The sequence below is a fragment of the Harpia harpyja genome, chromosome 5 (assembly GCF_026419915.1).
Source record: "Harpia harpyja isolate bHarHar1 chromosome 5, bHarHar1 primary haplotype, whole genome shotgun sequence".
Classification (NCBI taxonomy): Eukaryota; Metazoa; Chordata; class Aves; order Accipitriformes; family Accipitridae; genus Harpia; species Harpia harpyja.
In genome coordinates this window covers 35,359,525-35,503,703 of record NC_068944.1, presented here as the reverse complement: position 1 = coordinate 35,503,703, position 144,179 = coordinate 35,359,525, and the positions used below count along the sequence as shown (strand labels likewise).

Here is a 144,179-nt window from a genome sequence, read left to right as displayed (position 1 = left end):
GAGAAATTCCTGAAAGTTTTTAAAAATAGTTTTTCTGTTCAAATGATACAGAGAAAAATCTACCAAGACTAGATTGCAAAAAATCTAGCAGAAGGTGTTTCCCTCCATCCAAATGAACTTTAAAAATTTGCCTTTTTTTCTATGTAATTTTGTATCAATTACACATATATTAAATTGATCCATGTATTTTTAGTATGCTAATTGCTGTGGTATCTAGAATGTGCATAAAATAATGAGAGGTTAGCCAAGCTTGCTGTTTTTCAGCAAAACTATCCTTAGCCTTTGAAAAGCATCCCAGTTGAGTGTTTCAGTTTAAAGGCATATAGATTTAGTGAGTTACATTTGTGCAGTGCCAAACGTAGCTGATAAAAAGGCTTTTTAATGCATCACAAGGTCTTGCAGCCTGTTCTAATTTGGAGCCTGAAAGCTACATAGGCCATAAACACCTTCTGAGTATTTACAATTTTACTTCTATTTGGAAAAGTAATCAGAAGGAAACATACCCCATCCGATGCCTTTTCCAAATAGAAATGAGCCTGAAGCTTCTATTAACATTTCTCATTTTTTGTGAAACCTTTAGTATAATATTGGTACATAATATTCACTTACGTGGTATACAATGAGGTATTTAATTCAAATGAACATTAAGAAAATGAAAATACCGCATTACTGTAGTAAGCTGTCAGTGTTGTTTGCTTGTTTATCTACCTTCCTCTTTCTTTACAGATGAGAATGAATGTAAACCAGATGGCAAAATATTCACTTTATTAGCTCTTCAGTTGCAAATTGCACTGCAGATCAGTATGAAAATGTATATTAATTTGCCTTCTCTGCTCAAATCTTGCAAAATCTGCTGAAGGCTGTCTAAATGGTAAGATTTCTGTCTGCCCTTGAAGACTGTGCTGATTGTGCCCTGGCTGGCAACAGTCTTTCTTTCCAGAGAAAATTCAGCCAGTCTAGAAGGAATCAGCCTGGATCCTAAAGGCTGCCCAACTCTGGAAGGAAACTTAAACCAAGTATTACAGTACTTGATTTTGACTTATCCAAACATATATATATCTCTCTCACCTGGAAGTGGCATTTAGGATGTGGCTTCTCTGTATGCTTTTATAATACAAAATAATTTACCAAATTATATGATGCTTCCTGAAATGGCTGGAAACCAGCCTGTTTATCTCACTGGAAATTCTAAAACTTTAGGGCTTTATCGCAAACTGGATTGAAAAGTGTCTGTTTCATAATTAACAAAGGAATAGTCTTGGATGTTTGAATTTGGGAACAATACATATCTGGTGATACATTTTAAATGATTCCAAGACATTAGAATCTGAAAGGTGGAAATGTTTATAAATTTAATTTAAATGGTTATAATAAAATGTTCTTTTTTAATTGTTTCAAAATGTTTACATTAAAGATTCCACTGAACTCTCTTCTTGGTTTATATCATACGTGGGTATTTTTGAGATGTGAGGAATGCAAACCCATCAAAACCCCTTTATTTAACAATGTGAAAAAAAATCTGTGTCTCTAGTATTTGTGCCAAGAACAAATTTATTAGTACACAGTTCACTGACAATAAATATTTACTCATGAGACTGTTCTAACTACAAACAATGTGCGGTATAGTCTATGTTAATTTGCAAAGCCACTTGTCTGGCTAAAACTAGTCTCAGTTTTCAGCACAGTTTTAGGCTGTTCATCAGATGTCTTCCCAGGAAAAGACGATAATATTAACTTTGATAACATGGAATGAATGCTGGCCTCTTTCAAGGGGCCCTAGCATATCCCGAATGCTGGACTGTGAGGTAACACAAATCTTTAGTACATCAATTGCAGTTGTATGAAAAAGTGGGCTTTGCTTAAGACTAATAGCATGGGTTTTATATGACATGGAACAAGCATTTTTTCATCTTTAGAATGAAAAAAGAAGTCTAACACCTCTTCTTAATTGTTCTTTGTACTAGGAAAGTAGTATTTCAACCTAATGCCACTGCATATTTTTTAGAAAAAATCCCTGCACTGCTGTTTCTATGAACACATACTTAGTGGATGTGTAGCACAGATACTAATGCAAACTGAGACACTGTGTTATAAGTGCAAAGTATGACTCCTAGGATTTACATATTGGATTTGGTGTACTAGTGCTTTTAATATCCAAATAGAATTCTTTTCCCTTTACCACAAGATCACATATCATGCATTTTTTATCATCTGAGTGTATCTGGAAATGAAGTTTAATTATATTCATGGACAGCTTGTTCCAAAACCTTTGATTTTATGGAGTATTTTCATTAGATTTGCTAAAGTAAGTAAATAATATTGCAGTGCTGACCCCACTGGTTAAGTCAGTGTCATCTATAGGAGGTCTCGATGGTCTAATTGATCTTCAAAAGCAATCTCCTGAAATGTAGATTTCAGCTTACAGCTGATTTGAATAGACAAATGAGAAACATAAGGTAGCACAGAAAAAGTTATAAAGGTGAGAATGTATGTGGTGGAAACTGAGCTATGAAGTGAAGTTGGAAAGCAGGTTTTAGGACAGTGAAATACAATAAGATAACCGGGAGATGGGGGTAAAATTTTGAATGACCTTGAAGCAGCAGTTTGGACCAGCTTGGAAAGCAAGGACTTTGCTGAGACATTTAAAGAGAAGCAAAATGACACGTTTTAATGGAATGTGAAGGTGACCAAGAGTTGGTCAAGTGGAACAACAGGCAATGAGTTAGAGCAGAAAAAGAGAAGGACTCTAAAGAGTGTCAGTGATGCAGACGAAAAACAGGAATCTGTAAAACAAACCCCTTGACTTGCAGCTATGGCGTGATCTTGGAATAAGAAGTGCTACCCAGGATGTCCTGCATAACCTGATGAAAGGTGGGACAGCTAGATATACCTGGGGCATGAGTTTGGTCTTCATGTGGGGACTGATTTTTTAAAGAAAGAAAAAAAACAACCAGCGCTTTTTATAGAAACAGCCAACTCACTGACAAAACGTTGTTAGGAAGCTTTAAATCCCAACTGGTTCCACTGAACTGTTTGATTTTTTTTTCCCAAGTGACTAAGCTGGCATGAGCAAAACAAAACTTCCAGAAGCAAAATGAAAAACATTTCTTTTCTGGAATTGATGATCACTAAAAGAGGTGTTACATAAAATACTTTTACTTTTAAAGGTTTTTGAAGATAATTAGGTCTCTGGTGTTTGTGGGAGTGCTTTGTGCATTCAACTGTTTTGAGGCTGATTTATCAGTGACTAACACAGAAAAGTGGAGGTGGGATGCTGTGCCACGTGGTTTTCAGTGATACCACAGCTAACAAAGGGGGAACAACACAACAAATCTTATTTCTGCTTTTTAGGGGAAAAAAACCCCACCACATTTATTCAAACCAAGTAATATGATTTCTGCAATATTTGTTATACTCTCTTTTCCTTAGATTGAGTTCCTTAGGGTCAAGAGATTTTTTTGTGTTTGGGTCACTGTTAATAGAAACTTAAGAGATGACTTGAGATATGCAGGTTTACATCAGGCTTAAAAAGGTGCATATATGCATTCTCTATTATTTCCAATACTGTGCATCACACGGTAATAAACCTTTAAAGAAGTATTAGGCAGTGTTATGCACAGATTAACAGATTGGTTTAAGCAACCACCCAAAACCTCAGATTTACCTCAAGGTAAGTCAGAACTTCTGAATTTTTCTTTGGCTTTAGTAGATGCTAAAGAAGTGTTAGTTAAGAGACATTTATTACATCCTCATAGAATGACTCTTATTTTTAAATGAAAAGGAATGCTGTAATGTCTTAGGTCTATAAACATATATTTAAGTGGTGGTGTTGACTTTCTCATTACCAGGGAACACATATAGTGTTGTGCCTGAACACCTTCTGTAAATTACCAGCCATCTTACCTAAAGTTGGCATCTGAGTGAAGCAGATGAGTAATAAACCTCCCTTGTAGGCTTTGTAAGGTTCAGAATTAAAACTGTGGTCTCTGTTAAGGGGACTCTTGGAACATTTTCAACATTTTCATAGGAACAGCAGGATACTGTAACACTAGTTCAGTAATATTAACTCAGACCCAGTGAGGCCATTCTTTGTGGTAGACAGTGAGACACTGACTATTGTGCACAGAAGCATGTACTCCTCAGACATCTTTGGTATCTTTCTCTTCAGTCCCTCGTATTGGAACTCTAGATATTTTTTCAGCATCTCCTATCCTATTTTGAATTTTGTTAAGCTTTCTGCTTCACTGATATATGTGACAATGAAGTCCAGCATGCGGGACATTTGCTTACTCTGTGAGAATTACCATTTCTGCTGTGAAATGTAAATTTGCTGCTTTCAGCTTCATGCACTGGCTAGTGACTCTCACCTTGGCTTTTTAGGCTCATCTCACTTTCCTTGGGTGTGTTCAAAAACTCTGTGTATGTGGTACTATACCCCAAATACACACTAAGACTTCATTGTTTCAGTTGTGTATCTATCCTGCCTTTGACAAAAAACTTGAAGTGCAACTAACTTAATTTTCTTCCTCTAGAGTAGTTTAGTTTATATAATCTTTGCAAGAAAGAGGCAAGATTCAGTCCTGAAACACTGCATGTGCTTAAGTGCATTGGATCTATGCCTAAATCAAATAATGAGCTTGCGTAAAAGGTTTGGACATTGGCTTGGAAAATGCTAATGGACAAGGATCATTAAACAAGGGAATAGTCCCACAAAGGTAATTGTCACAATAGTTTTCTTTTGCATTTCGATGGCTACATAAAGGTAATTCTATAGCAATATTAGTTACACTGAAATGTAATTTCATTTTGAAATTACATTTTCATTTCATTTCAATTCGTGAAAATTCAAATGCAGTTCCATTCAGTTTCCTTTTTTCTCTCTTGTGTAAGTCTGAAAAGCTGACTCACCATTCCTTGTTTCTTGATGCTAACTCTCTCCTCATGCTCACGGTGCTATCACTACACTTGTTCACAGATTTAATAGTACTTTACCAGATGGATTAAAGCAGATGGGCTGGCTAGCTTTCTCTCTTCTTTTTTTTTTCCCTTCTTACTCTCTAAATAAGGGTAAATTTCTTGCACCTAGTAAGTTGCCCATACTTTTGTATGGGAAAAAAATAAAAATCTTTCATAAAGTAATTCTTTAGCCATAATTAGTAATCTGTGCCTGAAAATTTATGAATATTCAGAAGAATGTTCATAAAAATTAAATTGCAAAATCCATTATTCAATACAAGATGGATTTTCCTCCACTGAACTGTAGAAAACAATTCGAACACAAAACCATAGCTTTTTTCAGAAACGCTTTATTTAAACTTCTAGCATATAGTATTGCCAACACATTTCAGAAATTCAAATGAATACTTTCTCTTCATTAATTGCTCTTAACGATACTGTTAAAAAGGTTGGTTGTACAAAACCATGTGAAACCTAACACTTTTTTTGCCAGTAAATTCAGGTTTACAGCTATGAAAAGCTTCCTAGGTGCTCATTCTACCCTGTAGAGAGAAAACCAAATAAAATCAGTAACTTCTTTGTCAAAGGCATTTCATGCATTAGTGAAAAGGTAACCACATAGGTACAGTTTCAAATATTTCAGCTGACTGTTTCATGGGAAGCACTGTCTTCTAAACAGAGATTTGACTGATCATCTGCTCCAGCCAACTGATGTGTTTTATACAGGGAAAATGGGGACAGAGCCATGGGGAGGCTGGTCATTGACACACTCTGCCTCTGCCACCAGGTCGCTGTGTGAAAATACAGTTCAGCTTCTTGTGGAACAAGATAGCTGAGCCTGGAAGAGCCACTGCCTCAGGTAAGGTCTGCTTAAGAAAACAACTACGTGAGCAAAAGAGGGGTTTAGTAAAGAGGCTGAAGGTAAACGCAACTTGGTTTTTGGACAACACTTGTTTGCAACAAGCAGTGAAGTATTGCAAAAGAAAATGTAGAAAGGGTTTGTAGCTAGGGAAACATTCCCCCTACCCTCACCCGATAGCAAGTAATGAAAGACAAAGCCTTTTGGGAAGAGTCCTGGCTAGAGAGACTTGAAATGAAACAGAGCCTCCTCAGTCCCTGCTGAACAAGGTGTTAACTTTTTAATGTTTTTTTAAAAAAAGTAACTTCATTAATTTTTTGTGTTCTTTTTCCTTTTGGAGAAACTCACAAGGCCTCAAATCTGTCTTAATGGCGGGATTTGGTAGGGTGACACTATGAATGAGACTAAGTTATAAATGTACACTCTTATGAAATGTGTACCTCCCCATCAAAAATGGAATAATGACTTTTGTTCATCCTTCCAGTTGCCAATGGAGTATTTAAAGTCCATTTTATAAGTGTGGAGTTTTTTGGCACAGGCAACAGGCACAGTATGTGACTGTTCTCTGAGCTTTCCAAGTGTGGGCTGGGCGTTGAATGATGCATCAACGCTATCATGAATTCTGTTTTCACTGAGCCTTGTAAAACATGCCCATGTAAAAGCTGTCCAAAGCTCATAGCAGATCTCTTAAAAGATGTGGTACCATCAACATGTGTAGTAATAAGATTTTAGAAGTAATAGTAATTAAGAGCAAAAATGTTATGTTTTTTCCAATTTTAGGTGGAAAGCAGCATGAACTGTAGGAAGGATTCTCTCATAAAAGCACATGCTATGACCTAAAATTGTGCATAGGCATAAGGAAAGAGGGAGAGGCAGTAATTACAGGAATTGCATTTTAAGGTAAAAAAGAAATTGAAACCTCAGAACACTTTCAGTCTTTAACAAGAACCTTCACAGGACAGGACAGCACTGGGTTAAGCTGCAGAAGTTGAAGAGTCTGCTTTACAAATGAATGGGATGATAAGGTGCTATGCAAAATCCTTCTTGTTAAGTGGAATTTTAATAGCGTTAGGATTTTTTTTTTTTTTTTTGCAATTTTGTTGCACTATTCCAAGCCTGTGTTTTCAAAAATATGCAGTTTTATCTTTCAAAAAGGTCTCTAGGGATAAAATTGATCCCAATTTCTCTAACACATCAAGCCATTCTACTCCCACCAATATTAAAATCCCTAAAACCATGCTATGGGGAAAGCTCTTATAGTCAGGGCCATTACAGGAAAAGTTCTCAAGGGTACCCAAATGTACAGTTGTGCCTTCAACTGTTTCTCAAGTACATTTAAGAGCTACTACAACAGCCCTATGTAAAGCTCCTGCTTGAAATGTAGTTATGATGCTGGCAACTGTATTGAACCTGTGCTACAGTTGGACTTTAGTGTTTCTAATATATTAAAAAATGCCTCATCCTTAACCTTCCTGGGCATAATTTTCCTGTATTCCTCTTTGTAACTGTCAACTTTATTTGCATTTCATTGCTGCCAATTTGAATTTCTTGCCTATATTTCCCACTTGCTACGTATTGGAGGGATGGGGAGTTTAGTTTTCTCAGTTTTCACTTCAGCTCAAGTACAGAGTTTAAATTAAAAAGGCTTTCTTTCTCTTGCACATGTTAAAATTTTTTTAAATAATTCCACTTTATCATTCACATTTATATGTTTGTATTTTCCTTCTCTTCAGTCTTGTGTATGCACACTTCCATGGTAAAGGGTTTTTTTCCTTTTTTATTGATTCACCTGGAGTTGTGTCTTATCTTTCTAGATTTAAAATTAACCTTCTTCATTACTTTTTACTGATGATATTAGAAGCCAGTTTTCAGCCTCCAGATCCAGCAGCAATATGTCAACATTTGGGCACTGGAGTAATTATTTAACAAGTGGTTATTAATTTTGTCATGAACATATGCAGGAAAATGCAATATAAATAATTTGTTAGAAACGCAAAATATATTTACAAGGGAGAACCAAAGGTTCAACCCACCTGTCTACAAACGTTAATAAAATTGCTAAACTCCTGCTTGCTCAGAAAACAAAAATCAGAGCTGACTGATTGCAGTCATTTTTATCCCCACAATTTTCGGTGACAGAAAAAAAATTACTGGGAAGCAAAGCCTACAATAATCCAAATTTGGTTTCGTACATATAATTTATCTCTCTACCCACATTCAGTTAAAAAGTATGGTATGAAGATCATCTAATTTCCTCGTTCCAACACACAGACACCCACCATTGAAGTTAATCGCTTTTATTTTATTTTACAGGGCTATTCCAGCTAAGCTAAATGATCAGGAACATTTTAATCAAAGCTTGCAGTGGATAGTCCCTTGCCAGTCTTAGGGGGATTACAGCTTGGTGCATGCAGAGGGTGTGTTTGGTTAAACACATCTATACACTGATATAGGGTTGACTCATCTCAAGAATACAGATAGACTGGCTAAACTGTATTATTTGATCATAGCTCTAACAAGCTTAAATTAATGTCAACATTGCCTTTTTTGCTTTTGTGCAGTCTGCAGAACAAAATTACAACCTGAGTATTTGGAAAACTCTGCAGATTATTGACATTTGGAGAATTATGGAGTGAACACAAGTAAAACAAAGCTTGAAATCATGGCAGCTTCTTGCCTTACTGTAGTTCCTCCAGCGGAGAAGTGTAGTTTAGTTCTTAATGAGTTGGATTTTTTATATATTATGAAACATTTGATGTTTACTTTATGGTAATGTTTAGGAATAGGTTACCTCAATAAAACATCTCATTTTAATGTTCATTTGTTCAGTAGGAGTGTTCTTGTGAGACCTATTACATTTTCTAGTACCACTTCTCATTGAAGATGAAGCAGAAAAGATATAACAGCACTTCTTAATGAAAATAAAAGTGACTTAAGTGAGCTTAGGTTAAGATCCTAAGTCATTAACCAAATAGCACTATATATCTAACAGTATGTGAGTCTGTTTTGGTCCTCTGGAAATGTCAGAATTACTATTTGCTGTGTATTCCTAGTCTTCTTCAAAAATAACACAACCAATTGGAAATGTGATTGCATTAACCATATTAAATGGGTATATTTTTACACTAACAACAGACAGAAAACAGTTTTTTACTTTCATGCATAATACCTAAGATACCATAACAAGAAGATAGAGCCGGGCTCTTCATAGTGGAGCAGTGGGAATACAAGAGACCACGGGCACAACCTGACACAAGAAAGGTGCTGGCTGGATACAGAGAAAGCCTTTTCTGCATGATAACACTGTCAGTCACTTATGTGGATCTGGTAATGTATATCCTGTTCAGCTCCACCGTGTGGAATAAAAACCAATACTCTTGGACTTACATATGTTTATACACATAAAATCAGGATATATAAGAATTGCTGCAGTCCTTTGGAGGGTCTCAGGTCTTCCTGAAGAACTCTTTGAGAATGTTTCCTATTGCATCTCTTTTCTAATCAAGAGCAAGTCCGATTATTTTTTTTTAATCTTGAAGAGTATTTAAATTATTTGTCCTTAAATTTTTTTTCCCATTAAATACTATTTTTCTTGTGTTTTAAAGGACTTTTAATGGAGATTTTCAGTAATTAAAACATGTAAAAATTTTTTTCAAGTAAAATGAAATCCTGTATTCTGTACTGCACACTTTCATTAAAATGAATTGTGTTACAGTTGAAAAATAATTCTCCAGATGAAAATAAAACACTAGCATAAAAATGCCTTTATTTTGAACTGTTGTCTGAAAAAAATTAGTTCATGCTGTTGATCACATTTCATATTCACTACTGTCTTTGTTCACTCTAAAAAGGATTGCTTGGTATATTTTCAGTAACATCTTCTTTGTAAGAAAGCATTTCTGTTGGGTGAGATTAGGTGCTCTGAGAAAACAGGCAGCAAAATGTATTCTGCCCAGGGACTATGAATAGTGTCTTGCTCTTTCCTTGACCTGTCTCTTGACTTCTGCATAAACTGCAAGCACTGAGGGCCAGAAGCCATCTGTTCGTTCCTTGTGTGGGTTTGCGTGCTCAGCCCAGACTTGATCCATGATAGAGATTACTTGTTGCTACAGGTGGCAAATAATCCTTAAAAAGAAGAAAAAGGTTCTCTAGCAGATGGATCTGATGCCATATGAGCAGAAGTTTTTCCTGAACTTGCAGCAGACCTATATGCTGTAGAGCTAATGATAGCAAATATCACTGTGTAGGTGGAGTGGAATAGGGTGTACAGTCTTTAGGCTTAAAAGTGTAGGGCTTTTCAGTGTGAGGCCCCAGGCTGTCAGTAAGAGCTAATTCTTCTTCATCATCATCTTTTTCTTCTCTTCATCAACACTGTCAAAGAGTTGTCAAAGGCTGTCATCATTACACTCACACTGAAAAGTGCCCATCCTGGGTCTAGCTGGGATGAAGTTAGCCTTCTTCATAGCAGTGCATATGGTGCTGTGTTGTGGATTTGTGGCTAGAACAGTGTTGAAATGACACTAATATTTCAGCTGATGTTGAGCAGTGCTTGCACAGAATCAAGGCTTTCTCTTTTTCCCACTCTGCCCCTGCAGTGAGCAGGCTGGGAGCAAGTAAAATGTGGGAGGGGCACAGCCAGGACAGCTGACCCCAACTGGCCAAAGGGATAGTTCATACCATATATCATGATGCTCAGCAATAAAAACTGGGGTAGAGAAAAAAGGGGGTGGGGATTTGGGGCCATTGCTCAGATACTAGCTGGGCCTTTGTCTGCTTGAGGGGGTGACTACCTTTAAATCACTTGTTTTTTTCTCTTCCTTCACTTATTAAGCTGTCTTTATCTCAGTCCTGGAGTTTCCTAGGTTTTTCTCTTCCTATTCTCTCCCCTGTCCTGCTGGGGGAGAGGGGGAGTGAGCAAGCAGCTGTGTGGATTCTTGGCTGCTGGCCAGGGTCAACCCACGACAATGTCTTCTTACATATTTCTTTAATACTGTCAGGAGACATTGCCAGACTCCAGAATAGGTACCTTTAGCAGGGTTTTAAATGAAAAAGGAGTTAGTATTAAAATGTTGAAGAAAATTGCTAAGACAAGCTAAGGAATTTTGAATGCATGACTTCTGACTCCTCATTAACTAACCAGATAAGAAAGCAACAATTACTAACCATGGCATGGTTAGATCATAATTGGATTAATTTTTAAGAAACAGGTTCTGAAAGAAAGTTACTTGGAGCTAGTTACCATCACAGATGTAACCACCCACTTTTCAATGACAAGATGCGTTTCTTTGACTTCACCTTCTCTAATATAATGAACAGTATCACATGTGCTTTATTTTTTTCTATAGTGCAAAGGAGAACAAAATATTTTGTCCTACAAAACAAGACATACTTCACACCTGATACCCACGGCGCCTGAGGACAAATGAGGCAACAATCAATAAATGATATATGCTTCCTAGCCACAGTGTGACTTTGAGGCAGCTACCTTAAGTATTGTGAGGTGTTTCCTGTGAGATACACACTTTTCTCTGACTTTGGTCTTTGGTACTGCTATAGGACTTGCACTCAGGTCTGTAGTGCAAAGGGGATATTGAAAATTGGATATTCTGTGGGCTAATGCATGGAGGGGAGGAAAGTGTCAGTAATACCTTTAGTCCTTTCCTTTTCCATTGTACTCTTCTGTAAGAGGAACTGAGCCTTAACTTGATGCTCACCAGAAATGTTACTTAAGAGAACTTATGCAAAACAAATATTTAGTGTGGGTGTCTGGCATATGATATCACACAGTTTCTACTAACATAGACAGCTACAAAGAAAACTAATGTATGCTGATTAATTTTTCATTTTCTAACATCGTTCTCCAAACACCAGTTTTGGCACCTCAGGCAAGTAATAACAGCCGTTAGCCTGTCTGGGAGAACATTTGGCTTTGACAGGACTGTTGGATGCCAAAGTAGAGAATATGTTTTGTCCCCAGAGATATCTGGGTCTTTGCTTTGCTCTTTGCCAGATGCTAAAAGGGAAAATGCTTAAAATGTTGAATGATTTTTGGATCGAATGCAAGATGATGTTTCTTTCTTCTAGAATTTATAAGCAAAGTAGTTTAAAAACACAAACACCTTAGTGATGCTTTAGATACCTAAAGCAGATGGCAGACACTATATGTGAACATTTTATTTATGCATTTTGTAAGGCTTTAAAAAAACCCTAATGTATTGCTCTATACTGATCTTCTAAAAAGGAGAGAAATTCACCTCTCTACCATAAAATCTCTGCTAATTTCTTCTCTTAACAGGCTCTTCTCTTCCTTAATAATAGTGATAAAGTTTCATTTGAAAAAAAATTCATGGGAAAAGAAGTAATTCAATGGAATTTCTCTGAAGAAATGACATGAATGTTGCATTGAGTTGACTCAAAATGTGCTCTGAATTTTATATTTTTTCAGTATTAATCAATTTGTCCAGGTCAACTGCTGTTGTATTTCATGAAAATTGTTGTTCATTTACACTTTCGGTCTCCCAAGACATCAACTTATCTCACCTTGCCAAGTATCTAACACAGTTCCTCAGTGTAGCATGGCCTTTCCCTCTGGTTGAGCTAAGGGAGGATTTGACGTGGAATGAAAGTAAAGGTAATTAATTTTGGAATTTTCTGTGGAATGGGGTTTCCTTTTTTCAGTCACCTACAAACCCAGTCACTGTCTTCTCCATATTTCTCCCTGGTCATGTTCTGAGAGGGTAAAAAATTCGATCAAGTTGCATAGCTGGATGTCAAGTGGTGAAAAATGCTAGTGGAGACAATTAGCAGATTGAAAACATTGTAACTAGATTCCCAAGTACAAGAATTGGAGCTGTGTTTGAATCCAGGAATTCCCATGCCTTGCATGTTCCAGATGCCAAATTGAGCTCTAACCTCCAAGTACAGTTATCAGCATTTTTCTTTCAATGAAAGAGTAAGCTGCTTCCAGCCCTGATCCTTGCTCCTGTCCTACTGTCTTATTTATATATGTGATTAACTAGAAGGGGAAATTCATGGCTGAAAATTAAACCAGCAGCGAAAAAAGGCTATTTTTAACTTGTCCCTGTTCCTTGTCTATCACACAGCTCCACAAACAATTGTAGTGGTGCAAGCGAAGCAATGACGCTGGAGCCGTAGCTGACGTGGCTGTTCAAAGAAATGTAAGTATAAACAAATGATTTTCCCTTGCTATGATGAGCTGGGTACAAATGCTTGTAAGTCCACTTTACCTTTCTGAAATAATCTTTCTGACAGCTGTGAAATGTCAATTAATTTTAATGAAACACCAACTCTGAAATCTAAAGATGTTAGAGTAAAAGTCCATACTCCATATTGCTTCATCACTTATCACCCTAGCAGAAGCAGCCAGCTAACATGATCCTCTCACAATCCTGCATTTCCACTCCAAGTATTTAGGAATCAAATGCACATAAAACATTCATCAAAATTACCAAAACATTTTCAGGTCCCTGTTCCCTCACTCTATTTCTTCCCACAATTCATGTACCTGTTACTGAACAACTGAAAATACAAAAGTTTCCTAAATATATATATATGGTGAAATGGATGTTAATATCGGTTCATGCTGGCTTCTCTCCTAAACATATTTTTGTGCAAGATTACGGTTGAGTAGGTATTGTCCCATCTTGACTTTCCAGAAATTCGTATTAATCTCATGAGTAATTCTTAATACCATGGTTTTCTCTTTCTTAAAAAAGTAGCTTTCCTTTGTTTTAATTTCCTCAGCTTTTCTCCAAGTTCCATTTTTTGTGCTGTTTGATATGGTTATTGTAATGTCTTGATGGCTACATATTTCAAAATACCAGCAAGCTCCTGGCACCAAGTAAAAGATGGATGAAGAAGCCAAGATGGTTTCTTTCTGCTCACACTAACTTGCAGCTGTAAGATCCTCTAAAGCCAGCATAAAACACTTACCAGACATATTTACCAGACACCAAGAAAACATGTGAATGCCTCACTAATATCAGATAGTATATCTTATTGTTATGAAGACATATTTCTTATTAAAAAATGTAAAAGCTGTTACTCAAAGAAACCCTTAAACACTTCCACTGTGAAAATTAGTTCCACTTGGAAATGGATAAGATAAGGTTCTCTTTTCAGTTGTCTTTTGTAACTCAAAAAAGTCATTCAACTGGCTTTCTACTGTAAAATTTAAATTTAGGTAAATAGTCAGTTTTTTAACTATTAAATCAAATGTATACAGGAGTAGGATTTTTAACTGGTTTTGACTGAGCAATTAGTTTTGAGGGAAAGAGGTCTGGTTTGCTCATACAAAATGGATGTAATCATAAATCTGTCTTCAGTGAAGCTTTGCAAAAGTACTACATACATGGTTTATGCTCTAGCCACAGCTGTACAGAGTAACTCTCCTCTGCTTCTTCCACATTTGTCTCTCCTTCTGTCTGTGCTCCTTTCTGCAAGCTCTATGTTACTGCAGTATATTCCCCTTATTTCTCAAAAATTCTCTCCCATTTAAAGTGTTTTTTTAAAAAAAAAGAACAGGTTTGAAAATGCTTTTTCTGAGCATTTCTGTAATGCTGGAATTTGAAGGAGTATAATTACAGTTTTCAGGTTCTTTTAGTATTAATATCTTTAAATAAATCTATTTAGGAGGTTGGAAAAAGAAGCTACCCAAATTATTTTAACTATTATTTAGAAACAACAGAAAAAGAGTTTTAAAAAAAATAATTTTCCCCTTTTAATAATTTTTCTTTGTCTGTATCCAATCTATTTCCCAAAACCATATGAATGGGAAGACAAAATCTTTTTAGACAACTATTTCTCAGCTGTTCTCTATTTTGGCATCTCTAAACCAATTTGACAATGATTTTCAATACTAAGAAGTTATTTTCCACTGAGCTGAGTTTCATTCACCTTTACTAGTAGGAGGGTGAATATCTGGAGGGGAGGTAAAACATGCTTCTAAATGAATTTTGTACTCGGGGATGAAAAAATGAAGATAGCCTGTTGTCACTGTTACAGTTCAACTTTTTCATTTCTCATGATGTGGCCGCTTTTGAACTTGCTGGCTAGCTTTAGGTGTTTCCATGCAAGCAGCAATTTGGGAAGAGTTAGCTATGGGCTTTAGTGGGTCTATTTGCCTGATACCACTTTCACAGGAGGGATTTCATGTGCTAGTTGCTCTAGCACCAAAACTGATGCTGTGCCCTCCCCATAATTTTATGTGTTTCAGTAATTCAAGCAATTTTTTCAACTTTTACACATCTTTCCTCATAGCTTGCCAAGTCAAGACTTTGGATCTAATCAGTGCATGTGCCTTTTCTTCATACATGCATATTACATTTTTTTGGTTTTCCATTACTGTGGTCTCATCTCTTGCAGGACAGTAGCTTTTTCTCGCCAGCACTGTTCCAGGGTGCTGCTGTTTGAATGGAAGGTTATTCAGGTTAACAACTGTTGGTGGTTGCTATAACAACCCAGCTGATGGCATAGACTCATTGCTGAGCAGCTGGCTTGGTACAGATAGATAGAGGTTTTACAAGACAATCCACACCTCCTGAAGTTTGCATTAACACATTTGCTGAACTATGAAGTAAGTGGTTAGAAATGTGTTCAGCTGTAACTCTAAAACTGTAAGTTTTCATTTCAATAGTGCAATTTCTATCCTCATGAAAAATAAGCTGTATTTATGAAATCTAGCTAACAAAATGCAAGTGTTCCATAACCAAACTCCCTACTTTCATTGATTTTCATGACCTGTCAAGACACTGAGATTAAAATTCGAGTATTTTTATATATAATTGGGGGAAAAGTCTGATTTGCTCTTGCAAAATTCTCTGCTCTTCCATCACCCAGGAAATTATTTGATAAAATGTCAGTACAACAATGAGATAGTATTTCTGAATCTCAGTTAGAGCTGACTTACTTAAACAAATGCAATATTTTTTTATTATCTTATTTCTTATTCAAATATTGGGCTTTATTACTGCTATGTAATTAAGGATGTGCAGTTCCCAATAGAAGTGTTATTCCTTGATGCAATTCATGTCACATGTGCTTAGACATTTTTGTACTTAGGAGGTTTTTTTTAGATCATTCAGAGTAGTAGCTCTATAAACTCTTGTCATTACAGACACAAACATAAGAATTAAAGCCTTCCTCTGAGAACATTGGAGTGCTGAAGATTAAGTGTTTTTCTTAATTTGTCCATTAGTTACCAAGAAGTGTTATGCAGGTCACATGCTACTGAAAGAGTATTCAATTTCAGATGGCAAATACTATAGAAGCAGCAAAGTGGCCGTAAGATAATAGCCTGTTTTGAGAGTGAACCAGAAAGAAGATCATGAGGAAGCGTAAAGATTGATATTGTGCCAGCCTTCATAAAGGGCAAGGTGGAGGGTGTAGGCTGGGGGACCATTTTTGAGCAAATCTGCCTGGAAGCCATTTCCCAGCATATGCTTGGCAAGTAGATGACCAGGTGCAGCCGGCAGGGCTTTACCAAGGCAGCTGGCCAACCTTCTTACCTTCCATGAGGAAGTGACTGACTCTGTGAACGAGGGGAAAACCAGTCAATTTTGTTTACCTTGACTTTAGCCAGGCCTTCAACACCATCTGCCACGGCATCCTTACAGGCAAACTGGAGGGAGAGGGTTTGGATAGGTGTACATGAAGGCTGGTGGAAAACTAACGGTACTTGCAGGCTCAAAGCAGAGTTCCACAGTTTGCAGCCTGATGGTGGCTAGTGCCAAGCATCATTCCAAATAATTGATTCTGCAGCAGATAGTGTTTAAAACACCTCCATTTATAACCTGAATGATGGGATACATACAGTGCACCCTCATCAAGCTTGTGGATGGCTCCAAATTGGAGGGAATAGCCAATATGCTGGCAGAAAAGGCCACCTGTCAGAGGGGCTTTCACAGGCATGAGGTATAGGTTTGCTAGGAGAAACCTCAAGAAATTTAGCAAAGATAAAGGGGAAGTCCAGTGCCTGGGACAAAATAATCCTATGCAACAATAGAGGTTGGGCTCTTGTTGACTGGGGTTCAGCCCTACAGAAAACAGCCTGGGATGCTGGTAGATGAGTTAGGTGAGGTTGCAGTGTGCCCCTGCAGTGATAATATGGCTGCATTAGCAACAGTATATTGAAAAGTCAAGGGAAGTGATTATTCCTTTCCAGCCAGCATTGGTGAGGGTAAGTCTGACCTACGACATCCTCTTTTGTATCCCCTTCCTCCCCAGTACAAAATAGAGATCGAGAAACCAGAGGAAGTCCAGCAGAAAGGTTCTAAGACAGTTAGGGTGCTGTAGCATAACATATGAGGAGAGGCTAAAGAAGGTGGCTTATTTCAGCCTGGAGAAGAGAAGACTAAAGGTGAGGGAGCGTAACTGTAGTCTTCAGCTGCCTAAGTGCAGGCTATAGATGACTCTTACTCCAGCTTCTCTATGAAGTGTATAGGATGACAGGCAACAGCCATAAGCTGTCAGGGGAAATTCTGACAGCTATAAGGAAAAAATTATCAAAATGAGAGTGGTTAAGCACTGGAACATGTTTCCCAAAGATGTTGTGAAATCTCCATCCTTGCAGACTTCTAAAAGTTGACTGGACAGGGCCCTGAGCAACCTTATCTAACATTGAAGTTGGCCCTGCAAGTTAGGCTGGGGACGTGGGAGTGGGTTGGGGGCCAGGAGTCCCTTCTAACCTAAATTATTCTGTGATTCTAAGCTCAAGTTAAGCAGAGAGTATCTCTGTTCTTTCCCAGGAAAGTAATAAATGGCTACATTTAGTCACTCTGATAAGGTCAATGAAAGCAATAAATGCCTCCTTAGGACTGCTGAAAACGGATTAAACACTGCCTTCAGCTAACACAACATTAGAGCTACCACAATCTGACTACTCTTTGCCACTCATTGTCCGCTGACACATTTTTGGCATTAGTGATTTAGTAGATAAATATATCAATTGCAGGGCTGAAACTTGTTCCATTTAGTGATACTTCCCTGAACATCTATATCATCCCTTTAGGCTTGTCCTATTGGCAATCCATGTACTATGCTTAAAATTAGTCTGTCTCAGAGTTGAACGGTTTTGTGCACCTCCTACGTTTTTAAAACTATGACGCAGGCACTATTGTACTGCATTATACTATCATTTATGGATATAAGTGTTCATAAGATGTAATCTTGACCTTATTGAAACAAGTGGTTAATCCCCACTAATTGTACTAAGGATTTCACCCTCAGTGTTTTCAGAAGATTCACTGACGCATTAGCTCCAAGAGCTTGATGCTCATTTGGTGACTATTCCACAATATAGAGAACCAGGGGACCTTTGCTGATAAGAGATAAAGAACTAATCAAAATGGGGGGCTTGTATATTTCCACGTCTCATGATCCTTCTGTTTTCTGAAAGTTTTAAAAATAGTTACTGATACAGAAAAGAGAGGAGTGCAGGAATGGTATCTTAGAATTGGTCCTCAGGAAGGTGCTTTACAGAGAATTTGGCAAAGCATTTTGCCCTGTTGACAAAGAATAAGGTTTCTGTGAACTATGCAGCTTGATGCATCCAAGTCCTTTTTTACTGACACTTAAAAGAACAATTAGAGAGTCCGTGCTGGCACTGCCCAGTACCAGGATGTGAGGATATACACTGGTGACATAACTGTGATATCTGAAACATTTATTCTTGCATTAGTGCATTACTAAGCATCTTTGACTTTAATATACAGCATGCAAACTTATTTTATCAATTTATGCACATCAAGAAAGTTAGAAACCCACTATGCTTACTTAACCCTTTATGTGCTGAAAAGCAGTCAGATTCACATACTAGAAAGGCAATAGATGCTGCCTCTCACACTCCATTGCTAGGACTGGTAACAGTTTATGATTTCTGAGGTCAAGCACAAATGGTGAACTGAAAACAGGGTTCAGGTGTTGAGAAGTATTTTGTATTTTCCCTAGACTGTATAATTTGGACACTCCATGATTAACTCTGAAAACATTTAAGAGACAACATTAAATCCAAGAAACAAGTACCACACAGACCAGTAGGTTTCAAGCTCATGGTCAGAAATTTAATGCGAAACAGATCATAAGAGAAAACTGAATTAAGTGATTTTAGACTTTCCTAATTTTCAAAAGTATTCAGTTCAGTCATGATGCTAGTTCAGTATTCTCATACTATTGAATCCATTATTGTTTTCTTTCCCCAGATATGCTAAATACATCCATTTAACTGCCATGACATCCTCTGTGGGAAAAGGAAAATCAGAATTAACTTCAACAAAATACCACAGTACCAACATGCTTATAATGCAAAGTCTTTCCTCTTCCAATACAAAATGATAATTTTATGGTAAGCTTTTATTTGCTGAGGTCTGTATTAGTTCTTAGGTGAAAAAAAGTCCATCTTGATATCTAAAATGTAAGGGGTGTGTGTATATATACATATATCTTCATGGCTTATGAAATGTACTATATTTATCTGACATCTGTTAAAATCAATGGAATGTTTTAGACCTCTGAAAGACTGTTAACATTTTCTTTAGCAACTGGATCAGATTAATAGGCAATACAGGTTATTTGATTTAGATTGTACATTCAGGTTTTAGATTATACTGATTAAATCCAGCATTTGTATCTTTATATGTTGTGTTACACCTATATTATTCCCATTATATCTTATCTACTGTAAAATGAAAATTTATTTTTAAGAATATGAGATAAATGGCAGGCATTTCCTGGAGTATTTTGTTCAATAAAGGCTTATTTGGAAGACCATTTCTATTAATGTGTGGTTAGGAATAACTGCTGATGAATACATTAGACAAATAAGACTTCTATGGGCATGCACGTACTTACAAATGGGATCACAAAGCTTGTATCCAACTCTGCATAACTACACACTGTAACTTGAATTTCAAACTAAAAATTGACCCCTGCATCACAGAATTGTCAATAGCTGCTAATCTTATATTTCACAATACTGTACCACATTTAAGGAGTTTGTACAAAGGCATAGATTAATGTTTCTGAACAACACGACACTAAAAATGTATGTCCAGGAGAGTCTTGTGCTCTGTTTATATATGATTAGTCCAAGCAAGTTCTTGGCAGATTTGTCACCTTAGAACTGACAACTAGTGTGGTTGGTTGGAGCTTGAAATATAAGTGAAATTATAGTTTTGTTTTACAGGCTTGCAGTAGTACTGCTTGGTCCAGATCCTGTATTAATTCTGACATTCAAGCACATCTGCCTTTGACAGCAGCAAGGGCAAAGACTGGTAAAGCAAAAGAAACAAAACAGAAAGGTGTTTCTGCTTAATCTAAAAATTTACAATGCTATCATTGCTGAGCTAGCGAAGTTTGAGCCATAGGTTATATTGTGTAAATTAGCAAGAGAAAACCAACAGTTTAGGCCAATTTCTTCAAAATAATTCTGAGTTTCAGTTCTCAGCTGTAAGAGTTGTGGCACATCACAAATGTCTAAGAGAAAAAAATATGCAGCTAATAAAGATAATATGAATAGATGAAAACAAGAACAAATATTTTGACTTGGCACAAAATTTGCTTTTTTCAGATTCCATATGGATCAGAAACTTTCAATGCACTTTTCATGAAAATGGTGGAGGGAGAAGAGTCTGGAGAGAAACACCCACAATGATTTGCAACACCCCGAACGAATGAACAAATGATGTTTTCCCCAGCCGTTTGTTCGATAGTAATGACTGTGGCAGTTTTATAAATCAGACTCTGAAAATCTTTCTGAAAATGCATGTTTAGAAACAATTCCACTGGAGACAGTGCTACTGTATCATACATTGGAGGTCAGAAAGCTCTGCTATTTAACCACAAAACTGTAGAAAAGAAAGGATGTATGCCCATGCAATAGCAAGTTTCCTGTTCTGTCATCAGGAGATTATTAATGCTTTAAAAAGTGTGCACAAAAAAGTTTTGAGCTTAGTATTATTTTATACATTATCTATAAAGCATTTCTTGTTCCGTATCTAACTTGCTCCTATACCTACAAAAGCATTATGTCAGGAATGTCTTCACTTGAATCTATACCAAATGATGACACAAACCAGCTGAACTGTATTTTCATTTCCTGGAGAATATTTCCTGGCCCAAAGCATGTCTCTGTCGAACAGTTTTAGGGTTTTAAGTCTATGATATAAAATTTTGAGCAAAAGGCAATTAATCCCAAGGAAAAATCCCTGACACAAATAATTTGCTATCCAGCCAGTGATTGTGGCTGTATGTAGCCCCAGAGCAACAGCATTTCAGCCTCAGCTACCCTTGCTGCCATGACAGCAGGATTAGATGCTTCACCGTTACATGCACCAGTAACATGTTCATTCTCCAGGCTGAGACATTTAATCTAAAATTGAGTTTTAAATTAAAAAGAATTGTTTTCTTCTAGGGTCCTAGGAAAGCAACTGGGGAATGAGGATTGACAAGCAGCTTAAAGAAAATATTCGTTTACTATGGACACGCAATAGCAATTCTATTTCTGAAGCAGTGTGGAGGAGGTGCACTTCTTATTACTGCCCATGTTTTGGGACTGATTTTTTCTCAAACTACCTACCTGCTGCTTGTAGGTGCTGAGGTCCAGCTGACAGTGTCAGAGGGATGAAACTTCTCTCAAAGAGGTGCAAATCCTCTGCGTAAACTCTATTGCCCTCCACAACTTGGTGCAAGCTTACCGCTGAATACAGCCAGACTTTTGACACTCCCTGGGAGGGTTTCTGTAAGGACTCCTCACAGACTTGCAAAATAGCATGTGGCTTAGAAGGATATCTCTATGCTCATCTAGTTTCACTTCCTTTTCAGAGAGAGATATGTGGGGGAACACTGGTTTGGTTGTTAACAGATTTCATTCTGCCTTAAAGTTTCTTTGAAAATAATCAGCCTTCTCTTCAGTTTTTCTTCTATCTGCATTTATAAATCAGCATTTTTATCAGAGTTTACTATTAACCATACTTGAGTGTGACAGTAATGAAGCAATTCACCCATCACTTTGGGATTATTTGTTGTGCTACAGTAGGAACTTCTTGTCAGATGTGAAGAACTCTTTCTACTATCAAGACAACTCATACTGCTCTTTTGCACTCAATATACTACTCCACTCTCCTGAAACCAATTAAATCATGTGGTATGTTAAAAAAAGGGCATACTTTCATTCATATGTTCTTGATTTAGACTCACTGAAGAAATCTAAGGTAATTCTGCTGTTTGTCATTGGCTCTAGGCCATGTTTCATAAAAATCTCAGTATTGTTGGAGTATATCTTGGGTATAAATCTATCACTTTTTAATAAGACAGGAAACAGTATTTCTAGTTTCCCCTTTACAGGCTAAATCTATCATCTGCCTCTCAGAGGAAGTGTTCTGATATGGAACCTGGAAAAGCCTTTGTGATCAAACCTCTGGAGCAGGTTCTCTTCTTCAGTGTCAACTATATGTTTGTAACAGAGATTGTTAATTAAGACTGTGCTTTCCAAAACATATTGTCTCCAGTCACCAGAAGGCATCATGATTTTTAAATTAAAGTTCTGATAGGCTATCTCATCCATCTAAAATACAGTGTTCTGGGACCCATTCCTATAGATTTATATAACTTTTTTATTTTTATTGTGAATAGCATATTCCTTTTATATCTGCCCTATTACTCTTTTTGGTTTCCTTTGAAACACAAATATGTTGCCAGTTTGTTGGCTCTGCCATATTTTTAACTTCTGACCATCTTTATTTTGCTCCTTCCAAAGATGCTCCTAAAAAATTGTACTTTTACTCATCTATTAATACACTGGATTTATTGTTGAGAACAGGAATAGCAATGGCTTAAGGCAAGAATAATTCAGACAAATGCTTTTTCAGACTTCAGAGCTTTGCTGCATGTGAATTCTTAAAGTACCTGTTTTAATCTAGTTTTCAAAGTCCTTAATGATGAGACTGTCAGTGATGCAAAATTTTGTTTTCTTTCTTTACATACACAATGGAACATTTTTTTAGACCTGAAGATCTACAGATAAACAATTCAAAAGCAGATCTTTTACTGGAGTATACTTTACATTTATCCAACTGTTAGATCTGGCTGTGAGCTGGGTGCAGGAAAAGAGAAATTGGAAATGACTGAATAGCACCTTACCAGGAATTGATGTAGACATTCAACATATAAGATCCCAGATACTGGATCATTTGTCAGAGATGGACATCTACTTTAAAAATTATCATGAGCCAAAGCACAAGCTCACTTTACTCAGAAGCTGTGATTTTCAGAAATACCCACTAAGTATAAGCAAAAGTCTCTGGTCTTATCAAGATATGACAATTAGAAATAAAAATAATGTTTCTTTAATATCCATACAGATATTTTTTTTTTTTTCTGTTATCAACCTCTTCTTTCAAGTCTAATATGAAATGAAAGTGGAGTATGAGTCCTGCCCTTCTAGTGCAGTGATCCCATTATCATTCCGTTGTGCAAATTGGGCTTTCAGCTGTGTCAGAAAACCAGAAATCCCATCTATCTTTGAATTAAACACACCATAACTTTCTGAGAAAAGAAAGAAAATTGGGGCATTAACATTCTAAACACTAAAACTACAAGAAAATTAAGCCAAACTGACAAGATCAATAATATTCCCTTTTACATGCAAAATACCTAATTCCAGAAAAAGTATTAGTGGTATTTCAATGATCATAACACGTAACCTTACTGAATATGTGTTTCCAATTATGTTCTACTGTAAAATCCTGTTTGCAATTACTATCTTCCACTGTCATCTAGTGTCCAAAAAACTTTCTGCAAGTGTTTGGTTGTTACACAGAAGAATGAAATACTATTTTTTCCCAAATTAATTTAAAAACTTTTAATCAGAAAGTAATTCATAAAGTTTGGATAGTCAAGGTTTTCTTCCGTCTGTATAGTTACTCAGCCTTGAAAAAGCCTATGCAGCTGAACATGTATGCCCAGCAAGGAAATATGAAATGGAGAGGAAATACAGGGCTTTAAAAAACAATACTATTACAGAAGATAGTGGAAGCAACAGGGACTGCAGGTCCCATTATGTCAGGGCTTTAAAGGAATTGTGGACTAGAAGAAAGCACAGCCAAAATATCTCTGTGCAACTGAACAGAAGAAATAAGTAAATATATCTAGTGAAGAAAAACATTAGGACATATTGCTAAAAATATCCCAAATAAACAAAAACAACTAAAACTTTAAATTGCCAAAACCAGAACATGCATTAAATATACTTCATACTTTCCCATTAATTGTCCCTTTTTCCTACATAAAGTAACAAGAAAGCAAACTTGACAGGTTTGAGTCATGCTCTCTAGGGCACTTGCAAGCTACCTGAGTGAGAGCACAGTTTCAGGCTGCACAGTGAAGAACAGAGCCATATTCATAGCTATTATAAGTCTTACTCTTCATAAACACCCATGGTTATAATTTTGATTAGTAATATTGCACTAAGAATATCCGATCACCTTTTCAAGGAAATATTTATTAGTTTTCAAAGTGAAAGATCATATGAAACTGTTGTTTCTACATACATGTACTTGCCACAGCCACATGATCAAATTCAGTTTTCATTTCACAACATTCAAATACTGCACAAGATATTCCGAGAAAAGTGGGGACTATGCTCACATATCCAAAAAGAAATAGGTTTAAAAATAAACATCAATGACCTGAGATATTGTTAATGTATTTAGCCCTGCTGAAATTAGCCTTAAGGAACCATGGCACCAGAACCTTAAAATTACAAACTTAACACAGGGCATTAATATCTCTTCTTGAATGTAAGGTTTCTGCCAAATGTACATTATCTGTTTACTTTGTAAATGTTATTCCAAGGGTAAAAGGCAGTACAGTGAAGCTAAATAAGTCAAAATTACAAAGAAAGAGACAATTTATAAACACAAAACATTTTAATTAAAGGGTGATTTTTTTTAAAAAATATGTTAAAAGTTGCCTTTAAAAAAAACAACAAAACCCAATACTGTTTCTGTAAGTGAATAGGTAATTCAAATATAGAAACAACCTTAATTCCACCCTCTTATGATCTATGAAAGGTATGAAGGTTTCAAAAGAAACTTTCAATCTTTACAAATCAGATTCATGCCACCTTAGACTGCAAACAAATTGATCAGAATATTACAATTATTCTTTGAATAGTAATAATTAAAGAACAGGTAAATGTTGCACTGATTTAAAGGCTTAAAAAGAACAGATCCATATTCATCTGCTCATCCTTGCAACATGGCAGCAATATTCTTGCAAGTTCAGCTGAAGGAATCCTGGTGTCCACACAATATAAGAGTAAAAAAATAATAAAGCCCTTACCAGAATTTAATTTTAAAATATTTATTTGGCAGTTAGTGCAAGAGTAAAATAAACTTGCTATTCTTGATTAAGGTAGATACTGACTTTAAGTGGGTAAGCAGAATAAAGGTTTCAACCTGTTTAACAGGACTTTTCTTAACTTTTAAGTTTTCTTCCTGTATTTACTACCTATATAAATAAACAAACAAGTTTACCAGTTTTTAGTGAGCAAAAGAAAGACCACACTGTCTTGGATGACAGTTGGCAGCTTATCATAATGAGTCGTGATGTCTTGATTACAGAATTCTGGTTAGCGTTAGAGTAATATGAATAGAAGGTGATTTTTAAGTCCCAGTATGTCCTCAGAGAGGTCCATATGGCAAATGCAAAGACATTTGGAACCCAATGAAAGATGTGCTTATTTATTATCCTATTTCTTCACCTACCAACTAACTAGATTTCAGTAGCTTGGGGTTCTGAAAGTATTTTAACTCATTTTCTGTAAAGAAAACAATTTATTCTGTAAATTTAAACTATAATTTCCTCCTTGCATCAGTGTGCTGAAAGAAAATCTAATAATAACTTTGGAACTCAGTAGAAAATACCATACCAGAGATGACTGTCCCACCTAAAATGTTGTTTTAAGAAAATAAAAATTTTGTTCCAAATTTTTTTTTTGTTATGGTTATCTTTGATTTTTGAACACAGTAATTTTCAATTAGAGCATAACCTTGGCACCCATTAAACAGTTTCACAAACTTCAATCCTTTGTGAAATTAAGTATATGTATCTAGTAAAATATCTAAGTATCAGTACTTAAACATTTGATGTCATGCTACATTGGACCTCTAAATTTCTACTTGTTCTTTGTTAGAGCATTAAAAATATTCAAGGATATGCCTTTTTGCATATAGTAAAAGACTTTCAGACAACTTTGCAATCACTGGACTGTAGAAGAAACAAAGATAAACTTTCTTTCTGAAAACCCTCCTAACCTCGCCAAGGATTCTACATACTATATTCTGCACCAGAATACGGTAGAAATTCCTAATATTGGACTTTAATGAAAATATCAAAAGGTAAATTCATCCTTGCTAAATAAGAGATTAGGAAAATAATTAAGAAAGAGTTAGAGAGTAAGAAATAAATCACATAGGACTGACAAGCAGGTTGCTAGACCATTGTGTTGTTTTTAATTTATATATTCTCTTGTCTGTTCTAGGATTGCTGTCCTACTAAAGTTTCAAAAAAAAAACCCAAACCCCAAAGCAACAAGAAAAAAACTATAAAAAAAAAAATTCTTAAAAAAAATCCAAAATGAAGTGTGCAAACTTATGAAACCATATATCAAGAGAGGATTTGGATCCCAGACGTACTCCACACCGTGTATGATTAAAGAAGAAAAAAAAAAAGTATCCTATCATTAAACTCTGAGAGCTCCAACACTTGCTTTCAAACAGATTAAAAATGTGAAGGCTAGCAATGACCTCTAGTGTTGCCATTTAAGTACTGCAATAAACCGCAGCATGCATGAAACGGCCAGGTAATCATCCTAGACTGTGTTATTCAACTATGTGGTGTAACACAGAGGCAGCTCTTTTAGAGACGAAGAAATGCTTTGCCTATTAACCAAAGCTAACAGCAGCAGAAATACTCTGCCATTTTGCTTAAAAGCTAGTAAAAACTATTGGAATACTGTTTGGATTGATAGCATCTGACGATGGCAGGGGAGGGAGCTTTCTGTACTCTTCTTTGCACCTGGTTCAAGAACAAGGATTATGTATCAGATGAGCTGCCACTCTGGCTGGCTGATATGCCCAGGACAGGTAGGACAGTGTCATGGTTTAATCTGGCAGGTAGCTAAGCACCGTGCAGCCACTTGCTCACTCCCTCACCCAGTGGGATGGGGGAGAGAATCAGAAAAAAAAAGTAAAATTCATGGGTTGAGATAAAGACAGTTAAATAGGACAGAAAAGGAAGGGGGAAAAAAAATAATAATAATAATAATATACAAACCAAGTGATGCACAATGCAATTGCTCACCACGCACTGACTGATGCCACTGACTGATGGCCAAGCAGTGAACCACCCCGTCCCAGCCAGCTCCCCCCAGTTTATATACTGGGCATGACGCCACATGGTAAGGAATAGCCCTTTGGCCAGTTTGGGTCAGCTGCTCTGGCTGTGTCCCCTCCCAACTTCTTGTGCCGCCACCCCCCACCACCCACCCCAGCCTCTGCTGGCAGGGCAGTATGAGAAGCTGAAAAGTCCTTGACTTAGCGTAAACACGGCTTAGCAACAACTAAAATGTCAGTGCATTATCAACATTCTTCTCGTCCTAAATCAAAAACACAGCACTATACCAGCTACTAAGAAGAAAATTAACTTTATTCTAGCCGAAACCAGGACAGACAGGGGGAGCGGGAGAAAGTGAATTAAATCCCAACAGGAAGAGCAAATGAAAGGCCATTATATTCCATACTATTGCTGGATATGCATCCTTTGGACCATTTGTGGAAAAAGGACAGAGCAGTGCTGCTTTCTAAGATGACCTTCATGCAAAGATAAGGCCATTACTGTCCCCTACACAAGCAAATGTCCCTGTTGCATATTGGCTTTACTGGCCATGAGCACAAAAAGAACAAGCCTAGATGCACAGATGTGGTTTAAAAAAGACAGTACTAGGACCTAAATCAATTGCCCATTTAGGCTTGAGAGGAAACATAATACTTCTCTTTGGTAACACCACAGAATTCTCGGCCTAACTAACTCTTACTGCTCGGACCTTGCTTTTCACTATCCTGTGCAACTGTTTAAGAAGTGGAATCAAATTATTTCCACTAAATATTAAAAAAAAAAAAGTCTACAGATTCAGTGAAATATGAAAAATTGTCTTCAGGGACAAATCGCCACAGCAGGATGGTTAAAAAGTTCCTGTGAAAACTGCTGTGAAACCCTTGTGTGGCTTACCTGAGGATTCAGGGGTTCACAAACATAGCTGAACTGAAATAACTAAAGTAATTTCCCAGGTTTTTCCAGGCCTTGCTCTGGTCACTAAGCACTGAAGAATGTAACATTTCTGTGCCTAATTCTGCTTTTGGATCTGGCTTGCTCTCACTTGCTCCTCACTTTTTTCCTTCTTAATATTTCTTTCTTTTTTTCTTCCTAACAACATTAAGCACACTGCTGAGCTATTTGTTACAGCTCTAAGAGTTTTCATGTGCTATTTAGCTCTTTAATTTTCTTTAAATGCCTCCATTTTATTGCTACTTCCCGTATCAATGTGAAGACGGTTTTTTCAGAGTACATCTGTGCAACACTCTAGCCAATCTTTACCTGCAATTTGAGATTATTTTTATCATAGACTTTCAGAAATGTAATCCTGTAATTAGAAAGTCACCATAAAACTTCTCGTCAAAGGTTTGACTCTGCTAGCCCTAAATTGGTTGCAGCACTGCCGGTGCCATAGCTGCAGCAACACAGAGCTCAGGCTGGGTTAGCCAATTGTGAATTTCCCCTTCGCTGCTTTTGCAGCCTTGGCTGAGCCATATGATACTTCAGCTGTGCTGTCACCGATAAAAGAGACAGTTGCGTAAAGCAAGTTCCACTCTGCTGCGATCTGAAATCCCATATAGAGTGTTAGCACTGTGTGTTGATTCTAAGATTAGCTGTCTGCAGTAAAATCACAAAACACCCTGATTCATGCTAGACTGTACCTCACAAAATATTAAGCGGCACAATGATCTTAGGGCTGTGTAGAAAACAAAGGCTTTTTGAGATGGTAGTCTGGAATATTTCTGAATTAAAGATAATTGCAGGTATATTGGGTTTGTGTGGCAAGGTTTTGGTAGTGGGGGGGGCTAAAGGGGTGGCTTCTGTGAGAAGCTGCTAGAAGCTTCCCCTATTGTCTGACAGAGCCAATGTCAGCCAGCTCCAAGAAGGACCTGCCGCTGGCCAAGGCTGAGCCCATCAGGGACAGTGGTACCGCCTCTCGGATAACAGATGTAAGAAGGGAAAAAAAAAAGTTGCTGGGGCACAGAAACTGCAGCCGGAGAGAGGAGTGAGAATATGTGAGAGAAACAACCCTGCACACCACAAGGTCAGTGAAGAAGGAGGGGGAGGAGGTGCTCCAGGCGCCGGAGCAGAGATTCCCCTGCAGCCCGTGGGGAAGACCATGGTGAGGCAGGCTGTCCCCCTGCAGCCCATGGAGGTCCACGGGGGAGCAGATATCCACCTGCAGCCCATGGAGGACCCCACGCCGGAGCAGGTGGATGCCCCTGCTGTGGGGCATGTGACCCCATGGGAAGCCTGTGCTGGAGCAGGCTCCTGGCAGGACCTGCAGATCTGTGGAGAGAGGAGCCCACACTGGAGCAGGTTTTCTGGCAGGACTTGTGACCCCACGGGAGACCCACGCTGGAGCAGTCTGTGCCTGAAGGACTGCACCCTGTGGGAAGGCACCCACGCTGGAGCAGTTCGTGAAGTGCAGCCCATGGGGAGGACCCACATTGGAGAAGTTCATGGAGGACTGTCTCCTGTGGGAGGGACCCCACGCTGGAGCAGGGGAAGAGTGTGAGGAGTCCTGCCCCTGAGGAGGAAGGAGCAGCAGAGACAACGTGTGATGAACTGACCGCAACCCCCATTCCCCGTCGCCCCGTGCCACTGAGGGGGGAGGAGGTAGAGAATCTGGGAGTGAAGTTGTGCCCGGGAAGAAGGGAGGGGTGGAGGGAAGGTGGTTTGAGATTTGGTCTTATTTCTCATTACCCTACTTTGGTTGACTGGCAATAAATTAAGTTAATTTTCCCCAAGTCGAATCTGTTTTGCCCGTGATGGTAATTGGTTGAATGATCTCTCCCTGTCCTTATGTCAACCCACGAGCCCTTTGTTATATTTTCTCTCCCCTGCCCAGCTGAGGAAGGCAGTGATAGCGTGGCTTTGGTGGGCACCTGGCATCCAGCCAGGGTCAACCCACCCCAGCAGAAAATGCTTGAATTTCTATATGGCTCTGGAGAGCATAATGCAAACCCAAGCTTAAGCAGGCTCAGATTTTTAGAAGCATTTGGGACAGACCAGGGGTTTCTCTTCTGCATCCTAAGCAAATTCCAAAGCTGAGTTAGTGCTTAGAGAAATATTACACAAAATTCTTTATGACAGTTTCTCCAGCTCTGTCTTTCAAAAATAACCTCTTATAACTAAGCTGGTAAAAACAATTCCTCCTGCAGATAAATCTAGGTTAACTTATTCTTCAACTGGGATTTGTGACTGTTTAGTGACCACCAATACTTTTTGTCTCACATTCAGAACAGGTTTATTTTGTTCAGATTAGGGGACATATGTAAACTCAGCAACTTCTTTTGCCTAATTTTCCAGAGGTAAAGATAATGAGCAAAATTATCTGAAAAGACACAACATACAAAGAAAAATGTGGATGAAAATTGAGTATTCTTTCAAAGCATTTAATAAGCAGACATAAAGCCCCAACTCCACAATCTAGAGAGAGCTACTGCTAAGAGCCTATCCAGATTCACCGTTTATATAAAAGACATAGTTCAAAATTACACAACAGCAACAACAACGAAACTAATCAGTATTATGTAACACACCAGAGGAAAAGAGAAATGGATAGGAACAGTGTGAACTGGAAGCTATGGAACATGAAACACTGGAAAGCTAAAGTCCATAGCCAGTCAAGGCAGAGGTCAGTTGCTCTTTTGTTCCCAAAGTCCCAGCACGAAACACTGAGCCTATAACAAGGTGCTGAAAATGTTAATGACGTGAAAAATGTCTACTACTAATTAATAAAGTTACTAGTCACTCACAGAATTTAATTAAGTCCAGGCAACTTGGGGTTGTACACTGTGGTCTACTGATGTTAATATTAATATAAAATATGAAAATCAGGGGAACTTCAGAACACTGAAAGAGTACTAATGTTAAGATAATATTCAAAAAGGGCAAGTAGATAAAACTGCTTGATCTGTAGTTTGATGTGACGCCTATACCACACTTTTTCTTTATGATGCCAGCAGTTCAATTCAGTTCATACAGCTAAAAGGATTAAGAACACAGATGTTCTCAGAAAGGTTCTGTGAAAATGGATCCAAAGCAGTAAATTTTAATCGACTGGGATTACATATTTGAGGAAACAACGTACATATTGCTTACTGAAGTTAATTTCTTCACTGTTAAATCAGGAACAACGCAAAACTTTATGCACAAATCTGACTTTGTATGTACAGTGTAAAAAATAAAGAAAAGCAAACCCCTAAACCAGTCCTCAAGGAAAGAATCCTCTTCCCAATTGGGGGGAGCATTACAATTTTGACATATTTTTCTTTCTTTACTGTGTCCAAATAATTATGCAGGTATTGATCTCTATTATCTCCAACTTGCTTATTTCAGTAGAAAAGAGTAATTTGTAATTAGTAGAGAATTTTATATGTTAGTTTCCATTTTGGTGTCCTTCACATATTGCAGTATAAATACACTGAATGCAATAATTTTAGAAATGTGTTTTAGAAAGACATCTAATTCTTAACTTCAGAATAGCCTACCACAATCTCCCTCTCTCTAAACAATTCCCTGTCTACACTGATTTGAATAATTTATACATGCTTTTAAAATGCATAGGGAACATAAATGATGCAATCAAACCAGCACTCATCTGAGTTGCTGTATTGCAAAGCTCAAATGCAAATTCCAAAGCTGCAAAGCCCTGAAAGAGGATTCTACCAGCACCCACGCCTGATCTCATCAATGAATATAAAAAAGCTCCTAAGAATGAGTAATGAGTGCAAGTGCACTCAGAATAGTCAGGGTTTTTTTTTTTTTTAATGATTTAAACCCTAGTTTAAATTAGTCTGCTCCTACAGCATGTTTTAAATTAATGTAACTAGGTACTTAGGAATGTTTGACAGGTGTAGTCTCTTCTGGAGATGCAAAGAATCATCGTTTCAGTTTACTTAGTTCATTGTTTCACTTTATTCCATTAATTGAGGTCAATGACTAATTCTTTGAATTGAGACTCTGGGAGCTGGAAAAAAATGATGGTTTTGTTTCTATTCCATTCAGGAATAAAAATGAAACAAAAAAGCCTGAATGCTATAAGTTACTAGAACACAGGACAAAAAGTGAATTCAATATGTTAATAGCTAATATTTTCATTTAAAAATTCATCTTCATGTAAGCATGAAGTGGGTTTTATATTTTGTTTAAGGCTCTTAGTAGATTATTTAAGTCTAATTAATGAAATATATTAAATTAAGAGTTTCTGCACCTTGAATTTCCAGTCTGTGTCAATAGAAAGCTTGGGGAGGAGAGGGGAATTTGTATGCTTATTTTAAAAGGCAATTAGTCCTTATTAACAAAATGTAAAAAACCCACAAACATCTTAATTAAATATAATCAGACTTTTCTAGCCTTTTAAAAAATAGACTGCACATTAAAATCTAAATATAGGAGTGGACATAGTCTAGAAGCATCTGAGTGTGTCTCACTGGAGTATTTGATGAGGTACATTTCCAGGCTAGCTGCTGTGATGTTGGCTGGCTTGTGGCCTGGGATTTCAGCTGGAGATGCCCAAAATCCCTGTTCCTGGAACAATACTGCCATTTGCATCTGGCTTCCTGTACTGTTCCGGGGGTTATAGTGAGAGGCAGAGTTCACTGCCAGGGCTAAGGGAGGAGCTGAAACCTCACAGGCCTGGCACCCCTTCGTTTATTAATTCTGTCTTTATGGTTACCGAACCAGGAAAGTGACTGATGCAAATCATGAAAGGTATGTTATCTGTGAACAGAAAGACCATTAGATATTTAGAATGTTATTTTGCAAATGGGGACAGTATATCCTGTGCCGTAACTGTAAAAATTAAAATAAATCATGTTTCTAGTAATGCAGGCCAAATTAATCCCTGGTATAACTTCTTCAACTGAAATATCTGCTTATGTAATTAATTTTATTGTTAGCAGGCATTAGACTTAACATTTAAAACTATGACTGTATGTATGAACAAGGAGGCCTGCATGGATGAACAAGGAGATCCTGAACAAACTCAAACACAAAGAGGAGGCCTACAGAGGGTGGAAGCAAAGACAAGTAGCCTGGGAGGAATAGAGAGAGATTGTCCAAGCAGCCAGAGATCAGGCTAGGAAAGCTAAAGCCCTGATAGAATTAAATCTGGCCAGGGACATCAAGGGCAACAAGAAAAGCTTCTATAGGTACCTTGGTGATAAAAGGAAGACTAGGGAAAATGTGGGCTCTCTCCTGAAGGAAACAGGAGACCTGGTTACCCGGGATATGGAGAAGGTTCAGGTACTCAATGACTTTTTTGCCTCAGTCTTCACCGGCACGTGCTTCAGCCTGCCCAAGTCGCAGAAGGCAAAGGCAGGGACTGGGAGAATGAAGAACCGCCCGTCGTAGGAGATCAGGTTTGAGACCATCTAAGGAACCTGAAGGTGCACAAGTCCATGGGACCTGAATGAGATGCATCTGCGGGACCTGAGGGAACTGGTGGATGAAGTGGATAAGCCACTATCCATCATGTTTGAGAAGTCGTGGCAGTCCAGTGAAGTTCCCACTGACTGGAAAAGGGGAAACATAACCCCCATTTTTAAAAAGGTTAAAAAAGAAGACCTTGGGAACTACAGGCCAGACAGTCTCGCCTCTGTGCCCGACAAGATCATGGAGCAGATCCTCCTGGAAACTATGCTAAGGCACATGGTAAATAAAGAGGTGATTGGTGACAGCCAACATGGTTTCACTAAGAGCAAATCGTACCTGACAAGTTTGGTAGCCTTCTACAGTGGGGTTACAGCATTGGTGGATAAGGAAAGAGCAACTGACGTCATCTACCTGGACTTGTGCAAAGCATTTGATACTGTCTGGCACAACATCCTTGTCTCTAAATTGGAGAGACATGGATTTCATGGATGGACCACTCAGTGGATAAGAAATTGGCTGGATGATTACACTCAAAGAGTTGCAGTCAACGGCTCCATGTCTAGGTGGAGACCAGAGATGAGTGGCGTTCCTCAGGGGTTAGTATTGGGACCGGTGCTGTTTAACATCTTTGTCGGCAACATGGACAGTGGAACTGAGTGCACCCTCAGCAAGTTTGCTGACAACACCAAGCTGTGTGGTGCAGTCGATACACTGGAGGGAAGGGATGACATCCAGAGAGACCTTGACAGGCTTGGGAGGTGGGCCCGTGTGAACCTCATGAAGTTCAACAAGGCCAAGTGCAAGGTCCTGCACATGGGTTGGGGCAATCCCAAGCACAAATACAGGCTGGGCAGAGAATGGATTGAGAGCAGCCCTGAGAAGAAGGACTTGGAGGTGTTGGTTGATGAGAACTTCAACATGACCCAGCAATGTGCGCTTGCAGCCCGGAAAGCCAACCGTATCCTGGGCTGCATCAAAACAAGTGTGACCAGCAGGTCAAGGGAGGTGATTCTGCCCCTCTATTCCGCTCTGGTGAGACCCCACCTAGAGTAATGCGTTCAGCTCTGCGGCCCCCAACATAAGGAGGACATGGACCTATTGGAGCGAGTCCAGAGGAGGGCCACAAAGTTGATCAGAGGGCTGAAGCACCTCTCCTATGAAGACAGGCTGAGAGAGTTGGGGTTGTTCAGCCTGGAGAAGACAAGCCTTCCAGTACCTAAAGGGGCCTACAAGAAAGCTGGAGATGGACTTTTTACAAGTGCATGTAGTGATAGGACAAGGGGTAAGGGCTTTAAACTGAAAGAGAGGAGATTTAGCTTAGACATAAGGAATAAATTCTTCACGGTGAGGGTGGTGAGGCACTGGAACAGGTTGCCCAGAGAGGTTGTGGATGCGCCATCCCTGGAAGTGTTCCAGGCCAGGTTGGATGGGGCTTTGAGCAACCTGGTCTAGCGGAAGATGTCCCTGCCCATGGCAGGGGAGTTGGAACAAGACGATCTTTAAGGTCCCTTCCAACCCAAACCATTCTATGATTTTATGATTCTATGAACATGACTTAAGTGCACTAGAAAAAACACAAAGCTGCTACACAGTAAAAAATGGGAACTCTATTCTCAGTAACATTAAATATTCAGTAATGCTAATACAGCAATACCTTCCTATAAATGTAATATTACTGTTGTTCCATGTAGTCTTCAGTGTATTACTTGTTTGGCCTTGTTGCATTCAGTATCATCCGTGTGTTGTGGAGAGGTGGTGGCATGGGAAGGTCTAGTTGCCATATTACACAAATGGTGTTTCTTAAATCAAAATGTGCAGCTGGGGATTGTTATAGGCTTATTCAGGCTGCCTGTTTTCTCTTGAGAGCTTCTGTCCTTAACCACTTCTGAGGGTATGTCCATTGTGACTATTTTATCTGAGGTTTAAATGTCCTTTGAATGTTTCTGCCCAGGACTAAGAACTGATCTCATGACCTAGATGTTAAATTGAAGCTAACTATCCCCTTCCTGCAAGGACCTCTGGCAATAAACAAGAAAAATCACTTGTGAATTCAAAACCTGTGTAGTCAGAATTACTGAAACATATTGGGAAGCCACACAATTTTAAAATCACTGGTTAGGAATGATCCATAAAGGGGTCAGAGGGAGTGGCATGCTTTCAAAAATGGCATCAGCTGCTCCTGAGTCATTGACCATTCAAAAACAAATTACTGAGAGCTTATGGACCAGTCAGTGCTCTGGAAAAGAAGCAAGAGATGAGATAGTACTTGGTGTTTGCTATGAACTGTCAGGGTACATGAAAGAATAATCAAGTTCCTGAAATATCTCTCCCTAACATGCTGGAGAACTTTTGTTGGAGACTGGTGTTTACTTTGTATATTCCAGTTCAGAACAATAATATATACTTTGTGCTTTAAAAAACGACTATTTTTTTAAAGTGATTAAGTTGTTTAGTTGTAGGAAAACTTAAACTGAAAATGAATACTTGTTCAAGATTACTTTACAAGATGCCACAAAGCCTCAATGGAGAAGGAAGGAACTTGGGTTTAAAATACAGCCAGGCTTAGCAGGGAACTGAATGCAGCTGTTTCCAATATCAAAAAAAAAAAAAAAAAAAGACAAAAATGAAGGGAAGTTGATGAAGATAGCAACTGTAAGGGAAGCAGAAGTACACAGGGAGAATTTATGGCAAGTAGAGCTAAAGAAAATAGGAAGATGTGGTTTTTCAAGTACATTTGGAACTAAATAAATACTGACAGTATTGGTCCATGACTGGCATGGCAGATTACAATTGTACGGAAAGATTGATATGCTCCTTCTCTGTTTGATACTGAAATAATTTTTCTGATCCGGTGTTACCAGTTTAAGAGGGGTGCTTGATTTATAAGAGTATTACAGATGAACTATGGGAATAAACTCTTAAGAGCAGAACTCAAGAGGCTTAGTTTATTTGGTGCCATGGAGAAAACTAAGAGGTGTTAAGGAACCACATATGAACAGACATCTCCAGAGAGAAACATATAACAAATTAAATGGCTGACAGTGAAACTGCCCGGTTGAGGTAATAGTATGATGCTAATTAACCACTGTAATCCTTGAAAGTTTAGACTCACACTCGATGTTTTTCCTAAAACACATTGTAAATCAAACAGGAGTTTTCACAGTCTTGTCCCATTTGTTTTCGGAAGAAAGTGGAGTGCTCAGACTAACTCCCATCTCCTAATTTTCTTTTGGAATTGAATGAACTCAATAACTTGTTTTGTTTTGGTTTTTTTCTCTAAATCATTCTGTCTTAAAAAGCATTCTTGACTTAGAGAAATCCACCACCCCCATAGTTTCTAGTAGCTGATCAACCATGATTCCAACTTCTTTATATGTATAATTTTGGTTTACAATTGGAATATTTAATTATAAATCACATTTACAGTATCCAGTTTCATGTACAACATCTATTGAGAAGTGTATATTCAAATTAAAAGAAGCAGAGTCATTGCATAAGCTAAAAGGGGTCATGAATGCAACAGCTAAGGCAGAATGGACTACCATATTCAGGCATTAGGTTGGATGTAATTTGACAATAATTTGGGGAATGAATAGTCATAACAGATAAATCAATTTTGAGATTGACTATAAGTAGTAGATGGTAATCTCTAACAGAAATAGGTTTACCTGTTCATTCCATATTGGGTTCTGTATCTACACTGTGTTTTAACTTTGCATATAAATCTACTTCCAGTCATGGCAGCTGTCACAGCTCTGGAAGCACTAACAGGCTCAGTGACCCCTTCTGCCCCTCTGAGGGGCCTGGCTGCCCCAGCTCGAGGCCAGCTCCGACAGACTGTGGCTGTGGGGCCTAGTCAGGCTGCTGTTGGAGCGCTGTGTGGGGGCTGCTTCCCCTTTGCTCAGGAGCTGCTTTCAAGCTTCAGCCCTTGGCCCTGGCCCTTTCTTGAGCTAGGTTGTAGCTGTGACCCCACTGATTCTGCTGCACTGTACTGGCTCTACCCCAGATCTGCCTTCTCACCACGGACTTGTCCGCCAGTCACTGAACTCGTGGCTGAAGCAGGTTTTTGTCACCAGACCTCACTCCGGTATTGTGGGACTGTGCCCCTTGTCCATGATGGTGCCTGTTGCTGCCTTGCTGCCAGCCTTGGCTCCCAGCTTGCCGAGCAGCCTATTCTTTTTCTCCCTGACTACAGCTGCATAAACATGTAGTTTAAGAGAGACACATTCTTTTGTATACCAAATTTAGCACCCAAAATTAAAAGCACACAGTGAAAAACTCCTTCAACCTTCTTGTCTATTTTACAGAATGTGCAAAAAAATATACAGGTGAATCCTAAACCGTATGTTGAAAGAATAATAACCTACACTTGGTACAGCACTTTGAAAATGTGAAGATTATCAGCAACCCTGATTTAATGCTTTCTTTTCATATATCCCGGAGCAAAATAATTTTCATAAAATACTGCTTTTCTTCAGGATAGAAGTGCTAGATACAATGTTAAGTTTTTATTCAGACAGGCTCATGAAAAAACCCTGTAATTAGTTGCTTGGCATGAAGTGGCTCTGGATCATTTTGAGAGGAAGCAACATAATGAAATGTTACAAGAACAAGCCAGACCAACCTGCTCTGCTAGCAGCACTTTGCTTACTCCCCAGTTCCTGCTTCAGTCCTGCCTGAGCTCCCTCTCAAATCAAGTTGTCCCACACATGCTGTAAAAAACCAAACAGTGCTTAAGTGCCTGGAGCCTCATTTTATGCAAGTGCTGAGAGCTTGAGTGACAAAGGTGCTTTGCCAGAAAACTACAAACCCTGTTAGTGCTGCAGTTTCAGTGTTGGAATAGTTGCTGTTGCTTCTCTCGCTGATCTCTCAGATCCTCAAACTGTAAGAGGCCACTCTCAGTAGTATCTCCTCAAGACAAGTTTAATGAGGCTTACCGGTGCTTCAGGCTTACTAAACCTCAAAGTTGTTCATCACCTCTGGCTTACCTCCCTGTTTATAGCATGTATGGCACTTTTTTGTGAAGTTTCTATCTGGATGTCATTCCCTTCACCCTAAAGATTAGTCCTTCATCACATTCAAAGAATTTATGAAGACGACAACCATTTTAGGAGATGCAAAAAGCAGAAGTTGACACCTGTAGAACTAAAACACCACTTAACTTTGATATAACCAGTGTTATATTACACAAAGCTGACTTGAATTGCTTTGTTAGAAACTCGTATTTCCCATTACGTCTGTTCATCTGAGTACCAGTGTCTTCTCAGCTCCATTCACTGTTGCAGTCTGAAGTGCCAAAGATGTCTTTCAGAATGTAATTCATTCGGACAGGTCTCCCAACAAGCTGCAAAATTGGAGAGCGCTTGTTTATCAGGTACCACAAAGTGGCAACTGTGGGTAGCGAGGCCACGTTTACTTTCAAAAGCCCACGGCAGTGGCATTGTCCAAGAACAAATACCTGTCTGGACAGGCTGTGACCATTCAACATTGTCTTTAACATGACAGACAGGCAGCAAGCTCTTCAACGTGGCAGAAGTAGCTACTAAAGAGTTTACTGTGAAATCCGTAAGCCAGGTCCAGCTTGTGAGAATTGGTAGACTTACAAGCTGATGAACTAGAAGTGAAAAAATAGAATTAGGTGAAGGGCTGTACATATGAGGTTTAAACAGACCTAAGAGGTAATTTTAAGCGAGAAACAGAAAATGCTTTACATAATGAACCTAGCTATTTTACTGAATGCATCTGTCCTGCAGGCTGAAAATGAGATGCTTGTGCTCTCTTTTGCATTCCTCTTCTGACGTGCTTGCTTCACACTCTGGCCACAATATTGTGCTTTGAATTTCTTATATTCCATGACCTGCTGCCTATAGTATATGTTATGGAAGAAGGAGAGGTCACAGTGAGACAGCAGAGAAGGTATGACCCAGCTGTACGCTGTGCTCAAACGATCTTTGCTGGAGGATGTCCGTAACTCCAGTGTTGTGACCCCCACCTGCAGTTCTGAGTGAAACAACCCACTCTTCTCTGATTTATGTGGCTACGTCCTCATCTCAAAGAAAAGTTCAGTGGGCTAAGCCTCTGAAGAAACCTATAATAAAAGAGAAACCTGAAAGTGACGTGTGCAAGATTCACTTTCGTTTTCTCGGGACAAGAAGACGAGGCCGGTTCCTACCCTACAGCTGACGGTCTGCTTTGTGTCGAAAGCTCTGGGAGCCCCCAGAGGGGCCCATCCTTCCCCGCGGCCCTTGAAGGCAAGCAGCGAGAGCAGCCCGGCCTGGCCCGTGAGTACACCCGCAGCCGCCCTCTCTTGACGGGGGAGGGATGAATTTAATGTTCGTTAAATGCGGAGGAGGGCCGCTGCCCGCCTCGTTACCCGTGCCGGGGTGAGGCCTAGGCGGTCCGTGTGTCCGTCTCCTCCCCCACGCCGGGGAGGCCTCGGAATGAGCATCGCCAGGGGCCGGGCCGGTTAACGGCCGCCGGTCGCGAACGCTCCCTTCCCCGCGCTTCAACGGTCTCCGGGGTCTCCCGGGGTGAGCGCGAGGGCGCGACTTCCGCCTCCCCCGGGTCCGCGCGCTGCCGCCACTGCCGCTTCCGCCGCGCGGTTCCTCCTCCGGGCCGCCCTCTCCCGGCATGCGCTCGCGCCGGAAGCGGCTGACGACAATAACAAACATCGGCGGCGGCGGCGGCTGCGCCAGGACTCCCCGTCCCCGCGCTCCCCGGCCCGGCCCGGCCCGGCCCGGCCCGCTGGCCCCGCGCCGCCTTCCTCGCCCGCCAGTGCGCCACCTCTCCCTGCCGGGGCGCGGTGACCGCCGAGGAGGTGCGTGCCCCCGCGAAGCCGCCGGGCCCGGCCGCGCGGGGCGGGGGGGACGCGCCGCCGCCGCCGCAGGATGCGCGGCGCTGCCCAGGGACCCTCGGGTGAGTGCCGCCGGCGAAGGCGCGGGCTCCTCCCCGCCGCCCCGCTCCTCGTCTCGGCCGCTCCCAACCGGGGGGAGGGCGGGGGGCCCCGTTACCGGGAGGGCGGGTGTGCGGCCTCGGGAAGAAGGGGCGGCGGTCCCGGCTCTGGCCGCAGGGCTGCAGCCGTGGGGCGGGCGACAAGGAGCTGGGAGGCGGGGGTGGGGAGGACCGGGATCCCGCGGCTGGCTGCGGTTCCGGGGTGGCGGGGTGACCCCCGCGCAGCCGGCGGGGGAGGGAAGGGGGGGCGGCGGCTCCCAGCTGGCAGGGGGGGAGCGGCGGTGGTGGGGCAGCGCCGGGCGGGCCGGGGTGCTCCCTCCCTCTCTCCCTGCCCGGGGCTCCGCTGCCGGGGCGAGGGATCGGCGGTGAAGTTACTACGAGGAATGACTCAGCCCGGCTGCGCCTCCGTGCTCGCGGTCGGCAGCGGTCGGAGGAGCGCCGTGCAGAAGCGTTGTGTTTACAAACGTTGTGCTGCCTTTCCCTCGGTTGTTTACTTCTTTCCGCTCCCGAGGAAGCGTACCTCGTGTGCCGAGCTTTCCTGTCGGTTTCTCGTTATTGCTTTCTAGTAGACTTTTCAGGCTGTTTTGTGGATCCGTGCTGGCATTTCTTTCTCAGTACCCCGAAAGTTCTGGCTGACACTGATACTGAGGTAGAAATGCTAATATCGATGCTGGGAAAATGAAACGAACTGATCATTGTAACACCCGTGTTTCTTACTTAACTTCATCTAGAGATGGAAAAAAATAACCAAAAAACCTGTGTCTGAACCTGAGATACTCGGAACCAACCCATAAGTGTTACTTTAGTTCTCTTACAGCCATAGCTTTTTTTTTTTGTGTGTTATTTGGTTTTTTTGTCTGAAGTAATTAAGTAGTATGTTCTGGCCGTGAGCCGTTCCTTCCCCATGGTTCGTATTTAAAGCTTTTACCTTTATTTCTTTATGGGAGCGAATGAGGAGGTTGATTATTTTCTTGTGCCACTCATGTAAACGTGGCTTAGAAGTAGCTCGTGCCATTGGCTTTATAGAAAAACTTACGCTTCTGAAGGTGTTTGGTCGACTGCGTGGTAAAGGATACTTCAGTGGTGCTGGAGAAGTAATGAGCATGGAAAAACATGTTGGTTACAGTTGAAGTTCATACAGCTGGGAAGTACTGTGAGGAATACTAGGCACTGTAAATACTTAATAATAATAAACTTCTGTGCTATTATGGTACATTTAAGTTGTGAACTTTAAGAATGTTTAATATCTAGTACCTTAGGAAGTTTTTAGAAGATGAAGCACGTGAAGAAAGGACTTTGCTATTATCTAGTGTTCTAATGTAAACTTCAGTGCCAAGAAGTAATATTAACAAGAAAGAAATTAGGTGTTTAAACATCGTTAAGTTTAGTTTAAATGAAAGTGTGCAGAGGTTATATTTGTACTTATTCTAAATACTGTCTGGAACTCAAAATGGTTTTATTACATTGGGAGTAGTAGCGAAAACATCTTACTGAAGAATGTGAGGTAAGGGACTTCAGCTGTGCCAGTTATAGAACTGGAAATACAAATGGGATCTTTTGGGATGACAGATTAGTGTAAGATAGACCTAATATTACTTTGGAAGTATATTATTGTTGTATACTTTGTACAAGTAGCTGTTATGTTTTGTAGATTTAGAAAAAAAAAAAGCGAACGTATCTTATGCTGTATTGTGTTGATCTAGCCTTGTGCTCAGCACAGATTCGGGTTAGTAGTCTCTGAGATCATATTTGAGGGGCTGGCTCTCTCCCCATGTCATGTTACCATATTTATAATTAGAAGTGTATGCAGCAGACTTGCACTCTGACTGAGAAAGAGGGCAAGGGTTATTTTGAGGTCTTTTGTGGCATCCGTTTAAAACATTGTCCCTGCATGTTGTCCGAACGCAGCTAAGGTTACACAGTCTTGTGAAAAATTAAGGCGAAGAAAATAATTTATAAACTATTAGTACATTTCTTAGAATTTCTGTTATTCTGGTTAAGTAGGGGGCGAGCGTATGTGCGGGGATAGGAATAGCACATGTCGATTTGTTCCTTTTGATAAGAGAGTAGCAGTTACAGTAGGATCATTGGAAAGAATTTTTCTATATGTTATCCTGTAGGGTAGCTTGTTACCAATGTGTTCATAAATCTTTATTTGGTTTTAAAACAGCAGTTAGTTTCTGTGGAAGGCTGGCTCAGAGTGGTGTGAGGGTCTTGAGACTTCTATTGCACAGATTGGGTTTATTCGCATATTGTGGTAAAGTGAAGCAAGTTAAAATGAAAAACTATAGCGTGCGTAACCGGCCGTCACACGAGCTACTTCAGAGTCACTTTGGACAGTGTCCAAGCAATCATGTGTCTGCTTCTACATATGCATATTGCTCAAGAAAGTTGTGCTCCTGATTTTGGTCCACAGCTCAGTGATGTTATATAAGGAGTTTCTGAACAGGAAATAAGAAGACGTTTTTAACACCCTACTACTTTAAAGAACCCTGCTAATGGTTAGCATTCTGATGCAAAGTTGATAATCAGTATCATTGAGTAGCAAACACTTGATTACAGGATGCCAACTTATATAATAATATTGTATTATACTGCAGGGTCTGATGGAATGCACTGATTCCAAGGGGGCAAAAAAAAGTATCAGTGATATGTAAATTACTAATCTAATTGCTAGAATTACAAAGTGTCTATTTTGTAGCTGATTTGTCAGAGTAATGATTTCAGTGTACAAGTTGAAAGATCCTTACATGAATTCTTTGTTGTAAAAGCCTACAGCGTGATTAATGGTGATAAATTGCTAACAATGATTTTTTGTGAGCTAATTGGCATTCTGTGGTTATTGTGAAAGTCACTTGTCTATTTATGAGTTAATTCATATTGCAGATCGACTTTTAATTTAGTTTTGAGTTCAGTTGAGAGAGAAATTGGAACACATCATAGCCATGTATCAGCTCTTTCTATCCCCATTTGTAAGCAGGGTTGGAAGTGGATATACTTTGATTATGTGTTTTCTAATGGGATTTGAGCATAACTAAATTGTTAATAATACATAAATAATATCTAAGTCTCCGTTGTTGGCATTTGTCGATAGAGATATCAGAATAAATTTATTGATACAAAACTTTCATTCAGAGATTCAGATGGGGCTGGCTACTGTTGGCTCCTCAGGAGAACCACCTGGGATGTCAGGGCAATTCTTGCTTGTCTTCTGTCCACCTCCAGGTGTGTGTTTTTCCTTTTGTTGTTCATGTTTGCAGTCCATGATTCCAGTAGGTTTCTGAGCTCAAACTACCAGCCAGAACCACCAGCTCAAGCAACAGCTCGGCGTAGCTTTTTACATGCCTCCAAGATGTTGACAGTTTCTTTTGGGAACAGATTTCACAGTTGGGCCTGCTGTCTTTATCGCATCAAGGTGAAATGATTACAGTGTGCTATATATAAATCTCCAGTAGTTTGTGCATCTAGAAGATTATCTGTTGTAGAATGTGGTAGCCTGCTTTCTATACAAAATGAGTTGTTCATGTGTTATATGAATTTCAATCTGACTTTTATTGATTACCTGTTGATTGAAAGTAAAATGTAAAACTGCTTTGTTGACTGGTTGGGTTCCAAATGTCCTACATCTGTCTTGCTGTGTAATGCCATAGGTTCAATAAGAAGAATGATGTGTGAATATTTGCGAGCAGCTCTGCTTAAGGAATGTTCTGATTGGTCTCTGACTTCAGAACATACTTTTATTTTCTTGTTATGAAATAGCTCATGTTTTCTTACCTCATAAGACCTATTTCTGAAACAGTATTTTTGCTTTTTCAGGAGAGTAGGAAAGTTATGGTGGCGTAATAGCATGTTAAGTATTTCAATTGCCTGGTCTTTTTATTTGGAGGGATTAGGTGACACTAGTGTCTGTATGATAGAAACACAATACATCAATCTTCATTATTTGTCTTGAAGATGTGTTTGAAAGGCCAGTATGCTGTTTTCAGTTTGAACAGATTGAAAACTGTGTATTTTAGAGGTAGGAAGCAGCATTGAAGAACTAATTAAAGGGAAAGTTTTACTTCTATCATGGATTAAAAAATCAGACCACTCTTAGCAAAGCTAAAATATAAATTCTGTGAAGAATGGCGCTTCACTGAGATCCAATTTCTGAACTTTTGAGGTAGCTGCTCCTAAATTCCCAAATTTTGTTTTGATTTAGTGTTCAGGTTCTCTTTTGTAACTGACTTATCTGCTGCTTTTTTGCATGCTTGAATATGTTCATGCTACCTTCTGTAAAATATGCTCTTTTGTCTATTATGTGTATTGTACATATGGCTGCAGCAATTTTTGCTCTTTATTATTGGAATGGTGGTGTTTTCCTGATATTGCAGGGACTTTAAATGTCAGTGGTTTATCTCAAATTTTATTTTGGGTTTGTTGATGCCAAGTAGCTGTGCTGGTGTGTCAGAAGTGTGGATATTTGACCCTTATTTAGGGTAGTTGTGCCTAGGATAGACAGTTCATACTGACAAAATGGTGCTTTTATTTATACAGTTTTCCTTCCATCCTCCGGAGTGTGTATTTTTATTAAATTCAGATGAAGTGGAGATTCTTATGTAAGAATACATTGTGTAACTTCACCAACTCTTCTAATTTATTATGCTTATGCTATATTGCAAGTATTCTGCTAGTAAACTCAAGATGACTTGTCTATTGTAATAAAAATACTCTTTACAAATACTTGTATTGTCTGCTGATTGAAGGAGACTTGATTCAAACCCAGTGAATGGTTCTTTAAACAAAAAATGAAAATATGACTCAATTCTCAGTTCTGTCTGAACGAAAAGAGGGGGTGTAATGTGTAAACTTCACTTATCTCTGAGACTTTTTCACATAACATAAAATAACTATAAATTTCAAAAAGCAAATGTAATGTAACAACAATTTCACATGCATGTTATGGCTGCAGACAGCACGACTAGAGTTCAATAAGGTAGAAGTACAGTTATTGTATCTCAGCAGTTGTGGGGGTTTTTTTGTGAGGTTGTGTAGTTCTTCAGTTGGTAATATTCCATAAAGGGATTTATTAGTGCACTTTGTTAGCTCTTTTAAACTACCAAAGATTTATCCCACAAAGGTAAAGAAGGGCAGTTGAACATTACTAAACACTTTCTTAAGATAAGATGAAATTTAACATTCTTCAAACCCATCCTGCAGCTTTTCTCATTTCTCAATACATTGCTGTTATTGTCTTTCTGATTGATACTAATAGAGATCTGAAGGGGATTTGTAACTATGTAACATGCAAATAGAGTAGTAAGCTGATTTGCCAAAAATCTAGACATGATTTTTGAACATGTATTCGTATGGAGGGTAGGGGTTATGTTGACTCTGCATGTCACTGATGGTCCTTTACTTGTCTGTTTCAGATACCACTGAAAGAAAAGAATGTTGATAAATAGGAGGAGGTTCATAGGTGATGTGAATTATAAAGGAACTTAAAAATGAGAAATTAGAGAAATTCCATCTTTAGATCATGAAAGTTCAAATGCTAAATTTATAAACATCCATATGAATAAGAAAAATTTGAAACAAGTTTGGTAGTTGCTAATAATTTGAACAGTTTACCAAGATGGTGGTGGATTTCCTTATTACTGGAAAACTTTAAGGTTACTCTAAAATATGGTTGCTTATGAATAGAAATTAATTAAGGAACAACCTGTGACTTTTATGTAGGCAACCAGACTAAATCACAAGGACCTTTACTTGCCTTACATTTCATTATTGTCAATATTTTACTGTCTTTTCTATCCCTAGTGTTTCCATTCCTGTGAAATAAATGCCATTTAATCAGTCTTACTTTCTGTGCTTTCATCCTTTAAAGTAGGTCTGGCCAAGTTACCTTGTACTATCCACATAAAAGAGGAAAAAAAAACCTGGTGCCATTATGATAGTGTATCTGGAGAGAGGAGGGCAGGAAAAGTGGCCTCATGGTCTATATTTTGAGAAACTCTGTCCTCAATTCTGTCTGTAGTAATTGGCTGTTTTTGAGTTTCTTTAGCCTGCTCTTTGAGAGGATACTGGCATTTTTTTAATAGGGTACCATTTATAAGAAGTTATCTGTTGGTAATTGATGATGGCTTGGGCAGTTAGGGATGTGAATGATGCCTTCTGGAAATTCTCACTTGTCTTCTTGGATGATGGTGCTGATGTTCAGTAGCCCCTGCTGTCATCGGCCTCTTTCCCGCCTTTTTTGTAGTATAACAGTTTATGGAGCTGTGTAGTGAACTGGATCATGGAACTAATTCGAGCTAGCAGTAACTTGGGGAAGTATGCTGTTTGTAACTTATTACAGCAAAGTAATCCAGTTTAGTCCATAGAAGTGTGGAAAGTTGCACCACTGAAAGTTGGTGCAGGGAGAGGACCAGAAGAAGAACTGGCTGAGGAAAGGGATTCATAAGTCTGGTGCTCTTACTATAACCAGTGTTTATGTGATTGTGGTCTTGGTTAACCAGAGAGAGAGTGTTAGTGAAAGAAGTATTGGTGCTGACTTGTCTGAGTTTGATGTAAGAAATAAAGGAATTTTTCTTGGTTGTTTCTCGCAGAATTGTTTGCAAACACTAAGATTTTTACATGCTAATTATTTTTAAAGAGTATATGTCTACAGGGAGAACCTTCCCACCAGTATGGAGTCAGTCAGTAACTTGAATAAAACCACCTGAAGCTCCACATACCCAGGAGCACCATTCTTTGCAAAGTGAATGTATTAATCTCTGTAATTGGAGGGAGACTTGTAGTCTGCAAATGCTTTTGAAATGGCAAAATTACACATAACTGAAGGTTTTGTCAGCTTTTTTTAACTTTGTCAAAAACCAAGTTGCAGACAGCTGTGGAAAGACTGTTTCCATCAATTAAAAACAAAAAAAGAAAGAAAAAGGGTACTTCTGCAGGCTGTGGGCTCTTTCCTAGCAATAAGAATGTCAGAAACCCTTGGTTTGTTTTCTGACTTGTACCTGTTAACTGAGGCACAGAAGTTTCACTTTCTGTCAGGTAAGAGATGTGGGGTTTTGAAAAATGGTAAAGCATTGTGGTTTTTTGTTGTTTTGGTTTTGTGTTTTGTTTGTTTTTGGTTTTTTTTTTACTGTTGGAGGAGAAAGAAAAACTTTTGCCTGATATATTATAGGGGTTGTGTTTTGGTAGCTCCTCAAATCAGTGAAAACAGCAGTGTAAATAGATGCTAACCTTCAGATCTGAAGTTTTATAACGTCTTACATATGGAGTCATGACACAATGCCTAATAATGTGCTTGTTGCCTCATAAACATGCTTGAAACTATTGCCTTTCTAGAGTTCACGATATAAGTTGTGTCTGAACTTGTAAGAAGGTGCATTGTTTTGGGCCGCACCAATTTCAAAGCTACTCTTTAATGCACAATGTTTTCTTACGTGCCCAGATGCAGTTGCTTTTGATCTTCTGCTGTTCCACCGTTGATGATGTTGAGCATCTGTGAAGGTACTTCTGCACCTGCTTTGCTGAATGAGGAGCTTCCATGCAATTGAGTTGCAGGAGCAACTCTGAATATGGTGGTCATATGTAACTCTTAACGTATGAGTTGGTGTTGTGTAAAATGATTCATCTTGGAGCGGAGGGGGAAGCCTCTTATACAATGAATTACTGTATACTGAATTACTGAGTTTTGAAATTCCTCTTTAGTGAATTGGGAAGTAGGGACTTAGGCATGTTTCCTGGTTGCTCTGCAGAATTGGAGCTTGGTTCTTGTGCTGTGCTGAGTGGAAAAGACTTGCTTTACTGACCAGCAGCTGAGTTCGAGAGCTGTTAACAACGCAGTGACTGTTGGAGATGCTGTAATTAAGTAACCGCCTCTGTGCCTGATGCACGTCTCAACAAAGTATAAATAGAGTTCCAGATGGCACCTTACAGATGTCAGGGATTGGCAGCCTTTCTTTAAGACTACAGTGTGGCTTGAACATGAGGTTTGTAGGCTTTGATATAAGGTCGTAATGGGTTAGGATCTCCACCTGGAGTAACATGTGTCTCAGTGATTAGATGTGGTCTTCTGGTTAAATTTATTTTGGAGGAGTGGGGGATGAAATTATTCTCTGCAGCTGGGTCAGGAGGAGCCCTACTATTTATTCATCACATAGCTTAGGATTTTTTTTTTTTTAAGTTTTACTTCAGGTTTTTAAAGTGCCTTTTAAAGTATGTTTCCTTTCAACACTCTGTTGTCCAGATAAGGGTATGCATTTGCATTGTATTTTAGAAACTGTGCCATTTCTGTTCCTAAAAGCATTAGTAAAGAATGTGTGCCCTCATAATGAGGTCATTCTGTCTGTTCTTCTGGTGGGGTAGTAGTCTTCTGCAAAATTAAGATATTTTCTGGTTAGATGCATTGGTTGCAGTATTGAAGAAAGCTCCTTGAAGTCTGCTTTTAGAGATCTTTTGTTTCCTTAAATTCAGCTTCAGTCTCTATGTTCATTTTCCTTTGATGCTAGGATTTATGTGCTATAAAATCCTTTGCTTATGAGGTGAGGTGTGCAAATTGGAGCAAGAGAGCATTTTTTGAGACAGGCACCTGAAAAAACAAGGGAAGTAGAGGTAGGAGACAGGTTTGTAGAAGAAAACAAAATTAATTGGAACATTCTGTGTTAGTCTTACACCGTTGTCTATTGCAGAGTTGCCTAAGTCAAAGTGAAACAGGAAATACTGCTCTAAACGGAGAGAAAGGTGAAATCACAGGAATTGCAGCATCTCAATGGCAAACCTTAAGATTTGCTGTATCGAAATGAAGCACAGCTTTATAAGATGTTAATGCACCCCAAAGTTGGTTCTTCATCTCCAGAGGTAATAAAGGTATATTTTCCTTGAGGGGAGGTGTTCTCCAGATAAGATACTCAGTAAATGAGGAATAGCACTTGAGTCTTTTAAGCATGTGACAGACTTGTCAGCCTTTGCTTTGGATGAATTGGCCTTTTGACAGGCAGGAATTCTGCAGTGATGTGCTGTGAGACGCCTGACCCTTGTGATCAGGGGTAACATTTATGATTCATATTGGAGGCACTGTTACCTGCAGTATAGCCTCAGCTGGTCTGTAGTAAGAGAAGAGAAACTTCCTTTATTAGCAGCATACAGATGATGTTCATACAGAGCCATGTGAATGTCTAATAATTAGCAATGTGGAATTGCAGGCTTTTGAGTGAACAGTGAGAGTCTTGCCTTGCTTAGGTAGTTAAGCTAGTTCTATCTGTCTGCTTTCAGAGTTGAGCCCCTTCCAACCTGGAGATATACATAGTGGGGAGAGAGTTTGGGCCTCTTGGTCCTCTATGACCTGGGAGATGAAGCATTGGTAAGTATGGCACTTACTGTACAGATGTGAAGCAGTACTTCCCTAGGCACAAAAAGCAAGGTACCTTATACTGCTGGTGTGTTGCTGTTGAAGATGGAATTTTAAACCACTGGGTTATAAGGAAAGCCATGACTTTGGCATAGGTCAGTTTAAATTCCAGGGAGTTAAAGAAAAATGTATTAATATCTTCGTTTGCTTGAGTTTAGTTTGTAATCTAGTTTATAAAGGAGGCATGGGAAATGAGATGTCAGAAACATGCGCATGAAGTTAAATATTGGGATATTGTAGAGGAAACTTAATGACTTTGAAGTGAAGTTGATAATGCCCCTTTAAACCCAAACAGCATAAAAGTTGATTTCTGTCTTTGTCCTACCCTGAATGCCATATTTCAGTGTGAAGTTGGAAGGAATTGTGCCATGAAACAATGGAACAGTCAGAATTGGATAATGGAGCAGGGATTCTGCACTTAATGGTAGAAAAGGTTGGTTAATGTAGCCATAGGATTATTTGTGGAGTGCTGTGAAACCCATGACTCCTGTACTGTAATTACAAAAAGGAAAGGTCTGTAAACAGGCATTCATTTCCTTTTACAGTTGTAACAATGAGCATGTTCTGAACTAAATAAAATACATTTCAAAACTTCTAAACAACATGCATTGAAAGTATTGATCAACATAGACTTCAAAAGTATTCAGTTGTTGAAGAGTTTATATTGGACAGGAAAAGCTTGCAATATTTTTATGAAGTGAAGCAGATGTAGTAATTGCATTGCAATGTAAACACAATGTAGAGCAGTGAAATAAATGTTATAACCAGCATAACATATTCGTGGCTGCTTTTGGTGTTTTGTTAGCTAATGTAACAAAATATACATCTTCTGAATTAATTCTGGAAGCTTTCTCTACTTTGTGCTATTCTTACTGTAATTTTTGTAATCTCATTCTTTTTCTTATATTCATGTCAACCATATTCTGTCTGCTCTGGCAGCTGCTACAGGAGTTTCCTTTTCAGCTATTTTTCAATGGTGTTACTGATAATTCATGGTGTTGATCATACAAGCTTCCATCCCATAATTTGAAGGATCTAGTTTATATGATAGCACGGATCTAATGTAATGCTAAAAAAGCCTGAAATTCTCTTAATGGCCTCTTGAGGTAATACAAACAGAAGAATAATAAAATGTATGTGTTTATGGATATATTCTGTTGAAGCTTGATGGTGCCTGACTTCACTCCAAGCTTATGTTAAAAACTTGTCTTACTGCTGACTCACAATATTCTTGAATATTGGGAACAAACTTAAAGGCTAATTTGTGATATGTGGCTGACCTTGCTTGTAATAGTCTGCTGTAACCAGACCTTTGAAAGAAGAGACTTAGGCAACTGTGACCAGTTTTCATGCATCTCCCCCTTTAACTAATACTGGACTTTGTGGCCAGACTCAGCCAGATGTTGTCTGGAGATGCAAGATTAGGGAGAGCTCTCAAAATTCAGTTTCTTCCAGTGCTCTGAAAACAGGCAGCTGCAGAGAGGCACTTGACATAATTCCTGCTAAAGGGAGGGCTGCAGCCTGCCTTTATTGGGCATCAGTGAATCTGCAGGAGAGCTTGGTGTTAAAGGCATGTATTCTCTGAAACCTTTCACACGTTCCTGGAAGTTGCTGGAAGTACTCACTGAAATTTGTGGCTACTTTGAGAGTGGATGAATTCAACTTTTTTTTTTTCTTCTTTTTATTTAAAGAGTGACCTAATACAAATTTGTCCTGCCTGTCTAAGTGGATTTGTGTTCCCCCAGGATTGTTTGTTGAAATGTTGGGTAGAAGAAACAACACTTGTTTTTTGACTTCTTAATGGTTGCAAAGGAATTAGAATAGAGATTATAGTGTTGCAGTCCTACTTCGTGGCAGAAGTGTTTCAGTAGTTTCTTGCTATTCGTGTTAATGTGCATTACTTTGATGTAAAGCAAGTATTCATAAATTTATTTTGCTCAAGTGCAACTACTGATTGCTGATAGCTAATCTGGAGGAAGACACTTCAGTTACTGTTTTTCCAATGGTGGTACTTAAACACATTGCTTTTTTCCCTTTTATTGCCCCTTTGCTTCTGACAGGGTGACGTGTGCCTTTTGCGTAGGAGTAAAGAGGGAGTGGACAGGAGGGAGGAAGATAATAGCTCAAGTAACAGCCAAAGTGTTCCATGCGCATAAAATACGTGTAATAGTTGTGTAATTTTTTCGTTTGTCATAAGGTTTTCAAATTTGGGATGAAGTGTTTTTGATTTACCATTAGTAGCATGAGTTGTATAAAATGATTTACACGTCCTAATGGTTTTCAGACTTCAGCAAACCTATTTTTAGTAATGGATTATCACCCTTTTTAGTGCCTGATCATCTTCTCAGATAGCTTGCTAGGGCATTAACATGATAGAAATAATGTTTGTTTGCAGTTTGAGGTTTGATTATACACTTGTCTGACTGCCCTGAGCCCAACTGCTCATCACTGCCTTCCTTGCCAAGGGCTCCTTTTCCTTTGGCACTGCTACTTAACTGACAACAGTTAAAATGAACTAGGTTAGCCTAAAAAGACCACCTTTCTTGATATGGTTAATTTTGATTGTTGTGGCCAGTTGACCCTGGCTGGATGCCAGGTGCCCACAGAAGCTGCTCTGTCACTGCCCTCCTCAGCTGGACAGGGGAGAGAAAATATAACAAAAGGCTCATGGGTCGAGATAAGGACAGGGAGAGATCATTCAACCAATTACCATCACGGGCAAAACAGACTCGACTTAGGGAAAATTAACTTAATTTATTGCCAATCAACCAAAGTAGGGTAATGAGAAATAAGACCAAATCTCAAAACACCTTCCCTCCACCCCTCCCTTCTTCCCGGGCACAACTTCACTCCCAGATTCTCTACCTCCTCCCCCCTCAGTGGCACGGGGCGACTGGGAATGGGGGTTGCGGTCAGTTCATCACACGTTGTCTCTGCCGCTCCTTCCTCCTCAGGGGCAGGACTCCTCACACTCTTCCCCTGCTCCAGCGTGGGGTCCCTCCCACAGGAGACAGTCCTCCATGAACTTCTCCAATGTGGGTCCTCCCCATGGGCTGCACTTCTTCATGAACTGCTCCAGCGTGGGTCCCTTCCACAGGCTGCAGTCCATCAGGCACAGACTGCTCCAGCGTGGGTCTCCCGTGGGGTCACAAGTCCTGCCAGAAAACCTGCTCCAGCGTGGGCTCCTCTCTCTACAGATCTGCAGGTCCTGCCAGGAGCCTGCTCCAGCACAGGCTTCCCACAGGGTCACAGCCTTCTTTGGGCATCCACCTGCTCCAGCGTGGGGTCCTCCCCGGGCTGCAGGTGGATATCTGCTCCCCCGTGGACCTCCATGGGCTGCAGGGGGACAGCCTGCCTCACCATGGTCTTCCCCACGGGCTGCAGGGGAATCTCTGCTCCGGCGCCTGGAGCATCTCCTCCCCCTCCTTCTTCACTGACCTTGGGGTCTGCAGGGTTGTTTCTCTCACATATTCTCACTCCTCTCTCCGGCTGCAGTTTCTGTGCCCCAGCAACTTTTTTTTTCCCTTCTTAAATCTGTTACCTGAGAGGCGCTACCACCGTCGCTGATGGGCTCAGCCTTGGCCAGCGGTGGGTCCTTGTTGGAGCCAGCTGACATTGGCTCTGTTGGATAATGGGGGAAGCTTCCAGCAGCTTCTCACAGAAGCCACCCCTGTAACCCACCCCGCTACCAAAGTCTTGCCACCCAAACCCAATACAAGTTTAAACAGCAGTTGTGGGAGAGGAAGCCCGTGGCAAGGAGGCCAGTGACAAGCAGCTGGGAATGGTGACCTTTTCAGTTTATTAAAAAAAAAAACACAACTAACAAACATTTTGAAAGTAGGTGAATGGCTTAAACAAGGTTATCTTGTTTCATGTAAGGAAGACGATGCTGATTCCTGAAGGAACCTGTTGGATACAGCTGCAGGATAAGACTGTTCATTCAACAGCAGTAGTATGTGTGCCTTTTTACACTGGATTTTCTTAGATAAATTGCATTTTGTTATGACTTTCTTTATTGCTCTTAGCGTCATCATATCAGCATTCTGTACCAGTTCTGAAAAATACTTTCAGTTAATGGAAATACAAGCAGTTCTTTTTAGTGAACTAAATTTACCTGCTTGTAAATACTAAAGAATATCGCTAACGGTTATTTTAAACCAAACTTGTGGGCAAAAATATTCTGGTATGTAGCAGTTTTGAGCAGACTTGTAACTGGGTAGCATTGTTAATTAAAAAAAAATACTACCACATAATTATTCTTTCTGGCATTGACATACACGGATTTCTGGGCTAGATGCAATGATGACCATAAAATCCTGACATTTTAATAATACCTGTAATTGTATTCTGTATCTTTTCTTTGCAGATCTTCTCTGGCTTTGAACAGCCATGCTACTCTGTTGCCAAAAATCAAGTAAAGCGAATGTGCACGTTTATTGTCCTCTTGAATTTGAAGAAGGTGGTAGCTTTGTATAGTGCCTGAAGGTAATTCTTTCTTTGCTTGAAGTTAAAAAGTTTGAGACTGCTGATGCATGCATGGCAGATGCTGTCATAAATATTTTTGATCTTGATAATGTGTTTTCTTTCTGTGTTTTAAGTAGCTTTATTGTTAAGGTATGGAGAGGTAAATATTTGATTAAAATTTCACTTTATGTACATAAAGTTTCCAGACAGATTCTCTCTTAAATATTACTTCAGCTTAGAAAGTAATGTTTATATGAAAACTAGATACTATACAAGCCTTTTACTTTGCTTAGGTGGAAAAGAGCTTGCTTTTTTTCTTTTTTTTTTTGGTGGGTGCTCCATGGTGCTTGCTTTAAGCATTGTATTTAACATTTGTTTCTAATTCTACCTGGACCACAGTCACAAATACACCCTTTGTAAAAAGAAGTCTCTCTGTACACATAAGACGGATTAATTCTGAAACCTAGGCCAAAGAATTTAGTAATAAATTTTTGCTAGCTTGTTCTTGGTGTTCGGCAGTTTTTGTCTATCTAATAACTTTGTTTATAGAATATATTCTTCTTTTTCCAATATAAGTTGGAACTGGTGCCATTGAGTACAGTAGAGTTCAAGTGCAAGGACAACAAAACTCAATTCAGATCAAATTATTTAACTGGGGCTTTTTTATTTGATATGGTTCCATTTCTGAAGCCTTGTTGTGAAAATGCATGTTTTGACTAGTTTATGTATAAGTAGTGCTTGAAAAGTGTGTGGAAAGCCACTCTCCTGAAATAAAGCTCTTTTGACTTTTTGGAATTATTATTCTGGTAAAACCTCTCCCCCCTCCCCATTTTAATGTGTTTTTGTTATTTTTCTCTATGGTTTGTCAATTTTGCTCTGTGTGGGCAAAGAGATAAATGCAAATTCAGACTCACTTTGGAATAATACAATTAGCTGTGTAGACCATGTGTGTGTGTCCTGTTCATCTTCCAGGGAAAGAGGGACTTCTTGTATTTCCTGTGAAGTAATTTAATCCAAAAAGTCATTTTTATAATGATATAAGAAAATTGCTTAGTGGCTGAAACTTTTACAGCTTAACTTTGCATAAGTCCTTTCCCATAAAAAAAAATGTCAGGTCATTGGTGACAGCAGTGCTAGTTGTACTTCTGTAGTAGCTTTGTTAGTGTGGAGGAAATTATTCATAAACTTCTGAGCTCCTGAGGAGGAGAAGAGAAAAAGTCTCAGAAGTACAGAATATTTCAGTGGTAAAATCTCAGATTAAATCTCAATGTTTTACAAAGTAGTTCAATGTTTCTCATCTGTTATGTACACTGGAAAAACGTGCTTATAGTCACTCATGCAGATGCTTGTAGGGCATAGGACTGAAAATGCATTCAACGTGTTGGACTGCACTTTCGTTTTTGATTACTCCATATTTGCTATTAGTGATGAAGAAAGTAGGTACAGATTTAGCTAGTGCTGAAAACAGAGGAAAACATTTTTTAAAAACTATTACTTAATTATGGAGAGATACAAAAAGAAAATCTACATAATCTTAGCTATTTTTTATTTTTATTTTTTGCTAATGCTTCTGTATGTCTTGAGTGCAAAAAAACTACAGATAGGGATAGTAGTGAGCAGATAGACTTTAGCTGTAAGTTGAAGAATGAATACTTACAGCATAGATCTGGTGCTGTTTGTAAAATCTAGAAAAGATATCTGAAAATAACTGTATCTGGGGCTTTAAAAATGCATTTCACAATTGAGAAAAGGCAGGTAATGATCTGAGATGGTATCCTCTGCAACTGAAAGTTGTGGGTTGGATTTTTTTTTTTTTTGGTTTGGTTGTTTTTGTTTTTTAATTCTCCTCAGTGTATATTTTCGTGTGTTCTCCTGACCATCTGCATATGTGGAGGCTTACCTTGCCCTTGTTTCTGGTCAGAGGAGCATCTGTGTTTAGTAATGAATAAAGAACTGTGGAATGTGAGATTGATGTATTCACCCACTATATATCTAAAAGTATTTTTTCAAAAGCATATACGTATTGTCTTTGTAACTCGTATGTGAAACTAACACTTGAATTCTTTTTCAGTTTCTAAATGATTTTAGCAGTGGAAGTTATAAACTTCAGAGACATAAAGAAATCATCATGAAGCTATATGTATTTCTGGTCAACACTGGAACTACCCTTACCTTTGATACGGAACTTGCTGTACAAAAGTAAGAAAGTAAATTAATTGTGTTTTGGTTTTTTGGTTTGGGGTTTTTTTAAGTTTAAAAAAAAAAAAAAAGAGTATATATACTTTTTGTTTACTGAGTTCTGCAGAGATGATACTCAGTTGTTTTTTAGTATGTCCATGTAGTTATCTTCTCGGTTTTCATGTATTTCAGTGAGTTTGGGTTGGGGGTTTTTTTGATTAGCGTTTTCAATGGTTTGCAGGTGATTGTGTGTGTCTGAGGTCCCATGAAAGAGTGGCGAGGTTATCTACTTTCTGGGGCAGTGACAGAGGATGACCTGCTCTTAGCTGAGTCTGGTGTTATGTTTGGTGTTTTTTTGGAAACACTGTCAGAATGACTTCTGATCTTCTGTGACCTTTTATTGGATGGCATTTTTATTTAGGATTCCTGTGTAAAAGGTTTATTTTTTACTGACTGTCATCATAGAAGAAATTCTGCAGATTGCTCTTTTTCCTGTCAGTATATACTCATCTTGAAGAAAATATGCGCTCTGTAATATTTTTAGGTTGGATGCTAAAGAACTGGCATATAGGTTTTTGTCTCGTGTCCAGGATGGGACTGGTTGGTTCTGTTCTATGTTGTAAGGCTCCAAAATGTTTTACAGCATTTTATATGTAAAACATGAACTTCTGAATGCCCAACTGCCTGAAACACGAGCAGTGTTACAGAATCATAGTTAAGTTCCAACAAATTTGCTACTTGTATTTTTTCACTGTACATTAAAAGCATCTTGCAAATGTAAAGATACTTTTAGAGCTGTCTAGATATACTGGATGTATTGTATCCTTTTTCTTTGTTCTCATGTGGGACTCTGATCTAATAAGTAAATCGTATATAATATCATGATAGCCCATACACCTTGGAGCTAGTAAGAGCCAAGCTTACCTACCTTCTGTCTTTATATTCTATCAGTGATGAATGAGCTGCAAGTGATTGTGCTTGAAAGACTTCTACCGTGGATTTTGTGCTCAAATCCATTGTTTCCTTTCTCCCGAATTCCTGTTTGTAATTTTCATGACTCAACAAGTGAATTTGGATTTTGAAACTTGTTTGGGGTTGAAGGGCCCTAAGACTGTCTACACTGATTGTTTTTGTATGCTCTTCTGCAAAGCCTACTGACACTCAGGGTATCATTGAGCATGAAATAGTGTTCCATCTCAGCCATTCTGGATCTACCAGGTCATTTGCAGATGTGTCAGTACCCCTGTATGCTGTCTGGTACATTGAGACATTCTGTTCCCAAATCATGGTGAGTGAGGTACAGCATCTGAGCTGCCAGACCAGGCACCTAATAGTCTGGCATGGGCCGATGTTTTGCTCAGTTGGATAGTTCTTTGAGAAAGAAGCTTTCCAACAGCTGAACCACACAAAATCCAAGACTCTTCAGTTGAACAGTTTAACTTCTTATTCTGTATACCTAGACTTGCTCTTTTTAGCAAGACTAACTTTCTTGGGTTCTTTGCCTGTCTCCTTGTACATGGATAGGCCAAGCTGTCTTCCCAAAGACCATGGATGTGGTAGGTGAATGCTTTCTGTAACGCGGTTAGCGAGTACAAGCTTGTGCTCATGAGATATTTGTAGTGAATTCATGACGTCGTATTGAATCATGGTTATTTTAGATAACTGATCTTTATTTTTCAAGTACCATATAGCCAGTAACATTGTTATGTTTCCTGCCAGTTATATCAAAACCACTGATGCTTGTTGATTATTCACTGGATACTCTGAAGCTTTTTAATACCTTTGCACAGGTACTACTCCAGTGTGTTATAGTTTGGATCAGTTACTGTATCATATTAGTAAATTCTTGTTTAGTTTCCTCTTTGCCTGTGTCTTCAAGACAAACTCTAGAACTGTCTAAAATAAGTGGTAATGTGAAGATGTCATCACCCAGAATTAAATGTACAAGGATGGTGAATGAAAACAAGGATGGTTTATTGATCTACTTTCTGCATTAAAAGTGTCTGTAATGTTTATATGAATTTGTTACATATATATATATGGATTGTTTAATTTCCTGTTATTGTTAAGTGCTGTACTGCACTTCATGTACAGTAAATCAGAGTTGATTAGGTGAAATTGTGCTTACATTATGCATAATGAAGTGCTAATATTCTTGTCTTCTAGGGTTTCATTCAGCTGTTTGTTCATAAAATATATATTCAAAGAACATAATATGACTTTTGCAGTTATTATCCTAAATACCTGATATGACTTAATCCAGAATTTCAACGTGCTATCAGATCTTCTTGGAAAAAGATTGCTGATGACTTCCCAGTAATGGAGAGGCTGTCTTCTAATAAGCTATCAGCTAAAAGCTGGATATCCAGAATGCAACACATTACAGCACTTACAGAACTTACAAATATGTCATTGTGCAGAATAAGAAGTAATAATTCTTTAAAAAAAGTTCTACTTTGACACAGACAAGTCACCTGTCTCTATTACAGGAATATGTAAAATTAGAGACACAAGTATGCTGATAAGAGTCGTCATCTCTTCCCATTTTTTTCCAGTGTGGCTGATCTGAAACATGCAATTCAAACAAAGTATAAGATTGCCATTCAGCACCAAGTACTGGTTGTCAATGGAGGAGAGTGTATGGCACCAGACAGAAGAGTGTGTAGTTACAGTGCTGGAACAGTAAGTGCATACTGCATTCTTTGCCTAAACTGTCATTTATAGGGGAAGAAAAAGACTTTTTACTAAGGGATTTTTAAGTATTTTTCTGTAATGTACTGTTTGCTGGATTTCTTTGCTTTGAGAAACAGATGGTTATATATTAGCTTATACATGTAGATTTTAACGTGTTCTTGACGCGTTACCTGCATGATGAAATAATTGGTAATTGAACAGTGTGTTGCCTTTACTCAGTGTTTGGTTTCATTTTCTTTTTGAGTGTAGGATACCAATCCAATTTTTTTATTCAACAAAGAAATGATCTTGTGTGAACGTCCACCAGCTATCCCCAAAACCACGTTTTCAGCAGAGAATGAGATGGAATTGAAAGTAGAAGAATCTCTCATGATGCCTGCAGTGTTTCATACGGTAGCATCACGGACACAACTTGCTGTGGTAAGTAAATTCTTACTGTACTTGCACACCAAAGGAAAATAACATTTTTGTTATTTGCTTGATATAAATTGTGAAATAGTTTGTTCAAGACAGTAAGAATGGCATATTAGTGGTAATGTATTCTTCAGAGCCTTTGTCTCAAAGTTTCAAGGTAGGTATTGAAATGTGCATGCTTCTTCAGCATGTTCAAAGCTTCTTTCAAAAGCGTATTGTAATACAGCTTTATGGATGCATATGTTTACAGCATTTGCAAAATAAAAGCAATCTGGTTGCTTTGGACCCATGCCTTAATGCTCTGCCTTATTTTCAGTGTTTTCAGTCTGCCTCAACCTGAAAACAGAAAAGTTACTGTGGAAACGTTGTTAACCCAAGTAGAAAATTAGCAGTATAATTTCTAAAAGCACCTTGCTAAGCTTCTGTTTTCATCTTATATATCTAAACAACTGGTGAGGAATTAATAAAACTAAGCTTTCTTTTCCTAAAATTCAGGTCTTTCATTCTTGAGTGCTGTCTTTTACTTGCGTAGAAAGCAAACTTTGTCAGAAAATTCCAATTTGATTACACCTGTATTATTTTGATAGGGGGAACTAGCTCCCTGCAACATTGTCAGTAAGATATCAAGTGTGCATGCAGTAGGAACAGCTTGAAGAGAGTGACACAATGCCTTCAGTAGCTGGACTGATTGCTTTTCTTAATGTTAGGAAATACTGCCCTCATTTTCCTTTTCAAATTTTATACTTCAATGCATTAAATATTTTTCATGTCTCCAAAGATTATTATTTAAACTTCTGGCAGCTGGTAGTGGGGGAATGGTTATGTGTAGCACTTAGCACAAAACGAATAGTAATATGTTTTCAGCACGTTGTTTTGGTAGTAAAGTTTCTTAGTTTCAGTGAAGACTTTAATGCAGTCCAAAAGAATATTTAGCACTTTTAGTGGCTGGTTTTTAATACTGTACAGCTGAATTAATAGAGAAGTGCTAAGTCTTGCATATATAGTACAGGGTTTTTTGTTTTTTCCCTTGTCTCCTGACCTGTCAGGAGGAGGAAAGTTAGCCTGAATAATCTGACCTTGACATACTTTCTGATTTAAGGCAAGGATTGAGTCCAGTAGGCTCTCTTCCTTTTTCTACCACCTGTTGACAGTTACTGCTGACTTAGTAAATAGGACCTTGAGTTATTAGGGATCTGTGAATCATGACTGTCATACAGAGAAGAATGGATATCGATGCGAATTCAGCTAGGAGTGGGAGGATTTCATCTATGCGCTTCGAAGAGTGTGAGGATTCTGGTTTTAGCAGCTGAAACTGAAAGTGCTTTAAAACCATTTTTTGTGAGGTGTTAAGAGGATATTATAAAAGTCAGCAAGACTGATACCTATTAAATGTTTAAAATTGATTTGATACGAAAGTTGGTGAGGGGTCTGGAGCACAAGTCTTATGAGGAGCGGCTGAGGGAACTGGGGCTGTTTAGTCTAGAAAAGAGGAGGCTGAGGGGAGACCTTATTGCTCTCTACAACTACCTGAAAGGGGGTTGTAGTGAGGTGGGTGTTGGTCTCTTCTGTCAGGTGGCTGGAGATAGGATGACAGGAAATGGCCTCAAGTTGAGGCAAAGGAGATTTAGGTTAGATATTAGGAAAAATTTTTTTACTGAGAGGGTTGTCAAACATTGGAATGGGCTGCCCAGGGAAGTGGTTGAGTCACCATCCCTGGAGGTATTCAAAAAGCGAGTGGACAGGGTACTTCAGGACATGGTTTAGTGGGCATGGTTGATGGTTGGACTCGATGATCTTGAAGGTCTTTTCCAACCTAAATGATTCTATGATTCTATGAAAGGGGGCTGTAGTAATTACTATGGTCTTTGTGTTTGTGCTTTACTTAAGGTAATGGAAGTGAAAGGTGGTGGTACCTAGTCTTACATTTCTCGTTGATATTTTATCTTCTTTCTTCATCCTATCTCTGATTTTGTGCTCTTGAAGATTCTCAATTTTTGTTTTAGTCTGGTGAAGTTAGTATACACTGAGAAAACAGATTTAATTCCTCTGGAGTAAGCTTTTTATATTCCAGGAATTTTATAAAAATTACTCCTACTTAGACTTGAAAAGAATTATTAGTGCTATATTCTCTTCCCCCTTGATTCTGAAGGATGTATTACTATGCAGAGCAAGCAAGAGTGTTGCAGTGTTTCTGCTTTTAAATTAAATATTTAGATCTTTATTGGCTTGTTCTGGTGGCAAGTCTTCTGTAAGGGAAGCCCATATTTCTGAAATACTCTTAAAAGTCTCTGCATGGAGTACAGCTTTTATTGGCCAACTGGAGCTATAATATTTAGCTAGTGACTGAAAAGTTTATATGGAGTTGAGTGATCCTGAGCTGATTTGCAAGAAGAAAATAAATCTTTCCATACTTGATGGCACTTATATTAATATTATTATGGGATGGGGGGAGGAATTTAGTATTTAAAGGTCTTTAAACATGGATCCAGGTAGAATGGAGCTTTTATTTTTAGCCTGCAGATTTACCTTGAAAAAGATTATTCTGTTCCCCACTTCTTCCAGTTCTTTCCTCCTTGTAAAAGGGCTACAATGATAGTAGAATCTTTTGTGAAAAACTTAGAAATTTATTTAAAGATTAAATAGGTGGTAATATTCTTAAATCTGATACACCTTTACACCCACAGTTAATTTTATCCGAGATTTTAAATCTTTCAAAACCATAGGCTCTGTGTTAGGCTGTGAAAATGCATTGGGTACTTCTTTGGGAGGTCGGGGGAATGATAACACCATCATGTGTCGTGGGAGATTAGTAAATAGGCTATCGTGACTTTAGATGTACCAAGGTGTGAAAACTGTATAAAGGAGTACTGCAGTATTGTACTAAAACAGTTTTTCATGATGCCTGCTTGAAGCATATTGAGCAGTGATTCAGAAGAAACTGAGGGAGGACTGAGGGAATGTGCTTAGAACATTAATCTTCTTCAAGGTTCACCATAAGTCTCTTGGCTGGGAGGAAGAGGGAACATGGGATATTAATCCTTCTTAAAATTGATTAAGATCTGGGGAGAGCTAGAAAGGCTCTAAACCTCTGTAGCTGTGAGATTGATGCATCCAAAGCCACACTGAGAGTACTGTATGGGAGACTTCCTGCAAAATGGGCATGAAAAATCTGCCTTAATGATCCAAGCTTTGTCTTTTTATTGATTTTAGAGAGACAGTAACCTGCTTTACCAGAAAAGCAGAGTGACAGTACTTGATGGAGAGTTTTTGCCTGTTGTAATTATTTAGGGTAATTTAATTAATTAAATTTAATTAATATTTACTACTAATACATGTACTAATACAGGATAAAAATGTTTTGTATTAGGAAAATAAAAGTTACAATCTAAATCATTGCTCATGATAGAAAGCCTTACCTATTCTTGTAAAAAATAAGAAACAGTGATGTATAACTATATAAAAGTAGGGGAGAATATTTGATAGCTACCAGTTACTATTTAATTTGGTATCTCTTCTGCCGAGAGGATATACAGTATGATTTTAAAATCAGACTTGATATGAAGTTGTAAACAGCATATGAAATAGTAAAAGTTGTTTAGAAGATGGCTGCTAAGTTACTGTGCAAGAGCTCTTTGTTATCTCTTATACCTCATGCCCTATGTCTACTTTAGTAATAGGCAAATTCAGTGTGTGGAATATTATGAATATTTCAGGGTGTGAAGACTTTTATTTCTATCTTGTTTGTCCCTCATTTTAAGCCTGCCTGAAAAGTGTTGAATTTAATCAAATTTTTTGGCATCTGTGACTTGAACTGTATACTACTTGGCAACTATGCTGTACAACTGTATGAAGGGTGGGTCTTTTACATTACCTTATTTTTTGAACCTTGTGGAGAAAGGTGGACAGATATTTCTGATGCACTTTTTCTGATGCATACTTCGTATACGGCCTTTAACGTTTTTCACAATAACAAGTAGTTTAGATTCTCCTTTAACAGGTACTTTTATTAATCCATGCTTTTGTTTCCTCTCCATTGTTTTTTGCCCGTCTAAAGCTGACCATTGTTGATGTAAATTCTGCTTTTGCTTTCTGCATTTTTTTGCCATAATTTTCAGATATCCTTAGTTACTATTCAGGTATAAACAAAAGTAATCTTTTAGTTCACAGTGGAGGCCCTGGCATTTTTATAGCCATTTGTCCATGTATGTATAGGGTATAGGTATATGTAAAAACAGCATTGTATTTTTTTTATCCAATTGAAACTGATTTCATTAACTTATATGTAGCATTTTTTAGATTTTAATAACCTCCTAACCAAAAATCATTCCTGTAGGAAACTTATTACTTTGTGTTTGGTTTTCCATGGTACTGTGATTATCATATCAAGATACCTCCATCTTTCTTTCTTTTTGCTTTCATGATTTTAACATCTATACAGATTTTCTTAAGTTCCTGTTGATTACCTGAGATCTCATTATGTAGAATCCACAGTATAAAGATTTAGGTAGCTTTAAAGAAGCTATGTCTGTTACCTTAACTTGTTCCTTTACCAATTAAACTGAAATTCTTGCCATAGGTTTTGTCATATATGGCACAATGTCTTTGTTTTATAAACTTTATCAGATCCTTTTTGGTCAGTGTTTGTTGCATTTACTGTCTGGCTTTTAAATCTCAGTTAAAGCAACTTTCTAAGCCTGTTTTCATTTTGTTTCAGTATACTAGTTTCCCTTTGACTAAAAACTTACCTTTGATGTTTGTGCCTAAAGGGTTACAGCTTGCCTTTTTACAACTAGTCTGGTTTCCCACCTCTCTTCCAGTTCAGCAGTTTCGTCCTTGAGCTACAGTATGTGGATGATAAGGTCCACAGAGTGTTTGCAGAAAGTTACGTACACAGCAGCTTAGGAGAAGACAAGCTGTTCCCGGCACAGCTCATTGTGCAATAAACTACGTTGTATGAATCTTGTCTAATCTTGTGGTCTTTTAACAATACTGCTTAAAATAATTTCTGGTAGCTTAGCCTTTAGGAAAGGATTTTTTTTTTTTTTTTTTTTTTGGTGATCTAGCTGAAGTTCCCATGTTATTTGTCCCAGAAGAACGACATTAGAAACTTGGACTTTCTGTTAGTGGGTTTCACATTTCATGTGATACTGCTGCTGTCATCATCAAACTGTCAATTCCAGTCAGTTTTTCTTTGAGAAGTGGGAACGAGGATGAGAAAATGTGTGGTCATTTCATTTGGTTGCCTAAAACCATGGCTGTAGTCATAGTACCTAGATCATTCTTGGTTTAGTTCCAAACGCTTCGTAATACTTAAGCCAAGAGGTAAAGTCATGCTTCCTGAAAGCTGCGTATCTACTGTTTAGAGAAGTGCTCTTTCGCTTCTAGAAAGCTGTTTTGACACCCTCTGGAAAGAGTTACTTTAAAATTTTAATGTTCTTTAAGTCATTGTAATATTTGTAACAATTGTGTAGCTAAATTAATGCCATTCATTCTTTTTGGCTGATTTATTAGTCTAATAGCCAGACACGCTTCTAGCTCCTCCACAGAAGTCCAGACTTCTTTGTAACTTGGATTTAGTGATCAATCTTGTAATCTTTTAAAGTAATTGAGCTGGGTGGGGTTAAAATGGAGTAAGTTTTAGTTTACCCTAAGGTATACTAAAAGATCTACCCTACGATTTACTAAAAGATACAGCATTTGTTTGGGTTGGCCTTTGTAACCAGAACTGCTAGATCAAGCTTTTAGAAAATTCACCAGGAGAAAAAGACTTGGGTGGCTTGGAATCAAGCTAGTAGAAGTTATCACTTACCTTGTACCATGGTTTAATTCCCTGGCTGTGGTGGTTTATGTCAGCTTCTCAGTATTTTTTTTTTTGGTGGTAAATTCTGTCCCTTGACTTCTCCAAGCCTGCTTTTAATGTCAGAGTGAAGAGCTAGTGAAAACAGTACTGAAGAAAGTCATTAAGCTATGACTTACAGAATAAATTATTCTGTATTATGCTGATGAAATAACATTTCTGAGTATGTAATAAGTCATGAACTGTGTGGACAAGTGTCCAAAGGACGCATTCACCAAAAATGACGAATATTAAAGGAGAATGGAATGATCAGTTGTCTTAATGAAAAGAGAGAAATTGCCATGAAATATCAGTCTCCCTCACAGTGAAGTTAACTGTTCTAATTACAGGCTTTAAAAGCTGAAATCTTGAAGTGGTTAATCTAGTATCTTTACTGAGTTATAGTTGAAGGTATATGAGTTAGAGATAACAGTCTTGGTTACTAATTTTGGTAAGCAAGATAACGGTTACCTTTTGTGGAAGCGTTTATCTGCTGTTACAGTGTATGGGCGTGTTTAACTTCAAGGAGCTTTTTTGTTGGCCTGAGGTTGATTTTTTTTTTAGGGTGACTGAAACCTATAAGGAGTCCTTTCTACAAGATTTCAGACACATGGCAATAGAGGACTTTGATGACTTGTTTCCTTTTACCACAGGGTTGTAGAGAATGGAAAGAACCCTGCATTTCCTGAGAACTTTTTTTCTTTAGAGGTAAGTCCAAAGACCACTTAAGGCAGACCTTCCCTGGATTTTTTTCATTCAGATGAGCAGAATTACGACAGTAAGATGCAAAGACAAAGTCTTGATATTGATGGGAAACACTTTACCAGTTAATTTCCATTTTAGATGAAATGTACTTTATTACTTCTGCTGATTTTGATTGAAACATACTAAACAGAAGTAATTATAATCAGAAGAATCACCTAAATTTAAGTTACAATGATCAAGGGAAATAATTCAAGTAAACATTCCGTTAAAGCACTCAGCCAAAGATAAAAATCTTTCTGGTGGGCCTGTGAATTTCTTGACAAATTAGGAAGTGAACGTGCCTTTTTTACTCTTCAACATAACAGCAAGTTGAGATTAGCCTGGGTTTGTCTAATATTGTACTGTTAGTGGTGCTTCTTGAGGTCCACATTCCAGTGGTACAGTGAAGCTGTCAGTGTTCTAGGTATGCTGGTATGGCTGAGTAAGATGGACATAGCTCTACAAGGCAACTGCAAGTTAATTTTTGTGTGCTGTGAACCGTTGGGTGTCTGCCAATTACCCTTGAGTGGATCTGTGAAAAATCAATGACAAAAGCAAGCCTGTTGTTAGGCAGGCTTCATTTTCTGTGCTGGAGCTGGCAACTTTACAGAGAAGTGTTAGGACATATGTTGGATTGCAGGCCTTTATTTATATGCCTGACATAATTCAGGTTTTAGACTTTATTCATTTCGCAGAGAGGTGCTTAATTGTTTTCTGCATACAGACATACTGGTTATGTGAAATAGATCGGTCTTGAACCTTCTAAAGTAGCCTGAGGAGGTCTTCCCAGAAATGTTGTCTGTGGAGATGGTAGGAAGAACAAGCCAAATCACTTGAAGATGTATTTCAGTGGTGATGGAATGATAAGAAAGTTGTATCTGTGTAGTTTTTAATTTCTTAACTACATTTAAGCTACGTAGATACTCCAAAGGAAGCAAGAAGTTTCACCACTTCATTTTCTTGCTGCACACCCTCACATTTTGAAAGCAGGGTTGTAGGATTGACTGAAACAGTGTGTTATTCTTGACCGTTCCATGCAACAATAAAAAATAAAAAATGGTTTAACATAATGTTCTTGTTCCCTGCACTGGTATCTGCTTAGTATGGTCTAAGATTAGGTGGACAAATAGTTACTGTATATGGTTTGAACTTTGTTAGAACCATCTACTTGGACCCCCTTGAATTCAGAGTAATATTCTTTACTATTTGAATGTAATGAGCTTATTTCACGATACCGCCTAAGGAGCCAGCATCAAAAGCAGTACTGGGTTCCTGCCGACTCTTAATTGCATTCAGGTTCATCCATGCAGATAAAAATTCTACTGCTTGCCCCCACCACCCAGAGAGAATTTCTTTGGCACTTGGGATACACATGTAAAAATAACTTTGGGAGGATGATAATATGGAATGCTGTTGTAACATCTTGCATATGTGCCCTGAAACAGTCATGTCTCTGTTTAGTTGTACAATTTGACTTGTAGTGTATTACCTTACAGGTAACTTTGAAAACATGTTATTTGAAAGAAACTTAGCTGTGTTTTCAGGCTAATGAATTTTGAGCTCAATGTTAATTCAGTTTGAGCTCTAAATAGTTCAGGAAAAATCTTTTGTCTCTCAGTATTGTATTTAGGATTGCTTTCATAAGGGGATGTTTTGTTTTAATGTCTGCATCTCCTGTGTATACAACAAGGAGCTGCAGGTCATCTGATAATGAATACCTGGTTGAATACTTAGACAGCATTGGGGTGTTTTTATATAGCAGTTCCTTTGGGCATGTCTCATATGACAGATCCTGACACTTATTAGAATGCCCTTCTGTCACATGGTTTCTAAAAAATAAAGAAATATTAATTTGCCACTCTGGGAAATATTCTTGTTTACTCTCACTTTTTTAGGAGTCAGACTGCTGGGACAAGCTTCTGATTTGGTTAAATTTGGGTAAATTGCCACAGGTTAGACTCCTAGATATAGAGTGTCAGTGCTTGTCATCAGTAGTGTAACAAGTGATCTCAACTGTAATTCCCCCCCCCCCCCCCCCCCCCCCTACTAAAATTTGGTAACTTGTGACTTCTGTTTTGTGTTTCACAGAATCATAGAATGGTTTGGGTTGGAAGGGACCTTAAAGGTCATCTCATTCCAACCCCCTTGCCATGGGCAGGGACATCTTCCACTAGACCAAGTTGCTCAAAGCCCCATCCAACCTGGCCTTGAACACTTCCAAGGATGGGGCATCCACGACCTCTCCGGGCAATCTGTTCCAGTGCCTCACCACCCTCACGGTGAAGAACTTCTTCCTTATGTCTAAACTAAATCTCCCCTCTTTCAGTTTAAAGCCCTTACCCCTTGTCCTATCACTACATGCACTTGTAAAAAGTCCATCTCCAGCTTTCTTGTAGGCCCCTTTAGGTACTGGAAGGCTGCTATAAGGTCTTCCTGGAGCCTTCTCTTCTCCAGGCTCAACACCCCCAGCTCTCTCAGCTTGTGTTCATAGGAGAGGTGCTCCAGCCCCATTTTGAAAGTGTTTTGGTGAGGAAGCAACCTTGTTAAAACTAAAATCTTAAATTGGCAATGCTTAGGTTCTCAGTGGAGCATCAAGAGTAACATATAACAAAGCTTCATAGGACAACTCCAACTTGTAACTTTTTCCTTCCATTGTAAACACAATAAATAGATCTAGCTAAAAAAGCAAACATTGGCCACTAATTAAGAGTATGTCTCAGGGCAGAAAGTCTGGTCAGATTAAGCCTAGTATATACATTTCTTTATTGCACATTAGAGCTGTGGTATGCTAAGTGAGTTTGTCCAAAGGAAAATAGAACTAACGAAAGCCTCTACCCAGAGCTTTTAAAGAAACATTTTTTTCTGGAGGTGGGAGAAGTCCAGTCTTTATTTTCCCTGGTAAACTGTGATACTCACTTGAAGGAACTGCATAAAAAGACTTTATGATCAGTTTTGATTTTGTAGATGGCTTATATTGTTTTAGTCTTCAAACTAATGTGTGGTTCTGCATATGCTCTCACTTCTGGAATTATTGCCAGTAGGTTGGAGGGAGGTTGACTTTGGGAGGAGAATAGCGTTTGTGAGTTGAAAGTAAAATGCTTGTGTACATTCCCAGGAAATACATTAGAACACAGTGGGGACATTCACTTACCTTTTCAGCTTAATATTTTTGATATATTTTTTTAGTATACCTTTGGGTAAAACAGCCTGTTCTTTGGGTTCTTAATATGATAATTGAAGAAGCAGTAGTTCTGCTTTTTTATATGCTGTGGAATTTGCCTTTGAGTAACTTGTATACAAAGTGAATTTAAGAATATAATAAAAAATTGATCAAGTCGTCAATATTGCATTAGTCAGCTTATGTGAATTTAAATTGTATGCACAGACTGGAAATAGTCTGAAGAAAATGACTTGCAGATTTCAGCGCTATCTGGATGCTGTCCCAGTTGTGTTATTGGGTGATTTTGACTTAGGAAGTGAGAGCTCATGCAGCACATAAAATAACTGTTCTTTTCAAACTGGAAATCCTTACTCTCATGCGCACAGAAAGTGACCAAAGTTCGGAAAACAGGAAGACAAATACCATCTTTACTACAAAGTGATAGAAATTTGTAATAGCTTTTGATTTCCTTGGAGTTGCATAATGTTTGTATATTCATTGTTCATCTGCTGATGGCTTAGCTACCAGTGATTTGAAGGACAGTGGAATTTTGTCATGCTGCTTGAGACAAGGCTTGGACTTTTTTTAAAAAAAAAAAAAAAAGAGGAGGGTGTTCATAACTTTCAGGTTTTGTCAATATTCTGAAATGTTTGGATGAAATGCTCTGCATTTTTGTGGTTTATTTCTAGAAGATAAGTGTTGTTGGGCTCTAAATTTTTTTGTGTATGCATATGTGCTGCTAACCATGTGTTCAGCAGCAAATGCATTCTGAAATATACTGATGTGTTGGGTTTTTAACACTGCTTTCTTACTGTATTTGCATAACTTGTGAGAAAACCATGCATGGAAAAACAAGTACTATAGCAGAGGAAAGTTATGTGTTCAGTCCTAGTTTAACAGTATGCTCAACCTGCAAAAAGTAGTAAGATTTTCTTTCTTGGAGGATAGGTAGATATTAGAACCCAACATACAAGTATGCTCAGGAGAACATTTTCCGTGTAGTATGTTATTGATAAAGTATTGAGCTGAAGGATTTATTGTATGACTTTTGTTTTACTTCCTTGTACTGGTGTTTAAGTAGTAGGCCTTTTGAGGGGAACAGCCTGTTTTCTTAAATTGGTAAACTGAACTAGCAGGAAGAGTAACTATTTTAAAACTTTGGAATTGAATATAATAGGCATTGCTGTTAGCGCACTTTTAGTAAGATATGGTACTTGCCATGTGTAGGTCTCTTCACTCTGTCAGGTTGGGTGGTAATTAAATTCTCATCTTATGGCAGCAAAATGCCTTTGTGTCATCCAGTTCTTTAACAGAAAAGCTTCCACGTTTGTTTGCATATACAAAGTTTCAGGGTGCGTTTTAGAGTTTTGTGGACACTCTGCACTGCTTCTCATCGTGTTGCATCTGGTTTATTAATCAGTGGAAGACTTCAATTAATTATCTGCCTTGCTGTTTTCCTCATGCATCTCTTCTTGCACCTGATGCACCTGTGCTTCTGCTGACTGATCCTGCAGTTCATTGTCTTGTTCTGAGCTTCTGCTTGGCTCATCAATAGTCTCCTCCTTAATGGACCTTGTTTGCCAGCTCCTATCAGATTAGTACAAGCATTATTATTCATGTATGTGTGCACTGAATATTTTATATTAGCAGCATTTAATTAATATTATAAGGGGTTTTTTGCAACTGCAACTTTCACCTGCCTGTTTTGAAGATATTTCTCAGTAAATAGTCTATACGGTTTTTTGTCATCTAATTAAATTTTTTATTTAGAATAAAGGAAGTTTTGTTATTTTTAATGAAGTTTTAAGGTGTACAACCTTCTAGCTATGTAAAATTAAAACTTTTTTCTAAATGTCTAATGTTTTCTAAATGTCTCACTTTAATGTTTTATACAGTTACTACAATAATAACCTGAAGTGATTTGCATTTTGTTGGAATTTTTTTTTTTGTAGGAAATGTATGAGGTTGCCAAGAAACTTTGCTCCTTTTGTGAAGGTCTTGTACATGATGAACATCTTCAGCATCAAGGCTGGGCTGCCATAATGGCCAACTTGGAAGATTGTACATACTCTTACCAAAAGCTACTTTTCAAGTTTGAAAATGTATATTCAAGCTATTTGCAGTCCATAGATGATATCAAGCTGAAACTTACACAGTAGGTTTGCCATTAAATTCAGCCTCAACCTCCAAAGTTGTATATTTTAAACTTATTTTTTTGAGTGTTCTATGTTTGGTGCCAGTTCTAATTAATCAAGCATGTATTTGTTTGATTGTGTCACGGAGAACATTCTTTCTGTTCTACGCTAGTTGTTTGTTTAACTGACTTTTTTTCCTTGTATTCATCAGCACACAGAAACCTGTATTGAATTACGTGGAAGATATGCTCGTTAATGAACAGCTGTTTAAGAGCTGGAGTCCTTCCAAATGTGCACTAGAAATAGCTAGATAATAAATTCAGACATTAATCAACATTTTTAAATACATATCTGCACTTTTGAATTAATTGCTTTTTAATAGGCTTGAGCAGATGTTAAGAATGATGATCTGTGTTGAAAGTATGAAGTCATAACACAAATTTTGGGTGTGTATGTATACCTTTGGGGGGGGGGGGGCTGTATGTATGTGTGTGTATACTTGTATCCTGCAAACTCTGGATGTTACTCCAAGGAAAATATTTGACATCCTTCTGGACGTTATAGTATTATGGTATTTCTCTGAGTACTTTGCCTAATAGAATGTAAGTGGATGTTGGCTACTTAAAGAAATAAAGCATAAATATGTTTTACCTTTATTAAAAAAAAAAAAAACCAACAAAACTTGAACTTCATAGCTTTTACCAAACATATAGAAACTGTTCAAACTCTGCAAAAGTAGTCAGCCAGAGGACACTCAATCTTTGCTAATAAGCATTGGTATCCCAGATTGGAATATAAAAGTCCCAGTTGTGTGTTTAAAAAAAGAAAAAAAAGGCATGTGTCAGTTTATCAAACTGTCCTCTTTTTCACTGCGTTATAAACACAAGCTTACTTGGAAGTTTAGAAGAGTTCATATTCAGCAGGGGAAGAAAGCAAAAATTGTAACTTTTTTAGCTATCCTTCCATGATGTTGATACTGAACGCAGTATTTTGAAAGGGTAGTTACCAAATTCATTTTGGAATCTGCTCCAATTCTAAAATAAATAATACTTTATATTATGGGTGGTTTGTATCTTAAGTTTTTATGTCATATTGGTATTGGTTTCTAGCTACTGATGTTTTTTTCTTTTCACCCTTTTTAAAAAAGCTTGGGTTCTGCTGTTTCTATCATGGCCAAGATACCACTGCTGGAGTGCCTAACGAGACATAGTTACAGAGAGTGTTTAGGAAGACTGGATTCTTCAGCTGAGCATGGAGGGGCAGAAAGTGAAGAAACTGAGGATGGGAAATCTGCTGAATTGGTGCTTTATTCTGATATATCTAAAATGAACAATAAATCAATGTTAGCCTCATTTTGCAAGTCAGTTGAACATTCAGCTTTGGAAGGCACAGGTCCTGAAAATGTAAAAGATAAGGAAACTGGTCAAAATGCTACTGTCCAGGACATTGAAACAGCAGTAGAATTGAAAGATGATGATCAGCCTTCCTTCAATGTGTCTTTATTAGACTGGATAAATGTTCAAGATAGACCTAATGATGTTGAGTCGCTGGTCAGAAAATGTTTTGATTCTATGAGCAGGGTAAGTTAACAAGTTTTTAAAAATCAAAGTATATTGCATTGAATATTGCTGTTTATTTTCCAGATGCTGGTGCTTTTGAAGTGACTTTGTAACTTGTTTCTCAGATAACTTTCTGAATGGAGACCAAAGCAGAGACTAGGGGAGGGTGAGGGCATAGGAAGTATTTTAAGAGTTCTTGAGTGTTAGGAATTTGACCTTAAGGAAAATGTGTAATTTCACAATTAATGCTTGTTATCTTGCTTGTTTCTCAAAGAGCAATTCCTGTTGGAAAGCCAATAGCTTCTTGTAGTGTGTAACCAAAGTGACTTTACTGCTATTCTTTCTTTGCCTTTTTCATAGAAATTATGCCTATAATGAAAGTAACTTTGGTCCAGGAAAATCTTTAATGTTCTTTGTGTTAAAAATATTGAAGCCTTTATTAAAATATAGGACAATTCATGTGGTTAATTGTGATAAATTTACATAATATGTTTATGCATTCCTTATTAGCTGATACAGATGTGCTCAGAAGAGCCCAGCATGCCAGTTTGTATTTCTGGTGCTGGTAGAATAAAACATTGCTCACTTTCTTTACTTTCCAAATGATTATTTTAACCAGTGAGCATTATAGCCTTTTAAAATCCTTTTGCCTAGAGATTTCCTCAGATATTTCCTTCCTTCTTTGCTTTCACTGTAACTTGTATTTCTTACATTGTCTAGCCTTTTTTGCATATGTGTAATTTTATACTGTTACAACTCAATATACCTTGAACAAAGAAAACAATTTCTATTGTCTTTGACACTTTATTTCCTCCATAAGGTAGGATTGGAAGACTCAGTTATGTCTAAACCCCATCTGTTGTAGAGAACATTGAGGCAGTCAGTTCTGTACATGGATTTTTTGATTCTGTCTTAAAAGTAGTTGGTGGAGGTTGGGCTTAATATTAAGGGCTGCTTAAGATTTTGAGCTGTCTAAACTTTAGTAGTACAAAAAAGGCTAAGAGAAAGATTGGACTTTACAAGGTTTTTTTTCTTTAGCAAAAACAGTATTCAATTTTGTGTGTGAAAGACTTGCTGATTGCTGAAGTCTGAGACAATCTTCTGTCCTGTTTGTTCAGTAATGCTACAAGGTGCTTTCTACTAGTTTAAAACAACAGTAATAAGACCCAGTAGTTTGGTTGCAAGAGAATAAATTCACTTTCTACATAATATTAACAGGGCACAAATGTAATGTGTCTTAAAAATCAGTATTTTAAGAGACAGACATTAAACAGTTGCTTCCAGATAAATTGTAGTGATAGTAAAGATACAAAAATGAAAGAAATAACCACTTTAGTTAAATACTTATTGTACCTTTTTTGATCAGCTTGTAGTCTTATCTGACATACATCACGTGTTTTAGAGAGGCTGTCTTGTAATTGTGAGCTTTTCTGTCCTTGCCTTATCTAAGACTAGTCAGAAATCCTTTGTTTCAACTATTGTAATTGTTTTGTATCTTAAGCTGATTTTTGTAGGGAAAAAATGTGATTGCTCTTGCAAAAATGAAGTTTCTTTTTTTTTTCCTTGGCATAAGCAGAATTGGCAGGTAGGGAAAATGCTTTAGTTGGACTATTCTGGCTGCCACCAGAACAACTGTGATTGATCAATTTTGATCTATTTTGGTTCACAAAAACCCCAAAGCTTCAAAGTAATGTGATAGTTCCTAGTTTTCATTAGGAAAACATTAATTTAATGTATTTTGATAGCAGCACAGACAAAGGATTGAATCTTTGCCTACCATTGATTTTAGAATGTTTGAAAACAGAGTTGTCCTAGTTGTCGTAGTTGAAAAGAAAATACTAAGTAAATATCTTGCAACACAATTGTTCTTTCAGTATTTACTCGGGATGACACTTTAACATAGCAAGCTAGAATAAAATGGCACTAATTTTTTTTTATTGTTTTTCCTGCATTCTCCTCATGCCCTTTCCTTTTTGGAAATATGAACCATACAAATGGTTTGTGATTGCAATTCTTCTTTGAAACTCTGAATTCAGGTAAGATTTTCATGAAAGTGTAACGTATCAGAGTATGAGCTTTGTATTTTTGATACTGGTAGGCTTGGCAGAACTGGTGTGTTGCACAGAGTGCTGCTAGGTATCTGGTTCTTCTAGCCTCTAGGTGTTTCTAAAAAACAATGCTTCTAACTGCAGAAACCTAGGTTATAGTAAAAGCAGTGGGTAAGTAGGAGCTAACCAGGTATTTCTGTTAAGTGCTGTCGTAGCCACTTAAATAAAAGGCTAGAAAAGGAAGAGGCTTTTAAAGGTGAGGAGAGCAATATTATCTACCAGTGAAAGTAGAGCTGAGTGCTACAGATGCAATTAGGTCAAAGAGGGGTTAAACAGAATGGATGGAAGAAATAAATTACAGGGTGGAATGAGAGGAATAGACTTTCTTGGTAAAAAGAGATAAAACACAATTAGTTTATAAAGGTAAAAATAAAAAAACCCACCATATTGTTCTTTAGTATTTTGTCTGTTAGGAAACTGTTCTGGGTTTTGCAGTGGAGTAATTCAGGATGCCACAGGCAAGTAATCCTGAATAGGATGGCAATGAAGATGATCATATAAAAACAATCTGGTTTAATCCCACAGACTATTTTTATTACTGGTTCTTGAAGATGGACAACTCACTTGAGAAAGACTAAGATTCATAAGACCATTTATAACATACTAAAAATTAGCCTTTGCTGTTTGCAGAGAACTTTGACCTATTTTGTCACATTAATAACATTAATTATTTATTCTGAAAAATTCTGGGATAATTACCAGGTTTTCGTACTTCCCTTTGTGGTCTTTTGTTTGGTTGGTTTGGGTTTTTTTGTTTGTTTGTTTGTTTGTTTGAAGAGAATGAAAGACCTATTCTTTGTAGTTGCTCCTTAATTTGTAATGCTTTTCCTCTTCAGATTCCTCTCTCTATACCACAGAAGGGTGTTTCCAGAATGAAAAAGTGGCTGTGTGTGAAAGCTCTTATACAGTTAAATAATAAATTAAGGGGAAAATAGTACTTTTATTTATGTTAATATTGAGTCATATAATTGCATTTTTGCATTTATAATTGCAATTTTTGAGGGTTAATTTGTGTGCTCTGTAAGTGGCATAAACCCTGCATGTTGACGAAAGAAGCCAGTGCTGTGACAGCTAGTATGATCTCATAGGATAGTGTCCTTTTCATTAGATTCTCATGTAGTAGATGGCATACTGTAACCATTTTGGATAAATTTGGGCAAGCTTGTTCATATTCTGCTAACACCTCATGACGCTTACTATGTTCCGAACTAACGCATTCCAGGTTTAGACTAAACTCAGTCCTGCATAAGCTATTGCAATTACCTATGTTGTTTTTAGAACTAAGGAAATAAAGACTCTCATTAATTTCACTACTCTGAAGAGCCACCCTTAATATCTGTGGACATTGTTAACCTCTTTGTTTCAAACACTTTTTTTCTGGATAATGGCCTGTGAAGAAATATGATTAAACCATTTAAAAAAATGTGTTTTTATTAGGAGAAAGATTAGCAAGAAGTATCACAAATGTATTATTTACTTGTTTTCCAGTTACTTACAACTGATCTGCTTGTCTAAGGAATCAATTAAAACATTCATTTAGTGCGAAAAGGCTAATGGGTCTTGCAGCTTTTTCCCATCGCCCTGCCTACTGCACTTTCCACTGAGTCACATTCATCACTTGTTTTGATTGTAGCTGTGTGGACTCTCTTCCAGGGTAGACTGTGTCCATTAGCTTTAAACTGCCTCTTCCCCCTGCACCCTGCCTTGTCTCCTCAACTAATGTCCTTTCCCCTTGTAAGGACCCTGATTTCTATGATGGCCTGGTTGGAATACTTCAGAGAAATTCATGCTGTGATATAAAATCCACAGACTCATTAACTTTCTGAAGCAGATGACAGATGTATGCACACATTAGAGTTAAAAAAAAAAAAAAAGTATTAAGGTTATAAGAACTCATTTAGGTAGCTCACATCACCTTACTGCTAATAAATTTTTTTTTTTTTTTTTAGCTCGATCCAAGGATCATCCAACCCTTTCTGGCAGAATGTCGCCAAACTATCGCCAAACTAGATAATCAGAACATGAAGGCTATTAAAGGCCTTGAGGATAGGCTGTATGCATTGGACCAGATGATAGCAAGCTGCAGCAGACTGGTGAATGAACAGAAAGAACTTGCTCAGGTAATGCACATTTGTGTGTGCAACGTTGGAAGATGGTAGATTTTTGGTATATGCCTGCTGTTAAAGATTACAGTGAAACAATTCCAGGTCTTAATGCAAGATTTCATTTTCAGTATACCACACTGGAGATGCTCAAAAAGGTGCTATATTCTAATAATTTGACACTTAACTGTAATTTTTATATATCTTGTGGACATGTTTTCAGCTCGTAACTCCAAAGACCACATTAATTTAAATACTTTTTTAAAAATATCGAACTAGTTAAAAATGCAACAGTGGGTGGTGGACAGTACTGGAACTTAAATATAGGGCTTATATTAATGTCCCTTCACATATATTGGAGAAAAAGTCACTCTACAAAATAAAAGTCTTACTTAAAATATCCTAGACTTTCATGCACTAGGAACATGCAGAGCTGTAGTTCACTGCAACTTTGTCAACTGCATATTAAGCTGTATACTTTTCTAGCTAAAGTATTCCTGTCAACATTCTCTTGGTTATAATTTGGAAAAATATTTTTAATTCCAATTCAGCCAATCGGCATTCTCGTAAAAGCACCAGTGTAAAATTGCTGGCTTCTGAGATACGTCAGTATATGGTATTGTTCCTGGAATAGAATACATCTAGTTTATTTTCTTTTTAAAAGTTAGGTTTTTTCCTGGATGAGTAAGAATTAGAATATGGTAAAATCTAACAACTTTGAAAATACCTTTTAAGGTATGTCTTGTTGTGTAAAGGTGTATCTTGTTAAATCTAGTGAATGGTTTACAAACAGGTCGTGCTGTATTAGTGTAACATTTTGCACATTAATGTAGAAAGCTGCTAATAAAAATAGGATCTGATGAAGATGTCTATAAACTTTGTAGATATTTATTTTAAACCTTATTTGAAAATAGATGTGTTTAATGAGTATTCTTAGCATAAGGAAAAGAAAACATCTGGCTTAAATATTATCTTAGTATCTGCCTGTACATATCTTTGTCAAATCTGTCTGAATTCTACCTGGTTTACAGCTACATGTAAGAGCAGACAACTTTTTGCCAATGGTAGACCATCAAAGACAGCCTGTAGTTTGCAGTTGCTCATATGCTGGAGACCAGTATGCTGTGAATTGATTCATCTTTGCTAGTTCATCCAGTCTTATTAAATGGAAGACAGAAGTGGAAAAAACCTCAATAATAGAAAGGGAAAATGGTACATGAAATTGGCATCATGCCCAGGTGGCATGTCCTGAACACTTCCTGTCACACCAACTAATTCATCAGTTTGTTCTTAATATGTTGTCATCTTCTGACCTTTGACTAGATCCAGAGTCAAACAAATACAACCAGATGGTTGGTGAGCTGCTCCACTGTCCTTTTATCCTTTCTCTTGGTAAGGTTATTTAGCTCATGTGCCACTCCATGCAGTTAGCTTTTGTTGTTCTGAGGGGGCATGTTTTATTTTCTGAGCTGAAAAGGGGAGTTATGACCCTGCTGCATTATATACTTCAGGAGTTAGAAAAATTGGGGACCTTCAGGTTTGAGTTGTGGAGGAATTTTCTGTTTCTATAAATATATTTCTATAAATAGTAAAACAGCTAGAAAATCAGAACTTCAGTTGGAGATATGAAATAAGAGATAAGTAGGTTAAATTTAATTTGAACGGAAGTACTGAGTCCTTGGTAACTTGTCACTAACGATACAGGATCAAGGAATAGGTAATGTGCTTAATGGTTGATCACCAAGCTCGTAGTGAGGAGAGAGACCAGTGTGTCTGCATGAGACTGTCATTTGAAGTGATAAGAAATTTGATTAAAGACCATTTTAAATGTAATATATATAGCTTCTGTTTTTGTTTTTGTTTTTGTTTTTTTTAAAACATTACAGTGCCATATCAAAGATTCTTTATTAAATACAGTTTCTGTGAAGGGCTTCAGTTAACTTTATACCTAAGATTGTCCTTTATACCTAAGATTGTCCTTTTATGCCTTGTTTGCAACTGAAAGTATGTTAAAATCTCTATGCGGTCATAATCTGATGTTCAGATTTTCACCATTACATCAGAGCTGGGACTGTGAAGAAGGTCACGAATTTCTTACTTCTGCTTGCACATTTGTATATTATTAGTAGAAGTAAGTGAACAATGTTGGCTCCCTGTCTTGGGGTGGTTAGAGCCCTGTTTTGAGGAGCCGAGAACTGGGCTGACAGTCACGTAGGGCCCAGGCTTCCCACTGCATCTTCTGGCTGGTATATAAAGGTGAGTGCTACCAGTACCTCTGGCAGCATTGTTTAAAAGTGGAGCCTGTCTTCAGATAATTTCAATGAGTAAGTTTTAGAAGTAAGTTTGCGCTTAATCTCAGTCTTGCAGTGTTTATATTATAGGCCAGTGCTAAATCCAAGGGAATTTAGCATGATGGAAAAGCTACTCTTCCATCCCTACACTTGGTTGCCCAATGCAGTGAGTGGTGGTTTTACCTATGTTTTCCCTCTTCATTTGCATGAAGAGCCTACCTCAAGTTTACCAATACCACTTTTGAGTGAGATGCCTAAAAATCAGTTGGAAAGATACCTTGTCGCCCTGTTTAAATGCTACTGTAAATTTAGAATTTGTACCTTTTGAAGGCTTGTCAGAGACTTTAACTTTCAAATCTTCATCATCATCTTTTCTTTTTATAAATTGTCTATTCCTTTACTTATGATATAGAGGTTTTTAAGAACAGTCAGATAGAATGTGATAGTGTGTTTAGTTTGTTGTTGTTTGTTTTTAAGCTTCAGTTAATTAAATGTTTGTGGTTAAAAAAGTGATTAAGTGTACTACCAGATGCTTTTATTCCTTGATTTTTATAATTGAGCCTTAGGAAGTATTTTCATACCAGTTTTAGCAATTGTTTGGAAAAAATTAGACGCTTGTAAGATATTAGAGCTGTTATCATGTGACTCATTCAAATGATAGTCTGCATAGATATCTAAGAAAGAATGGCAAGGTACAAGGGTTTAATTATATTTAAAAATATAGATGAGGACTTGTGAGCGCTACCTTTAAAAGTATACAATTTGTATGATAAATGTTAATATTTGGTGTTATCTGAAAAAAACCTCATACAATTTTCCTTTACATCACACCTTCCAGCAGTGAACTGTGTCTGTTCATAAAGTGGAGGTACTTTATAGAACAAGAATAAGGAACATCTCAATGGTAATCCCATTGGCAGTATTTGTACTGGAAGCTGTAGGCTTATTTTCCCCAGGCCAGAAAAAGCTGATGTTCTATCCAGAATTTGAGTTGACTTTCTACTCCAACCTCAGTTTCATTACTAAAATTCAAACCAAACTTATCCTATGGAACAAAGTCATCTGCTGTTAGGCGGCCTCATGGCTTAGTTAATTTGCTTGTTCCTGCCTTAAGATTTCTTTTGCTTCCAGTCAGCCTTTTCAATTAACTACCATTAAACAGTTTAAATTTACATCCCGAGTTCTGTAGTTGAATAGTTGATCTCTAGCCCCTGATGTTTAATATGGAAAGCTGCTTTGTTAAATTAAAAAACTATTTTTCTATGTGGAAGCTGTGATTTGTTACATGAGCATACAGAGTTGTGGTCAGTAGGTGGCATTATGTAATAAGAGTATGCCTCTAGAAAATTTGGAGCCTCTCTGATCTTTCAGTGTGATTCTGCCCAATAGCTTATCCTTTCCAATATATTCTTGTGTTTGATTTTACTTTTTTTTTTTAATTTCCTTATGCCCTGGTTTTGGCTGGGATAGAGTTAATTTTCTTTCTAGTAGCTGGTACAGTATTATGTCTTGGATTCAGTATGAGAACAATGTTGGTAACACACTGATGTTTTCAGTTGTCACTAAGTAGTCTTTAGACTAAGTCAAGGATTTTTCAGCTTCTCATGCCCAGCCAGCAAGAAGGCTGGACGGGCACAAGAAGTTGGGAGGGGACACAGCCAGGGCAGCTGACCCAAACTGGCCGAAGGGGTATTCCATACCATGTGACGTCATGCCTAGTATATAAACTGGGGGGAGTTGGCGGGGGCGGATCACTGCTCCGGAGCGAACCGGGCATCGGTTGGTGAGTGGTGAGCAATTGCATTGTGCATCACTTGTTTTATATATTCCAATTATTTCACTGTTATTATTATCATTATTATTATTATCGTTATTATTTTTTCTTTTCTGTCCTATTAAATTGTTCTTATATCAACCCATGAGTTTTACTTTTTTATTCCCCGAGTGAGCAGCTATGTGGTGCTTAGTTGCTGGTTGGGGTTAAACTACGACACCCTATTAGTAGTGTAGCTTTTCAAAACATTTTGTTATATCCAAATGCATTTCCATCAACTAGGTTCATAGAACCTCTTCTATTAGCTCTGTTAAACATAGTAAAAAAAACCTGGTTGGCAGGTGGCCTTCTTCATTCTGGGCTTGTTCTCTTTCACTTGAAGTTATTGGGAAAAGTACTTTGTCACTCATATTCTGTACTTTTATTTTCCTCCTGCTTCTTATTACATCAAAGAAAACCTTAGATTTATAGGTTTATAGTGATTCAGGGTCTTCTCAGCTGCTTATTGTATCACTGACTGCATTCCCTGTTGATTGTTTGAACTTCAATCTAAAATGTTTTTATATTCTTTATTGCTGCTTCTTTGACTTGGAAATATTGTTGGGAAAAATCCATAACGGCATTATCATGCCTGTTTTTCAGGACCTTCAGTTTGACTGTGATGCTTATGTTATGAATCCTGTCATCTGATCAGGGCTATAAAGGCAAGAGCTTTTGAGAACAATTGATGATTTAGATCTTGGATTTTTCTTTATTGGGGTTCCCCCCCCTCTTTTTTTTTTTTTCCTCAGTTCACTGCAGTTTTTCTTAACTGACCTTTTTCTAGTATGCCGAAATTTTTCTTTCTGATTTGCGTACTAGGGTAACTTTAGTTTAAATTTTATTTTAAAGATGGGTCCATGGATACAGAAGTGGCAGAAGATACTCAAATTAATGAATAGTCTTTTGGAACTGAGAGTAAAGCTGGAAGGGATTTTCTAGCTCACTGCATCCAGTTTTGTGTAACTTCAGGCTCCATGCCACATGATTAATTTAAAAAGCTTACTGAGCTGCTATTTAAAAGCAATTATTTTCTTGACTTCTCTATTCCTGTTGCAAAGTTGTATAGAATCTGATTATCCTAATGTTTATAAACATCCCTTAATCTCAGATCTGAAAGTATTCTTGGCTAGTTTAAATCTATATGCTCTCATGACCATATTGCCTTTTATTTTGGTGCTTGGCAATTCCCTAACGATTGTCACAGCACGTTTCTTCAATGTCTTTGTCTTCCTTGACTAAACAACCCAAGTTCTTTTGATGGGGCTGTCCTCTTCTTCATCTCAATAACAGTTCTTCGCACCTTTTCTGGTTTCCATTCACTTGGCTCAGATAATACATACAGTTAAAAAGCTTGCAACTTGCTTTTGTTTCCCAGAGTGTCATCGCTTATTCAGTACATAAGTTGCTGAGTTCAGTAAATGGTTGACTCTTCAGTATTCTCTTCCATCTTCAGTGTACATCATCTTCCTTCTCTTTTCATTACACTTAATATACTTGTTTGATACTTTGATTTCTGTGCTGTTCTCACTAGGATATAAATATTTATTGCAGGCTTTGCAAATGTGTTTTATATCATCTTATGACAAGATTGGTTTACATTCAATATCAAATCAGTAACGACAGTGGTTTTATTTTTCAGCAGTTTTGTATAACTCTCTATGGTTTACTGTTCTCATCAGCTTCAGAAACACTTAAAACTAATGTCTGGTTTTGAATTTTTTATTAAGAAAACAAAGGCTCAATAAACAAGTTTGTAGAACTACAGAGTGACCACTGTGATGTTCATGTCAGACATGATATTGAATGTGGACAAAATCAAAGCTAAAATTGGTGTTGTTGGGTGGTATTTTCTTGCCTAAAGAACCACACTGTTTCCAGCAGTATTTTATCTCACCTGTTGAACGTGATGGAGGAGACAGTGGCCTGGCACAGTAGTTGTTATGCCAGCAGCCCCCTGTCCTCCCTGTCTTTTCTGTGTATGTGTACATATTTTACCTCCTGTAATCAACAATCTAAGGCAGTCCATCTTCCCTGTTTTGCCCACCACCCTTTTAGGGGTTGCCTGTTACCATCCACAACAGATAATTCTTTGCCATGCCCAACTCCTATGTGGAAATAAGATGTCTAGCTGCGATCTTTGCTTTCAAGAAGAATTAGTTTCATGTATGAATTTCTTTATGCAAAAAATATATTCTTTAGCCCACAGTAGTACTGAATGTGCTCTAAGTTGATGTTAAGTCTTTCATGTGCCAGAAGTTAACAAGCTGGTTGTTTGCAGAAATTAGAATGATGGTTGATCCCCTCCATCCTAGTAGCTACTTTTCTGCTGCATTAACTTTTGTGATCTTTCATTGGTGTTGGTTAGTTGTGTAAAGTTCTTGTAGGGTTGTGTTTGTGACTGTTTGGGAGGGAAAGATCAGATAAGATTTATTTGGACTGGATTATAGAATGAAAAGAAAGCAACTTTGACACTTGACTTCTCTGTGTAGCATTCTGTTATACTCCTCAATGGTTACAGTAAATTTATTAAAATGCTTGCATTCTTACAGAGAAGATGGATCACTTCCATGCTTTTCGATTGTCACAAAGCTTGTGTAACAAATGTGTCTCTCTTCCTCCAGGGATTTTTGGCTAATCAGAAAAGAGCTGAGAACTTGAAAGATCCTTCTGTGCTGCCTGATTTGTGTTTGAGTCATGCAAATCAGCTGATGATTATGTTAACTAATCATAGAAAACTGTTAGATATTAAACAGAAATGTACCACTGCCAAACAGGAGCTTGCAAATAATCTACAAGTCAGACTGAAGTAAGTTACAACTTCTGAACTTTATATTGCTTGCATGTGCATCAAGACTGTTTAAAGAATGGGGTGTCTTAAGAAAATCTTCGGCAATGCTTAGTGTTTTTCTTAATGGGAGAGAAAATAAAACTTGCATCACTTCAGTTTGTATATGAAGTTATTTGTAAGTGTGATACAAAATACTCTTTTAAGAGGAACTTTTCTTAGAGTGTAAGTGGTTTTCATATTAATAAAACAGTATCCAAGAACCTACAATCCCCTCTTCTCTCATCAACCTCAGAAGCTGTCAGCATCTTATTTAAAATTTGACTGGCAATTATTTCGATGTTTTCAAAGGATTATAATAAGCATAATTGAAACACTCTTCAGTGGCTTGTGATCACATCAAAGCAGAAAAACATCCTGGTAGTTTGGTTTACATGTAGTTAATGAAAAATAATTATATCCAGTCACAGCCAGTAAAAATAGCAATTTTTCAGGTAAGCCTCATTACTGTATGACATGGAAGGCAGTAAGTAGTCTATATTGCTCAATGGGAAATAGTTTTTTCACACTACTACACTTAATTAAGCTTTAGATAATTTGTCATGTCAGATACACAGGAAGAGTATACAGAGTTTAATAATTTTTGGAGGAAAAAACTTTGTTTATGCTAGCAGCTAATAATTAGGCAACGTTGTGACCCTGTTAGACTTGCATGCTGGATATCCATCAAATAGATTTTTTTTGTTGTTTTTTTCTTGAAGAGATTGCAGTTTCTATAGATGAGGCAGTTACAAGGTGCAGGAAGATGTACAGCAGAATCAGCAGTGCACTAGCAACAAAGATCCTGTTGTGTTTGTAAAATAAATTACTGCTAGGTAAATCAATATGTGAATTTGTCTTTGTTGCCTATGCATCTGCTATTAGCCCAATGAAAAGATGACTTTTTTTTGCACCATTTTTCACTGTAGCAGAAACTTAAGGATAGTACATAGAACCTAGGTTGCTATAAATATCACATTAATTTCCTATATGTTAAACTATTTGTCTAGTATACACTTAATTCATGAGTTATTAGAGGAAAAGACTTGCATCCCTTTGTAAGGAATAAGGTAGTGAAATGTGGAGAGTGAATGCATAGAGGACAGCTCTGAAGAGAAGAATAAATCATAGATGTAAAAAAAAAAAAAAAAAACCAACACACCCAAAACCCAACAAAAAACCCAACAACAACCCACCCCCCCAAAAAAACCAAACCAAAACAAACATGCAAAAAACACCACTATATTTTGGGTCAAACCAAAGGTTGCTCTAGCTTGTCTTCAGTAGCAGGTAGTAGCAAATTACCATAATGGGAATCTACTAATGAGGAAAGAACATAAGAATATTCTTCTCTAAGAATATTTATGTATAATTAAGTTTATCTGATCGAGAAGCAGCTCTTCTGTTTTTAATTGCTGATGGAAGTTTTTTCCATGAACTAGTCCAACTTCTTTTTGAATCCACAAACTCCTATTTTTTTTGCATGTTCTGCAACTTAACTATATGCTGTGTGGAAAATGTATTTCCCTTTGTGTTTTGAACTGGCCACTTGTTGGCTTTGTATAATGCCCTCTTTTTTTATTTCTTACTACTCATTGCTATTAGAAGGTCAACAGTGCATGTCTTGTAATTTCTCTGTTAGTATATGTTCCTAGTTGCTTAATGTTGACTTGTTTGTATTTTGTTGTTTCATTTTTACTCCACATCTGTCAATAAAACAATTTTTATTTTTTGTTACTTGTGGGATATACCTCCACCTTATGCCTTCTCTGGTGGCAAAGTTGCTGTAATCTTTCCCCACAAATACACCAGTTGATCACCTTTTCAGTAGTTATCCTGTGATTTAGTTATGTTGGTGGTTGTGCTTGAAATTAACGTATTGATTGTATCAATAAGATAACAGAAGATGTGGTTACAAGGTGTGAGAATTTGTATGTTACTGGCCCTGTTATTTGTAGTGCATGAGTAGCTGGTGTGAACTTCCCAAACAGTGTTTTGATCTCATTTGTTTGACAGTATTTCTACCCTTAATATTTCTTAGTAATGCTTTTCAATACGTATTTTTAAGTTTTGTAAACAAAAAGTAGTCTCTTCTTTCGTCTGGATGTACCAGCTTTTTTTAGTTCTTATGGAGAAAGTTACATTATCGTTTCTCCTAAGGTTATGTATGCTAAGAGCATTACTTGTCAAAAACAATACCTTAACTCAAATGGTGGTGTTAATTTTTTGAGCACTGATGTGGATATCTTACTGTGAGAAATTAACAGGGAACTGCAAGGCGGCTACTGAATTCTGAATTGCTTGGTACTTCCAGATAGCCTGTTGTTGTCCCATGTAAAATGATATTGTTCAGTTCATCCAGACGTTGCTACTCTTAGTGAAATTTAAATGCAGAAAAGATGACTAAGTTGTTATCTTCTAAAGTGTAACCTACTTTTGTAGGTGGTGTTGCTTTGTAATGCTTCATGCTGACCAAGATGGAGAGAAACTACAAGCATTGCTTCGTCTTGTAACAGAGCTCCTAGAAAGGGTCAAGGTTGTAGAGGCTCTCAGTACTGTTCCTCAAATGTACTGTCTAGCTGTTGTTGAGGTTGTGAGGAGAAAAATGTTCATAAAACACTACAGGGAGGTAAGTAAAACTTTGAGACCAAACCTTTGTGTCAGTGTATAAATTAAAAACTAACTACATATTTTCCCTTCCACAGTGGGCGGGTGCTTTAATAAAAGATGGGAAACACCTATATGAAGCTGAAAAGGCAAAAAGGGAATCTTTTGGTAAACTATTCAGTAAGTACTTTCTCTTCTGTGAAATCAGAACTGTAGTTAAGTATGACTTTTGTCTTTGTAGTTACAATACTTTCATTATGTTGTAGTTTAAATATCTGTATAATTTTTTTTTTACTTGTATAGGAAATGCATACAGTATGCCAGTTGGTCCTATTACAAACAAAATATTTTTCTATTCATTTTTCTATTAATCAAATTAATGAACTGTTTCATGTAGGTTATCCAAAATACTGTGAAAGTTCTAATTAGTTTAATGCTTGTAAAAGATAAGATTTCTAATTATTACATTTGAATGCAGTTTCTGTTTGAATGTGCTCTGAGCTTACTGTTCTTTTAAATAACACTTTTAAAACCATTACTGAATATTTGGGTATTGCTACGACTTCCCATGTAGTACTTCAGAAAAAAAACAAGAACAAAGAACAAAGTCTAAAGACCTTGACCAGAAGCTAAAAAATAATTAAAAATGAAGTTGCTGGTAAAAGAAATCTGATTATTTTTTTCTTTTTTCTGCAAAGCCTGCAACTTATGTTCTGAATGAACTGCTAAAATAAGCAAATTGAGAAAAAGGTTATCAAAATTTTGGAAAGGAGATTAGCAAGGTTACAATGAAAATTTGAGAAAGGCGTTGAGGCTTTTGCAGGGGTGAACATTAAGCAAAAAGTGGCTTCAATGAAGTGAGAAGTTCTACTGGGATGGTGGGTTTTGCATGAAGTTCTGTGGTGACTTGCAATTTTTATGTTGTCAAGAAATGGCATAGCTAGTAATTCTTTCAAATGTAGTTCAGCCATTAAACTGCAGTAGCTTAATTGTTTTCTCTTGAGGCATTGTTTGTATGTTGCATTTCTTTCTTTTAAATAACCATTTTTTCTTTGTCCAGGGAAGTCTTTTCTAAGGAATCGTTTGTTTAGAGGACTTGACTCCTGGCCTCCATCCTTTTGTGTATGTACTCAATATATTTTGGGGTTTTATTTCACTTCTATAAACAGTACTTTCATAAATTAAAAACCTAAGCTTAATTCATTCAAGCTATATGCCTGTCACATTGCTCCGACACAGATGAAAAAGCTGGGAGCCTAGTGTTCTTTTCTATTTCAAGTGACCTGTATTAACATTGGTTCATAACTTGCAGTGTGGTGGGAGAGGGAATGTCAACTCTATACTCCTTTACAGCAAGGAGTCTGTGGTACTGAACAAAAAATTTCTGGTAATGATCAGAAAAAAGAAGCCAGGAGGGATAAATTGATCATTTAATCCTCTCTTCTGATTAATAGAGCCATAAAATTAATAGGATGGTAAAAGCAAGTAAAAGGTTTTCATGTTTTTCTATAATCACTGGGTGAGTGGAAAAGCATTTTTGTTTCTTTATTGGCTGATAACATGAAGGAGTGAAAAAGTATAGTTGTAATCAAGCATTGTCTGTTAACTTTGATTCCATACAGCTTGATTAATTCCAGTAAGATAACTCTTCCTAATTCTAATGTGGCCATTTCACTTTGCATCGTTTAACCTTTTCAGCTTCTCCTTTGCAGCTTTATATTTTTAAAGAATACTTGGAAAATAAGAATGCTACTCATTTCAGTGTTTCGAGTACTGAACTGAATTAATACTTGACTGTATGTTTAGCAGCACAATAAATAAAGCTTCAGTGCCATCTCTTATCCCTTAACTTTTTAAACACATCCTTAATGTTTATGAAGGTTGGTAATAAGGAGAAAGTTGGACTTAAATGGTCGTTGTAGGCCCCTTCCAACTGAAATACCCTATTCTACTGCTGCTCGAGGCACTATGGATAGAGTTAGTGACTATAAATGTAAATGATTTTTTTAGGGGGTGAGGCCAGACATGGTTCCTTTAAAAAAAAAAAAAAAAAAAAGTATGAAATCTTTTGAGAGAGAGATCAGTTTAACACCAACTTTTCTGTGTTATTAATTAAACTCCTTTTGATCCTTCCTTAGCTATCTTGATACTATTTACATTAATAACAATGTCTAAATTAATTTCTTAACACAGACACGGAAACCTCGCAGATTCGACAGTGAGCTTCCAGATATCTCATTAAGTGACTTGCAGTTTTTGCAGTCTTTTTGTCCTTCAGAAGTACAGCCGCTACTCAGGTAAAGCACCTTTTTAAACTTATGGAAATAGCTTCCCCCTGGTCCTACCCCCTTCAGCTCTGCAACCCCCCTGGCCCAAAGTTCATTTTCTGTAAGGAATAGACAAGGATATTTTTTGAACTGATACCGTTCTTAAGCAATGGTCTTCACTGACTTAATGCAGATACATATTATCTATATGCTTCATGTACTCAAGCTTGGTTAATTTGAACACATGTATTCTGCATTGAGATGTAAAGAATGTTGGATATTCCTCTGAGCTGCCTCATAGCTAAAGAACAAAAAAAATCTGTCAGTTTAAAATGAAATAGACTCATAACTTTATGCATGTTGTGTCAGATCAGAATTAGATTAATTTTTTTTTTTCATTTGCTCTTTAAGTGGTATTCTGGAGGAAATAAATTTCTTTAGCCCAGCATGAGATCTTAGAGATCTCCTGTATTCAATTACTGCTTTTTCTCTGACAGACTGATTTTACTAAAAAAGTGTTTTTTCTAAGTGGCTCTACTGTCTATGGAAATCCATCATTTTGAGCAGAAGCTCTATTTCCATGTTTCTTATCTCCCAACAATGAGGCACACATGCAGATGTAGACAGGAAAGCTACTGTTTTGTCTCAGAGGCAACTTGACAGGATTAGTTTCTTGTCTAGAACTTGGGGGTATCTTTCTGGAAAAGCTGACTGTTAGAGTGAGCTTTCAAACTCATATGTCTTAAACCTGTAATAATCAGATAGAGAAATGCCAGCCAAGATAATGGGCAAGAAATAGGCAGTAGCAAGTTCTATGTAAGGTTCTCTCTAGGAGGAGATCTGTCTATTGGTATGACCACAGTCAGATGCTGCATGTATCCGTCATCCTTCTCCTAGAACTGATCTGCAGTTAGAGGTTTGCTGAGATTCCATTTTTTTTTAGCCCCAAGGCCACAATCCCACAAAGGATGATAAGGTGAATCCAAAAGGAGGATGCTCCACTGTCATCTGTCAGGTTCACCAACTGTATCAGCCTGAAACTTGTTAATGGTGCACAGTGCAGGAGCTGAATTCACTGTGGTTTTTTTCACCTATTTTTTGTACTGGCATTCTTTTTGATTCAGAATTCCTGGCCATCCTTATGGTATTGCTGCTGGAATTAACAGTAAGTATAGTGAGCTTAGTCTGCTTAACAGTGGATTTCCCCTAGATCATGATACAGTTGATGTACCCTTTTAATTTCTCTTGTTATGTTCTTAGGCTTGCTCCTCAATGATTCTGCAGGAAAAAAAAGGGCAAACTATAGTGTCATATTGCTGATGTTTGCCTGATTTTGGGGTTTGTGAGAATTTTACAACCTTCCTGGGAAGTTTGGACTGAGTTCAAGAAGAATTTTGCCTTACTATTGTCAGAAAACCAATCACTAACCAAACTCTTTCAGTTGGTCTGAATTGTAGTGACATAGCTTTCCAGTTGATGGCTATAGAGGTGGGATTACGTCATGTTCGTCCTGGTTTCTGTGCTCAGGATTACATTTGGTGGAAATATTGATGATAGTGGTGGACTTGCAATTTGAGTGGGCAAAGCTGTCACACACCTTGGTAGACACTGAGCTTCGGAAGAAACCTTAGAGCAGTACTTTCTTTGGTATTTTCATTTAACATCTAAAGATCAAGCAACAGGCAAGCTGAGATCCAGCACACAGTCCTTTTCTGAACCCCTGAGCTGTATAATGATGCTTCTATTTACTTAAAATGCCTCAGTCTTCCGAAATTATATGTTTGAGTAACTATTGAAATCTTAATTCTACAAAAATACACTAGATACCACTTCCCTTATATATTGAATAGAGAATGCAAAACCAATGTATTGTGTAATCTGCTTTTCTTATATTGTTAGTCTGAATGAACTCCCGCTTCATGATTTCAGTGGAGCTATTCTTGAACAAATTAAAAATTCTGGATATATGGACTCTCAAGAAAAATCAAATAAATGTTGCTTTTCCAGAGGTTTAGAAAACTTGCAATTGAAAGCTTATCTTGCAACAGTTGCAATGTGATCATGACACGTTAATCAGTCTTTTAATTTAAATTACCTGTCATTAAAATAAAATAGTAGAGAATTAATAGCTAGTTTAAAGGAAGAGCTGGATTGGAGAGAATCCAACTGAAAAGAAGAATAGAGTCATTTGCAAACATAAGTGCTTCAGTTACAGATCTAATCGCTATCAGTTCTCTTCTGTTACTGTTATTGTAACTCTAGGTACTACTGGTAAATGTTTTCCTCAGGAGGAAGGACTGACGTATTACTTCCCCATCATTGTGTTTATCACTTTCTCCTCCTTAAATGCTCTCAAGTTCTTAATTTAAAACACAAAACCCAGGTAGTCTTAGTGGATTTTCCATGTAAAATAGATGAAACGAATAAAGTACAAGCCTTATACAAAAGGAACCTTAGTCTTGTTGGAATATGCACATAATACATAATTTAATATATTTTAATCCTCTACTATTTTTAAGGGTTCCCATACTTTGTGACTTTGAACCTCTTCACCAGCATGTACGTGCTCTACATAACCTGGTAAAGGCAGCACAGAGTTTGGATGAAATGTCACAAACCATTACAGACCTGCTGAATGAACAAAAGGTATTTTTGTTTTTGTTTACCAAGAAAAGAGAATATTCTATTCAAAAGATTAGTTGGTCTCATAACTGCATAATAATAGTTTTCTTTCTAATCATGTACTAGTAAATACTCTGAGAATTTTGAGCTCTTCAACGAGTGAGGTGAGTTAACAGGTGCTTATATTCCACAGAAATTGTGGAATTAGAATTATTCTGTTAATATTTCTGTTTTCTGCCATTTTCTAAAGCTTCCGTGTGCAGAATGAGTGCATTTTGCCATTGTCGCTTTAGTTTGTATTTAATGAAGTTGTTACTTCTCTAGATTTTTTCATTGCTTCTTAAGTCCTTTTGGCACAAGCAGTTAAGGAGAATTTAGTGCCTTGGTTGGTTGTCCCCATTAGCCTGAATATTAGTGTGTCACCTACTCCTTTATTGCAGTCCTGCTTTTTGGGGAAGGGAAGAAATATGTTGCAGTCTTTTTCTTTGAGTATAAGGAACAGATGGCAAAAAGATCTCTTCCTAGTTTCACTCTGCCTGTCAAGCAGATTCTTCCCCCTAGAAACTCTGTTTCTGCCAATCACTTTTGATTGCTTATGTGCATTCAGCCTCTAACTTTGATAATACACCAGACAGGGTCCTTTTAGCTTCTGACTGTAGCCTGTCCCAGTGAAACTCCGGGTGAATTCAGCAGTGCTTAAAATTTTATGTGAAGTTGACTGCTCCAAATTTGTGTTCTTTAACAGTTTTGCTATAGAAAAAAGGTGTCACTTTTTGTGGGACTCCATGTTATCTACAGTGTAAGTGTTTGCATGCACTTTGCTGACTAGAAGCATCTTCTATAACTGCCAAGGTTATGGGCATGTTCAATTTTGAATTACCAAATTCCTGCTTAAACCAGGTGACAGGAAGTCCTTTATCTTCTATTTGTCTGAGACTTGAACAAGAGGTTTACTGGAAGTCTTTCACTTATGTAAAATATGAGACCTGGGCTGCTCTTTGTTCTGTAATATAGAAAAAGTGTATCATTTAGCTTGTTTCTTACCTCTTTTCTGTCTTTATGAAGATTGGTTTCTATATGAACGGCCATTAAAAGCAAGAGTGTTAGGGCCTACCCACTGTATTAGCCAACAGAATGGCGAGGAGTGGTGTAAATTTTGTGAAGTCTGGGAGTTTTCTGAACATGCTCTTCCAACAGACCATGCTCTAAAATACAGAAGTCCACCCCCAACTTGTAGCATCCTGAAATTTATCTCATAAGAAACCAGGATAGTGACAGGTGTTCTAACGAGTTAATTTTTCACTAAGGCTTGCAATGTCGGAAGACTGAAATAAATCAAAGGAGTAAGTTTTAAGTCAAAAAATATATAATAACAGTAGAAAAATAAACACGAAAGGTGCCTTACTTGTTCAAGTCTTGATGGTTTGCCCTTTTTGGTTCAGACTTGCTTATCTGAGAAATTTTTATCAGTATCTGGCTCACAAAAAGGTGTTTGCCAAATCAGGAGAATCTGTTCTTCCCACTTTTCTCTTTTGCTGTACTTTGACCAGTTTGGATTCTTGGCTGACTCATATGTCAAATGCTTAGAGAGGTTTGGATAATTGTCTCTTTCCTTAGAGTAAATTGCACGGTCAGAGCTGGGCCATTCATGATGTCATCTTGAAAATGCTCATCTCTGTGTGTAATTTCAATGATTCATTTCAACTGTTTTTTTGGAATTGAAGCAAATAGATCTGTCAGATATTTTTCCTTCTCAGTAATAGTGCTCTTGTTATTACTTGATGAGAGATACTAGGTCTTTCTCTGTGTTGCTTTGTTCTGCAGGTGATCTAGAAGTGTTTTTTAAATTACACTACTTTTTGCCCGTGGGTTTTTTTGTGTGGAATTACTGAAATAATTTGAAAATATTCTTTTCTTATCCTTAGTATTGGTGGGAATTTACAGTATATAATTAGAAGGATGAATAAACATTTAGTAATAGTCCTGAAGATACCTACACATTCTATTGGTGAACTGTGAGATATCCTCCCAGCTTGGTGCAGAGTTGGCGATGACTGTGCAGGTGGGGAGTGTTGCCCATACAGCAGAATGTTGCTCTTGTACTCTCCCAGGGAGACACATTTGACCCCAACCTCCCTTTCCATACCAGAGGCAGCAGAAGCCTAGTTAAGTTGCACTGGGATAGTTTCCCTGGCTTGTTGGTAGTGCAGCAGTTTAGCTCTGTCTAGGTCAGGTGGGGAGTTCATCCTACTGCATCAGCCACAGCAGCTGGTCTTTTGATAGTTGCTTTAGGTGGGAGAGAGCAGCTGTGGCTACAGACAAGTGAGCAAAAAGCAAGTCAGAGAGGAGATCCAATACCTTACTGGGGATGTTAGTAGCATTTCTTTTTAAGTGTCTCCATAACTCTTATTGTTTTAGCGTACGAATTCATAGAACATTAACGATGATATGCTACTCTATCTGATATCAGATTTCTTTTTTTAGTATTACATCAGAATAGTTAAAGAACATTGTTGTGGATTTTTGTTTAATTTGTTACTACTTTGAAATCTGTTTTCCTTTTTAAAGCTTTCTTCTTAGTCTTTGTAATTTAATGGTATCACACCAAAGATATTGCTGTGCCCTCTCATTTCTATAATACAGACAAAGTTTAAGTAGATCAGTGAAGGGGTTAAAGATGTCCAGGAGAAAGTTAAGATGCCCATAGGAGTCAGGTAAAATAACTAAGGTGTCTTCTCCACAGTTAGTAGATGATTAACATATGCAATCCTTTGGTATTAAAAGTTTCTCTTGTAAGAGAAGCTGCTTTTCAGATCAGATTATGAATCTACCATTTTTTCTAGTTGAGTTTGAAATTCAAACACTGTAATCCTTCCAAGAATTGCCCCATTCCCTGACTATGTTTATCGTAGTAACATAACTAGAACAAGGCATGTAATCCAGCAACACCTGAGAACTTAAAAATTAACTCTGCTTCTCTGTCTCTTTTTTCGTGTTTGCTCTTGACTCCTTTTCCTTTGTCATCACAGGAATTAGAGTGTATGACATAGGTATACATTGCTGCCTGTAGATTTTAAATAGACTAGATGGCAGGCACCAGCTTCTCAGGGAAATAGGCAACAGTAAACAAAGTCTTTCATATAGTTTCAGCTACTCAAAATGTGAGTTCTAACTCTTCACTAGCAGTAATCTGGTACTCTAACTAGAGACGGAGTTCACAGCAGCCACTGCAGAGGCATCCTGGAATTTGTTACAGCCCCAGGTCATGAGGAGACCAAGCTCAGTAGAGTGTTGTTCTACACAGTGACAACTATTTTTTTGTTTTCTTCTTCATTCTGCAGGGGTGCCAAAAGTAGATAACCATCTTTCCTTTGCATGTGGCTTTCTGTAAAGCCTTCTAATATTCAAAGCCTTTGAAGTGCTTTTTTAGTATGTGCTTATTGGCATCTGTGATGCTAGCTTTTATTACTGTTAAAGTTCTGGTTTATCAATCTTAAATGTTTGTCACTTAAAGTATATGCTTTGAATCCACACATGTATCAGCATATACAGTACCCTTCGGCGTTTCTTTTTCTAAGTTTTCTTAGATAAACAGCAAGCAGAAATTAAACTCAAGGGAAATGCTTAAACTTGGACTAATAGTACCTTTAAACAAAAGGAGCATTTCCCTTTAAGTTTTTTTGTCTCATGTTCTGTGTTCATTTTTGATAAAGACAATATTTTGTATATAATGAATATAACTTTTTTTACAGTGGGTTTTCATCACTGGATTTCAAATCATTGTATGATTTACTTTCATATAGATGCAGTGGCTAATGGAAGTGAGGTGTAAATGCAGCTCTGCTAAATAGATGAGTGTCAGAGCTGGAAATTTCAGAATTCAGTTAGTCACACTGCACCTCCCTTAAGAGAATGTTTACATGGTACATGGTACAGAGAAGAGTAGGGTCCCTTTTTGGGTACCAGGCATTTGTAAAAGATTGAGAAGACAAAAATTGGCTATTTATACATCAGCAGTCTCATATATGTTACTTCCGGTTTTGGGCGGGGTTTTTGAGTTCTGTTGCTGACCATTTATTGCCCAGCTCCACTAACTGTTGCCAGTCAAGTAGCTCCATTGAATGGACAGCAAAAGTTTCTCCAATAAAAACTAACGTACTAAAGAACACCAGACACATGATTTAAATGCATGGAGACAATGTGGATGGTTTGGAAAAGAGGCACAAGCAGCAGCATCAGGATTATCAGCTGCAGGCAGTGTTGGCTTTTTGGAGAAGAGCACTATTCTGAAAGATCTCCAGCACTTTGAGAATTAACATCTTATGGGAATCTTTTACTGCAAATATTCCAATGAGTCTTTAGGAATAGTTTCTTTTCAAGATGGTCACATTCCTCCGATGAATAAGATCAAACAAGTCCTTCAAGGGTGAAGGATGGAAAAGCAAGGTAATGGTTAGGCTATGGGGTTACAGACAATGCATCTGAGATTTTTTCAGAACAGCAGTCCTTTCAAAAAACTTGTCTCTTCCAGTTTGTGATCCTGATGATCCTGCTCATACCTCTTCATCCTACATGTCACGGATAGTCTCCTTATGTATTTTAACTGGATGTATTTCACTGTAATTTTCTTAGGAAAAATTGCTTCACTACCCATCTTACTGCAAAATTGTTCAGTAATGCATCCTTGGTGAATACTGAGGCTGTACATTGATTTTTGACTTCCACTGGGATGTGTTCTGCACTTGCTGAAGCTTAAGGCTTATATTTTTGTTCTAAGAATCTGCAGATGATATTATTGTTGGCATTAGGGCTTCTATATTCCCTGTTGTATTTAACAGTTAATAGTATAAGATACTACAGATTGACCATTTGTTCCTAGTTCTAATAGATTTAAAGATAGTAAAGGAAGAGGACTTTAATACACACTTCACTTATTCTGTCAAACAAAGCTTACAAGCAGTAAATTTATTTTATTTTTTATTTTATATTTATTTTAGTTTGTATTTATGTTACATCTATTAAATAGCAAAGATAAGAAAATCTATAACTGAAATGTAATCTTCTAGATACATCATACTGTAAGTTAAATTGAGTTTTAGTCACATACAAAAAGCTTGAAAATCACAGAACACAGGCTGTTTGCACGGTTTCTAAGGCCTTGCTGAAGTTGATTATTTTTTTTAAAGCATGTCAAAATGGTGCTTTAATGAATTTCAGGTGAATAGAAATAAGTGCATGTAATGTGGCCTGCAGTTACAACTATTATAGCTGTGATAAATCAAACTTCAGCTGAATTCACTTAAAGTATATATTCCATGGCAGTATAGAAAAGTATGATGTCTTTGAAATGGCAAAGATTTGGTTTTCAAACACTGTGCATGAATTTACACTTTTCAGCAAAGTATGCACTGGAACTTGATCTTGCTTTATAATTCATATAGTAATGAACAAAAACTGATGATAATGAGATTTAAACATGTTATCTAATCACAATTAATTGGAAAATTGATTTGAAGGTAAGTTTTTAGCTTTTTAAGAATCAGAAGCACTGGAATTGATCAGAGTTACTTGGGAACAGTTTTGTGAAGGTGGAGAAGCTTTACTTAATCTTTGTATTGGCTTACCAGCTGCTGTTACTCATGGATGATTATGGGTGGTTATTCTAACCATTAGCTTTTCAGCTGAATATTGAAGGATCTGGTGCTACAGAATCAGGTTTGGTGGTATCCAAGGTCTAGAGGCAAAATGACAGAAATTGGGAGCAATGGCTGGGGGGAGGGGATAGAGCAGGAAGTCCACTCAGGCTGTGATATCTTGCATTCTGAAAAGTCAGAATGTTGCTTTTAATCACAGTGTGCCCTTCATTATACTGTACTACTTCTACACTCTCACAAGCAGAACAATTCTCATGCATGTTTTTGATACGTTAGTAGGCAACAGGTTTTTTTGTATTAAGGCTTTTTGTAAACCTTAGTTTTAGTGTATTAATAGTGACTGGACTACACTGATTTTTAGTAGCAGTATTAGCAACATAAAATAAAGATATTTTAGTGACAAAATTATTAGGAAAACTGAAATCAATAGGCTGTTAGAAAACAAAGCTTATTTCTGACTGGTTACTTCAGGTTTTTGTATCATCCAAACTTACATTTCAGCCCTTTCAAATACAATTATATGCGTTCTGTGTAGGACTTTTGGATAGATGAACATTTAATATTTATGTTTTTACAAATGGTGCTTTTTTGAAACTTACTGGAAAATCTCTCTGAATTTCTGCAAGTTTTACTTAAAATTTAGTTGTGTGTATTTTTGAGTGTTACGGATAATAAGGCTGACTTTTTAAGTTCTTGTTCTGCCTGGTAATTTTTATTCAATTTAAAATAGTAATAGTTTTGCCTATCACTTCATTAAGTGTTTGTTTCTTATTTTATAACTTGTAGGCCTCCAATAGTCAAGCATCGCCACAATCTGCTACCACACCAAGGATGGAAAGTACAACAGGAACTGCAATTGCTACCTCTTCAAGAACTCCTCCATCACTCAGTCTTCAGGGTCCCCTGTGTCCTTCTGTGTGTCCCCCAGCTCCGTTAGAAGAATTGTCTCCAGACAGCATTGATGCTCATACATTTGATTTTGAAACTATTGCCCATCCGAACTTGGAGCAAGCTCTTAAGCAAGGATCATTAGACTTGGATTCATTAGCAGAAAGTCCAGAATCTGACTTTATGTCAGCAGTAAATGAATTTGTAATAGAAGAAAATCCAGTATCTCCTAATGTAATAAGTGATCCACAAAGTCCAGAAATGATGGTGGAATCTCTTTATTCTTCAGTTATCAATGCAATAGACAGTAGACGCATGCAAGATACAAATTCTTGTGTAAAGGATGTTTCAGTAGAAAATGCATCTCTCAATGTTTGCATGGAGAAGTGTAGGGTTATTGCCCAAGACTCAAAGGTACATTTAAGAGGTATAAAAGAAGATCTTTGCCTCTTTAGAACACTTGTACAAAGAGAACAGTGTGACTTCTCTAATTCTTTAAAAAGCACTTCGTTAGAAATAGTAAATACTATTGAGAAGGTAAAACTTTCACTTGAAAAAACACTAAAAGATAAACATCAAAAAGAATTACAGTCTTTGAAAAGTGAATATGAAACTAAAATTAATAAATTATTGGAGGATGGTGAAGAAAATAAAAAGAAGATTAAAAAGTTAAAAGGTGACTTATTAGGCCTTGAGGAAGTTCTTCAGAATAAGAATGATGAATTTGCAATGGTAAAAAATGAGAAAGAAGCTGTAGTTTGCCTTCAGAATGAAAAAGACCAGAAATTACTTGAATTGGAATGCCAAATGGAGACACAAAATTGTGAAATTAAGGAACTGAGGCAGTCTCGTGAGATAGTACTTGAAGACTTGAAAAAACTTCATGTTGAAAACAATGAAAAACTAAAACTCCTGAGGGTAGAACTCGAGAGTTTAGAGCAAAGCCATTTAAAAGAACTGGAAAACAAACTGCAAGCCAGGCATTTACAGGAATTTGAGAAGGTGCTAGCTGAGCACAAGGACTGTTTAGATAAGTTAAAAAAAGAGAACCAGCATAGACTTGAACAAATGCAGGAATCCCATGCAGTAGTTGTGCAAGAGAAACAACAACAAGTAGAAGAGTTACAACTCAAGGTTTCAGATCTTTCTGATTTGAGGTGCAAATTAGAAGTTGAACTTGCCCTGAAAGAGGCAGAAACTGATGAAATGAAGCTGCTTTTGGAAGAAAGCAGAAACCAGCAACAAGAGACCTTAAAATCTCAGATTGATAAAGAAACTGAAAGCTTAAAAAAGGAGATAGATAAATTAAACAGTAAAATACAAATTAACAGTGATGAATATCAAGTGGGCTTATCAGAACTAAGGACTCTGATGACAATTGAGAAAGATCAGTGCATTTCTGAGCTAATAGACAGATATGAAGAAGAATCAAATTTGCTTAGAACTGAACTAAATAAAGTAACACTTCTTCATCAAAAAACTTCTGAGGCAGAAAAAAGACTTTCAGAGCAAATAACTGAACTACAAAGTAAGTTAGAGTTGGAAGTGAATGCCCTAGAAAAGGAAAAAACAGAAAAACTGTCTCTCTGTGAGCAGCAGGAAAAATATGAAGCTATTATCCATAAGCTTAAGGAAGAGAAAGAACTGTTAGTATCTAACCAAGAACAAGACAGGCAGTTGCTCATTCAGAAGCTCAATTGTGAAAAAGAGGATGCAGTACAAACTGCTTGTAAAGATTTTGAATTACAGAGGGAAGCTGCTGAAAAAGGGCTTTTGGAAAAAATACAACAACTTGAGATGCAAGTAAATCGGAGGTACTGTAAGACTTAAGTTACTGTGTTTTCCAAGTATTTTAAAGTAATTACTATGGTATATTTATTCATGATGCACTATGCACTAAGTAAAATTTCTGTATATTTGTAATAGCTTTTATCTGAGTTGGTTTCTATATTCAAGTTTCAAGTTACTTCCATTTTATAGGTAGTGATATTCCTGTGTCTGTAGTTAATCTCAAAGATTGTAAAATATCTTACACGATATCATTTCCAGACAGCAATGAAGGTTTTATATTTCAGTCTTGTAATGTTACATTGCAGAAGTGTTTCCACAATAGCATGTTGCTTGAAAATCCAATTTTGATGGTCTCAGCCTCTCTCTCCTTTCCCATCCTTTGGTCTGGTATTAGCGCTGTGTGAGCATGCAGTGGCTAGCTTTTAGGGTGATAACTTTCTTTTATTGGCAACTATACATGCTTGTTGGTGCTAATGGTGGCATGAAAGTGTGTGGGAATATGTATAAGACCTACTGAGAACTGTCCCATGCCCACCTGGACTTGCATTGACTTTAGCTGCCATGGTTATGTATTTCAGGGTCTTCAGTTTAAGCTTTATAATGAAACACACATGGGCAACATTATTTTAAAGAACATCCTAACATCATTGTTTTTCATTATTAATTTCTGCAGTGTTTTTGCATTTTAAAAAGAAAAATATATCTTCCCTTGCCAGAAATGCCTAGAATTACTCTTTCTGATTTCTAATATCTTAGAATCATAGAATCGTTTAGGTTGGAAAAGACCTTTAAGATCATTGAGTCCAACCATCAACCATGCCCACTAAACCATTTTCTGGAGTACCTTGTCTACGTGCTTTTTTAATACCTACAGGGTTGGTGACTTCACCACTTCCCTGGGCAGCCTGTTCCAATACCTGACAACCCTCTCAGTAAAGAAACTTTTCCTGATATCCAATCTAAGCCTCCGCTGGCACAACTTGAGGATGTTTCCTCTTGTCCTGTCACTTGTTACTTGGGAGAAGAGACTGACACCCATCTCACTACAACCTCCTTTCAGGTAGTTGTAGAGAGTGATAAGATCTCCCCTCAGCCTTCTTTTCTCCAGACTAAACAACCCCAGTTCCCTCAGCTGCTCCTCATTAGACTTGTTCTCTAGACCCTTCATCAGCTTCGTTGCCCTTCTCTGGACACGCTCTAGCACCTCAATGTCTTTCTTGTAGTGAGGGGCCCAAAACCAAACACAGGTGCGGTCTCACCAGTGCCAAGTACAGGGGGATGATCACTCCCCTGCTCCTGCTGGCCACACTATTTCTGATGCAGGCCAGGATGCCGTTGGCCTTCTTGGCCACCTGGGCACACTGCCAGCTCATATTTAGTCAGCTGTCAACGAACACCCCCAGGTCCTTTTCCACCAGGCAGCTTTCCAGCCACTCTTCCCCAAGCCTGTAGCGCTGCATGGGGTTGCTGTGACCCAAGTGCAGGACCCGGCACTTGGCCTTGTTGAACCTCATACAATTGGCCTCGGCGCATCGATCCAGCCTGTCCAGATCCCTCTGTAAAGCCTTCCTACCCTCGAGCAGATCAACACTCCCTCCCAACTTGTCGTCTACAAACTTACTGAGGGTGGACTCGATCCCCTCGTGCAGATCATTGATAAAGTTATTAAAGAGAACTGGCCCCAATACTGAGCCCTGGGGAACACCACTTGTGACCGGCTGCCAACTGGATTTCACCCCATTCACCACAACCCTCTGGGCTCGTCCATCTAGCCAGTTTTTTACCCAGCGAAGAGTACACTTATCCAAGCCATGAGCCGCCAGCTTCTCAAGGAATATGCCTGTCAGCAGAGTAGATGATGGTGTTATGGAATGGAAATAGTAAAATTTTTCTATGCGACTACTGCTTAGAAACAGTATTCTATTTTGAAATGCTAGAATTTGTCATTTATGTTCTTGTAGTGTGAAGGAATGCAGTGGCTAGATCTTGTTTGTACAATACCTAAATGGAGCATTTTTTTCGAGGTATTATGATATACCAAGTATGTGAAATGGGAAAAGACCAATAAAATGGACAGAATGGGCGTAAAAGCCAGACGAGTACTGCAGAACATAAATGCTAACTTAAGTCTGTATTCAACTTTCAATATCAATGTAATGTTAAAAAAGAAAAAAAAAAAAAACACCTAAAAAAAAGGAAGGAGAGGGGAAGTTATCCAGAGTGTCCAACACGTGTGCACAATTCACTTACATAGTGCAAGGGAAATCTGAATACCTGCTTCACTTGAATTACTCACTTCGGTCCCATTACCTCAGGATTTTGATATGAACATATCCATCATTAAATGATGTTGTATCAGTGTCTGTTTTTTATGTCAGTGTACGAAAAAATACATCAAGATAATATTACGTTTTTTGAGTTAAGATTGGGATATAATGAAATTAAGAACTGCTCTTAATTGAACAAAATATTCTCTTAATGAAATATGGTGAAATGAGGAGGAAAAAAGATAAATTCTTATGTTCTTTTCCTTTTATATGCATTAATGCACTGTAGAAGTTTTAAAAACTTGACTCAACAGGAAAAGGATGTAGCTGTGTCATCAGACTTTAAAAAATCCACCATCTACACTTACATTTGAACAACTTCTGAGCACAGATGTGTGTATTCTTATACAAACTGGATAAAACAGATATAGTAATTTATTTCAAAGAAATATTATCTGTTTCAGTCTAAAGAAGTGTTAGTAGTTTGTTATGAGTTCTGTCAAGTAATTTAATTTTCAGTGTGACCTGAAAATATATATTGCCTCCTAAGGCTCCTCTTTATGCCTTTAATCTGCTGTTAGTTTTTTTCCCTCTAGGAATAAAGACATGATGTGTTTTGACTCCAGAGGGCACATATGTTAAGTGCATCTGTCTTAATATTTCAAAGTCACTGTCTAGCTGTTTAGTTTTTGAGTTTCTAAAACCCCAAGCTATGTCAATAATTTGAGTCAACTTGTTATCCTTACTCAGTCATTGTTTAGCAGTTAACTTGTAATGGGAGAAACCAACTTTTATTTGGCATGTGCCTATATGCTTGTCAGATAAATGTCCTTTTCTGCAAGAGCAATGTTACATTAGCCATCCAGAAGGCATGGACAGGGAGATGAGTTGTTAAATTTGACCCAAGTGTTGCACTGGTATCAGGAGTTTAGTTTTTGAATTTACATGAAAACTAAAAAAAAAAATTTAGAAGTGACAAAGAAATGTTTGTGACCCATGCATTATCAACATATGAAAATGAATGTGTTTTGGTTATAATGTGCCTGAAATTAGTGTCATCATGATTTGGAAAGATAATAAAACTGCAAGGCAGTTGTTACTCTCCTATTTAATCTTTCTATGTATGTAGTATGTACTAGCCAAGATTAACTGAAAAATACAATTTCTGTAATGACTTCCGTTGTTAAGCAGTTTGCTGGTTAGTAAAAAGATTGATGACGTTTTAAAGAATATTAAAAATAGAATAGGAATCCTCACTGCTTTGAAAACTGAATTACAGCTTTGATGTCTTCCAGCTGTGGTATTGTCCAGCCACTTCTATCAGACTACCATCAGTAGTGAAGCTTCTCTGTAGAGCACGTGCTCTCTCTCATAGCTAGGCTTAATTTAGAAATAAATTGAAATTAAATCCATCAGGAAAATGCTTTCTCAGTGGCACAAAAAAAGATTTGCCTGAGTGTCTCATGACTTGCTTTGTTCTCTGCTTATTTTACTTCTGATTTCTGGAAAGTCAAAGGTTGTTTTGCCACTCTGAGAACTTCAGTTGGCTTTCAGAGCTTTATTTACCACTTTTTACGGGCTTTTTGAGTGCTTAGCTACTGTATAATAGTTTGTATCTTCAGTATATGCCCATGTGATAGAACAGTGGTAGTGTTGCTAAATGCATCATTTGTCATCTTAGAGCAGAGTAGTACAGTGTTTACTTGCAAAGGAACCCCAATCTCTGAAGAAATGTGCTTTTGGTGTCTTGAAAACACTAAAAAAAGTTAGGCATTGTCACTATTGCCATAGTTGTCGAGACCTTTGTAGATTAAATGTGTAAACCCAATACCTGATACAGTGATGAGGTTTAAAAACTGTTAATGTGCTAGCATCCTTTGCAGAATAACAATATCCTTTATTTGGCTGTCATTTGCAAACAGTCAGTAGTCCAGGCAGCCTATCTGAGAGGCAGGTGATACCTGCTTTGGTTTAGTGCAGCTAACAGCTTTGGGTTTCGGCTGATCTATTAACTTGGCATTTAGATAAACTGGAATAATATGAGTGAATTTTTGTTGCTTGTTGAAGTAAGGTGCAGGCATACCTCTTCTTTACACTTCTCAGACAAACTTATACTGTGGTTCCTTAACTTGATAGGGAGAATTGATGGCAGAAACAGAGATAGGTGAGTGTGTGCTGGATCGTGTGGTTAAGCAAAGACTCTAGAAATGGCTGGAACTGGTCGCTTCATGGGTGCCCAAACGCCCATCTAGTATGCAGCAATCGGTGTTTAGGTTCCCTGCCTCCTCTGCAATTCGGTTTTCTTTCATATTCTCCGTGCTGAATCTTTCTGGTGTCTCTGAGGTTCTGTAGCCCCTAGTCTTAACAGAGCAGCTTTGCATTATGAAGCAAGAAGAATTCTTGGAGCATTTTTAGTGTTAGGAGTTGTGCTTGTGAATGTTAGTATATTAGCACATGATGTTTTGCTTTCAGCACAGCCTACCTAACATCAGGAGACCATACCTCCAGACTACTCTGACTAGAGAAAACCATTGACATATGTATGTAGATGGAGAGTTAGGTCTGGGGGGATTTTCTTTATATCAAAGATTGTTCTGGTGTAGATAAATAATAGAAATTTAAAATAATACAGTTTTTCACAAATGTTGCCCAACAAAGGGATTTCTCTATCCCGATGTTTTTCAGTGGTGGTTCTTGATAACTCAAGCCAAAACACAGAAGAGCGTAGTTAATGCTTTTGGTTCAGTGATGGAAAATATTTGGCCTATGTAACATTGCCTGTTTCAAGAGCTGTTTAAGGTTGTTATCCTTCCTGCCTTGATGACTGTTGATGCTTTTCTTTCTTTATGATCTTTACTGCTATCCCCCAGATTCTGCAACCCAGAGTTTTAAGTTTCATGTCTGAATTCCTTAGCATCAGATTTATTGCTGAATTGCTTTAATTACTTGACAGCTCGGGAGGCTTTGCATTTTGACATACTAAGAATCTTCAGGGAGTTGACTATCATCGTTCCTCTTCTTACTGCTTTCCACAACTTCTGTTATGTTAGAAAAGTGAAAACAAAAACTTCCCCCTTCAAAAAAACTTTGAAATTAAAGCCAGTGTAGTACACTAAAAAACAGAATGCCCAGGAGTAAGAATTTGATAAGAGCTCAGGATTAAAAAGTAGAATTGAAGATTAGTAATGACTTAATTAGAATACAGTATTTATTTCATATTTCAGAAAAAACATCTCAAAAAGAAGTTCTGACTTCTTGTGTGTTTGCTTATTTCATGTATTCTGGGACTCTATATGTTGCAAGTTTAAAGCCTAAACATTTTCTTTTAAGTCCTCCCACTGAATCATCTGCTGAGTCAAGCTTGGTTGCTGAACTTCAAGAGAAGCTTCATGAAGAAAAAATGAAGTTCTTAGAGCAACTTGAAGAACAAGAGAAAAGAAAGAATGAAGAAATGCAAAACATCAGAACATCGCTCACTGCAGAACAGCAGGTAAAGCTGATTCTTTTTTATTACTTTTGCTCCCATGAAAATTATGTGTTCTTTTGCTGTTTTGAAGTTATGGAGTTGGGGGTTTTTTTGCTGTGTAACACTTGCACATTTTAAATTTGTGCTATTTTCTGGAGCCAGCATATGATGTGTTAATGGACTCCAACAGTTAAGCATTAAAAAAAACCAAACCAAAACAAAAACCAACCAACCAACCAAACGAAAAAAAACCCCAACCAATCAAAAAAAAGCCTCCTTAAATATCTGTGAACTGGGCAATCCAGATTCAATTTTTGTTATTTTGTGACTTGTTTTACTTAAGTTGTTAAGCTAGTGCTGTAAATTTTTATCCATTAATCTCTTGAACTCCGGAAAGATACTGGTTAAGTATAGTTTAACAACACAAAATTTGTGGACAACACAAAATTAATTATTTGAAATACTACTTAACTTGGAATGCTACTTAATGGTTTTTAAACTTTATTAGCCTGGGCAGGTAGTATTTGAAAAGCAAATGTTATATTTTACTTAATAAACTTAGAAACACTATGTACTGCACACCTCAATACAAAATCATATTGCACTGGATTAATAATTATGTCTGTATCCACACTTTTTTCCTTTCAAAACATCTTGAATCTCTCAGATTTTGTAGATGACTCTTCAGTTCTTAAATTAAATCTCTGATAGTAACAGCTATTATCTACAGCTTTGTTGCATTTAAACAGTAAGAAAGGATTTCTTGATGCAGTTGTCATGGTTTAACTCCAGTCACCAACTAAGCACCACGCAGCTGCTTGCTCACTTCCCCCCCACCCCACTGGGATGGGGGAGAGAATTGGGTGGGGGGAGGGGGGAGTAAAAGTTGTGGATTGAGATAAAGACAGTTTAATAGGATAGAAAAGGAAGGGAAAATAATAATAATAATAGAATACACAAAACAAGTGATGCACAATACAGTTGCTCACCACCCGCTGGCCAATACCTAGCCAATCCCCAAGCCACAGTGCCTCCAGGCCAGCTCCCCCCCATTTCACATACTGGGCATGACGTAATATGGTATGGAATACCCCTTTGGCTGGTTTGGGTCAGCTGTCCTTCCTGTGTCCCTTCCCAATATGAAAAGCTGAAAAGTCCTTGACTTATTATAAACACTGCTTAGCAACAACTAAAATATCAGTGTGTTATCACCATTATTCTCATTCTAAATCCAAAACACAACACTATACTAGCTACTAAGAAGAAAATTAACTTCATTCCACCTGAAACCAGGACAGCAGTGCATCTTTGTCTTAATAACCGTTTTAATCCTTAAAGTAACTGTTTTTAATATAAAACATGCAACTGTCATACATAAACTGGAATATAAAGCATTATGTTTAAAAAACCCAGCAACTTACAAATTACTGTTTTTTAATGATGATTTCTTTATACTACATGTGTGTATTGGGCTTGGGGGAACCAGAGGGATAAAAAAAAAAATTGTTACAGAGAAACCTCAAAACAAAATGTACAAACATGTTATCTCTTCACCAAAGTAATATGTAAACAAATCTAATTCCTTGTTTAACTATAATGTAGGAAACTGAAATGCGTGATATCTTTTGTACTTTTTGTTCTAGTGATGTAGTTTCCATTACGTTTATACAGTACATTTCTTATTTCAGTAATACTTCTTTCTGTTTTCAGACCAACTTTAACACTGTTCTGGCAAGAGAGAAAATGAAAAAAGAAAACATAATTAATGATCTTAGTGACAAATTAAAAATGCTTACACAACAGCAAGAAAAAGATAAGGGTAAGCAAAGTTCTGAAGAAGTATTCATCTTTTCTAATAGGATAAATCCATTCACTACAGATTGTTTTTGATCCTTAGTGCTGCTGTTATTAAAAGAATTTTTATTTGCTTGTGTCATAGATTTGATTGAAACGCTTTCTGAAGATCGAGCTCGCTTACTTGAAGAGAAGAAAAAGCTTGAAGAAGAAGTTAATAAACTGAGAAGTAGTAATTTTTCTCCACCTACCTACTCAGCAGCAGCTTCAGAAGCTTGTGGAGCCTGCGCAGCTGATATTCCCACTGACACAGACAGATTGGTTTCTGACATTGCAGCTGAAGGGAGAATGGACTCCACAATGGAAACCAGTATGATGGCTGTGCAGTAAGTATGGGGCATTGTAGTACAAATATGCAAAGCATGCTTTCGTTCTTTAAATGTGTGCTGTGGGGTGGTGTTAAACATGCTCATTTGCACTTCACACTCCTTCTGCCTTTGTTCTTGCTAAAAATGTTCTTTTAAATGTATGCCTACAGTTGTGGTGTCACAATCATCAGAAGTGTGTGGTTTTGATGTCTTAGAAGTATCTTAAAGGTGAAACTTGCCCCCACAATTATGAGGTGAAAAAATAGACCTAAGTATATGAAGTGTAAGTCAAACAGGAGAACAACTGTAATGGTGAATGAGCTGGGTGGCTGCATGTTATTGGCATATCTTTTGAACAGTGGCTGGCTCTCATTTAAAAACAAACAACAAAAAAAACTTTATGATTGTTCGTGTACGTGTCTGCTGTAAGACAGTATAATGATATTCCTTGATAAAGAGGAAGGGGTGATAGGTATGCTTGGTAGAAATGAGGCTGAATCCTCAGGATTCCAAACAAGTAATAACACTCAGGCTAAGTTGCCTTGATGGATTGATGTTTTGTATTATTGGAGAGAAGGACAGGTATTCAGCATCTCTTTGTTTGCATAACCTCCGAATCATCAGTAATGTCAGCTGTGGTGGTACTGCTGACTTACTAGAAGGCAGTGATGAGACTGGGAAAAAACTTTGCAATTATTTAAACCCTTACTTGGGGAAAGCAACTAGGGCAAGCAACTTATGTACTTCAAACTAAACTTTTCACTTAAGATTGGTTCATTTGTGTTTGGATCTGGTTGATTGTCTGGATTTACAACAAATTCAAATAACATTATGTTGATACATACATTTAACTGCTTATCACTCTTCTTGTATGGAGGTTTAATTAGGCAGCGGTTAGTTTGCAGGTAGGTGTCTGAAGCTGTGCTTGAAATACTGAGGTGATTATAGAGATCAGAGGGAACTTATGGAGGTTTTTTGCAGTTATTGACTTCACTATATTCTCTTATTTTGGGTGCCCTACAATAGCAGTGCACTTTGTTATTGGCATATAATGCCTTGCCTAGTAAATTAAGAGTCTACATGTAAAGCTAGTAGACTTGTGATCTGGTCTTAGTGCATGACTATAAAGTCTTCAGAATTTAAATAATTCTGACTGGTACAAAGTTATCCTGTTGGTTGGTGTCAGAAATCGAGCCTAATGGAGGTGTATTTTGTGTTTTTTCAATACTGACTTCCGTGAAAATGTGCATCAAGTTCAGAGCCTTGATTCTTAATTTAAATGTACCTAAAGTAATTTTGTAAAGGTTTTTTAATAGTAAAGACTGTCTCATGCTCCAAAAGAAGGGGTTATGATGATGCCTGCAAAAATCCTAATTTTTTTCAATTTTCTTAATTTTCTTAAATTTCTCTTGACAAATGTAGAATGTTAGGCTTAAAAATTCTGTACTAAAATGAGCATGTTCTATTATATGTACTTTCTGACTAGAATAAGGCAAAATGAATAGCACACGATGTATGTGCATTAAAATAGGACTCATTGCTGGAAGATACTCAGCTATTATTGTACTTAGTGCAGCATGAGAATCCATTCGGAATAGATTACTGGGAGAGAACTCAGGAAAAAAGGGTGAAGAAGTTTTGTCCAGGGCATTCCAATTGTGTTTTTAACTCCATATAGAAACTGGGGAAAACTGGAAAAAATAAAATATCTACAGTATGAGTATATTTCTGCTATAGCAGCCTAAGAAAACTGAAATAGTCAACATTTAGTACTTTTTACTAATTCATGAGAACTGTTCTTCATGCTATAACACTTTCTACCTCCTTGTGGTGGAAGATTGCATTTCTTTAATTCTCTTATACTAGGAATACTCATTTTAAGATCCTTTCCTACCATGTCTAAGGAAATTTGGATTTGAACTGGAAGGCACTTTTAAATATTAGCAGTCACGTGGAATTTTTTCTATTATGCTTTTACAGCTGCAGTAGTTTTTTAATAGACTTTTGATACCTCAATTATGATTGCATTGTCAGATTTCCTCTCTTCTCCTAATCCTCCCGTAGACTTTCTCATTTGTGAAGTTGATAAATATCACAGGCTCTGTCATGTTACCCTGCATAAACAGCAAACCTGCTTATTTCTAGTTACCTCAGTGTGATGAGATGTTTTGGGAAGACGGATCTTGTCATCTTACTTAAAACAAAACAAAAGTTCTTATGCTCTTATTTCTCTCATTTGTGAGGCTTCTTGAAATATCTGATTTTGTTTCAGAACTGTACAGTATGATGTTGTATTCATTTGCATGGGAAAAAAGCTTAGAATCCCAGATGAATTTCATTATACCCCTAATATGATTAAAGGTTTCTTTTTGCTCATTAAGAACACTTACCTGAAGAAATTGGATGCATCTTTGAATCACCCACTTGATACAGCTTGCAAACTTTTACTGTTGTTGAAAGGAAAGCAGAATAACTGACTGTAAGCTCCTGGTTGCTACCCCTTCACCTAGAACCTTTGTGGAAGATCATTAAGCAATTGCAACCTATGCATTTTCTCACTTTTGTGCCACTAGCTTTTTGAACAATCCCAGACTTCTACTTACCTCTCACAGAAGTGATGAACCTGAGTGGGAAACATAAAAGTGGAATGAGGTTTTGCCAGAGAAGCAAAAGCAGAGTTGTTAGATATACTTGCATTCGTTTTAATCAGTGCCCATCACAACGTATGCTGCCTAACCAAGAATAATATGCCCAGTGCACTAAACTTTGTGGAAGTAAGGATGAAAACAGTTGTTGCTTACCAAACTAAACTTGCACTGATAATCAATAAAACAGTTAAATACTCTGTCTTTAGAAGGAGAACTATTTCTTATAGTAATCATTCTAGTTCTGAACTCTCAGGGCAGGTTTACAAAAAAAACCTCGAAGATATGCCTGGGAACAAAAAATTTTGGCTCAATGTACTAAAAGTCAGGTAATAAGTAGGCAGAAATTATTACAGGTTTCTGTTGACTTTTTCCTGTTACCTGAAGGCTAAGCAGCCTTTTAACTGAAATGAAGGAATGAGTAGCATGGCTCAGTTATAATCTATTAGTTCTACTTGGCATTTTCCTTGGATTTATAGCGTATTTTGTCAGACTGGATGAATGGACTATATGTCCAAAAACTTGTCTGTTTTCTTTCTCCAACCAAATCAGTTTGGACTACAAAATACATTGTTTCTTCCCTATTAATCTGTCTTCAGGTATTATTAATCTGTCTTAGGGTGTTAGCATTATTTTATCGTGCCCCAGTGCTCAGTTTCTCTCTCAGATGAAGAGAGACGGTTAGCAAGTTCACATTCTACCAGAGAGTCCCAGGGCACAGAGCCTTTAAACTACAAAGATTAGGAAAATACATTGTAGAGCTGAACTGCAATATCGAGGGTTAACTGCCAAAGCATTTGGAGCTGTATCTTTCATCCTGAGGTTTTGAAAATAATGCAAAATATGCAGAAATGGCCCCATGTAACTATAAACTAATCAGTGACTGAAAATTCACTAGCTGGTTGCAACAAAGCAGCTGCTTGGGTTTAAAGAAAAAAAGAAAAGAAAAAAAAAGTCCCCCCAAACCTGCCAGAAATGTCAATGCTGATTCTTAAGGAATCTTTCTGTGCTGTTCCCTCTGTGCTAGCAAATACATGGCACTCTTCACTGAGTGACAATGGAGGGATGGGAAAAATAATTTTTGATGAAAAGAAATTTTATTTTTAACCTGTCTGTTTTCTTCTTTCTCTTTTAGTGAAAATGTCCATATGTCTGAAGAAAAACAGAGGATAATGTTGTTAGAAAGAGTGAGTAGATTGTTTGTGCGGTTAAGCATTACAATTAAGTACTTATAAATATGTATGTGTGCAGTTGTGCTGTGGTCAATTATATACTCTGATGCAATATAGTATCTGCAAGGCTTATAAATACCATTCCAGGGAATGGTTTTTCATTGTACTTGTTTCGGATCAGTATAATTTGTTGAAGTAATTCAAAGTAAGTATTAATACATTATATTTGGCTTAGCTTAAAGTTTGTTTATTCTGTTTATGTAGGCTTTAGTATGAATGAGTCAGGTGTAATATTTCTTCTTAGGAGTGACATGTCATTGATCTAGGGAATTTCGGTAGCAAAAAAAAAGTTTTGATTACTTTTTCAAATTAAGGCATCCAAAGCAGCTGGACAGGAATTAAGATTGATTTACCTGTTTCTCTTGGAAATGGACAATTTCTCCTCATAGGCTGCTATTACTTAAATCACTTTCATTCTACCTGGGGTGCATTATAATCTTGACAGTATTGCTTCTGTAAAAAGTGAAATAACACTTGTTGTGAATGTGCTTAAAGTTACAGTTTTCTGAAGCAATTGTCATGGTCCTACAGGCTAGAATTCTAAGTTTCTACCTCGCCCCCGCTGCTTCTTCCAAATACATACCTTAAATTTTCACTTCCGTTACAACTTTTATTTTGAGCATAGCTTTCAATGTACACTGAATAATTGAAGATTTTTGATGAAATAGAAATTATTTTTGCTAAAAGGCTAGATTAACCCTTAGTACACTGGAATCTTTCAGATTCTAGTAATTTTTAACTATCTAGTTATATCTAACTCCATTCCAGTTGCCTTTTTCTTACCTTGAAAAGTTGGCTTAAAAAATAGTGTCCTTTAGCTTTCAGCTTTCTATAATCAGTTAGATTAAAATCTGTGATCAGTTAGAGAACATAAATATTTTCTGTTAATGAATTGTGGCACTGTATGATGCAAGTGGCTGGATGTTTCTGACTGGGAGCACTTGCATGCTTTATTCTGTCATCTGCTTACAAAGGATTTGTCACGGGTAGAAGCTATAAAATAGTAATATATTACATTTCTTTTGCTGTTCTATCAGTGAAATGTTTTTCTAAACCATGACACTAACTTAAGGAGAAGGATGAGTATAGAGATAAGCATAGCATAGCAGTGGGTTTTGTATCACTGTGTTAATTGCTAGACTTCAAATTTTTTTACATGTCTTTGTTCAAAAGCTGTCTTGATATTGTTTTAAAATGAAAGCTGTAGTAAATATGTATATTGTATAAGTAGTCTGGCTCTGGTCATATCAAAACTTTTAAAAAATGTTTGTATAATCAGATAAGATTTTCTTTCAGACTTTGCAGTTGAAAGAAGAGGAAAATAAGAGATTAAATCAAAGATTGGTAAGTATTTGTGCAATGCATGTTTTAAGTCTCATGAAAAAATAAGAAAAGCTTACAAATATTAAGTTTGTTAAAATCTAAAAATGTGTTTTTATTAAATTCAAAAATGTTTTAAGCATTACGGCAAGTGGCAAATAGGTAACCTGATAACCTTTCAGGGATATCTCAACTTAGCAGTGTTCTCATGGAAAAGATTCACAGGACTGGAGAGAAAGAGACTTACTCCCAAAGAACACAGACCATCCAGGCTTGGGGTACGGGGAGTTAATTTCAGTGGTGCCATGGCTCAGTTTTTCAACAACAGTAGATTGAAGGCCAGTTCACAGGAATGTAAATATGCTTGTACAATAAGCATAATTAGGAGTGTTAACAATAACTTGGAGATTAGAAACTGCACCTGTCATTTTTGTAAGGCGTGAAACTTTTTAATTCTGCCTAGCAACTGGAAATACAAACAGTCATCGTCTTAAACTGAAACACTCAAATAATAGTCAATGCCTATGAAAGGAAAAAGAATATAGTGACAGAGTTCCCTCGATTCCTGTGCTATGAATCCTTCTCCTCTTATTTATCTACACTTTATCCTTGCTACCAGGTCTCAACCTTAAATCTTAAAAAAATTACTGTGTGTATGGGAAACAGACAAATCCTTTGGTAGTTTATTTGTTGTACTGGCCATGGAGATCTCACTTTAAGTGACAGGTGATATCCAGGAGTTTGGTAGGAACTGATATCTGTGTAGTTGCAAGTTACATTTCAGAGCAAAAGTGTTTGATAAGTTTCTGCAGTAGGAGCTTCCATTTTTCTGTCTGGTATAGGATTGAAATTTACTATATAATTTATTCCTGCTACATATTCAGGTGTGAAATTGCAATTTTTTTCCAAACACTTTCCATTCCATATTAAAACCTGTACATAATAACCCTGCTAGTGCAGGGCATAAGAAAGGACTGCAAGACACCTAAAAGCATATTTTAGAAAAGGATTTTTTTATTTAGAATGTCAATGAAGTGCACAAAAGGTATTTCAGTGTAGTTTTTACAATACAACTCAAACCACACTGGACAGTCTCCTAAACCTCTCTGTAGATTTCCTGAATTAAACTCTCGATCTCTTGCCATCTCAGAGTAAAATGAAATTGAAGAAAACATGGTGTTGTACAAGACAAATACAAAATTCTTCTTATTGCTATGATTAATACCAAGCCATGTAGGAGAAATTGGCAGCTCATTGGTGTCTAAAGCAATTGAAAATTGGTTTCTAAATGGGCATAAGAACATAATATCTTTTCAATTCCTCACTTATAAATTAGTTATATCATAGATGAAATAAATTATTTTTATTTTTTTCTCTTCATCCTTCTTTCTCCTCCCCCTCCTTCCCAATACACTTCCAAAGCTGAAATACACATCAACACTTAAATACCAATATTTATTTCTATAGAGCTACTTCAGATAAGGAACCCAGAAGGGGTGCTGCACAATAAAAGAAAATCTTTTCACGTCCCTGGCCTTTGCAGCAAAACTTGTGGGTTACCTCTGCAAGCAATAAAAAAAAATTAAAAGGAGCTTGTTTTAATACCGGGAGTGTTATTATAGGATTTTTGTTACTTTATATGAATTATTGAGAAAGGGAACCTTTTTTCTGTGTAAAGGCTATTAGAACTCTACTCATAAAAATTTCTGTACTGAGTTTTAATGGAAATATTTTTAACATTCTCATTTGTTGTGTTTTTCTTAAAACTTAGAAATTAATGAAAAATACAGAAATCAAGCTAGTTTGCATTTTAATTTAACATTCCACTTTTAAAAAACAGTAAGAAAATTTTTGGTCTTAACATGTGAAGAGAACTCTCAAACACTTTCGGGAGCAATCTAAGCAAATTATACACATTTGACAACTTTCATGTTAGCTGCAACTTTTTCAAGAAAGACAAGTACAATGTGAATAAGTCAAAGAAATGTGGTCTCCAACAACAAAAAAAAATGATCTGAAGTTGGGCCCCATAAAGAAAACTGCTGAAAATGTCATCAGAAGTTGAGAGCTTTTTGTGTTGTACTGCATTCAGTTTGGGCTCATTCTTTGAAGAAATTAAGAAAACGAGCTGGGAATAGGCTTCAAGCTCATATTAAGACAGGCTGATACTGTTTCCGGGGAAGTGAGGGGGAAGACTGACAATAGGAAATATGCTGTAGGTAACAATGTTTGAGTTACAGATGAAAAATCGTGCTAAACTTCAAGTACGAGTAATCTAGGTTTGAATAGCATGTATAAATGGTCCAGGAAGTAGGAACCTATGGAAAAACTGCAGGACCTCTAGTCAGAGTTTCTACAGGGCAATTACAAATTGTCTTCTGTAAGGAGGTTACCAAAGGGTGACGAAATGGATATACTGACATCAGATCAGCTCCTCTGTCTGCTTGCATTTATGTAGGCTATATAATCTCTTTGTAAATACAAAGTAGCGTTGACCATTTTCATTTCTTATTATCACAGTTACTGGAGAAGTGTATGTACACTTATATTCATTTTTACATCTAGTTTATTCTCTTGAAGTTGGTTCATGTGCCAGTATTAAACAGATTTAAAGGCAAATATCGTGCATAGAGAGATGAGAATTGTGTCCAAAACCTTACATAATTGAGACTTTGGTCTTAGTAAATTTGTCTGCAGTTTTATGCCAGGGAGTGCTGCTCTATCAATTACAGTAAACTTTAGATTGAGTGACAGTCCTTAGTAAAACTGAGAGACTATATCGAGTTCAACATCCAGAGTTTAACTGCAATAAACATGTTTGCCCTCCAGTATTTTACCATCAGCCTTTTGTAGAATGCCAGTGGCTTCTGTATTAGAGTGCACAGCTATATTATAGGTCTTGTGTATGCTTGGAACAAATCTTCACTGGCACTGATCTGGAAAGCACTTCTCAGTTTTAAATAATGAGGGAGAAGTCAGTTATGCAAGAAATTTAATAACCAAAGGTAGCTATTTAAAAAACAGACAAACAATCAAAAAAACCCCCACAAACCACAACCAACCAACCAAACCTGCTACAGAACAGGATGACAGAATTCTGTGTTTTCTTGAGTGAATATAAGATCTGCAAAAATAGACAGTTTGAAATCAATAATAAATGATTTATCTTAACCATATTGTTACCTGCAACGTACATGTCATCATAGCTTGCCAATACTTTATAGCTTTTCTCTTTTTTAATAGATGTCCCAGAGCATGTCATCAGTATCCTCAAGACATTCTGAAAAAATAGCAATTAGAGAGTAAGTACATGTTAATTTTCATATAAACAGATGGATATGCCTTCAATAATACGTATGTAGTTAAGAATGTCACAATTCTTCTGTTCTTGATCTGTGGTGAAAATATATATAGGTCAACTCTATACATTTAGCTGTCAGTTATTGAAATGTCAGTTGGGCATAAATCAAATTTTATAAACCCTTTATTTTAAACAAAAAAAAGGCCTTTATGAATTCTGTGTAGTGGTGGCTTTCTTGAATTCTCTACCTTTCTTACGTGGTTCATAAGGATAATACCTCATGGGACTTCTAGAATCCTTCCTTTCTTTTAGATTACTTTTTGTTTATCTGTGACCTTCTCGAAATCATGCTGAGAAAAATCAGAAGGAATCTTGTTTATCCTGAATATGCGTAGTGCTCCATTATATTTCAAGAGAAGTTTTACCTTCCTGAAGTCTTCAAAATTTTTGGCTTACCTTGACAGACTGAAATGAAATTAACTCAAATATTTTGTTAGATATTATCAATCTGTTAGCAGCTGCATGTAGAATTGTTGCTGGAAAAAGAAATAGTAATTCTTGCAAAACATGAAAGCTATAGACGACTGTTCTTCAGTAATTTATCAGTCTGATATTAATTGAGTGATATAAAAAAAGTTTTTGGAAAGAAATCCTAACACAGATTATTCCTTTAATGTTTTCTGAATTACACCAAATTGCATTTTTATTGTAACAAGGTCAGTATGTGCAGAATCAGGTTTTCCTGTGAGCACCTGAATATTCTGGCAATTCTCTTGGTGGTCTTTGGTGAGGAAAACATCGTGAAAGAAGAATTCGTCTGTCCAACAGAGATGTCTTTATTTAAGTCAGCATAGTCTGTCATCATAATAAATCCAGGCAGAAAAGCTTGGAGTATTGTTTATTTAATCTGAAAGTGAACTTTAAAGAAGATAAGCTAAATTTCTCTCTAGATTTACCTATTTATCTCTGACTATGTATCTGCAGTCTCCTTATATGGAAAAGAGTTTTCCCCTTTCTTTGCCACTTGCTCCCCCATACACAGAGTAGTAGTAATATTCATTCTTACAGCCCTCTCATGGTCTAATGCTTAATTTGTAGCTATTTTAGACTTCATTTCATTAATGGGTAAATAATTTACTTTCAACACGTTTGCACTGTGAAACAGAACTTGGAGACAGAAAAAGTTCTCTGAATTCTGTTACTGAAACTTGGCATGAGAACTTGGTGGCTTCTTGTGTTTTATCCTGGTGTCAGGAAGAAACAGATTTTTGAAACTTCTTATGTAAAGTCACCATGGTGTTTCTTTTGTTTTTAACCCTTTGATCAAAGATGAACACTTCATCCCTTCTTTGTCCTGTGTGCTTAAAATTTTAAGATTGAATAGCTACATAAATATTTTGCTGTATTTTTCTGTGTTCTAATTGACTTCAGTTTAAAACATCAAAAGAGTGTTTGTAAGCATTGGTACAGTGATCATTACCATAAGTATTGGTCAATAAAAATAATACAGAATTGAAGCATTAGTATTTTGTTAGGTACTTCTGTTTATTTTTTTTGAAAGGACAGTTTTGCTTTAAAAAATAATTTGAGCTGATCAATGTAGAAGAACATTGCAAAAACACTTTTTGAAAGGTAGAGTGTTTTGTTGACTTCAGAAAATATAAAATGTATATGAGTTGGCATAACAAGTAGAAATATCTATGCTGCTGTTCAACTAAGTCTCAGTCTGTGCAATAATTGGGAAAAAAATTGTACTGTAATTAATGTAGTTTTAAGCTTCTATGCTTTTTTTAGTTAAGTTCCTTGATTTTATTTTTTTTTTTTCCAGTTTTCAGGTTGGCGATTTGGTTCTCATTATCTTGGATGAAAGGCACGACAACTATGTATTATTTACTGTTAGTCCAACCTTGTATTTCTTGCACTCAGAATCTCTTGCTGCCCTGGATCTCAAACCAGGTGAGTGTGGTAAGTGTCAGATTATTTTCAGTTATTATCTCCTCTTACAAATAACACTGCTTAGTAAGTGATTTTATAAATGTATGTGATAAATATGAGAAGAATGTGATACAGATAGCTGTCAGCTATTTTTGTAGATTTTGCTATTTGTTTTGATGCTAAACATCTTTCAAGGCAGAACATTTTAAATCAAAAATTGATATAGATGTTAATATCTTGGAAAAATAGGGCAAAATATATGCATCTTCAAAGTAAGCTGTAAAAAAAAAAAAAAAAAGGGAGAGAGAAAATGCCAATTTTGTACACACACAGAGTAGATTAACATGTCTATGGGGAAACCATTCCCATCAGGCTGCTTAGCTATTCAGTAGCATGAATAATAATGCATAATTGTGTAGGTCTCAGGCCTATTTTGTATGTGGATTTATATTTTCAATGTCTTTGGCAAGGAAAGTAAATACAAAACTAAAGGTAACGTTTCTGTCAAAACTGCATGCTCTGTTCTTATTTTTTAATAACTGATTCTATGATGGTTTTTGAAGATTATCTTTGGATAAAATTTGTTCTCTGTAGCTCATCTTCTGCAAAGTGACTGGAATTTATGAACCCAAATATATGTCTGAAATAACAGAATGTAGACCACAGTATATGGGGATTTGCAAGCAATGTTTTTTTCTGGTAAAGTTTTTCCACCCAATTTAAATGGTGTTTAGCAGGGCTCATAAGTTTTCAGAGAACAGTTTCTGTATGTTTTGCTTATGTTCAGGTTGATGGCACGTTTGCTTTTTTCCTCCCTTAATCATCACGTTATTTGTTGGCTGTTTTTCGGCAGCTATGTAAACTTAGTTAAATTGAAGTATTAATCTTTTTTTAAATGAGGAAAAATAACAATGCTTTGCACTAAACTATGTGCTACATGAAATAGTCTAAAGACATTTACGTGAATCTATTACATGTAGTATGTTCTGCAAACCCAGCCACACTCCCAACTTTGCTGAAATGTCTAAGAACATGCTTTAAAAGGAAATTTTGTATTAATTCTAATTTATCAGTAAGAGTTCTTATACGTTATTGCATGTCAGAAGCTGTCAACTGACTTTCAATGAGCAGACTCATTGTAGATTTCAGTTATGATGAAAGGTGATAGCTCTTAAGAATTGTGTAGTCTCCAGAAGACCACCAAGCTCTAACTGAATTCTGAGACGCTGAAGGATCTGTGCCATGTGTGTTCTGCGAAACATGTGGGAAGAACTCTTACATTTCTTACAGATGTAATATATTCTGAACTATGGCATTACTAGTGCATACATAAATATGTGAAATATGATTGATTTTCTTACTGTTAGTTTACATATATAAGGTAAAAGCTATGTTAGTTTGTACATTGCTGAGTACACAGTTCACTGACCTGTCTGTTTTCAAATGGACTTAGCTTGCTCCATTCCTTACCACTTGCTAACCAGAGTTAGTCTCAAATTTGAGAAAACTGCACATAAAACAAACATGAAGACTTACCATTTGCTTTAGGAACACATTTGTTTCTAGCTTACTACTTCAGGAAACCGTGTCTTGATTCTATTTCTGCATCAGGGAAGTGGGGAGAATAAAACCCAGAACACTAGTAGTATTTGTATAGATTAAAATTGGTGTGGAGCTAGGTACTGCAAATTATTGTTTTAAGGGCTGCCAAAACGTTGCATCTAAACCTGTCCTTTTGTACCAACATGTACATATCAAGTTAATAATTCCATATAGATCCACCTACAGTATTAAGTGTCAGAGATCTAGGCTATTGTAGGTTGTCTCTGCCTACATTAAGAGCACTTAGAATGCTATGACAACACTGAAATTGGTTGAGGACTGCATGGTTTCTGTGTTGTCCCTTATCTTCGGGATATGGAAGTTTTCATCTGCAAATCTAAGGAAAAAAAACCTTGCATCTTTCTCGCTATCTTTGTTAGATCAATGAAGTCTGTCAGCCAAGCAAATTCAAAAAAACTTAAGTTTTTTTGTAATTTAAATATTAGTTGTAGAGCATTCAGGCAGACATGAATACTTTGTACTGATTTGTACTAGCGTGGAGTAGAACGGAATCTGCTCCATTATCAATAGCCAGATTAATCTTGAAGGGTAAGATTAAAATTTCGAACTCTGGCTCTTGTGTGACTCATGTTCTAGTCCCGAGATACAGTATCTCATAAATAGTCATGCTTAGAAAAGCATTGATTTTAGTATTATGCAGAGCATATGTGAGCTGTTCCTTCTGTCTGTTTTGATGTTTTCTTCATGCCGTGATTGGTGATAGAAAAGAGCAAAGCAAGTAAAATGGATAGAATTTCTTAGAATTCAAGACAAATATGCATTTCCTTACTGTTACAGAAATAGATAGAAGCTGAAAGTTTGTTTATGTCCACTGTTGCTTTCTTGACCTGTCAGTTTATTATTGAGGTCTTTCATTTTTCTCCTTTCTGAACAGTATTGGGTACTCAGAAGACTTTAACCAAAACTAGCAGACTTGTAGGGCTTTAAAATTACTATTTATGAGGAATTAATTTCCATCACTAATACAGAAAAATAATCAAATGTTTCAGTAAGGGCAATAATAATAGCTGAATACAGAAGAGTTTCTATCGTTTGAAATACTTCAAGAAATTCTCACCTTAAATCAGACCAAAAAGGTCAAGCTTGGTTAATGAGAATAATTTTGAATCATTAAATGAATTTCAGTTTTGATTTGCTTTTGTCTCCTCTAATGTTAACTTTTAAAACAAATTTTAAACTGAAAAATAAAACTTTTTGTTTGAAAATGCCAGTGACCTGTCTCGATGTCTGAAGTTATTTAATTTTTGTTAATTTATTAAAAAAGGGGTTTTTTTGAAGACTTTCTGCTTTCAATGAAATCATTTTAGCAAATAATCTTTAACCATATTGAATGTAATACCCTGTAGCTGATTATCTAAAATAATAAATATACTGTCTCTTTAGCTTCAGGTGCATCTAGGAGACCTTGGGTGCTAGGAAAAGTGATGGAAAAGGAATATTGCCAGGCAAAAAAGGTAAGGGAATAGTAATGGAAAATCATCTGATAAAATTAACAGACAAGAAAGTCAGTTTTAATGTTTGTAACAATTGTGAAAAGTTATCTCTGCATAATAAGTGAGATGAAAATAGCCCTAGGTTCTGCCATTCCTGCTCTGTTTTTCAGTCAGTGAATAGCAAGAGAAGGGGAACTAGAAAAAAGAGTGAGCAGTGGCATGGGTAGATGTGTCCATATTGCCCAGAACCATGCCAGATTCCAAAGGGTCTCATAAATGCTGGGGGGTGGGAATCAGTTTCTGCTTAAAAATATAAAAATCAGAGGAATAATCCCACATTTCTAACATAATCTGATTTTTTTTTTTTGTAGGCACAAAACAGATTTAAAGTTCCTTTGGGTACAAAATTCTACAGAGTGAAAGCAGTACCATGGAACAAGAAAGTATAACACAACAAAATTTTAGTTCATTCTGTCTCCATTCTTTTTTGACTTGTCCTTCAGTGCTCGTTCATCGCTCCAAATACCAGGCCATCTTTTTATACTGAGGTCATGTGACAAGATATGTCATTGATGTACTGCTTTTACTTTTTAACAGGTCACATTTTAGAAACAAGAATTTCATCAAAAACTCTGGCCCTAACTGTTCCAATTTTTTTACCCAGATAACTTTAGGAGTGTGGACCAAATGAGTTCATTTTCTCAAAGGGCAACCACATGAAACATGGCTTGTAAGCCATGTTAATTGCCTGTTAAATATACATTAGCTTGTATTTAGATGTTAAATGTTAGTTACCATTATTACCAGCATACGTCCTTTTGTGAAATCATTATCAAAGTACTTGCACTCTTTAACAGGTTCTTTATATGTGTAAAATTCATCAGCTATTTAAAGAGGAGTGTTCATTGCATGCAGATAATCATATAATTTTTCTTCAACATGAGTTTGCCTCAGTAGATGAATAAAAATAACTACTGCAACTTGTTTCATTACATGAAAATGCTCTTTAATGTTAAAAAAAAAAACCCTTGTAATTTGATAGGCTGATTTTGAAAATCAGTCACAGTTAGATCTGCAATCTTCAAAAGCACTTTCGATGGATTGATCACAGATTCTGAAGGGAAGTCACCTGTGCCGTTTGTTCAAAGTGAAGCACTTGTTCTTCCCAACAAAACAGAAATCTTGTATTAATCTATTTAGAAAAATCATATTGATGAAGTTGTATTTCATGGTTGAGTTTCAGGAAAAAACTCATTGTACATTAACCATACAAGAGTCATTTAAGTAACAAATTATTGTAATTGTAAAAGACATGTAGAATTTTAAAACAATAAAGATTTGAAACTGTATGTGTTTGAAGTATTTGTGTGCCTTTTAAATACTATCTATAATATTTATTTCATGTTAATCTGTTGCAGCTTGTCTCTGATTCCTCCAGCAGTTTCATTACATAGAAATACCTAAATTTTCTACAAGTGGCATTAATATTCAACAATGTTCAGGAATTACAAGAATTACCTTGTAATGATAAAGAATTTAAGTAGACAGAAATTAATTTTGTCAGCATCTTAAATGGATAAATTACATTTTTCAAAATAGTTATACTGGCTACATTTTAAAAATGTAGTCTGATTTATTTTTTTAATAACAGTATAAAAAGATGTAATATAAATGTGTAGCCAATAGAAAGTGAAATTCTGGATTCAACTCTGAGCTTATGTCTAGGATTTAATCCATGGAGTTACTCAACTGTGATCTATCTTCAGAAGGTGTGGAGTGGAGGAGGAGAAGAGATAAAGAAATGATCACATGGAAGTGTCAGTGCTTCTGCCCATATGTTGCAAATAATATTCCTTCAGACTAACCAGTCCACTTGAATACCCAGAAACTTCTGTATATGTGTTATTTAAAATTTTGTTCCATGACAATTCTAAGTTCATATTTTTATGAAATGCATGGGCTTGTAATTGTATCACACCTTTGATGAAATAAATCTAAGACAGTTGATCTCTGGAAAACAGAATGTCATTTTGTCAAGTTGTATTCTTACCTGATGGTTAAATTTGCTAGTTGATGTACTGACTTTTTAAAATTACTTATCAAAAAATGTGCCTTGTTCTTCAAGAACAATATTACCATAGTTGAGTACTGCCCAGTGTTAAATATGTAAATAACATAGATCTATACAACAGGTTTAAAGCAAAAAAAAATCACGATGCAGTATTTTTTTTATCACTGAATTTTTGACCTTCAACTAAATGGGAATTCAGTTCTGTCTGCAATTTGGTGCAGTCTTGTTCCTTTAGTCAGCTGAGTCAGAGGTTTAAGAAGGTGCGCATGTAGCACGATTCATTCTTTCTAATATGCCGAGTGTTTAGAAGCATTGATATCTTACACCGCACTGACAAAACTTTCCCAGCCTCGGGTAATCTTCCTGCTGCTGTGAATATTTTTTTTTGTCCTTCAGGGACTAATTGTCTCCCAGAAGCCACCAGGCTTTGCTAAGAGGCACAGAGTCTTTCCATTTCTGGGAGGACAGTTACTCCTTGAGTAGCAGCAATGGATCTGTGTAGCAATGTGCAATCCAGCACTACAACACAAGACCCCCCCTCTTCTGTTATTGGATAGTCTACTTCAAAGATAAGTAAAAGGTCCCCCAGAATTTTCTCCATGGAGGAAAGGATATGTGTGTCAAGTTCTTCCAAGGTGGATAAAACTGCAGATTTGATGATGGCCCTACAGGACTGTGTACCTACCAGCAGCACTGCTTTTTTTTCTGATGCTCTAATCTCATTAAGCACTGAGACCTGTGTGTCTTGCTCCTCTGTGTGGATGACATACCATGAAGTTTGTTGCAAGTTCTGGGATGGTGTCGTGAGCGCAGAAGTGAGGTGAGTACAGAACTCAATGCTGAGAAAAAGTCAGAAATTCTTTCATCTTTGTAAGAAACCTGATCTTTCTAGTCTCAGTTTATTGTTGCCCAGATTAAAATATATATATATTTAAGCTTATATGTGGACGGTAGCCGTGATGATTTATAATGCTATGAAAGTTGGCTTGATGTCTAGCTTAAGATAGAACAAAGGCATGACTGACGTTTATATAACTTAGAAACACATGAGCAATATATGAAAGTGAACTTGTGAAGCACCTAAATAAATTGATTAAAATAAAGTACTGTAATGCAAACTGAGGGAAGAAAAAGTCCTTCCCTGCTGATATCTGCCACTTAAAAGAATACCAGGATGTATCTGTTATTGTTACATGACTTCATATTTTTTAAATATAAATAACCAGCAATGACTTTGGTTTTTAGGAATATTTGTCATGTGTTTCATTTTATAATCTGTATGTATATTCAAAATGGAAATTATGTCAAACAAACTCCTAACATACTCAGTGATGATTCTGACAGTCATTGAAAAAAATGTAGTTTACATACTTTCCGTATGTCACAGCTTTACTAGTTCTTGAAACTATGCTTGTTATGCACCACCTATGTGTTTCATCTTGCTCCATAATAAAACTTTATATATAGCTATATAGTTTGGATGAGGAGTATATTCAGAGGGGATGGGGGGGAAGTTGGAGGATAAATTTGATGATCTGAGATTTCTCTAATTCTTTTGTGCAGCTGCATGTTGGAAACTTACTGATTGCTGGGAAAGCCTCTTGGGCTACTGCTAATACCTGTTTGTTTTATAAGTCTGACTTTAGACAAAGGCAAATATATTTTTGAAGTGCAAAAAGGAACATGAATGGTAGAGAAAGCTGATTGAAAGCAAATGTTATCCTGCAGACTTAACACAAAAAGGATGTGATAATTTAAAAGGGATTTTTTTTTCCAATGTTCTTGGAAGGCTATATCCATGTGAATACTCTGAGAAGCACATGGCATTTTGCACTGCTCTGCAGTAGGTCTCTAGTCAGGAGCTTGTGCTGTTTAGAATTCAGCTGTGGTTCATTTGAATCTTAAGATGGTCTATGAGTAGGACCAGTTTACACTTAAGTATACACTTTTCTCTAAATACAGTTGTCATTACATATCGTGCATAGCAGGACTGGAAAGTCTGCCCTGTGCTCTGCAAATTATTCTGTACCTTTTTGCAGTGCAAGTTTTCTCCACGACCTAATACTGCATCCTTTCTTGTTTTGTGGAGTTTCATCTAGAAGCCACATTGGCTGTAAACACTTATAGCAAAAATTGAATAGTACTTTGTAGCGCTTATTCCTATAAATTTCTCATTAATAATTTGTAATGCAGGGAATTTGTGCCAAATTGATAATTCTAGAAATGGAGCATTCACCATACGAGAACTCTATTGCCTTTTCAAGCTGCATTTGCCTGTTAAACTTCAATGAGCTATCTTAGTGCTGCATTTTAAGGTCACCGATGGTTTTAGATCACTTACAAACCCTTCTGCAGTCCTAGAGGAGTGATGATAAATGATAAAGGGTAAACAGTTACTTCCTTTAGCACTCACTGTATTAACACTCACTCGTATTAACAACATCCACATACAATGCTGAGGAGCACAGGAAAGTCTTGTCCCCAGACTCCAAATACTGGCTAAGAATTGAGTTCAGTGTTGATGCACTCAGGCAGTCTCGGATTCACAGAACGGTTGAGGTTGGAAGGGACCTCCCAAGGTTGTCTTGTCCAACTCCCTGCTCGAGGTGAATTGCTGTGACTTTTTCACTAAAGGTCTTGAGTTTACAACTATTTGGCAAATGTTCAATTTATTCCTTTGTTTTGAAGCCTGGGTTGAAACTGATGGTATAATTTGAGTAAGTTTAAAATTTTTCCCTCGGAAAATTCATTCTCTTAGGTAGATGCTAGCTTCTAACATGCTTTCACTATAAAATGGTTTTTTAATTTTAAATGCAAGAAACGTGACAGCTGCCAAATTATTTCTATGGCTACTCCCAGCAAACACACCAAATTTTTGTTCTGTATATTAATTCCATTTCATAGTTGTAATAGAATGTTTCATGTACCGTGAATTTATGGTATATTACTGCACTGCTGAATAGTTGCTCCATATTTTTGTCTCACTTCTTTGAAATTGATTGTGGGTAGCAGCCTTACTTTCCCTAACTTTTGCTTGTTGGACTGAAATTTGCCTTTCACGTATTTGTCTTGGGACTTTCTTAACAGCTGGTTTTCACTGTGTATTTTACTTTTTAGGCAAAATTACTGAGTAAGGAGCAGATTTTCCTGAGGTGGGAGGAGCGTTGCTAGTATCTTACCTGCTAATCAAGAATTTGTACCATTCACCAAAGGGTGTTAATAGAGAACCTCTGTCGTCACACTCACGTAGATTAATAAATCCCGTTTCTGCCCCAGATCTCTACATGTGATCTACCTATTCTAAATACATGGATGTATGCTTGTATACACACCTTTAACAAAGACTGATATTTGCGGCCAAAGCTGCTATGTGTTCGTCCTGTTTACCTGTGCTGGGAGTATTAGAGGTCCAAAGTAAGTAATACCTTAATAATTTTTTTGTGTGTGTGAGGATTAGCTATAGGACTAGTACCTGTGTATTTGTATAACCAAAGCATTTCTGTTTTGTTAGAGTTTAACATTTATAAGCTTACCCATTCTATAGTCATTGTAGGAAAAATACCAAGAAAGAACAAATAAAGTAGCCTAAAGATCCTGGATACTAAAGGAAGAGCAGTCAGTTTAAAGTACCGGTGCATCTCTGAGCTTCTATTAATTTAAGCAATTGAAATGTTAGCACTTAACTTTTAATGTAATTGCACTGGTAATCGGGAGACTGCTGAGCTATGCCTCTCCCAGGGTGCTGGTCAGCATTAATTGACTACCATGCTTCTTGTGAATGGTGGGGTGTATTTTTAGCACAGTGGTTGAAATAGAAAAAGTTTATGATGAATACTGAGCTCAGCAAAGAAGTTCCTGATAATACAGAAACCAGATAATTTTTTAAACTTCAGAGGGAGCTTCATTTTGTGTAACTACTCTATACACAGAAAAAAGGTACTTAGTTTCAGTTGAAACCAACTGACTAATATCAACTGTCTGCTTTTAAAAAGGCTGAAAGTTGGAAATAACCTTTTCCTGGTTATATACTAAGCTTTCTTGAATTGGACTGAAATAATTTTTCAGAGACTGTACCTTTAAAAGTATTTAATCAACAAAACAGCTAAGGAGTAAAATACCCTTTTTTAATTTTAGACCTTGTAATATTTATAATCCTTATGTGTGTAGCTCTTATGTGTAAGTGATCTTTTGTAAGCACAAATAATTTGCCACAGATATGATGCATGCAGTTTAAATATGCTTCTGTTGACCTTCTAACAGTACACTGTAGAGTTTGCAAAAAATTTCCAAATTGACAGTAAAGTGTAAGTATGTATACAGTGTTATGCTTGAGTTGTGGCTAGTCCAGAATACCAGAACTTTTGAAAACTATGTATGGGATATGACAGGGGGTAATGCTTGAAACTAAAAGAGGGTAAATTCAGACTAGATATAAGGAAGAAATTTTTTACAATGAGGGTGGTGAAACACTGGAGCAGGGTGCCGAGAGAGGTGGTAGATGCCCCATCCCTGGGAACATTCAAGGTCAGGTGTCCTGGGTTCAGCTGGGATAGAGTTAATTTTTTCAGGAACCTGGGAGGTGGGAGGGGCATAGCCGGGGCAGCCGACCTGAACTAGCCAAGGAGCTATTCCATACCATGTGACATCATGCTCAGTATATAAATGGGGAGCGGGCCGGGGGGAGGGCGCTGGACTTTCGGTGGCGGAGCGTCGGGTTCCCGGTGGTGAGCAGTTGCACTGTGCATCACTCTTTTTTTTGTATATTCTTTCATTAGTACCGTTGTTGTTGTTGTAACCTTTTTTTTTTGTGTTGTCCCAGTAAACTGCCCTTATCTCAACCCTCGAGGTTCCAGGTTTTTTTCTTTTCTCTCCTCCGCCTCCTCCCTATCCCACCGGAGGGGGGCGGGAGGAGTGAGCGAGCGGCTGCGTGGTCCTTTGTTACCGGCTGGGCTGAAACCACGACAGTCTTTTTTTGGCGCCCAACGTGGGGCAGGAAGGGTTGAGATAACGACAGATCTGGCCAGAGCGTGTTGAAACAAATTTGTCATACGCATTTCTTATATTAGATAAATAGATGTTAGTCACAATGTTGATTCATTTGTTTACATGGTGGCGTTTTGTAAGTTCTTATGTGCTCTATGTATTGCCTGTAGTCACGTTTCTCACCTCTGGGAGAGTGATTGGGATTATCATTTTGCTGTACTGGGCACTGTCGACTTGTGAAATGATTACATCACTAGTCATGAGGTTAAGCTGGTATCTGTATGAGGCAGTGATATCATTTCCATACTTCGGGCACCTTCTATCGGATTTTATTGGTAATTACACTCACTCCATGGGGAAGTTGGGGGGGATACTTCCCCCCGTCCGTTCGCCTCCCTTCTCTCCTTCCGACTAATTACAACAGCTTTTGAGAATTTTGAATATCCTTGGGATGCGCAAGCCAGTGTGCTGTTAGTGCTATGCCTCCTGAATATGTTTCAGGTCTTGTTTAGGGCTACAAAAAGGCTCTTTAAGAGTACCACCCAGAGATCTGCCCCAAAGCTGGATATTCATGGGTGGCACGGCATGTGGGAGGATATGGGCAGGTATCTAGAGAACTTCTCACCTCCAGTGGCTTGGAAGTTCACTCCTGAACAACTACAGAACCCTCATGAAGTGGTAGAATATTTGAAAGAAAAATGCTGTGGCTATTCCAAAGACGTACAACTCGCTGCACTGTGCTGGGCCCTGGCCAGTATCTACCAAACACTGCTTGATATTAGGCGGCACCCTCGGGGAAAAGGGGAAAAGATGAAAAACAGGACAACAGGCACCATGGCTACCCAAACCCCGACAACAGGCACCGTGGCTACCCCTACCCCGTTGTCCTGGTTTCAGCTGGGATAGAGTTAACTGTCTTCCTAGTAGCTGGTACAGTGCTATGTTTTGAGTTCAGTATGTGAAGAATGTTGATAACACTGATGTTTTCAGTTGTTGCTCAGTAGTGTTTAGACTAATGTCAAGGATTTTTCAGCTTCTCATGCCCAGCCAGTGAGAAAGCTGGAGGGGCACAAGAAGTTGGCACAGGATACAGCCAGGGCACCTGACCCAAACTGGCCAACAGTGTATTCCATACCATGTGACGTCCCATCCAGTTTAGGAACGGGGAAGTGGGGGGGGGGGCGGGGATTCGCTGCTCGGGGACTGGCTGGGTGTCGGTCGGCGGGTGGTGAGCAATTGCACTGTGCATCATTTGTACATTCCAATCCTTTCATTATTGCTGTTGTCATTTTATTAGTGTTATCATTATCATTATTAGTTTCTTCTTTTCTGTTCTATTAAACTGTTCTTATCTCAACCCACGGGTTTTGCTTCTTTTCCCGATTTTCTCGTGATGACCCTGGTTCGCCTTCATCCTTCTGTTCCCGTGAGCGTTGGTGGTATAGTGGTGAGCATAGCTGCCTTCCAAGCAGTTGACCCGGGTTCGATTCCTGGCCAACGCAGGCAAGCTTTAAAGCCAGAATTAAACTGTATATTAGTTGCTATATAACCCTGCTACTGTATGTAAAAATTCCAAAAAGGACTGTCGTGGTTTAACCCCAGCCACCAACTAAACACCACGCAGCCGCTCACTCACTCCCCCCCCACCCAGTGGGATGGGGGAGAAAATCGGGAAAAGAAGCAAAACCCGTGGGTTGAGATAAGAACGGTTTAATAGAACAGAAAAGAAGAAACTAATAATGATAATGATAACACTAATAAAATGACAACAGCAATAATGAAAGGATTGGAATGTACAAATGATGCACAGTGCAATTGCTCACCACCCGCTGACCGACACCCAGCCAGTCCCCGAGCGGCAAATCCCTGCCCCCCCCCCCCCCCACTTCCCCGTTCCTAAACTGGATGGGACGTCACATGGTATGGAATACACCGTTGGCCAGTTTGGGTCAGGTGCCCTGGCTGTATCCTGTGCCAACTTCTTGTGCCCCTCCAGCTTTCTCACTGGCTGGGCATGAGAAGCTGAAAAATCCTTGACATTAGTCTAAACACTACTGAGCAACAACTGAAAACATCAGTGTTATCAACATTCTTCACATACTGAACTCAAAACATAGCACTGTACCAGCTACTAGGAAGACAGTTAACTCTATCCCAGCTGAAACCAGGACACCCGTCAACAGGCAGTGTGGCTACCCCAGCCCTGGAGACAGATACTGCAGCTAAACCAGAGAACCAACCTGTGCCAGTATCAGTCGCCCCTGTACAGAAAAAGAAACACACAAAGAAATCAGTTCGCTTAGTGAGAGATGAAGATGAACCAGGGTCATCGCGAGAAGAGGAGGAAGAGGCAGAACCTGAAATAATTACCCGATCTCTATCCCTGAGTGAGTTGCGTGACTTGCAAAAAGATTTTAGCCGCCACCCAGGTGAGCACATTGTTACCTGGCTGCTCCGATGCTGGGATAATGGGGCTAGTAGTGTGGAATTAGAGGGTAAGGAAGCCAAGCAGTTGGGATCTCTGTCTAGGGAAGGGGGCATCGACAAGGCGATTGGGAGAAAAACACAAGTCCTCAGCCTCTGGAGGCGACTTCTGTTAGGTGTAAAGGAAAGATACCCCTTCAAGGATGAAGTTACATGTCATCAAGGCAAGTGGACCACCATGGAGAGAGGTATCCAGTACCTGAGGGAATTAGCTGTGCTGGAGGTGATTTATAATGATCCAGAAAATGCGCAGTCACCCACAGATCCAGATGAAGTCCAATGCACACAACCGATGTGGCGGAAGTTTCTACGAAGTGCACCACCAACCTATGCCAACTCATTGGCAGTAATGTCCTGGAAAGAAGGCAATGGACAAACGGTGGATGAATTGGCTGTCCAACTCCGGCAATACGAAGGAAGTCTCTCTTCCTCCCTACGGGCCTGTGTCTCAGCTGTAGAGGAATTGTCCCGAGAGTTCCAGCAATTCAAAGTGGATATGTCCTCCTCCCCACCTGTACAGGCCCGCATCGCAGCTATTGGGAGTAAGCACTCCTCTGCCCAAGAGAGAGGAGAGAGAAAGTACACACGACGGGCTAACCTGTGGTTTTACCTGCGTGACCATGGAGAGGACATGAGGAAGTGGGATGGAAAACCTACCTCAGTCCTGGATGCACGGGTACAGGAGTTGCGAGAAAAAGCAACCAGAAAAGAGGATTCTTCTTGGAAAGCTGCTGCTCCAGTTTCCCGTGAGCAGTCCCCCAGACGCAGTAGATGGGCTGATGCCATTTCTGATCCTCTTGAAGGGACTTCTGATTCACGTGTGCGAAAAGTGAGTAACGGATATTCTAACCAGGATTAGAGGGGCCCTGCCTCCAGCCAGGTGGAGGAGAGGGACAACCGAGTCTACTGGACAGTGTGGATTCGATGGCCTGGCACGTCCGACCCACAGGAATATAAGGCTCTAGTAGACACTGGTGCACAATGCACCCTAATGCCATCAAGTTATAAAGGGGCAGAACCCATCTGTATCTCTGGTGTGACAGGGGCATCCCAAGAGCTAACCGTATTGGAAGCTGAAATGAGTCTAACCGGGAATGAGTGGCAGAAACACCCCATTGCAACTGGCCCAGAGGCCCCGTGCATCCTTGGTATAGATTATCTCAGGAGGGGGTATTTCAAGGACCCAAAAGGGTACCGTTGGGCCTTTGGTATAGCTGCATTGGAGATGGAGGAGATTGAACAGCTGTCTACCCTGCCTGGTCTCTCTCAAGACCCTTCGGTTGTGGGGTTGCTGAAGGTTGAAGAACAACAAGTACCAATTGCTACCACGACGGTGCACCGGCGGCAATATCGCACCAACCGAGACTCCCTGATCCCCATCCATAAGCTGATTTGCCAGTTGGAGAGCCAAGGAGTGATCAGCAAGACTCACTCACCTTTTAATAGTCCCATATGGCCCGTGCGGAAATCTAATGGGGAATGGAGACTAACAGTAGATTATCGTGGGCTGAATGAAGTCACGCCACCGCTGCTGTGCCAGATATGTTAGAGCTTCAATATGAACTGGAATCAAAGGCAGCTAAGTGGTATGCTACAATTGACATTGCTAATGCATTTTTCTCCATTCCTTTGGCAGCGGAGTGCAGGCCACAGTTTGCTTTCACTTGGAGGGGTGTCCAGTACACCTGGAATCGACTGCCCCAGGGGTGGAAACACAGCCCCACTATTTGCCATGGACTGATCCAGGCTGCACTGGAAAAAGGTGAAGCTCCAGAACACCTGCAATACATTGATGACATCATTGTATGGGGCAACATGGCAGAAGAAGTTTTTGAGAAAGGGAAGAAAATAATCCAAATCCTTTTGAAGGCTGGTTTTGCCATAAAAGAAAGTAAGGTCAAGGGACCTGCACAGGAGATCCAGTTCTTAGGAGTAAAATGGCAAGACGGGCGTCGTCACATCCCTATGGATGTGATCAACAAAATAGCAGCTATGTCCCCACCGACTAATAAAAAGGAAACACAGGCTTTCTTAGGTGTTGTGGGTTTTTGGAGAATGCATATTCCAAATTACAGTCAAATTGTAAGTCCTCTCTACCAAGTTACCCGGAAGAAGAATGATTTTAAATGGGGGCCTGAGCAACAACAAGCCTTTGAACAAATTAAGCGGGAGATTGTTCATGCAGTAGCTCTTGGGCCAGTCCGGGCAGGACAAGATGTTAAAAATGTGCTCTATAGTGCAGCTGGGGAAAATGGCCCTACCTGGAGCCTCTGGCAGAAAGCACCTGGGGAGACCCGAGGCCGACCCCTGGGGTTTTGGAGTCGGGGATACAGAGGATCCGAGGCTCGCTATACTCCAACTGAAAAAGAGATATTGGCAGCATATGAAGGAGTTCGAGCCGCCTCAGAAGTGGTTGGTACTGAAGCACAGCTCCTCTTAGCACCCCGACTGCCAGTGCTGGGCTGGATGTTCAAAGGGAAAGTCTCCTCTACACATCATGCAACTGATGCCACGTGGAGTAAGTGGGCCGCACTGATCACACAACGAGCTCGCATAGGAAACCCCAGTCGCCCAGGAATTGTGGAAGTGATCACGGACTGGCCAGAAGGCAAAGATTTTGGAATGTTGCCAGAGGAGGAGGTGACACGGGCTGAAGAGGCCCCGCTGTATAATAAACTGCCAGAAAATGAGAGGCAATATGCCCTGTTCACTGATGGGTCCTGTTGCATTGTGGGAAAACATCGGAGGTGGAAGGCTGCTGTATGGAGTCCTACACGACTAGTCGCAGAAACTGCTGAAGGAGAAGGTGAATCGAGTCAGTTTGCAGAAGTGAAAGCCATCCAGCTAGTGTTAGACATTGCTGAAAGAGAAAAGTGGCCAGTGCTCTATCTCTATGCTGACTCATGGATGGTGGCAAATGCCCTATGGGGGTGGCTACAGCAATGGAAGCAGAGCAACTGGCAGCGCAGAGGTAAACCCATCTGGGCGGCCGCACTGTGGCAAGATGTTGCTGTTCGGATAGAGAAGCTAGTGGTAAAAGTACGTCACGTAGATGCTCATGTACCCAAGAGTCGGGCCACTGAAGAACATCAAAACAACCAGCAGGCAGATCAGGCCGCCAAGATTGAAGTGTCTCAGGTGGACCTGGACTGGCAACATAGGGGTGAGCTATTTATGGCTCAGTGGGCCCATGATACCTCGGGCCATCAGGGAAGAGATGCAACATATAGATGGGCTCGTGATCGAGGGGTGGACTTGACCATGGACACTATCACGCAGGTTATCCATGAATGTGAAACGTGCTGCAATTAAGCAAGCCAAGCGGTTAAAACCCCTGTCGTGTGGAGGGCGATGGCTGAAATATAAACAGTGGGAGGCCTGGCAGATTGACTATATCACACTCCCACGTACCCGCCAAGGCAAGTGCCATGTGCTTACAATGGTGGAAGCAACCACTGGATGGCTGGAAACATATCCTGTGTCCCACGCCACTGCCCAGAACACTATCCTGGGCCTTGAAGAGAAAGTTTTATGGCGACACGGCACCCCAGAAAGAATCGAGTCGGACAATGGGACTCACTTCTGAAACAACCTCATAGACGCCTGGGCCAAAGAACATGGCATTGAGTGGGTATATCACATCCCTTATCACGCACCAGCCTCTGGAAAAATCGAACGATACAATGGACTGCTGAAAACTACATTGAGAGCAATGGGGGGTGGAACTTTCAAACATTGGGATACACATTTAACAAAAGCCACCTGGTTAGTTAATACTAGAGGATCTGCCAATCGGGCTGGCCCTGCCCAATCAAGACTTCCACATACTGTAGAAGGGGATAAAGTCCCTGTAGTGCGCATGAGAAGTATGTTAGGAAAGACAGTCTGGGTTAGTCCCCCCTCAAGCAGAGACAAACCCATCCAAGGGGTTGTTTTTGCTCAGGGACCTGGGTACACCTGGTGGGTGATGCAGAAGGATGGGGAAGTTCGATGTGTACCTCAGGGAGATTTAATTTTGGGAGAGAATAGCCAGTGAATTAGGCTGTATGATATTTAACTGCTAAATAACCTGCCAATGTATGTCATTGTATCTATAGTGTCTATATGCCATATCAAGGGTATTACTGTAAGAATTACCCAAATGACTGAAGGATGGACTTTGAAACTGAGCCAAGTACAACAGTGATAGAACTTGAACTGGCGCCCAGCAATTTCCTCGAGATCAGCCTCTTCGACCTGCAGGCCAAGGGTGTGGGTTGCACCAAATGTACCAGCCACAAGTTCCAGAGGCAGCGTACAACAACCTAACACCTCACATCATCTCTCTTATCCTGAAGAACTGTTACAACAGATGGAGCCCCAAAGTCAGGGACTAAATAAAATTGATGGACACATTGGAGAGATAGCCCATCGACTAAGGGAATACTATTTGTGTGTGTGTGTGTGGGGGGGTGTCCATATACATATATATATATATATAAGACAAGGAAAGTGGTAGTAGTTGATTGGAAAATGTAAGATCTGGGCATGATGTAGATGGTATAGAATAAGGGGTGGATAATGTCCTGGGTTCAGCTGGAATAGAGTTAATTTTTTCAGGAACCTGGGAGGGGGGGGGGGCATAGCCGGGGCAGCCGACCTGAACTAGCCAAGGAGCTATTCCATACCATGTGACATCATGCTCAGTATATAAATGGGGAGCGGGCCGGGGGGAGGGCGCTGGACTTTCGGTGGCGGAGCGTCGGGTTCCCGGTGGTGAGCAGTTGCACTGTGCATCACTCTTTTTTTTGTATATTCTTTCATTAGTACCGTTGTTGTAACCTCTTTTTTTTTTGTGTTGTCCCAGTAAACTGCCCTTATCTCAACCCTCGAGGTTCCAGGTTTTTTTCTTTTCTCTCCTCCGCCTCCTCCCTATCCCACCGGAGGGGGGCGGGAGGAGTGAGCGAGCGGCTGCGTGGTCCTTTGTTACCGGCTGGGCTGAAACCATGACAGTCAGGTTAGATAGGGCTCTGAGCAACCTGATCTAGTTGAAGATGTCCCTGCTCATTGCAGGGGAGTTGGACTAGATGACCTTGAAAGGTCCCTTCCAACCCGAAGTATTTTGTGATTTTGTATGATTGCGTTGTGTGTATACACTGTGATGGCATATGCCTCAATTTTTGCAACGATCAAGTTTTTAAGCACTGAAAAATTAGGAAATGTCCGCTTATGACTGCTTGTCAAACTTCGCTTTCATGTGCATGAGAGTGCACTTTTCAATTAGCTAATTAGGTGTTCTTTTCCTGCTCTTGTCTCTTCCACATCTGTTCTCACAGTTACACGTTAAAACCTTGCCTTGAACATACGATTACATTCTTGTCCTTTTTGTGATGATAATTTCTGAGCAGAATGCTTGCTATGCGCCTCTTAGGTAAGACATGGGAGTCTCCAGATTATCCACTTATTTTTTTGTACCTGAAAACCAGGGTGACCAACTTTTGAGATACTTGGACTGCTGTTTCAGAGAGCAGCAGTTTGTATCTTCAAATACTGTGCTCTCACAGTTTGTGCTCTCTGCATTATGTAAGCAAGAAACTACTATTACAAAGTAAAACAATGTGTGCAAAGGCACATGGTGCCAGAAGGAAAAATTACAGCCTTGCATCTATGCCCCGTTTGACACTTTTGAGTCTCCTCTCAGGTACCTCTGGAAACTGTATGTTGGTAGTCTGCACGGGTCAGTTCTTACTCTTTAAGCCAGTCTCCTGTATTAATACAAGGCATGCAGTTGTACTGTGCTGTGTATCAAATCACGTACCCCTTTTTAGAATTTATCTTTGAGTAAAACCTAATACAATAATAATAAAAAATTTTTACAGTGGTTGATTCAAAAAGCTGTTATTTATTTTCAGCTGAGTTTTGTAGGTTTCGATTTCTATCTATAGAGATCTTGAGCATTTTTCAGCTTTATATTAGACTTCCATAATGTGCATATTTGGAAAAAGGAAGGAAAAATCAATCTTAGTGTTTCTCCATCAGCCAATTTACTTCTTCCCTAATCTACAAGTGTAATTTTGAACTTTCAGTCTTTCTGTGGGTATAGTTCCTTAGGAATCATCTTGAGAAGTTTTATTAAACTTACGACCTAACACTGCGTAGGAAACTTAGGGTGAGCTATGATTTGTATATGGTGCCTTTTGACTGTCATGATAGTCTTTCTGTCTTTTTGTCTCACTTTGGTCATGCTTTTACGAACTTGAAATGTCCCATAGAAGTACCTCTAACATTTAGGAAACTTCTCGTGAGCAGACATGCGACAGTGTAGTCTGGCATGAAGGGAGTCATCTGCTGTTAAGAGAAGACATCTTGCTGTCTAACTACTAGGCCACTGATTAAATAGCTTTCTCCCACAGTTTTTTTTCCTTAATTACAAGAAATAGATATCAAAACTGCAACACTTTCTATGCAATGGAACAGCTGTTTAGTAGCCATCGGTGGCACCAGTCTCTTTCCTACCTACAAAGCATTCTTATAACCAACCATTAAAATAGATACATTAAGAAACTGTGAGAAGGAAAAGAGGTTAAAATAATTTTGTTTCCTGTATCCATTAGACAAAGTGTTTGTTTTCTAAACTTTTCTATCGCCTTATTTTTGTAATGTGCTCCTTTACCTGTTAGGCAATGACTTATTTTTGTGTTTCTCAGACAACTGAAATCAATGCATCTGTTTTGCACCTTTTTTTTTGAACAAGAGGCTACATAGCGGTTTATTCTGCAGAAACATCTTCAGGTGTCACTGAATCTCAGCCTAGCTTAGGTAATTTTGTTGTAATTTCACTGGCAATCAAATTTTGAGGCAAAAATCCATTTTAAAGATAGTATTGTCTATATGGTAATTCTTCAAGTGAATGCATCTCCTTGCTTCTATGACATACAGAAGATGAAATTGTAAACCTATTCAAGTGTTCAGTGGATAATTTGATTTTTTTTCCCAACTTCATAGAAATTTTTGTTCAAGCATCCTCAATATAGATAAAGAGAACCAAAGTTATACCAATAAGTATTATTAGTATTTTATTAAGGAAAGAAATCTGTAAAATACATCTTGTACTTTTAAGCATAATCTAAATAAATAAATCTCATGATGAGGCTGTTCAGTCATTGCCCAGTTTATGTTCTTGGAAACCAGATTTAAAAGATGAGAAGAGAAAAATGACAAGCCTGCTATGTTGTACTAATGGCTACATTCCTCTTCTGCTGAACTTCACATGTTGACGAGCGTGAGAAGAGTATTCTTAGGAGTTTATGGTTACCATCTTCACCGGTACTGACAAATGAATTGGAAACCTTTAAAAATAAAATGGAATTTTCATAGCCTAAAGAACTTGGCTGAAAGCTTGTACCCATGTGTGCTGAGTACAGGAATGCTGCTTTATGACCAGTGGGGAGAAATTTATGCCAGTACAAAAAAGGAAAAGTAGGGAAGAAATGGCAATCCTTTTGCTTTCTACTTGTTATAGAATTTACACCATCTTCCATAAATACTCTTCACCTGCTCTTCATGTTTTCAGTTGCTCTGTATTCGTTACATTTAACTTGTTTAATTATTTCGCTGGGTTGGTGGGATTTTTATTTTTTCCATGGGGGATTTCTGCAGAAGCTGAATCACTTTGCTACTGGCTGGATGCTATTTTCCTTCATGCCCATACCTTCTCGCCTTCAGTAAACATGACATCAGCCTCCCTGCATGCACTGTTTATACTTGGATCCTCTTGCTGAATTTACAGGTTGGAAATTAGTGGCAGCACTGCTTTGCTGTAGACCCAAGTGCATTGGCTTCAGGCTGGGTTGTGACGGTTGTAATGGAAAGCCCCAGCATAATGGTCTCAGCTCTCCAGCTGTTCTGTCAATGGGGAGCGACGCAGCTGCCATTTATGGCCAGTTCTGCTGCCTGGGTGACTTGTTTGATGTGTTTTCACAGCTGGTTATCAGGTGGATGTTGAGGTTGTGGTGAATTAAATATTTGTTTCTAGAAAATGTTCTTTCCCACACGATGCTTTAATGCTCTGACCTGCTTGCAAAATCCTGTTTTGTGGGTTCTGGAGTTCATTTGTTTCCATATTACAAGCCCTACCCCTGTTGCTGTGAACTCTCAGTGAAGGTGATGGAGGCAGTTTAAAGGATCGAAGGAGGGAGTGGATGTCCGAGTATGTGCTGAGGAGCGGTAGACCACGCTGAGACCAGAGCTCTGACTCTGACATTGGCCTGTGACTGTACTCATGGCGCAGGATCAACAGGCAGGTTCTTTAGGATGTTGGTTTGCTTTGTGCCTTTCCTTGCGTCGAGCCAGGCTGCTGCGGCTGTGTTGACCCCTGGATGTGGTTATGAGGAAGAGGAGGACAGTGAGGGGTTGAAGAAGCTCTGCCAGAAGCTTCCTGTGATTCCTCTTAACGTAAATCCTAGGAATTGGTACCCAGACAGTCCAAACCATTTTAGCACAGGTTTTACCTCTTTGGCCAGCAGAAGAAAAAGTAATTTCTGAAACTGTTCTTGAGTTTAACCCTTCAGCTGAGTGCTAAGGGTGTCTCTGCCAGATCAGTGGTGAAGCAGTTCTGCACATGTTCTCAAAGAAACTAAACCCAGGACACTGTTTGAAGCTTACCCCCTTTTATACAAAGTGTGATGCTGCAAGAGGTAGTGATTCACAAGCCCCCTCAAAAATTCAGACTATTGCTCTGCCAGCTCCAACTCTTCCCAATCACAAATATTCAGAGTTCCAACCACTTGCAGTTGTGGCATTTTTGTATCTTTAGTACACCTCCAGAAAGTACAATCTCCATATTTTTAGCTCCTTAAAATAAATGAATAGTTTCTACAGGACGATGTCTGTCGCTGTTGTGTAACCTTCTTTGGGTTCTTTCCGAGAGAATATTTTTAAGTCTATGAACACAGTTATTAGAAAAATGACAGAGCAATAGTAGCACTTCCATTTCTGCATGTTTAGTTATTCCTTTTCAAACAAGCATGTGATTATAACAGGAAAGTTGAAGTAGTTGATTTAGTAGTTATTTTCACTTAAAATCCATTCTAGATGTGAAAAAAATGTGATGAAATTCCAATGCAGGGGAGGTCTATTATTAAATTTTTGAAGGCATAAAATGGATCTTGATAAGTTACTATTTCAAGTGTGTCCCAGGAACCCAGGAGTCTTTTTATAACACAAAATCCGTGGGTTACTTCAATGAAAAGGAAAAAAGCAAACTATTATTCTCATAAATTTTTTTGACATAAGTAATGTTTAAATCTATTTTTAAAGATACAGAATTAGATGCTTTCTTATTTTAAAACCAGAGTTAAAAAATCAAGGTTCTCTTTTATTGAACTGCATCCAATTATGTATGCAGGGTAGTTAAACAGTTACTTTGTGGTTTTAAGACACTTTTTGTGTGTGTTTATTTGATGAACAATAAAAGTAGACAATAAATGTGGTAACAGCTACAATGGAATTACTTGCCTTCTTCCTTCTGTGTTTCATCCTTCAGAAAATGATTGTGACTCTAAGGCAGTATGCCTGAGCTGTTAGTGCTTTTCCTCTAACATATGTTTCTGTATAGGTTACGTAGCATGAAAACAGCAATACAGTGTTGCTGTGTGGATAGCTGTATGGCTGTGTGATGTTTTGAATGTGCTTCATGTAAAGCTGGTAATTCCTGTCGCCTGTTTCTGTCTGACTTGAGATCAGTCTTTTCATTAGACTAACTTCCTCTAGACCTGCTTTTAAAAGTTGCATGTGTTGAAGACAGACATCAAAAAAAGAGTAATTTCCTGCAAGGCATTAGTTTAAGTAGCCTGTGTTTCCCCTCTTTCCACTAAGTTCTAATTTTGATTTGTGAGTGAACATATCTTCTGTTTAAAAAAAAAAAAATTATATGGGAAGCATGGGACTATACAGGCTACAATTCTGCTTTGGAAGAAGCAAAACCCACAAACTTTTGAGAAATAACAGAGTTTTAGGACAAATCATGCAGGGAGAACTACAGCTAACAGATAAAGTAACTCACTGGCTATTGGACTAGAGGATACTTTCTTAAGGATAAGTAACAATATTTCACTATACTGTAGTTCCACGTAGTAATAGCTATTACTCCTAATTCCACTCACTTCTCTGTATAACATTTTGATAGATGCAAAAAAGGGTCTCAGTTCAGTTGCTTCTCCAGGTCCATGTTTCACATAGACTAAGCCTCACAACGTGCAGCTGCTCTGCATCTTTTTTCTTTCTCCCATTTGTGATTTTTTTTTCCACTTTCTACACTGTATGTTTAGCCTCTCTTCTTTTCCGTGTCTCCTGATTTCTCATTTCTGTTGTTTGATACTGTGAGAGAATATATAGATTTGTTTGCCTTGAGGAGATTGCATCATCTGCTACCCCAAAGTCCTGAACTGTGAAAGAAGTGAAGGAGCAGTGCCATGCCAGGCAGCTAAAGCTCATCTGCTGATAGTTTGCTTCTGACCTGAAGACTTCATGCTTTAAGTGCCTCTTTGATGGCAATTTTAAGGAGGAAATGGCTGCTTCCATTTCAGGAAGATATTAAAACTATGAAGAGGCAAGAAAAATTTTACTGTCTTCAGGGTAAAAGTGAAAATTGATAATTCGTGGTATTAGCTGCTTGAAAAAGCTTCAGTACTTCTAAGAAATACCAGAGTGGAATTGATGTTATTCAGGTTTGAGGTGGAAATTAGCAATGCGATACAGATTCTAGAATAATCCTGAAAGTTCACAGATTAGATATTCTTGTGACAGAAATAGCCATCAACTTTGAAGGGGGAAGGAAATTTTGATATATTTTGCCACAGCTAAAAGGACAACCGAGGGAAGATTGCTGGGTGTAGAGGAGCGAGGCCAGCGGTGGCTGTGACCCCGAGGAAAGTCAGCAGGGCACCGGGGGCCCAGTGACATCTGCAGAGCGATGCCTGCTGACGTGTGTTTCCACACCAACAAAAAGATTACACTCTGGTAGTATCAGCCATGTACACAGCCATAGCATGGCTCACACGAGCTGTGCTGCTTTGGTTTTGTGCTGAAGATTATGGGTGTTTTCTGAAGGCTCCCATGTGCTTCACCAAATATTCTGATGGATCTCTGGTTTTCCTGGTATCTCTGGTTTTCTAGCATGGAAAAAAGTTCCAATAATCTTCACTGTTTGTAAGATGCAAATACATGTAGTAGTTAATGAAAGACATCTGATCCTGCATGGGGCTGTATTTCTGGAGCAGAATGATGATCCCTCATGTGTTACATAAAGATATATTAAAAGAATACTTGAAAGCCTCTGACTAGTTCAGAGATTTGAGAATGCCTTTTCATACTGCTTTGACTAGAGGTACTGAAGAAATGCTCAAGGCTCTGCTGTGTATGCTAAAAATAAAGGCCAAGACAAGCAGGAGAGCCCAAGCTGGTGGCTTAGAGAAGATCAAAGTTATCCTGACTGGTTTGTGTTACATGGCGGGGTGGGGAAATAGGCACTTGCCTTATGCTTTTACCTTTAATTTCTTGTACCATTATCCCTGTTTAGGCTTTGCTGTAATGTTACCTAGTACAGACACCTACTACAGAGAAACATCTCGGTGGCTTCAGATGAAGGATATCTGGTAGTCTAACGTTTGTAACGAGCCACAGTTTGAGCATGAAATGCAGGGCTTTGCAGAGAAATTCAGGCTTAGATATGCGATTCCAGGTGCTCGTTTTCTTCATCCCAAAGCACTGCGGGGAAGATGATGCCCAAAGCCGTCAAAGATCTAGGATCTGTACTGTCAAGTTATGTTGCCATTTTCTGATTTAACAGAAAACCCAGAATAACTATGTTAGAAACCTACCTATCTGCTGTTCCTTTAACACTGAAGTATCAAAACAGACAATGGTTAAAAATAAAAAAAAAATAAAATCTGTGGCTATTTAGGATGCCGGCAGCTGACACTGCAGCAGTAGCATGGTGTGTGCAGAGAGAAAGGTGGTGCTTTCTGATAACAGTGTTTACAAATAAGATAATCTCGTAAGAAAATGAAGGTATCTTCAGAGACAGGCAAATAGAGGATTAAGTGACTTCAAGACACATGAGAAAGTGAATTAAAAATGCCAGATCTTCCATCCTGCTGGAGGAAAGCATCTCACTTGCTTTGAGGCCCAGTGATGCCAAATGAAATGAATGTAAATGCCTCCTGATGGCAGAGCAGTGCTATTTAAAGGAAGACCTGCAAGTGCAGGCAACAGCAAAACATCACCTATAAACTGAATTTAGTGGACCGGTGTTAACCATGCAGAGTTTGGAATGGTTTTTGACAATTTTTAGGAGGCATAGAGTTATCTTTTTTTTTTTTTCTTTTTATTTTTCTTTTTCTCCTCCCCGCCCCCCCCCCCCCCCCAGTAGGAATTTGTAACTTTACACAACTGCTTCTTGACTAGCAGGAGAAAGGGGTAGAGATTTTTCTGCTAGGGAAAGCAGTGGCAACTGGATGGGTATCTATGAGGAAAGCAGAGGCTTTTTTTTTTTTTTTTTGGTACTTTAAATCTCTGAATGTCACAGTCACAATAGTGGGAAATTCCCATGACATTATGAAACTAATAAAAAACCTGCTGTTGCTTTGCAATATTATTTTTTTCCAAATTAGGAAAAAGTCATCTGTGACAGGAAATACAAGCCAAAAGACAGCTGATGAAATTGCCTTTGATATTTTTCATTATTCATAAGAAGCCTTATCTTTAATAAGAATGGTTTCTATTAGTGTCTTGCTGAGATGAACCTTTGACTCCTCTAACATCTGCAATGCCATGGACAAGGTAGTCTATTAACTGATACGGAGTGTTCTGCAAGAATTCAAGCAGTCCTAGATATTAAACACACCATGAGAGATGTTGCAGGATCATGCAGTGGCCAGCTTTGTCAGAAAAATGTTGTTGGAGCCTTTCTCCAACGTCTTTAAAATAATAAAAGGAACCAACAACAATCTACAAAGAAATACGTGTGCCAAAATAATAATACACTTCATGAGAAAGGCTGCCTTCTGGGATTTTATTAAAGGTATATCAATTTAAAGGTATTTCTTTTCAATCATGTGTAAGCTAAAGCTCTCAATATCTGTTCTATCTAATTTAATGTTTGGTTTTTCAACAATTAAAAAAAAAAATCTAAT

The 144,179-nt window shown here is 37.9% G+C and overlaps 1 protein-coding gene, 1 long non-coding RNA gene and 1 other non-coding gene across 7 annotated transcripts; 2 read left to right on the top strand and 1 right to left on the bottom strand.

Moving 5' to 3' along the window:
- Positions 1-36,504: 36,504 nt before the first annotated feature.
- Positions 36,505-39,971, bottom strand: LOC128142500 (uncharacterized). Its single transcript, XR_008235422.1, has 2 exons — positions 39,759-39,971; positions 36,505-39,674 (listed from the first exon to the last, which is right to left on the bottom strand). It is a non-coding gene; the product is annotated as an uncharacterized LOC128142500 (long non-coding RNA).
- Positions 39,972-40,255: 284 nt separating this feature from the next.
- On the top strand, positions 40,256-123,492 carry RB1CC1 (RB1 inducible coiled-coil 1). Of its 5 annotated transcripts, none has more exons than XM_052788644.1 (25): positions 40,256-40,501; positions 49,796-49,883; positions 54,298-54,416; positions 56,467-56,594; positions 59,129-59,255; positions 59,517-59,687; positions 71,374-71,576; positions 72,704-73,136; positions 77,173-77,343; positions 84,054-84,238; positions 86,699-86,885; positions 86,962-87,043; positions 87,924-87,985; positions 89,057-89,160; positions 91,650-91,776; positions 98,193-100,108; positions 105,683-105,842; positions 107,529-107,637; positions 107,758-107,998; positions 111,761-111,812; positions 113,154-113,201; positions 116,421-116,479; positions 118,307-118,434; positions 121,420-121,490; positions 121,841-123,492. In XM_052788644.1, the coding sequence occupies exons 4-25, from the start codon at positions 56,524-56,526 to the stop codon at positions 121,916-121,918; spliced, it is 4,785 nt and encodes a 1,594-aa protein (XP_052644604.1). In that variant the 5' UTR covers positions 40,256-40,501; positions 49,796-49,883; positions 54,298-54,416; positions 56,467-56,523; the 3' UTR covers positions 121,919-123,492. The 5 variants fall into 5 exon arrangements, with proteins under 5 accessions (XP_052644604.1, XP_052644601.1, XP_052644603.1 ...); XM_052788641.1 differs by having other exon boundaries at positions 118,307-118,443; XM_052788643.1 differs by lacking the exon at positions 49,796-49,883 and having other exon boundaries at positions 40,256-40,403; positions 118,307-118,443.
- Positions 123,493-129,953: 6,461 nt separating this feature from the next.
- On the top strand, positions 129,954-130,025 carry TRNAG-UCC (transfer RNA glycine (anticodon UCC)). The gene has a single exon. It is a non-coding gene; the product is annotated as a tRNA-Gly (tRNA).
- Positions 130,026-144,179: the final 14,154 nt, after the last annotated feature.

What these genes read in the sequence shown, in the direction of transcription:
- RB1CC1 (XM_052788643.1), top strand. Translation starts at nt 56,524, where the DNA reads ATGAAGCTATATGTATTTCTGGTCAACACTGGAACTACCCTTACCTTT. An exon ending in CCTGGCCTCCATCCTTTTGT is followed by an intron (nt 87,986 to 89,056) that starts GTATGTACTCAA and finishes TTCTTAACACAG; the next exon opens with ACACGGAAACCTCGCAGATT. An exon ending in CGCTCACTGCAGAACAGCAG is followed by an intron (nt 105,843 to 107,528) that starts GTAAAGCTGATT and finishes TTCTGTTTTCAG; the next exon opens with ACCAACTTTAACACTGTTCT.